The sequence below is a fragment of the Glycine max genome, chromosome 10, assembly GCF_000004515.6.
Source record: "Glycine max cultivar Williams 82 chromosome 10, Glycine_max_v4.0, whole genome shotgun sequence".
Classification (NCBI taxonomy): domain Eukaryota; kingdom Viridiplantae; phylum Streptophyta; class Magnoliopsida; order Fabales; family Fabaceae; genus Glycine; species Glycine max.
The window spans coordinates 50,545,587-50,682,123 of NC_038246.2; the positions used below are offsets into that span (position 1 = coordinate 50,545,587).

The 136,537-nt window shown below is 33.3% G+C and overlaps 15 protein-coding genes, 1 long non-coding RNA gene, 1 other non-coding gene and 1 pseudogene across 24 annotated transcripts; 11 read left to right on the plus strand and 7 right to left on the minus strand.

Moving 5' to 3' along the window:
* Positions 1 to 418: 418 nt before the first annotated feature.
* Positions 419 to 9,790, minus strand: LOC100805180 (serine/threonine-protein kinase STY46). Its single transcript, XM_006589671.4, has 16 exons — positions 9,356 to 9,790; positions 8,901 to 9,015; positions 7,597 to 7,697; positions 7,335 to 7,457; positions 6,853 to 6,907; positions 5,900 to 6,010; positions 5,467 to 5,520; positions 5,187 to 5,362; positions 4,954 to 5,061; positions 3,681 to 3,754; positions 3,404 to 3,579; positions 3,137 to 3,232; positions 2,337 to 2,417; positions 2,203 to 2,256; positions 1,934 to 2,068; positions 419 to 655 (listed from the first exon to the last, which is right to left on the minus strand). The coding sequence occupies exons 1-16, from the start codon at positions 9,577 to 9,579 to the stop codon at positions 581 to 583; spliced, it is 1,758 nt and encodes a 585-aa protein (XP_006589734.1). The 5' UTR covers positions 9,580 to 9,790; the 3' UTR covers positions 419 to 580.
* Positions 9,791 to 27,173: 17,383 nt separating this feature from the next.
* On the plus strand, positions 27,174 to 36,844 carry LOC100805723 (lysine-specific demethylase JMJ25). Its single transcript, XM_003535715.5, has 13 exons — positions 27,174 to 28,971; positions 29,085 to 29,200; positions 29,641 to 29,740; positions 29,825 to 29,963; positions 30,435 to 30,498; positions 30,583 to 31,318; positions 32,250 to 32,579; positions 33,085 to 33,573; positions 34,069 to 34,141; positions 34,229 to 34,314; positions 34,760 to 34,879; positions 36,377 to 36,435; positions 36,598 to 36,844. The coding sequence occupies exons 1-13, from the start codon at positions 27,643 to 27,645 to the stop codon at positions 36,623 to 36,625; spliced, it is 3,669 nt and encodes a 1,222-aa protein (XP_003535763.1). The 5' UTR covers positions 27,174 to 27,642; the 3' UTR covers positions 36,626 to 36,844.
* Positions 36,845 to 40,623: 3,779 nt separating this feature from the next.
* LOC100794760 (CAX-interacting protein 4) lies at positions 40,624 to 43,676 on the plus strand. The gene is made up of 2 exons (XM_003536681.5): positions 40,624 to 40,875; positions 42,510 to 43,676. Exon 2 carries the CDS (start codon positions 42,537 to 42,539, stop codon positions 43,488 to 43,490), a length of 954 nt encoding a protein of 317 aa, XP_003536729.1. The 5' UTR covers positions 40,624 to 40,875; positions 42,510 to 42,536; the 3' UTR covers positions 43,491 to 43,676.
* A 1,586-nt stretch (positions 43,677 to 45,262) lies between these two features.
* On the plus strand, positions 45,263 to 47,022 carry LOC100806247 (WAT1-related protein At3g30340). The gene is made up of 6 exons (XM_003535716.4): positions 45,263 to 45,473; positions 45,682 to 45,738; positions 45,878 to 45,994; positions 46,076 to 46,478; positions 46,643 to 46,794; positions 46,876 to 47,022. Exons 1-6 carry the CDS (start codon positions 45,283 to 45,285, stop codon positions 46,997 to 46,999), a joined length of 1,044 nt encoding a protein of 347 aa, XP_003535764.2. The 5' UTR covers positions 45,263 to 45,282; the 3' UTR covers positions 47,000 to 47,022.
* Positions 47,023 to 47,899: 877 nt separating this feature from the next.
* On the minus strand, positions 47,900 to 49,955 carry LOC100806778 (pentatricopeptide repeat-containing protein At5g08305). Its single transcript, XM_014763435.2, is given in 7 exon segments — positions 47,900 to 48,465; positions 48,468 to 48,502; positions 48,505 to 49,027; positions 49,030 to 49,165; positions 49,167 to 49,278; positions 49,281 to 49,320; positions 49,323 to 49,955. Coding segments are annotated over 7 exon segments (1,635 nt in total). The 5' UTR covers positions 49,605 to 49,955; the 3' UTR covers positions 47,900 to 47,958.
* Positions 49,956 to 52,780: 2,825 nt separating this feature from the next.
* Positions 52,781 to 57,720, plus strand: LOC100306465 (E3 ubiquitin ligase BIG BROTHER-related). The gene is made up of 7 exons (XM_003536683.5): positions 52,781 to 53,382; positions 54,138 to 54,489; positions 54,588 to 54,628; positions 55,901 to 55,942; positions 56,038 to 56,159; positions 56,239 to 56,347; positions 57,449 to 57,720. The coding sequence occupies exons 1-7, from the start codon at positions 53,065 to 53,067 to the stop codon at positions 57,497 to 57,499; spliced, it is 1,035 nt and encodes a 344-aa protein (XP_003536731.1). The 5' UTR covers positions 52,781 to 53,064; the 3' UTR covers positions 57,500 to 57,720.
* Positions 57,721 to 60,876: 3,156 nt separating this feature from the next.
* On the plus strand, positions 60,877 to 63,525 carry LOC100500584 (uncharacterized). Its single transcript, NM_001249493.2, has 2 exons — positions 60,877 to 61,360; positions 63,150 to 63,525. Exons 1-2 carry the CDS (start codon positions 61,022 to 61,024, stop codon positions 63,354 to 63,356), a joined length of 546 nt encoding a protein of 181 aa, NP_001236422.1. The 5' UTR covers positions 60,877 to 61,021; the 3' UTR covers positions 63,357 to 63,525.
* A 1,035-nt stretch (positions 63,526 to 64,560) lies between these two features.
* LOC100807308 (sugar transport protein 10) lies at positions 64,561 to 66,977 on the minus strand. The gene is made up of 3 exons (XM_003535717.5): positions 66,251 to 66,977; positions 65,434 to 66,057; positions 64,561 to 65,214 (listed from the first exon to the last, which is right to left on the minus strand). Exons 1-3 carry the CDS (start codon positions 66,707 to 66,709, stop codon positions 64,762 to 64,764), a joined length of 1,536 nt encoding a protein of 511 aa, XP_003535765.1. The 5' UTR covers positions 66,710 to 66,977; the 3' UTR covers positions 64,561 to 64,761.
* Positions 66,978 to 67,619: 642 nt separating this feature from the next.
* Positions 67,620 to 71,711, minus strand: LOC100796513 (pentatricopeptide repeat-containing protein At3g59040). Its single transcript, XM_003536685.4, has 7 exons — positions 71,585 to 71,711; positions 71,215 to 71,506; positions 70,833 to 71,123; positions 70,198 to 70,446; positions 68,930 to 69,054; positions 68,497 to 68,595; positions 67,620 to 68,267 (listed from the first exon to the last, which is right to left on the minus strand). Exons 1-7 carry the CDS (start codon positions 71,650 to 71,652, stop codon positions 67,730 to 67,732), a joined length of 1,662 nt encoding a protein of 553 aa, XP_003536733.1. The 5' UTR covers positions 71,653 to 71,711; the 3' UTR covers positions 67,620 to 67,729.
* Positions 71,712 to 72,626: 915 nt separating this feature from the next.
* On the plus strand, positions 72,627 to 75,412 carry LOC100797586 (E3 ubiquitin-protein ligase RING1). The gene is made up of 2 exons (XM_003536687.5): positions 72,627 to 73,755; positions 75,035 to 75,412. The coding sequence occupies exon 1, from the start codon at positions 72,882 to 72,884 to the stop codon at positions 73,740 to 73,742; it is 861 nt and encodes a 286-aa protein (XP_003536735.1). The 5' UTR covers positions 72,627 to 72,881; the 3' UTR covers positions 73,743 to 73,755; positions 75,035 to 75,412.
* An 8,214-nt stretch (positions 75,413 to 83,626) lies between these two features.
* TRNAM-CAU (transfer RNA methionine (anticodon CAU)) lies at positions 83,627 to 83,711 on the minus strand. Its single transcript is given in 2 exon segments — positions 83,627 to 83,662; positions 83,674 to 83,711. It is a non-coding gene; the product is annotated as a tRNA-Met (tRNA).
* A 279-nt stretch (positions 83,712 to 83,990) lies between these two features.
* Positions 83,991 to 87,666, minus strand: LOC100798115 (uncharacterized). Of its 4 annotated transcripts, none has more exons than XR_001383324.3 (3): positions 87,529 to 87,666; positions 84,375 to 84,870; positions 83,991 to 84,290 (listed from the first exon to the last, which is right to left on the minus strand). It is a non-coding gene; the product is annotated as an uncharacterized lncRNA (long non-coding RNA). The 4 variants fall into 4 exon arrangements; XR_136907.5 differs by lacking the exon at positions 87,529 to 87,666 and adding an exon at positions 85,640 to 87,514; XR_003263237.2 differs by lacking the exon at positions 87,529 to 87,666 and adding an exon at positions 84,950 to 87,514.
* Positions 87,667 to 87,995: 329 nt separating this feature from the next.
* LOC100798473 (E2F-associated phosphoprotein) lies at positions 87,996 to 90,516 on the plus strand. Of its 2 annotated transcripts, XM_006589674.3 has the most exons (4): positions 87,996 to 88,154; positions 89,276 to 89,441; positions 89,823 to 90,018; positions 90,108 to 90,516. In XM_006589674.3, the coding sequence occupies exons 1-4, from the start codon at positions 88,097 to 88,099 to the stop codon at positions 90,129 to 90,131; spliced, it is 444 nt and encodes a 147-aa protein (XP_006589737.1). In that variant the 5' UTR covers positions 87,996 to 88,096; the 3' UTR covers positions 90,132 to 90,516. The 2 variants fall into 2 exon arrangements, with proteins under 2 accessions (XP_006589737.1, XP_003536736.1); XM_003536688.4 differs by having other exon boundaries at positions 88,015 to 88,154; positions 89,823 to 90,516.
* Positions 90,517 to 98,655: 8,139 nt separating this feature from the next.
* LOC100799005 (transcription factor TCP7) lies at positions 98,656 to 100,964 on the plus strand. The gene has a single exon (XM_003536689.5). The coding sequence runs from the start codon at positions 99,147 to 99,149 to the stop codon at positions 99,885 to 99,887; it is 741 nt and encodes a 246-aa protein (XP_003536737.1). The 5' UTR covers positions 98,656 to 99,146; the 3' UTR covers positions 99,888 to 100,964.
* A 2,461-nt stretch (positions 100,965 to 103,425) lies between these two features.
* LOC100799519 (probable prefoldin subunit 5) lies at positions 103,426 to 105,594 on the plus strand. The gene is made up of 2 exons (XM_003536690.4): positions 103,426 to 103,982; positions 105,392 to 105,594. The coding sequence occupies exons 1-2, from the start codon at positions 103,614 to 103,616 to the stop codon at positions 105,473 to 105,475; spliced, it is 453 nt and encodes a 150-aa protein (XP_003536738.1). The 5' UTR covers positions 103,426 to 103,613; the 3' UTR covers positions 105,476 to 105,594.
* A 1,740-nt stretch (positions 105,595 to 107,334) lies between these two features.
* LOC100808381 (anthranilate synthase alpha subunit 2, chloroplastic-like) lies at positions 107,335 to 113,093 on the minus strand (annotated as a pseudogene).
* Positions 112,712 to 117,904, plus strand: LOC100800054 (dihydroorotate dehydrogenase (quinone), mitochondrial). 3 transcript variants are annotated; one of them, XM_026124194.2, is made up of 12 exons: positions 112,715 to 113,450; positions 113,778 to 113,860; positions 114,121 to 114,444; positions 114,636 to 114,891; positions 115,569 to 115,649; positions 115,746 to 115,853; positions 115,935 to 115,964; positions 116,074 to 116,211; positions 116,862 to 116,899; positions 117,027 to 117,126; positions 117,251 to 117,352; positions 117,721 to 117,904. In XM_026124194.2, exons 1-11 carry the CDS (start codon positions 113,316 to 113,318, stop codon positions 117,323 to 117,325), a joined length of 1,368 nt encoding a protein of 455 aa, XP_025979979.1. In that variant the 5' UTR covers positions 112,715 to 113,315; the 3' UTR covers positions 117,326 to 117,352; positions 117,721 to 117,904. The 3 variants fall into 3 exon arrangements, 2 of the variants coding, with proteins under 2 accessions (XP_025979979.1, XP_003536739.1); XR_005886786.1 differs by lacking the exon at positions 117,721 to 117,904 and having other exon boundaries at positions 112,712 to 113,450; positions 116,867 to 116,899; positions 117,251 to 117,293; XM_003536691.5 differs by lacking the exon at positions 117,721 to 117,904 and having other exon boundaries at positions 112,716 to 113,450; positions 117,251 to 117,592.
* A 3,498-nt stretch (positions 117,905 to 121,402) lies between these two features.
* On the plus strand, positions 121,403 to 135,301 carry LOC100801124 (myosin-11). 2 transcript variants are annotated; one of them, XM_003536693.4, is made up of 24 exons: positions 121,403 to 121,671; positions 122,372 to 122,768; positions 123,120 to 123,221; positions 123,305 to 123,448; positions 123,522 to 123,672; positions 123,783 to 123,810; positions 124,907 to 125,072; positions 125,167 to 125,230; positions 125,363 to 125,376; positions 125,462 to 125,546; positions 126,474 to 126,577; positions 126,734 to 126,872; positions 127,052 to 127,170; positions 127,433 to 127,585; positions 127,708 to 127,797; positions 128,741 to 128,818; positions 129,387 to 129,545; positions 129,891 to 130,097; positions 131,899 to 132,104; positions 132,217 to 132,352; positions 133,414 to 133,543; positions 133,632 to 133,778; positions 134,073 to 134,140; positions 134,250 to 135,301. In XM_003536693.4, exons 2-24 carry the CDS (start codon positions 122,388 to 122,390, stop codon positions 134,907 to 134,909), a joined length of 3,531 nt encoding a protein of 1,176 aa, XP_003536741.2. In that variant the 5' UTR covers positions 121,403 to 121,671; positions 122,372 to 122,387; the 3' UTR covers positions 134,910 to 135,301. The 2 variants fall into 2 exon arrangements, with proteins under 2 accessions (XP_003536741.2, XP_040861950.1); XM_041006016.1 differs by lacking the exon at positions 121,403 to 121,671 and having other exon boundaries at positions 122,658 to 122,767; positions 123,118 to 123,221.
* Positions 135,302 to 136,537: the final 1,236 nt, after the last annotated feature.

Here is a 136,537-nt window from a genome sequence, read left to right on the forward strand (position 1 = left end):
CTTATATGGCAGATGCAAATAGACTGTAATAGATCCTTGGCTCTTGGCATCCAGTAATTCCATATATCTTTCGCATCAACCTCTTCCTTCAACTGCGTATTCAGAGTCTCTTTCCATTTCAGCGAGCTCAAGTTAGCTGCAATATAGTTTGCTAACTACATTGTCTTATACCTCTCAAGAGGTTTACTAGCATGATCCGTGTGATTAGCGAACCAACGGCATGTTAAACATGTCATATCATATGCAATAATTCCAGAATCCATTGATTTAGAAAGAATTGTAAACAATTATACTTAACATAATATTTTGATGCAATAAAGGATTGTTGATGCTACGAATTTAATCTATACCCATCAACAACTTTTTTACAGATATAAATAAAGGTTATAAAACACGAAGCAATGGGCAATTGATCATATTTTCAAAATGCTCAAATCGTGACAAATCTATCATAAAAGCAATCAGATAATGTGAAGATAACTGTACATGACAATTTAGAAACAAATGGGAAATGGCCCTTGTGCTGCGATTGATCCTACCTATGACCATGTTACGGACATCATCTATTCAAAGAAACCTTTTAGTGATGTCCTCTTCTGAGGACAGACAGGAGTCCTCCAGATTTATCCTTGTGCCGCTCCTCTCCATCTCCAACCTGTTCCATATACAAAGTGTTATCCATGTCATGATCAAAATAATATGCTCTCTTGTATTCAGCACATAACAAACTCGGGGTATTAACCACCGACACTACTGATCAAATTCAATATGCGCTATTCTATTTTAAGCTGACTTTTCTAAAAATTTAAAATATTTTTTGGAATAATATTTAGTACGTGTCTATCTATATGGAAGTATCAGCTCAAGTGTCCAAACCAAACAATAACAAAGCCTTGTCTGATTGTTCCGTTAAGTAAAGTCACGCTACATGGATCACACAACTCCATTCAGCTAAATTAAAGACCAAATTTCCAGAGATATTATTTGTCATAAAATCTCTTTTAACAACTTTCTTCAATATCCTTCTTAGTTTCTTTCTCCTCCTTTTCACACAACTAAAAACATGCTATCTGCTCTCTTCACTCTGATGCTTTGGGTAACCTTTGTAGTGTCCAAACTCCAAACAAACAAAAAAATTAATTAATTAGACATTTAATAGATTGTACCACATGTGTCGAACCGGTGTTAGAGTGGTGCCAGAAACTGACACTGCAACAGTTCAAACACGAGAAGTGTTTGTGCTTTATAAGCAACATTCCCATCTTTATGCTAGCACAACTTCCCGCTGTAAACAAGGATCCTTCATTTTACTCTTCTTGAGAAGCTCCCCACAAAACTTTCCCCTTCCAGCACACCTTTGCCTCCACCTTTGGCACTTGCACAAATCCAGTTTTTCTAGAATATCCAGGAGAAGAAAAAGAATCAACCCACTCTCTCTTGGGTCTCTCCTTCGTCTCACTCCTGACCCAATCTAACACATAGTCCTTTGTCCTCCTCAATTCCAACCCTCCTCCACTCCTATCAGTTTCCACCACCATACCACCCTTCTTCTGGTGATTATTCTCATTATCAATGCTGAACTTATCAAAACACCAATCAGACAGTGAAGAGGGAAACAATTTTGACCTAAAACATGGAGCAAAGTTGTTTCCATGTCTCGTGCATTTCTGTTAGTTTAATTGTACTTAACATAGGAACCAAAATGTCTACTGGGTTTAAGACTAAGGGACAACCTCAGGACCAATTTCTATCTATTAGAGGCCAAAATCAAAATGATTGAACCCCAACCTTCCACGGATTCAAAATGACCATGTTCCCTATCATCTGAAATACAACGCCACCTTAGTACTCACAGGAAAAAAAATGACACACATACATGAACATCAAAGTAATCATATGCATCCTAAAAAACATAAAAGTAACCTTGCTATACCTCCTTTGCTAACTGCTGCAGGATCTCGATAATTTCGGAGAAATCAGGTCTCAATGTAGGATCTTGCTGCCAAGACCTCTCAAGAAGCTCCACAAACTTTGGATGAGTGTTCTTCGGGATGGTGGGTCGCAAACCCTGAAATCCATTTAAAGTTATGGTAGGAAAAAATTACTATTTGTACGATACACATATTTCCATTTAATCATATAAAAACCGCTTTCCTCAAAATTTGAGTTTATTCTACCACTGATGTTTAAGGAAAAAAATACCTTTTGAACCACTCCTATAGCTGCCTGTAGGGGGGTTAAATATTCGTATGGAAGCTGGCAAGAAAAACACAATAATTTACATGAGAGGAAAACTAATACTGTAAGAGTCATAAGGTGTTACAAATAAGAAATACCTTTCCGGTGAGCAACTCCCATAAAACAATTCCAAAACTAAATACATCAGCCTTGTGATCATACGGCTTGTGTTCTATAACCTTCAATACAAAGGAATCATGGTAAGAAAGATGACAATATGAGTTATACCTCTCATCTATCTTAGCCACCAGAAAATATTTAAACAAGAAAACAAAAACTATTAAACAGCATATTTTAGTGGGCTAGTACTAACATTCAGGGCCTGAGATTTATCAAACCTTCAAATCTTTCAGCAAGAAAAACAGCAATGAACAATTGATTTACCACACTACATTTCCCCAGATATTAAAAAAGTTAATACTATTATTTTGCCCGATGTTTGAACTGAACATTTTCTACCGATAACTCGACCTTAATTGTTATTCTGAAATATAATGCAGCAATAATCCTTTTTCTCATACTAAATCCATCGTACAATCTAATCTCATAAAATTTGGTGAATAAAGTGATGGGGGAAAGACATTATAGAAGGGAGAAGGAAAAGTCGTGGGTTTGATCCCCTCTGCTAATATATGACCACATGACAGGACACTTAGCTACAGTAATGTCATCCATTTCATTTATTATAAATTTCCAGAACGACAGGTTCACATAATTGATCAAACATCAAAATAAGATTTAACACTAGACATCTATTTAGGTTGAAAAAACCAATTAAAAAAGTGCAAACTCCTATGGTAATATAACAAGAAAACAGACAACAGGTGTTGAAAAGCTAAACAATGTCATCAAAACTATTTGAACAACTTGATGGCAGTAACATGAGAAGATCAAATACCTCAGGAGCCATCCATCGATATGTTCCAGTTTCTGCAGTCATGACGCCAGATTGAGCTTTAACTCTAGCAACCCCAAAATCAGCGACCTTTACAGTCTGCAATGGAACAAATGTACTACTTTCAGTTCTGTATGCCCAGTTTATAGAATTCACTGTATTTAGCCACACATGTGCTATATTATGTTAGTCATTGAGGGGGGGAGGAGCAGAAGAAGCATTGCATCAGATTATACTTTTAAGAAACAACAGATAAAGGAAACATTGTACACAATTTTCATCCATCAAAAGGTTGGCAGCCTTCAAGTCTCTATGGATTATATTATGTTGGTGCAAGTAGTTCATTCCTTTGGAAACATCAATTGCTACTTTGAGCAGTGTAGGAAATTTAAAAAAGCCCTTCTGCTTATGTAGGTAGTCATACACACTTCCACCAGACATAAATTCTGAAAATTGAAAAGGAAACAACCATTACAATGAGGTAGATAATTGCTACGTTTTTAAGATCACATCTATTCTATAACATAAGTAATTCATTGGATGTCACCTGTTACTATGCATAAGCGTGGGGACTTGGTGCAAGCTCCTATGAATTGTACAACATTCTTGTGTCGAACCTTTCTGCAAGTTCCACTAGTGAATTTAGTATGGTATACACACAATTTTATTTTATTTTTAAAATGAGAATATAAAACTATAGCCAATTTGCGTTTTGCATATTTTCCTGTCTCAAAAGGCCAACTACATTATAAGTATGGCATATGATGATTAGTACCAACAAGTCAGATCAGGATGCAACTGTTTAGGCACATTTGTAAACTGCTCGTGTGCAACATGTCCATTACAATAACTAATTTCTAGAACTTCCATATTAAAGAAATACCCAAATTCATTTATCATTCATTTAAATAACAATCCCCCTTTTTGTTTACATTGACTAGGTGCAGGTTCTCACATAAAAATCAAAATTGAAGGCAGAAATTTCCTAAAGGAAGTTGACGCTAAATTTGAAAGGAATTGGGCTTTCTAAGTCGATAAATTGGTGACAAAGGCTATGAAACTCAACTTCACATCTAAAGATGGGGGATGTTGAATTACAATCCACAGTGGGGAAAAACCCAGCATACTCTAAAGAAGCACAAAACATTGCTTCAAATATCGTTATTTGAAGGACAATAGAATTATGACAAGTGCAATTATTTAATTTATACTCATAGTAATCAACAGTGGACTATAGCGGAGTAGCAGAGTGGCCGTGAACCACTAATAGCAACCATTGGGGCCCCATTCCCCAATAACTGATTTTATACACTTTAGCAGCGCTACCATGATATAGACTTCAAAAACCCACTTTTACCCTTGGAACAGCATTATTTTGTTTGGGTTTTTTTGGGTAATATATTCCACAAAAAATTACCTCTGTTTTAATTTTGTGTGTGTGAACTGTGACTTACTATTTATCATGAATTTCTTTAATTTTGGGTATTGTTTTGTTTTGAGTATTTATGTGTAGTATACTATTTACTATTTTTGTATTATAGCATTTAAAATAGAGGTCACTCCACTTCCCACTTTAGCATTTTCAGAGTGAACTGGTACATGTTGCTATCCGAGATTAATAACTAGGCACTCACTACAAAAATTGTATGTTTTGTTGCTCATTCACCCTGGTCCTGCTTTAAAGAAGTTATACCATCTTAATGTGAAGACTTTTGGCATGGGCAACAGTTAAACAGTTTTCAAAATAAAGTTTGGCATTCACTATCTCACAGGTAGAAAAACTTCTGATGGTTACAGCATGCAAATTTAATACAACAAACCTCATGATATAGACTTCCTGTGCGAACTCTCTCTGCAATTCTGAATCTACATGCTCAGCCTTGAGAACTTTGATGGCCACTTCCTGGCTACAATATACACCTTTAAATCTGATTTCATAAAAAATAACCAGTTAATTGGAAATTGAAATGATATCTGCCCCTAGTGAGAACATCTAGTAGGAAGTTTAAAAAGGAATGCATATTTTTTTTATAGCTATGTATTCAGTACTCACAGTTCACCATATGACCCAGATGCAATTTGAGTTCCATATTTCAAATGTTTAGGATCTATTTCCCAAACATCTGTCCCATCATTTGGTATTGTCAAATGATCCAGTTCACTGTACAACTTTGCTTGATCAGGCTCGTCAACTGAAGATACGGATTGTGGACTAGACCTCACCTGTCTCTGAAAGCAGTAATCAAATAAGAGTTCACTTACTGAACATTAGTCAAATTGACTCTAACTGACATCTAGATTCTAGAAATACAATAAGGGGCCACCCAATTTACCTCAATCTTCTTCAAGACTTCACTTTCCAAAGCTGCTTTAAGCTTTTCTGTTTCCTGTTTAAATACCAAATAGTCAAGCAGCGCTGGATGAGCTGAACCTTTAATAATATTAAATATTAATAAAGAGAATAGGAGTGATGGCAAAAAATATTCCAGAAAATGAGAGAAGTACATTTTTTTTTTGTGAATAGAGAAGTACAAAATAAAGCCTTCTAAAATATGAAAGAACCAGTTTTTGTCATTGTGGTTGATAAGCTGGTGCTTGTGAACTCAAATACAGTTGCTATAACATGGTTTATATGAATGTCAATCCTTCAAACATGTTTTTCAAAATAAAGTGTTAAATGACATCAAATTTGGAAAGAAAATTCTCATACAGTTACTCATTATGTATTCATCCCAAAAAATTGATATCGAATGATTATCAATATACCTCATAGGGCCATCCTTCAACAACAAACACATCTAATGAGAAACCATCAGTTGTAGAAAATGCATGTGCTTCTTGGATGTTCAGTCCAATCTCAGCAAGCAAAGCAGTTAACTGCAGAAGGAACCAGACCTTTCAGATGTTTCATTTATCAAGTGGGGTTCAAAGTAAGTCCAAATTAAGTTTATCTTAAGTGGTATGATTGCTTGTGTAGGCTATTCTTAAATGCTTGTTCAATCCAAGTCAAAGGCTATCAAACCAAGAGTAATGCATTCCTAATTTCAGCTACCTGTTTAAGAATAAAGTAGTACTAATATAGGATCACCAACAAACAAGAGATCCATTCTCCGTATAGTGCTATTATTGGAAGAAATATGATATCATGAAGAAGCAAGAAACAAAAGTTGCTAGATCCAATGTCAAAGCTAATTATTGTGCTAGGGCAACAACTGAATGCAAGATTACATGGCTTAGGCAATTTCTCTAACAGTTAAATTTAGAGACATCCAAGATATGAAACTTATCTGTGACAGACAATCAAGTTTCCCTTCACATTGCATCAAATTCGGTCTTCCATAAACAGACCAAACACATTGAGACAGATTGTAACTTTGTTAGAGAGAATGTGCTTTTAGGGGAAAGCACAACTGACTTTGTCAACTTTAGTGACCAATTGGTTGACATGTTCGTTAAATCCCTTAAAGGCTCTTGTGTTGACTACATAGTAACAAGCTTGGCTTATATAACAGCTCCAGCTTGAGGGGGAGTTATATAAGCACATTTAATATATGTAAAATATTGTAATATCTATTACTAAGAATCAGGGATTTAATTATTCTTATGTATTTATGATTGATTTTTTATACCCTAATGTGATTCTATTGTACCATAATACAACACACAACATTCAAATATATTCTCTATATATGTATTTTGATTAAAAGGATATCAAATACCTGACTGAGAAGCTTGGGCTTGTCATCTGTTGAGATGGTGATTTCATGCATGGGCCTACATCATTTTTAGTGACATAGATGATTAACATTTCAAAATAAACATCAAAATTAAATTAAACAATTTGACTAGGAACTTTATACACCATATGTTATAAAGGCTCCACACATCATACAAGTTTAGATAGGCATACTTGATAAGTTCTTAAATCTGTATTTTACATGATTCACCAAAGGAAATAAGCAAAGATCGGACAGGGATACAAATAATAATAATAATATCAGCACCTCAACCTCAAGAAAGTCAAAAAAGTAATAACATGATTAAAAAAAAAGGAAGCTAAAAGTATCAAAGACCAGTTGGGTTACATATTCAGATCCACCCCCATATAAAAAGCAAAGCATGAGTAATTTAGATTCTAGGTCACTATTCAAAGAAATTTTCCAAGCCTAGTTATAAAAATAGCTTGCATCAGAAGTTTCACCGTGAATATTGAACATTGGCATGTACAGATTGTTCCTCTTCTATGTCTTCTTCAGAATTATTTGCTTCAAGAGCCAGTGCTTCAAGATTAGGAGAAGAACCAAAAGCAGGAGGTGGATGTATACTAAAACGTTAAAAAGAAGATGAAGAAAAATTAGAATTGAAGAATACCGACATCAGCCATTTCTTGAGCTTTGTGATAATGGCACCCAATAAGTTGCTAGAAATTTATGAAATCAATATAACAAGTGCGAAAATGGAACCTCTGTCTGCTTGAGTACTTTGAAGAACTTTGTCCAGATTCTATCCCAGGATCATCTGATTCAAAAGTGTCAGCTGAGTTTCCATCGGTTATGGGATAAACCTGCATAAAGATTCCAATACCGAAATGATATGATCCACATGGAATGAGTTAAAGGATATGAATCACAACATTCAAAATATGAAAATTAAAAATACAAAGAAGTTGAATACAGTAGGAATAAACATAATCATAGGCATGAAAAATATATTTTGATAACAAGGGACAATTCAACCAGACAGATGCAGTGTTAATGTGCTTACAGAAAATATTCACCCGACATTTATACATTAACTGAATAGACTTTTACGAATTTGCTCATGCTAGTATACAGAGAGTGGCTCAAATAAACCATCCACAATATATATGAAGACAAAACTGTTGAAATTCACAAAGTAATTTATTTCTTCAATCAATGATGTAATAGGAAAAATCAAACAATGCTGAGTCCAGTACTTGACCATCATAGATCATACGTAAGTAACTGTAAATTGTGCCATGGTCCATATGCTTAAATTGGAAGCAGTTGCAATTTCGGGTACAAGCATTTCACAATTGAATTCCCTAACATATTAAACTATCATATCTTTTATTTTTCTTCAATTTTCAGCTTCTCACCAGTATGCATAACCAGGTTATAAAGACCACATATAAAGGAGAAACACAATAGGATGTAATTAAACCAATTTTCCTTTCCTAATCTAAGATACATTTAAATCATTCCACGAAAATTTAGTGGGGGTTCCCAAAGAATAATGGAGAGAGCAAATCATACTCCTATAACATCATAACAAGTTCGTCTAATTGTAGTTCAGCAAGATTAATTGTGTTGAGTATATAGCTTTGGTGACAGTGAATATATTTGTTTTATGGTTGCATGTGACCAAAATGGCTCCCTACAGAGTCCAGACAGATAGAAGACTATTTTAATGGATCAGAAAGATTTTTGAAATATATATATATATATAAAAAAAAATTGTTCGCATGCAGGGTGTCCAACAACACCTATGAACTCCAAAGGCTTGATTTAAATAATGTATTTTTATTTGTTAAAGAATATACATATAAACATGCAATGCCTGCCTATATGCAACATGTACATTTTATATAGTTATCCTCGGCCAGGAACAAAATGACCCACTTGCAAATGACAATTGAGAAGTAAAAAAAAGCACAGCAAAACAACAACGCTGCAAGGAGATGAGTTAACAGGAGCATGAAGAATAATACACCGGTGGCGCCCATAACAAACAAGGGTTAGGTCACCTGAACTAATCGAACTTCAATTGAAGGCCTATTAGCAGGATCATGCGCCAAATGCAGCAATCTCTTGTGCATGAGAACATCTGCCGCCCTTTCCACATTCACATCCAGCGCATACCTGCATTGCAGAATATCCTCAAATCTCTCTCCAAAACCCAAAATCACAGACCTAATCGACCAAACAAAAAATCACAAACACAACAAACATTCATTATATAATCGAGAATCTTCCGTACTTCCGTACACACGGATTCAACACAAGTACGAATGATTAATTCTACTGCGTATGTTCACGCGAAATCAATCCAATGCCAAGACCTCGCATAAACAGACTCATGAAAAGAAATAAAAACAATATTCCGATAATTAAAAAAAAAAAAAAACGATGAAGTAAATGAGATTTATATGTATAAATGATATAGAAGATTAATCAACGCAGTGTAATGCGAGGAAAGGACCGTGTAGGGAGGCGATTGAAGTGAGCCCAAAGCTGATCGTGGAAGCCAGGTTGCATAGCTTCTTCGTGGCCGGAATCCTTCAAGCGGCGGAGAATCTCATTGTACACTTCCACCTTCTGCCGCTGCTGCCGGCTCTGCGCCGGCGAGGACGAGGACGACATCGTATGGTGCTGCACTCCGCTGCCGCAGCTGCTGTCGTTTCCCTCCGTCACCATCATCACCATCGAACGACGATAAAGTGCGATGCGTTTCGCTCTATCCTTTCACTCACATGAAACAACAACAATGCATAGTGATTTTAGTGGTGCTTTTATTGTGAGGGACGGAGCTTGGTTTGTTGTAATCTACACACAACACAAATATGGAATATACGGATTATGATTATGATTATGGAGTATGGAAATTGGAACGGATACTCAGAATTTGAAAATAATTAAAATAAGAAAAAAAAAGTGTGTTTTTATTTTTGGTAATAAAATAATAATAATTATTGAGGTCTCTTTCTTTTTCTTCTTTTCTTTTCCTAATCTCCAATCCAGCCTACCAAATATCTTTATCTTATAATTTTGTTTTTTTATGGGTAAATGTTACATGTGTATGTTGTTAGTATGTACAATGAATGCTATTCCCTTTTTCTTTTTATGCACCTGATATCTTCTTTGTTATCATGTGATGTGTAACATGCATGTGTTTTGGACTTGTATGTAGCCGTGATGGCGGAATGATGAAGAACTTGTACCTTAAGGAATCATACATAGCTTTTTTTATTTAGCACACCAATCACATACACATTTTTTTTTTTTACGGCACGAATCACATACACATATCACGGGGCCAAAGATGATTTACTGACTATGTATATAATCAGATCAGATGAGGGAGGTCCCAATATCTGACACAATTATTTGAGTTTCTTTTTTATTGTTATAAATTATTGAATTTGATTTGGTTAAAGTTAGTAATTTTATAAAATAAATTTTGAACTATAATTATTATTAAAAATTATAAATATATACTTATATTTATTGTTTTTGGAATAAAAATTGAATATACAATACTATTAATTAAATTTAACTAACTTAACTAGTCTTATTAATTTTAATAAATTAGTTATTTTTTATATAAAGGACTTAAGGTACTATTTAGTTGTATTTTAAATAACTACATTAAATTAAATAAATAAAAATTATAAAACTTTTTGTAAATGTTATATATATATATATATATATATATATATATATATAAAAGTTGGAAAATGAGATTGTCACACTTCTCACTTTTTCAATTAAACATTTTCAATATCGTCTTCTTTGATGTGCATTTCTCAGATTATCTCCACAATTAGTAAAAAAAAAAATTGTCTCAACTATTCTAAACTACCTTTATTTTATCTTTGTTTGTATAGGTAATTTTCATTGTTTCAATTTATTTCTTTTATTTCTATCTCAAAATAAAATTTTAGTATAAGAATTTGTCAATTATTAAGAATAACCTTTATCAAAATTTAATTTATTTATTATAAATCTAAGATATAATCTATACATCAAAACACATTTATTTATTTTAAATATTAATTATAAAATAAATTATATATTTAAAATATTAATTTATTATGAATTTTGATATTTAAAGATGTGTGTGTGTTATGTTTTATATATTTATTATAATTTAATTTAATTTATTAAATTGGTCTATCAAATATTCTCTTATAATTATGTTTTTTTTTATTGTTATAACTATGTATTTTGTCATCTCAAATGTACACCAAGTCAAATCTTGAATTGCTGATTAGGATCATGAATTTTTCTCTTCTGTTAAATAACGCAGACAAGATTTCGTCATTTTGATGCGGAAAGGAAAAGAAGTCTATCAGATGTTATAGAGCGGCAAGATTTATTACGACACTCTGTGTTAATGATAAAGCTTTTGAATGATTTTTTTCCCTAGCTTAAAAGTGCAAAACAGTATCTTGAGAAAATTAAAGCTAGATTAGTTTCTCGTATTCATATATTCATAATCATTAAAATAATTGTATATTGAAAATAATACAGCATTAAAAAAAAATTCAACATAATGTTGACAAAAATTTGAATCTTAAATCTTTTTATGTGAAGAATTTAATGAAGCTTATGTAAAAAAAAACAATTAATACAAATAGCTTTAAAATAAATGGAAATTTAACCTAAAAAATCATTTAAATGAGTAAAAAAAATCGATAAAAATAAACTCCTCGATTCAAGAAATGAGTATGGTGGAAAAGGGCAAAAGAGAAAGTTACGAAGAATCCCCAGCACCCAGCATCACGCAGTGTTAGAAGTTAAGTTACTATTGAAAACCTAAATGACGGAAAGAAATATAACCGAATAAGATATTGGTTGGAACACTCCAAAAGGAGAAGGAATGAAGTGGCATATTCTGGGTGCCCACTCATATGGATAAGCACGTAATGAAAAGTCAATTCTGGCCTTCTCAACAAAAACGATTCCATTAAAATCCGGATACCATTAATTACGTTAAAGTTGTGAATTGGGCGACAAAATAAAATATAGTTAGATTAGGTATCTGGATCCAAACTCATTGCCCTTCACACACTGTCCTTTGTCTATAATGGGTGACATTGAAAAAATTTGCTGATTTGTTTTCTGGGTATACACTATATACAGTTGTAGATTTATTTGGAAGGGTGGTGCATGAGGCCTGAGGGTCGAGGTTTATGGCATGAACCGAATAGCCGAGAGGGGAAAGTTTATTATGTGTATGTTGTGACATTAGAAAAATTTTCCATATTTATATGCTGGGACCAAATTTGGCAAGTGCCTATAATGTGATGTGAACATTTTTCTTTTGTTCTTTTGTTTTTTTAATATACCATCATCCACTCAAGTGTCTCATTTTCCACCCAACACCCACCGAGATTTTTAAATATAATCTGCCCCATATACGAATAATGATCATTTTGATATCTTTATATAAAAATTGAAACGTAAAAAGATTACACTTACAGTGTGTATACATTTGTTTGCAATACGTACAATTATTTATATCTAAGTTAAATAAATAATGAACATTTAGTAGTTTAGTAGTACTACTTAAAATACATCCAAAGTAAAAAGAGAAATATAAGAAAAAAAAATGGTGAAGTATGTGTAACCAATACATCCAGCTGGCAGCAGAAGAAAAAAAAATGGACGGTCAATTTGCTCGTTTTCGGAAACTGTTTGAGGAGGATCTTCCTAAAATGGAAGTTATGAATTGACTCTGTATTAACGATGATTACGGAAATCAGTTTAAACAAATACCATCTTTATTTGTTATAAAATTAAAGAAAATCATGTATCACACGTCGTCACATTCATAGCTATATCATATTACAAACTTAAAATTAGTTAGGGATTCGATGAGATTGAGAACTAGAATCACGTGGGATGAGGAAACCCGACCTCAAATACGAGATTCGCATTCGAGGAGGCATCAATCGCCAACATTGAAAAATATTATTTTCGGACTATAAAAGTTATTACATTCATTATAATTTACTTATTCAAAGTATCTTTAATGATCTTTATTCTTACCGGATTCTTCACTTGCCCAATCTACTAAATGTTATCTTCTCGTTGAGTTCTTTCTCGTAGCTAGGGCAGATGCACATGGAAGCCAGGAACTTTAGCCCCCCTCCCTCAAGCTTCTTTAAATAATTTATATAATGTATTTTTTTTAAAAATATTTTTAATAATATAATACTTCTAGTAAAAATAAAATTAAATAATATAATTGTTAGTATATAATAATATATATTATTTTTAGTTAAAATAAAAATAATATATTGTTTAATAAATCTAATAATTAATTCTATTGATTATATATTAATCTTTTTAATACCAAAATAAATACTATTTTTTTTAATAATATATATTATCACGCATTATAATCTAACTCAAACAGATATATATACATGTTAATACATCCTGTGTTTATATATGATTCTTCATCAATTGTTATAATATAGGCTAATTATGTTTTTGTGTCTTATTATAAGTTATATTTATCTATTTATATATCTAATTATTAACATGAGTTATTATTAACATTATATTATAAACAAAATATGTTATATATGACTGTTATAAAATTTAGCTATCGTTATTATTATATCTTATGTGTTTTTTCTTTTTTATTTTGTGAGACCATTGTTGTGAGTGTTTTTTTATTGTTGTTGTGTTTGTGAGGTAAAAATTCTCTTAAAAATTAAAACAATTATATGAGTTATAAACACATGTATTTTATTCTTGTATAATTTGAAATAAAATAATTTTAATTTTATGTATAAAATTAATAAATAATTTTATAAAATACATTATTTATTAAATATTATTTTTAGATAAATAGTTAAAGTACAAAAAATAATTCAGTCTCTTTTTTATGGGTTTTTGGATCCGTCATGCGTGTGAGGTAAGTTGTTTAACTAAAAAATATTTTATTTATTTTTTCTATATTTAATACGAAGTTAAGTAATTCATATAAATAATTATTTCTAATTTTAAACAATTCAAAATAATATGTGACACACCAGAATATATGTTTTTTTATAAACAACCCATTAAAGCTATGTTCACAAAATTAGCTAAAAAATTAATTGGCATTTGAAAATTGAAAAATTAATTTATTAAAATATAAATGCTTGGTAAAATAATTATTGGAGTAGTATATTAAACAATAAAATCATAATTTATTTAAAAAAAATAATATAAACTTGAATAAATATATTGAGGATAAAAATAAAAAATATAAAAAAAACTAAAAATTAACATTTTAAAAAACGTTAAAAGTTACTAAAAAGAAGATTGAAAAAAACATGTTTGGGTCCTATAAAGTTTAAAAAGTATTAATTTTGTCTTCATAAAATTTTTCATATTAATTTGATCCCTACAATAATTTTGTTAGATGGTTTCTTAACTTAACTAGTAGATTTAATTTTTTTTTCATCTTTTCAAGTACACTCAAAAGATACAAAAATCCATTGTTACTTAATTTTTTTTCTTTGATCTCATAAGAAAATATACAAAAATCGCTCAATAAGTGATGAAAAATTACAATTTGGGGATCAAAATTGTTTAATTCATTTTCAGGGATTTTAACTGTCAAAATTTGTTGAAGTCATTTGTAATCAAATTACACGTATAAGTTTATTTATTAAGTCAGATTACTGTCTAACTGAATTATTATTAAATACCAATAAAAATATATTTTATTTTTATAGGGGACCAAAAATAATATAAAAAAATATAAAAACAAAATTAATATTTTAAAAAATTTATAGGCAAATCAAACATATTTTATCTAAAAAATTATTTATCATCAACTAGAAAAAAAATCTAACTCATGAAAAGACTAATTATGTTGTATAAGGTATCATAACCTATAGTTGTGAAACTCAATCCGATCATTGATCCAATCGAAAATAATAGATCCATGCATCAATGGTCTAATCAGTGAGTCATTAATTTGTCCAATTCGACCCATTATATATTAAAAATTCAAAATTATATATAAGTATATAATTACATTATTTGAGTAAAAAAGTTTATTCATAATTCAAAATTTAAAATAATAATTGATAATAATGAGACAGTAAAACAATGTCATAGATATGATATTGTTTTTTTTGTAAAATTGGCTGGGTTGGATTGGTCGGGATCCGATACTTAACCGATCGGATTTGATCAGATCATTCCAAATTAATTATTTGACCGATCCAATAATAAAATCAGTGACACTGAATTTCGATTGAATCATCCAACCAGTCCGACCAAACCACAAGTATCACTTAACCAAATCTCAATTTCTCATTGATTATGAGGATTCTAAAAATGGAAGCAGGCAGGCAATGTGCTGAGGTGGCAAGGTGACCCTTGGAGGAGCGGAAGGGACATTTTGAGAAGGAAAGAGTGAGGGTGACAAGGAAGCGTGCAAGACGGATTAGTTTTCTCACTTCCTCACTTTGTCGGAATCAATATAATTCAAAAATCAAAACAAAATAAAGGTTTAGTTGCATTTTATTTAATCTTCATGATCAGTGCTTTTTGTAAACGTGTTGTTTGACTTCATTTAATTTTATTTTATAAAAATTGTTAGTTTGTCTATGTTTATTCATTTTTTAAAATATAATGATAAGTTGTAATTTTAAATTTGTTAAAATACACTTGAAACTATAATTTAGTAAATATATATTAACAAGTGTGTAAATTAACTAACATGAAATTATTCTAACCTTACAAAAAGCCTTGAGATTGAGTATGGGATATGCATCTCTGTTATATATTTTGAGGAGTCGTCTATAGTGATTAGACCTCTTCAAACAAAATTGTATTTAGTGTATGATACATTGATACGTGTGGTTAGACCAATATATTCATAATCAAAATATTTCGATGTTGATTAAAAACCATTTTCTTCTAGTTCACAAAATTATTTAAATAAATTAACAATTTAATTATACCTTGTTTAATTGTATGGAAAAGTGAGAAGAAAAATAGAAAAGAAGATCATTTTATCTTTTGGAATAAGGAAAAAAAATTCCCTCTGTATAAAAGAAAGTGACGGAATCAATAGATAGGTTTTGTTTTCATGGATTATTCTACTATGTTAGACATCACCTTCCAAAATATCAAAGGGTGTTCTATATCTCTAGATTTAGTGTGTATTTGCAATGTCACACTCCATCATATATTGTTGTCCTAATTTTTTAAGATGATATATGACAATTTGTAGCAAGATTTGATGACATATCATAGAATCCTGTTGAAATATGTTAAGATATGGCGAGAATACGATAAATACATGTCAAAATAGCTAGTAGAGAGGGGCATAAAGGCATTCATATGGAGGGGCGAGCCGAGTTAGTCGAAATCTGATCCTACATGAAGCATTTGACTCAACTCATGCTCAATCAGAGGATATACAATTCCTTAATCTCTAATGTGTAAGCATGAAGAGGTTATGAACCTCAAATGGATAGATAATAATTCATTGACTACTTGACTAATAGCCAACTGAAGGGTATAATTTAAAAAAAAGCATTTTTTTCATAAGTAAAAATGTACTTTTTATTTTATAATGTTTAATGTGTTTTTACATTTCTCACTAAACAAATAAAAATGATTTCATCCTTATAAATAATTTATTTATGATTGTTAATATTTTTAAGCGTGTTTTGTGATCTTTTCTTATTTAAATCTTTTGTATATTCTTAATTGTTTTTTTATATATAAATAGACTATTTTTTTTAAAGAATAGATATACTTATTATTCTCTCAATACTCTTGTCTTCTTTACTCTTCTTTATTTTTTCTGAGTTATATTTTATTTAACATTAATATTTTTTCTTTCAATGCAATATCAATATATATATATATATATATATATATATATATATATATATATATATATATATATATATATCATTCTATTTTCTTTATTTTTATCCTTTTCTCCTCTTTTACCTCATTTACCAAATAAACCGATAATAATTTGAAAAGTAACGTATTTATAAATGTTTTTTTAAGGCAACATACTTATAAATGTTAGTAACCCGAAAAATGAAATTGTAAAAACTGTGTGCGAAGGAGGTCAAGTGGTCAAAAGAGAAATTTAGTTTATTTTTTTATAAATAAATAAAAACAAGTGTGCAAAGGCTGATATTTTTTTGCTGTTTTGCAATCGGCTGATCTGGTGTGAATGGTGATGGAACGAAAATGAAAAGATTCTAAATGTAGGCCTGAGTGACTGAGTGCATGATTCGGATATTATAATTAAATAATGGACACAAAATAATACTAATAATTTATCGTCCTTTTGTAAAAAAAAAAAAAAAAAAACCTTATCGTCCAGCCAAGAAATATATAAAAAGAAAAGAATCAAGCCCCACATACAACCTCGCAATACCATATTATGTTTTCTTAATTGTTTTCATGCGTTGTTGGGATGAGGAAAAAAACTTAAAGAAAAAGGATAGATAAATGTAATTAAAATTTAATGTTTAATTGAATATTAATAAAAAAAAAAGGCTTGTTTGACTTCATAAAAAAACGAGAAAAATAAAGTAGAGAAATTTAATATATATTTTTATCATAATGATAAATTTATTTAATTTGACCAAGCTATGAGATTAAAAAATTAATACACATTAATTGATCATTGATCAATAACATGCTTCTTTTTTATGTAAGCATAGTTAAATTTGATTTTAGTTCTTTTAAAAATTGTTAATTTTAGTCTTTGTAAGTTTTTTTTTAAATGATCCTCGTCGCTAGTATGGGTCAGTGTATCCATTTAACCTAATTCATTTTGGTCTACATCCAAATGAACCAAAATAGGTTGACCTGCTTATTATTGAATGGATGGTTTTTTGTTAGTCTTCGTCTAGTGTGCGAGTAAATGGATTGGTTTGCAGGTTAAATAATAATAAAAAATTATAAAAAAAATTGGAATATGTAAACAAAATTTTTAATTTTGAAAAACTTACAATTTTTTTAAAAAAATATATAAAATATGGAAAAAGAACTAAGATGCGATTAACGAAGAAGAATAAAAAAAGATGCATAAAATAATGAATTTTGTATTTAAAACTTCATCTGGGTAATCACCCAAACATTAAATAAAGCACAAAAAAACTCAATATTTTTAACTTTATGTATTACAAATTATAAAGTTCCGAACACAGAGAAAGAGTTCAATACATACTAATCAAACACCAAGTAGCAATTATCCAATAAAACCATAAAATAATAAATCATATTTAAAAATGATGAGCCCAAAATGAATAAAAAAAAACTGGTCAGTCCAAAGGCTAACTCGTTAACCTCTGTAGACCCAACTCATTTAACATGCAGGTAAAACTAATTGAACCAAATAAACTTATATTTGACAAACTGTACGTGGTTGCGTGCGTGTCAATTGCTGGGACGAGTATTAAGAGATAAAAGCCATGGCAGCTAGAGTCTTATGGCAACTCTTTTTATTGCTAAAACAGTTGAAATCGGTTTCCAACTGAACTATTTTCTAATAGTTCAGTGTAATTCAGTTTTAGTTTTCACAAAAATAGTTTAGTTTCAGTTCAATTCCAATTTAATTCAGTTCAAAAGAGTTATTTGAACACCCCTGCCAAGAGATCGAGGTGAGGGATAAGTGGCCAAGGAGGTAAAGTTCATTGCATGCACCATGCATGCATGCATGTTTTAATTTGCAAGTATATCAGCGACTCCATTGCCTTCACGTACTCCAATTGAGGGACATGAAGCTTTGAATTCTTTGAAACCAAAAGATCGAGCATATAAATGTCATTGTTGGACACCTTGCAGCACTAACTAGAGAATTAACTTAGAATTAGATTCGCAGATAACAACAATCTGTAAACTAGTCGACCAAGTTAAACAAAAAGTCTCATAAAAACAAGGACACCATCTTTATCTCTTGTACTAAAATATACACTCTTACCCCTAACAAGTAAAAAAATTGACAATATATTACACTTTACCTTTTAAAATATCGCAAAAATAGTTTTATGACTAAAATATTTGCACACTCTCTTATTCCGATAGTTTTAAATATTGTCTTTATAACTAAAGTATGCAATTTTATTTTTAATAAATTAAAATATATTACAATTTTCATCATTTTTATACTTTTTATTGAAAATTTAATAATTTCTATGTTTGCTAATATGTTTATGCATTGCTTACGAAAAAATGTGTGTTATAAATTATTATTTCTTATAAAACGTTTTGAGTCATAAATTCATTAAAGGTCAGTTTTAGCCTTTAATATAATATCACCTATAATTTGATTAGATGTTTGGGGCACCTAACAAGGTTGATGTGTGAAAAGAAAGAGGAATCAACGCAATCAATTGAGTGAAGGGTATTTTGGTTAGTTAAAAATTTCAAAATATTTTAGTATATATTTTGATTAAAAACATATTCGTTTAAAGAATATTTTTAGCAACAGTAAATTAAACTATATATTTTAACATGGTTGAGGAGTCATTACGTTCTTGAAAATATCTTTCATAAATGTTTTTTTTTTCACTTTTTTTTTCCTTTGCAACAGTTTTTTCTTTTCTTTTCATGTTCATGTTACCAGGGTGTACGAGGGGAACGTTGAGGAATGTACTTCATTTTTTTATCTCTTTGAAGCAGAATGAAACTCCTCCTTAATTCTACTGATATATAAGAAGATCTTTAATAAAAAAAATTTAAACTCAGAAATTTCTGTTCACTAGATTTATTATTATTTTTGTTCAAGAGTTATAAAAAATTCCTCTTCACTAGATTTATTATTGTTTTTGTTCAAAAGTTAGAAGAATTCTTTTTTTTCCTTCTTCTATGCAAGTAGAATCCAAGAATTCAAATTGTATTCTACCACTAAAACAAAAAAGATAAAAATTCTTATATTCTATGTGATATCATGAGAGTAATTCAAAAATCCAAAATAGATTATTCAACTAAAAATACTCTTGGACCTTTTTTATTTAAGCATCTAGTATTTGTTATAGTTTTCATTTTCATTAAAATAAAGTCCACTAAACATTTGACATAAATTTAATGTAATCTTATTTTTTTCGTCTCATAACTGGTAACACATAAGAAGAATTTTTAATGCAAAACTAAATACACAGTTGTTTGGTCTTAGTGATTTTAGAATCAATTTTTTTAAGTAAAGTTTTGAGTTTGAGTCTTTTGGATGAAAAAAAATATAATTAAAAGAAAAAATTTAAAAATGAATAATCATGTTTCTCATAAGAGATTAATCATCACTAAAAATAGTAAATACTTCGTACCAATATCATGGTGATAAAAAAAATACACAACTAAATGTCATCTTAATTTTTTCTATAATTATATAAAAAAATCCCAACCAGATAAAAGAAAGAAAAGCAGCCATGCTCTACATTTTTTCAGCATGATGGTCAAACTCACGTTTGAATCGACTAGGCACCTTACTTTGTTTAGGCAAAAAAAAAACATGCTATGCCTCCACGAGTTACTAATAAATATATAAACTGATAAATCGAAAAAGAACTTCATCGACCAATTATTAAATATATAAACTGATAAACGTGCACTCCTAGAACTTCATTGATCAACGTGCTCGATATGCAATACGTATTCGTTTAAACAATACTTTACCATATCCCTTCAAAAATAATAATAATAAAACTATAGGCTAGATCAGACTCATGTGACTTTCTTTTAGTTTTTAGCATTTTGATTTTGATCACTGAAGGTTGAGGATATTCTTTTATACATGGTATAAAGCTCCACCTAATACTAGATATTTTATCATGTGCCGGGTTTTTAAAATAACAAAGCTCCATCAAATGTCAAAAATTTATTTGGCAACGATAGTTTCTAAAATTAATTAATTGTAAATTCTGGCACATTTCGTTGTTATTTTTTGTTATTTTGCAGAACCACCTTCAATATTAATGGTCAAACCTCCGTATACTGACAGAGATACTGATGCTTCTACTGGTGTAATATTTGTGATGCAATGTAATCTGCAATTGACAATGAGCATCATGCCCATTCCTCCTCCTTTTGATTTTACATTACAAAACAAGTTTCCGCTTGTTGTATAATATTTTCTAATTCACAACCAAATTAACTTATTTTAAAATATAGTAATGATTATCGAAGTAGTTTTTCTTATATTTTACACTCCAAGCATTAAATATTTTAATTTGCTTTTAACGGATAAGGACGTAATAACATTAGAATATTTCCTTCTTCGTTAAGATTAATTTGTCAAGCTAGCACAGTGAAACTTTTGCTAAGGATAAACCGTTCGTTTTCAACATTTAAAACAAGAAAGGACATATCGGTCCAATTTCAGAAGTCATAACCATGTTCCCCAACTCCCCTAGTCAGTAGTCACCCCTTCTTAAAAGGGAATGTTTTCTTTACACGAAACAAATGCTATCAAGTTGCCTACACAGCTTCACGTTCACGAAACAATGCTACATTGTACTCCTACATCCTCACAAAAAAAAAAATGTTACATTGTGTTATGAATTTAATTAGAGTATAAATGATTTTAACTGTTTGAAAGCTCTGCTAAGCTAATCTAGCTTCTATTCCGTGAACCTGCACTGCACCGTGATCCATACCCCATTTGTCAACGGTGGCAGACACATTATTGGGGAACTTTTTGGTGGGTTGTTGTTGGGAAGAGAGAGGCTTGAGAGCTTTTATTGGTGAATGGTGATGGAAGAGTGGTTTTCACCCGTGATATTGAGAACAGAAACAGATGGTGAAAAAGTAGGAGTAAGGGGAAAATTATTGATAATTTCTAGTTGATTGTTACATGTTAACCAAGAAAAAAAAGTTGAGAGTTAGAGTATGTTTGAGTAAATTTATCTTCAAAGACTGGAATGACTTTTAAGAGAAAAAAATGAAATGAATTTTTTAAGGAAGTTTAATCCAATTGAGAGGTGTAAATATTTAGTATGTTCTAATATTTTTAGAATTTATTTTCTATATTCCATGTTCCAATTATTAGAATAAATATCTGACGGGATTTTTTTAAAAATTTCCAATAAATTCAAATTAACTCATGCAAAATTTAATTTGTAAATTTTTTTTCATCTTTTAAAGAAGTTATAATATATGAGAGAATTTTTACAAGTTAATTTTACCTTATTGAAAAAATTATTCATTTTCCTATAAGTCATTATAGTGTTATTAGTTTTTTTTTATAAATTAAAAATTTGAATAGAGATTTGTCGGAATTATGAACATATGCTGATCAGAAACTATTTAATAATTTCTTAAGTGAGGGGAATGAAAAACAAGGCAATTGAAAATGTAACTGACTTATCGATCAAGATCACCCATCATTCCCCAAGAAATGCAAGCAAAGCAGTACCAAACTGCTGCGTGTTTTCGGCCCAGCCTGGAATCAAGGTGTAATTGGTTTTGGGCTCAATAATAATGGGTTGCTTTTAAAAGTCTAATGGAGATTGCTATTATCACCCTCACAAGCTTTAGAAAGCATTTTCCAAAAATACCTTTTAAACGGAAATATACATTTCAGTTGTTTTCTTTATGAGCAAATGTTAATGGTTGGTATTATTAGTTTTTGGATTATGAGTACTGACATTAAATGTGATCATTACTTAAACTTCACGACATTTTTGGAATAAAAGTTGAATTTGTGATAATATTAAATGTGATCATCACTTTTATTGGTCTTGATAATTTGTTTTATGTTGTAATATATTACATGTAGATCATTGTAGTGTAGGAGGCAGGTGGTTTGAGCGTGGAACCCACCTAAATGAATGTTATTTCTACACCATCTTTGTTTCATCAAACAAGGAGGCTTTATTTCTAAAGCCTAAATTACGGTTCCTGTAGAGTTAGAATTAGGGGGATGAAAGGTATAGGTGAAACCGTCACCCTAGGCTTCCTTATTGAACTCTTTTTTGTTTGTTTGTTCTACTTACTATTACTCAAATCTTATTTTCTGCTACTTTGAACTCGATCACTCCTAAACTATTTGCCCAAGCCTCATAAAAATCTCTCGAGCTCGTGGTGATTAGTAATTTAGTTCCTCGTGTACGATGTTTGTACTCAGTCTATGTTTCTATACCATGAGATGCTATTGCCCTTAATTATGTCTAAAATGCAATAAAGCACAGTATTCATAGTCTTTTCAATCCTTTGCTATTAAGCACTTCTTATACGCTCAAGTATTAGGCTTAGCATGTTTTGAAAGCTAATAGTTTAAATTATCCCGAAACCATGGTTTAATGTAAAAAAGAAAAGAAATTTTGAATTTGATATAATTTCCTTTATGCATTCAAGGATTAAGCCATTATTAGTTATTGAAGAAAATATACTGATAATTATTAATATACAAGGATTAAACCATCCACTTGTATAACATTTTATTTCAACCGCTCCAGGTTGTTCATTGCATTGAAGTTGAGTTTAGCTTCTTGACTTTGCCAACCTCACTTTGTGCCAACAGCGAAAATGATTAAACGATATAATTCATCTTCTTTCACTTATTTATAATGCATATAAATTCTTGGATATCGATTATATCCAAAATTTTATTAAAGAGGTTTAGATTGCTCACTCATTGGCATAAAATACAAAGGCAAAGCTTGACACAATTTTAGGAAAATGAAACAAAACAAAGATCCACCCAAGCTACTCGGAAAGGATTAAGGGAATAAGATTTAGAAGAAAAAAAACAGATTATACATTCACAAATGTTATATATTCTCACCTAAACATGTTATATATATATATATATATATATATATATATATATATATATATATATATAATAAATTTATTAATTTTTATGATAGTTATCTTAAAAATTATACCAACAATAGTTTATATAATTGGTTGAAACTTGATAGTAAAAAATAAATTCATTCATGATCATTAAACTGTTAGGCACAAGTTCTCAATAATAAATACAAGACAAAAGAGAAGAATTTGATTGAATAAAAAAAGTCCAAATAATTTCAAAATTGGTCAAAACAAAAAATTATGAAAGTTTAACCACAACATTATCCATTGAAAAATACATGAAAGGATCATACAAAAGTCACGAGGCATGCAACAAAATACTAAACAAGAGAGGAGGATTAAAAAAATCAAAATAATAAAGGTCACGATTGGTTAAAACAAAAATTACGAAACTTATACACATAATTATCCATGTAAACCATAGCAAGATACATGGAAGGATCATGCAAAAGTCTTGGGGTACTAAAGCCTGTGACAAACAACATCTAGCCAGAGAACAAGTTATAGACAAAAATAGATATACATACATATAGTCATATAAAGACATGAGATCGAGTTTGAACGCAAATCACAACCATTTCATCATTATTTTCAGCATCGCCCATCTCTTCATAGTCACTGTCAATATCTGCTTCAAGAAGCCACTGCTCAAATTCATCCACATCATCATAATCAGGTGTATATAACCCATCTGAAGTGCCATAGGGATCAGCCCCAAGCTCCTCACCATGGCATGCATGCCACATGTAAGAATGGTCTACTTCTGGCTAAAGCATCTACCATGTCTATTAACACTTCCGGTCACTCCCAATCATTTGAGCCTTGGAAAATATGGTTTCTTCAACCGGCGAAATGCAAGCGGTGTAATGCCACCACAGTTAAAAAGATCCAACAAACGCAAACTGCTTCCATGCTTGGCGTCATCAACCAGCATTGAAGCGACAATGCATACAGTGAGCTAATAACAGACGGTCTTAAGTGCAAAAGTCCTGCATCCATCTAATAGTAAAATTTTCAGTCTTGGAAGAGTGCCAATCTCTCAAGTGAAGAGTTTTAAGTTCCTTGTTTGATGCCAAACTCAAAACAGCATGGTTAGTTAACAGATTGCACCGTCTTAAGCTAACATATATGTGTTAAATTAAAGTAAGGGATGTTGCGGAAATATCATGAAAAACTAGATCAGTTAAATGAGCCCCATGAGTGACCTTAAGCTTGTATAGGCGAGTGCAAGAATGCATATGCTCTCCATGTTTGCATACTTGTCAGCCATTAGAAGTAATCCCAGATCATTCACTCTTGGCTTCGAACCAATGAAAGATGTTTCAACAATCTCCCAAGTTGATTGATTTGTTGAAGACCAGCATTGGTGAGGTCAAATGTAATTCTTGGTTCAATCAGTGGTGCGTCTTGAAGAGGTGGATGAGGTTGAAGCCAATGAACAGATGGAAGCGATGTCTAGTTTCGACATGATGCTCGCAACCACTCAATCCTCCTCCTCTCTCTCTTTTTTGTCATATACAAGCAATTTTGTATTTGGTGACACACAAACATCATTATTCAATCTTAAATAATTTTTTTATTACTGGTAAAATAATAATTTTATTTTTAATCTATCATAAAAATATTTTGTTTGATTTCTCATAAATTACTGAATTTGATTTTAATTCTGACTAATTACAAATAAAATAAATTCATTATGAAACAAATATAAAATTTATTATTACAGAATAAAAAAAAACATCAAAAGATAAAAAATTAAATTATTATTTCATTAGAAACTCGGCACAAAATCAAATTTTGTTTGATAACAAACAAAGAATAAAAAAATATATTAAGCCTTCTTATTCATGCACCAAATGTTTATTTATAGATTTTAATATAATTTTGGTTTTCCTATTTTGTTTAGTTAATAATATTGGTGCTTTCATTTTAAAATTGAGACATTTTATCTTTTTAATTTAAAAAATCTATAATTTTAATCATTGTATTTTAAAAAATTCACAATTTTGATGCAATATTCAACCTTGCCTACATTTTATTTTTTATATTATAATTAATTAAATCATTTTTATGGTGCCTTCCTTATAACAGTATGTAATGTTTAGGGTTTAATTAGATCAAATTAAAATAAAAAATACTTAAAATTTGAATATTTGATAAAAATTATAAAATTTTAAAAATAAGAGAATTAAATGTCTTTATATTAAATTTGAGGAACTAAGATTACAAAATTTTTAAAATAACATAATCAAATTTTTTTTTATTTTAAAATAAAATAATTAAAATTTGGGATTAAACAAAAACATAAAAATCAAAATTATGTTTAAGCCATTTATTTATTATCTTTGTTGCATAGTGATATTTTTTGTAAGTTTTTGAAGCAAAGCGTCTTTTTATATGGGATTTACAATGGTACTAGTAGTTTACTTGAATTTTTTTTAATGTTTTTTCTTAACATTTTGAAAATAACTTTTCATAACGTAAAACAATATTTCATAAAAGTATTTTTTACAATATTAAGAAAAATAAATATGGTTGTCAAAAGTATTTTCATAAATATTGTTTTTAATCCATAACAAATTACTAGTTGACCTTAGAGATAGTTATTCACCAAATAAAGAAAATGAGGTAAGGGGAATGTCAACCTATATCTACAAGTTTTAGGTTCATACTTGATTTTTTCGAGCCATTATCAACCATTAAATATATTACAATAACTTTTGCATTAGTTGACGATAATTGAATCTCTATTATTAACTCCATTGTCATAGGTGTCAGTGATACATTCATAACAAAATCAATGTTTGATTGGGGTTAAGATCCACCTTCACACAAACTTTTTGAAAATTGTTCCCTATGCACTTACAGGGTGTTCACAGCTTTTCTCATTGGTCTCCCCACTACTAAACCAAGTGCCATGAGTATACTCTCATCATAGAAAAATAGTGTAAGTTCAACGAATCTTATCCAAACCACAGTTTTAACAATGATAGCCGTTGGAGACACAAACACATGCGATCATATTTGAACAATGAAATAACAGGAAAAAAACCATCCACAATTCCTTCTCTGGACTTCACTTGATTAATATCAATAAAAAATATTATTTTTGAAATCAAATAAAATAAGCAGGCCTTATTTTCTTATCTATTTTTAGCGTGTGTTTTATTTTCATTATTAAAAAATCAGTTCCATTAACTTCTTTATAAATTAAAAATATTCTTTCTTATAAATAATAATTTGTCGAAGAAACATGGATCTTTTTTCATCCTCACCCAATAACTAACTAGTAGCATGTTTAGATTTTTGTTAGTCTTTATAAAAGTATTTTTTATATTTTTAGAGTTAGACTAGAAAACATTAGAAAAGAATACATCTTCCTAAAATATATGTTTAACACCTATTATTTTTGTTATCACAAATTGATTAAAAAAATTGAGCACTTATATTTTTCAGTCTATTTTAGAGTGGCTACTATAAAATAAAACAAACAGACACCGATTTGAATGAAATAGTCTTTGGTGTGGTTAAGAGACAAAAGGCAAAGGAAAGTGGTATAGTAGCTAGTTGGAAGCAAACAAAGAGGTTGAAGCCCACAGCTTTGGAGTTTCCTCGCAGGCTGAAATAGTAGTTCCGTTCAGACTTCAGACACATCTTTTCACTTCTTCTGTCCTTCCACTGTTTCCCACTTCCAACTCGATGCTTAAATAAGTCCAATTCTTAAATTTAATGTTGGCGCCTGATTTGAAAACTCTCCCTCCCTTTCCATAATTATCTTTGTACGTGTCGCTTGTGTGTGTGTGTTCAACAGTATATAATCTAGATTCAAGACAGACACAACCCGATAACTAAACTAGGGTTCACATTTTGTTTTGCCGAAATCTTTTTCACCATCATTGTGATTGTTGAAACTCATATTGTTTTTTCTACTCGTAAAAACAACTATTTGATTCTCTATATTCCATGGCGCGCGGAAGGAAGAAGCGGCAAAGGAACACAGCTATTATTCCTGTGGATGCAAACCCCACTCAGCAAATAACCCAATCCTTGGATATTGATGCTGAGTGTGAGAGTGAGACCAAAAGGATGAAATTTGCTGAGAACAACGGTGGTGGGGCAGGGGGTTCTTCTTCTGTTGTGAAAAAGAAGCGTGGCAGAAAAAGTAAAAAGGAGAAGGAAAACATGGAAAAGATGTTAGAGAGCAATTTCTTGGAGAAGAGAGATGCTCAAAACGACAACCATGGTGAAAATGCTGAAGTGGGAGGTTCTTCTTCTGTTTCAGAAGGTGTGAAAAAGAAGCGTGGAAGAAAGAGTAAAAAGGAGAAGGAGGACATGGACAAGATGTTAGAGAGCAAATTCTTGGAGAAGAGAGATGCTCAAAACGAAAACCATGGTGAAAATGGTGTAGTGGGAGTTTCTTCTTCTGTTTCAGAAGGTGTGAAAAAGAAGCGTGGAAGAAAGAGTAAAAAGGAGAAGGAGGACATGGAAAAGATGTCAGAGAGCAATTTCTTGGAGAAGAGAGATGCTCAAAACGAAAACCTTGGTGAAAATGGTGAAGTGGGAGGTTCTTTTTCTGTTTCAGAAGGTGTGAAAAAGAAGCGTGGAAGAAAGAGTAAAAAGGAGAAGGAGGACATGGAGAGGAAGATGTTAGAGGAGAAAGATGCTCAAAACGAAAACCATGGTGAAAATGGTGAAGTGGGAGGTTCTTCTTCTGTTTCAGAAGGCGTGAAAAAAAAGCGTGGAAGAAAGAGTAAAAAGGAGAAGGAGGACATGGAAAGGAAGATGTTAGAGGAGAAAGATGCTCAAAACGAAAACCATGGTAAACATGTTGAAGTGGGAGGTTCTTCTTCTCTTTCTGAAGGTGTGAAAAATAAGCGTGGAAGAAAGAGTAAAAAGGAGAAACAGGACATGGAAAATAAGATGATAGAGGAGAAGGATGCTCAATACCAAAACCTTGGTGAAAGTGGCGGCGTAGGAGGTTCTTCTTCCGTTCAAGAAGTTGCGGCAAAGAAGCATGGCAGAAAAAGTAAGAAGGAGAAGGAGGACATGAAAAGGAAGGAGATGCTAGAGGACAATTTGTTGGAGGAGAAAGATGTTCAAGACAAAAACCATGGTGAAAATGGTGGGGTACCTGATAGGAGGCACGGAAGAAAAAGAAAGACGCTTAAGGAAGATGATGGTGAGTTGCCTGCGGATTCTCCAGGAAGTGGCATTCAGAAACACTATAGTCTCAGGGCCCCTAAAGTCAATACAGAAGCCGTGATGCCAAACATCAGCAAGAAAGATCCTAAGGTTACATGATTTATTATTCAACAAAAAACATGAATGTTTGTTTTAGTTTGGCTTTACATATGAACATGATTTAGCTTATCTTTGAGGTTATGTTTCTGTTTCTCAATTAACAGTGCATTAAAGAGGAGTCCTTAATGTGTCATCAATGCCAGAGAAATGATAAAGGCAGGGTTGTGAGATGCACAAGTTGTAAGAGGAAAAGATTTTGTGTACACTGTATAGAAAATTGGTATAACATAGCCTCTGTTTCATTTTTCTCTCTCCTCTTTCTATGTCAGTTATAAGACCATTATACTGTATATGCCTTGTTTGGTTGGGTAAGATCTATACAAGGTTTATCTCTGTGTCCCCACTGCATTGGCAACCACCAATCTGGCAGCGTCTTAACAGTGCTGTAAGATTTTGAACAGATTATTGGAAAGAATTGAAATAAAAAGTCCTTGTTTGAATGCAATGTTTTTTAATAATTTGTATGGGGAATTTCTAGAAATTACAGACTAAATTTTATATGCTACTATTTCATATGTTGGGAGAAAAGTCTTAGCTGATTGAAACAATTGCAAGATCAATGCCCTGAAAAGTTATTGCAAAAATTGCAAGTTTTGGTTTTGAATGATGATAACTTGACCAATTTGTCAATCCTTGATGTTTTTGCTGTGTCTTGTTTAGGTATCCTCATTTGAAAGAGGATTATATTGCTGAGGCATGTCCTGTGTGCCGTGGTAATTGCAACTGCAAAGCATGCTTGAGATCCAATGAACTTATTAAAGTTAGTTCTTTCCTCCTTTTAGATTGGGTTTTCCTGTGGTTTTCTGTATTCTATATTTGATTGTTACTGTTTGGTTTACTGTAGAAAATGAAGAAAAAAGCAAAAACCAATGAAGATGAGAAGGTTGAACTCTCTATGCATTTGCTGCAAGTACTTCTTCCCTATTTAAGGCTGCTGGATGAAGAACAGATGATTGAGAATAAGACAGAAGCAAAGATACAGGGTATTTTTTTTTTCAGTTAGGACTCTTGATTGAGGTTATTAATATGTGAACTGATGTTTCTCTGTAAAGAGATGAATTTGATGCTGAAGCAAAACTAGATTTGATTGGTGCCTGTTTGTTCCAACACACAACTAAACCATTGTTTTGAAGTGATGCCATGAACATATCTCTTTGCAGTAAATTCTGACCTCCAAAAGAGAAAGAATTATCTGTTTTAAGTTGCAACCCACTTCTTATGGTTGTTCCCCCTCTTATTTTGTAGTTTGTTTTGTGAATGTTTCTTGATTTGGTTCCTTATTTTTAGAATTATTTCTCTCTCTCTATCTTGGATCACTTATCTACTTTGAACTATTTTTCTTGTATGCACTGTGACAGCATAACTTAAGTTTGTATCTCATGCTTCAGTCAGAGTTCAGTACAAGTTCCATATCTTTTTCATTGTATAATATGCTTTTGGGATGTGCACTACAGGGCTCTCAGTCTCAGAGCTAAATATAGTACAGGCAAATTTTGATGAAGATGAGCGTGTGTACTGGTTGGGATCTTTCTCACTTCTTATTGTTTTTCCCCCCAGCTATCTTGGCATCTTTAGTTGTTAACTTAATACACTCTCTTGTAGTGACAACTGTAAAACGTCAATATTTGATTACCACAGAAGCTGTACAAAATGCTCTTTCGACCTTTGTCTCATCTGTTGTCGTGAACTTCGTAGTGGGGAGCTTGTAGGTGGTGCAGATCCAATTTTGGTAGAGTTTGTCTGTCAGGGTCGTCATTACCTGCATGATGAAAAAGAAAGTAAAAGTGTAAAACGAAATGAACCAAATGTTGTTGCTCCTGTAGTTCGTGAATGGTCAAGATCTGGGTGGCATGCAGAAAGTAATGGTAGCATTCCTTGTCCAAAAGTCAATGATGAATGTAACCATGGTTTTCTTGAACTGAGAAGCATATTAGGTCAACATTTTATCACCAATTTAGTGCATAAAGCAAACAAACTGGCACAAGCATACAAGCTTCAAGATGTAGTTAAGATACCTGACAACTTCTGTTCGTGTTTGAGGCTTGATAGAAACACAGATGCTAGATATAATAATATGAGGAAGGCTGCTTCTCGGGCAGATTCCGGTGACAACTATTTATACTGTCCAAGGGTTGTAGATCTACAGGATGAGGATTTAAGGCACTTTCAGTGGCATTGGGAAAAGGGGGAGCCTGTCATTGTCAGCAATGTGCTTGCAAAAACATCTGGTTTAAGCTGGGAACCACTTGTCATGTGGCGTGCATTCCGTCAGATGACTAAGACCAAGCATGAACAACATTTGGATGTGAAGGCAATTGATTGCTTAGATTGGTGTGAGGTTTGTTTAATTTCTCAATCTTGAACTTCGAGGGATTTTTGCACAAATTCCATTGCTCATGTTCATTCTCATGAAGCTTATGTTTAAATTGTTTAATGTTGGTACTTATTTTAACTGGAACCACTGATTGAAAATGGCAAACAGAGAATAATTTAATTGTAGCAATTTTATGTTGTTGAATTTCCTACTTGTTTCCTGAATTTGGTAATTCCACCTTTTTTCTGGATTGGGAGTTGTTTCAGTGCATTTAATATTGCCAATTATTTGAATTCCTTTAGAGTTGTCAGAACTGAATGTCCTAGAAATATTTTGGTAACTACTGAAAAATTACAATTTTTGGCTGGATAATTCTACTATAAGAAACAATATGCGGATGTTCTGCTGTCTGGGTCATAAAGAGATACCTGTCCAAGGTGGAATGTTGGCCCAACAGAACACACTTTAGGCCCTTGTTGCTTGCTTTATGCTCTCTCCCAATCTTGAAAATGTGTATTGTATGAGCTGCTATAATCATATTCATCTTCCGAGTCCTAGGTTTTTCTCCCTATCATATATCATCTTAAAAATTTATCTCAATTTCTTGCTGTCTGTTGTCCCTGTCCCTTTTTGCTGTTCTTGCTTTTCCTACCCAGACCCTTTCTTGTTGCCTTTGTGCTCTGGTTTTCTATTGGTATGTTTGTCTGCTTCTTAGACGTAGTCACAGCATCTAGCCGATGTTGGGTAAAATGTACTTTTTAGGTTTCTTGCTGATGTTGAAAATATTATTTTCAACTTGTATTTATTCTATTTTTCTGTTTTGTAATCAGATCAGAGTAAATCATGTTGCTTTATTTTACTGATTCATGATTCTTTACTGTTTTTACTTGACATGTCTGCTATTCTGTTGCTGCTGATTTCAGCAGTTTTTATTTGAGTTGTTGGTTAAATGCAGGGAGAAATTAATATCCACCAATTCTTTACTGGGTATACAGAAGGTCGTGAGGATTGGCTTCGCTGGCCTCAAATATTGAAATTAAAAGATTGGCCTCCTTCTAATTTATTTGAGGAACGTTTGCCTCGACATTGTGCAGAGTTCATATCTTCCTTGCCCTTCAAGGAGTATACTGATCCTCTCAAAGGTTCTCTTAACTTAGCTGTGAAGTTGCCTATGGGTTGTCTAAAACCAGACATGGGACCAAAGACATATATTGCTTATGGATTTCATCAGGAGCTCGGGCGTGGTGATTCAGTGACTAAGCTCCATTGTGATATGTCCGATGCAGTATGCTCTATTTCTTTTCTCTTTCCTGGCCTGCTATTTTCAATTACAGATTCATATTGGAAGGTGCATTGTTTATAGGATGTAGAAATTGTTGTATTTGATAATCAATTTCATTTCGCTGTTCCGTTTCTTACTAGCAGATTGTTGCTTAAATTCCATGTCATGGTTATTCTGTTCGGTGCATTGTCTTCAGTCCATAAACTCCCATTTATTTGACAAGTTGTTGCCCTGGTTGTTTTAATGATTGATTGATTATTAGAAAAAGTAATCTTGTTATGATTGGTGGGATCATTACATTAGTATCTATAAGAAGTTGAAATGAATGGTGCATTTGGATTAGAGAAAGCTGTAATTAGTGTATACTTCTGGCTGTTGTATAGCTTTTCCTGATCAAATATTTGTTGTTTTATATTTATTGCTTTATGTGGCCCTGAGTGCATGCGTGTTAATGATGAAATTGAAGTATCTTTTTATTCCTTTTCTTTTAATAATTTGTCTGTTTTAGGTAAATGTGTTGACTCATATTGCTGAAGTGAAATTGAAACCAGACCATCTTATTGTCATTGAGGAGTTGAAACAAAAGCACTTTGAACAAGACAAAAGGGAACTACTTGGTGATGATCAGAATAGAGAAACTAGTGTTGACATGCTTAATAATACATCTTCTACTAATGCTTTGGATAAGCAAAACAGTGTCCAAGTCATGGAACACAAAGGTGGATTATGTGATGGAAAAGAAGTGTATCAGTTCCATCAACCCTCTGGTGGTAATGCGGTTGCCATTGCTAATGAGGATGGCCTTTCATGCAGATCAGAGCTTAAAGAAGTTGACAAAGTAAAACTAAAGCAAGAAAGTGATATGTTGTCTGCGGGGGATGGTTCAGAAGGTGCTCTCTGGGATATTTTTCGGAGGCAGGATGTACCTAAATTGCAGGAATATCTGAGGAAGCATTTCAGAGAGTTCAGGCATATTCATTGCTGTCCTTTAAAGCAGGTAAATTAATATTGGATAGTCCTTGTCAACTTGAGTCATTAATAAAGCTTGGTTCCTACCAAATAGTTTTAGTGCTGGGTTATATTTATAATATTTGGAGGTTTTTACACTTGTGACATTGGCATTCTTCCATTGCCTTATTTTCTTCTGATAAATTTTTTGTTAGATACACATGTTATATGGGATTGGATGGAGGATAAAGCTGCTATTAAGTAGTTGTGATTTGTGAATAGTTATTTTGAAGATGAGATTAAATGGTTTTTGTTACTGTGTCCATTCTTTAAACACAAGCAGTGAAAAATATTATGGTGTTATTACCAGTCCAAAATGCTCATTAGTTTTTCAAATAAATGTTTTATATAATTGGCTTTGGGAATTTTAAAGTTTTGATTTGGCAGACAATAACTATGTATACAGATCATCCATCAGTCTGGGAGTACCTCACTCATTAGGATTTATTTTTTCTTAAATGGGGCATATCCTTTGGTAATGTAGGTTATTCACCCCATCCATGACCAGACCTTCTATCTGACTGTGGAGCATAAGAGGAAGCTTAAGGAGGAGTATGGTTAGTAACACATTTTTCATATTTTGAATGGGGGTGGTAGGGGTTTGAATTGTGTCTCTACATTGATGGTTTCAAATTTTCTTGTAGGAATTGAGCCCTGGACTTTTATTCAGAAGGTAGGGGATGCTGTTTTTGTTCCAGCTGGTTGTCCTCACCAAGTCAGAAATCTGAAGGTAAAATGATCATACATGGTGAATTTGTGTCATCTTTACTGTAGGTATGATGCATCCTTGTTTGCCTTGAGATGTATAAAATGCTAAGTATTTTATGATTTTAGGTGTGGTTCTGACACACTATAATAGTATCTTAGCTCACTTCCTTAAATAAAGCCTAGGTCCTTCATTAGCAAAGCAAGCCTATGAAGGAAGTGAAACCTGGTGATTCATTTAAGTTTTTGGCTCAAGTGTTTTTTTATACATTTAAGTTTGATTACTTTTATTTTTGTTGTAATTTTTTTTGTTATATACATCAACACCATGGAGGTTTGAATCTATGATTTCTCACAAATTACTCTACTCCCTAACAGCCAGCTTACTTTTTGTGGCTTGATTGATTTTATTTAAAGTAAATTTAAAATATTTTTCATGAAAATCCATGATAAATGTCTTCCTTTTGCAGTCATGTATTAAGGTTGCATTGGATTTTGTCTCTCCGGAAAATGTTGGGGAGTGCTTTCGTTTGACAGAGGAATTTCGCACACTTCCAATTAGCCATGCGTCTAGTGAGGACAAATTGGAGGTATGCCAAAATACTTTTACTGATTTGATTCTGCCACTTATTTGCTTCTCCATTGTTTTGAGATGTAACATCTCATTTTTTTGTTAGCCTTTGATGGGCTAAGTTGTTTTAGGAAGTCTCTCTCTCTCTCTCTCTCTCTCTCTCTATATATATATATATATATATATATATATATATATATATATGGTTTGTTAGCTACAGTGTTATATGCATAGTTTGATAGATCTGAAGGAGGAAATTAGGTCTCGGTGTATTGTTATTGGTGTTTTGAAGGAGGAAACTCCTTGCTAGGGGGAATGCTTGTGCTTGTACTGAAATCTAGTCTTAAAAAAATTGTTTAATACATCAGTAGGTCTTTGAACTATTTGAGAATTTTTAATTGCACCTCTAAACTAAAAAAATCTGATTGAGTCCTTGATCTTCTACAAATTTTGTAATTAGGTTCCTGGAGTGATTAAAAATGCTGCAAATTGTCATTTTTCTGTTGGATTCAAGCTGCCATAAATTAACCCAAGGGACTTCTTTTAAAAATCGTAGAAGATCAAGCAGCTAATTACATTTTTTTAATAATTTAGGGATCTAATTAAAAATTTCCAAAAATTTCAGGGACCTACTAATATATTAAACCAAAAAAAGTTATTTCTGTAATTTATTCAGAATTCAGTATGTTCATTTTTTGAGTTCAACAATTTGGTTGGACTTGTTGGGTGCCATTGAGAAGGATGAACTCAAAGTGGAAAAAGCGTAGACACATGTTGAGGAGATGAATGTTGGGATGCAAAGATACATTTCTAACCATAAGGATTAGATGTGAAATATGGGAGATGCTATCTCAAATAGTTACAAAGATTTTGGATATAAATATGAAAAAGGCTTGACAACTTGGATACAACAACAACAACAACAACGCCTTATCCCACTAGGTGGGGTCGGCTACATGGATCAACTTCCGCCATAATGTTCTATCAAGTACCATTGTTAAAAGATTTGGCTAAGCAAGAAGTACTAACCATGTTAGAACTAGTCAACCACAACCAGAATCAAACATCATATTTCGATGCCCATTCATCCCTGCAAAGCTCTAATAACTGGGTTTGTTGAACACATTTTGATCCTTAATATTTAAAAGCATTTTCTCTTTGGTACTGTCAACTTTAGTTTTGAAGTTGGTTTCAAATTCAATGTCCTTTTGACGTCATATTGGTCTTGAAGGACTGTTTAGGTGAATGGAAATCGGTATTTACACTTTGACATTAATGCCTGTGGTTAGAAGAGTCCAAATTTTGAGCTATTTTCTTTGGCTTATGATTGGTGTGGTTCCTGCTTATTAAGTGTTTGGTTCTGTGAAGTAACAAACTTGATGCATTCTAGAATTTATTGAAAAGCAGTAAGACCTAAGCATGGGACTGCAAACAGTTGTATTATGATTGTCATGTCAACAGTTTTTTACTGTGATTTTATGCAAACTTTCCCTATTGATTGCTGCTTTTGAAACAGGTGAAGAAGATGACAATATATGCTATGCAAGATGTGATCGGAAAATTGGAGGAAGCAAGGTTAGTAATTGCAAACTTCAAGCCCTTTGAGAATGAACTGTGTTGCTTGCATTTGCTGAATACGTTGTTTACTTTGTAGTGAAGGCATTGTTAGATTATGTTCTTTAGGCTCTTGATTCAATTATCATTTGTGAAATTGATGATTGTTAATCAATTTTACAGGTCCGGGAAAACCAAGGTTCCAGAGTAAATATTATCTGTAACAGATCATAGCCAATTGGAATTGTAAATTTTTTGGAGCAATAGCTTATTTCAGGTGTGATGATGTCGGGTTCCATGTATTTTGACTGTAAGAATGGTTCCATATTTTGTTTTGCAACCACACCTGGAAGGTTGTACATGTAATTGTCACCACCTATATACCTAGTGTATTTTTGAGTTTTTGAATGCATAGATGATGATAATCTAAGTTGCCCCTGTTGCATTTTGTAGCAGAATTTCTGGAGTATTAATTTGATATCATGCCCTTTGTTTTTGCCTCGCAATATTCCTCTCAAAAGAAGTATATAAACAGTACCGTTGACTCTTGGTCAGGTGGAAGGATATGTTTGATTGTGTTTTAACTTGTTTATCAAAACTATTTTATAAAATATTTTTTCAAAATTTTTTATTAAGAGAATTTGTCAACATGATTTTGAAAATAGTTTTTAAAGGAAAGAGACATAATCATGTTTGAGTGGGTACTTGCGAAATTAATTTTGTAGATGATATATGTTATGATTGATTTATGTTTAAATATTTGTATTCTAAAACTAATTTTGATTGTAAAACTTATGCTCTGTTCAAAGAAACTTTTCCATAAGCATATTAAGTCAAATAAATTGAATTTTTTAAAGTTAAATTTAACTTATGTTTATGAGCTTTGGGAAAAATCAGATGAAAAGTTTTTATAAATTTATTGCATAAATCATTTTTAGTTTGTGGAAAAAAATTCAATTTATCTTACATTTATTTTTGAGTAATTTACACTGACACGTCCTCGGATATCGACTTATTACATGGACACCCCGAAAGCGATGTTGTTTAATTTTAAGTGAAAGGCCGGAATTACCCTTCTGACTTAACCCACGCTTAGTGCACCGAAAAGTTAAATGTTTCTGAAGTTAGAAAAGAGCAAATGTGGTCTGCTAGGGAATGACGGCGAGGCTTTGGAAGCGTAGGTAAACACGGGGAGTCGTTGTAGAAGACAAACTGAGTGCAACGACGCTCGCAGTGAAAGAGCATTGTCTCATGTTTGTGTTTTAGGGAAGCAATTACAAGGGTCAATGGACATTTTGTAATGTATTTTTCCCAATTAAGCATCGAAGGATTGGGGGGATCTTTTCAATCTTTGGGTTCTGGTTATCCATTATCCCCACATCATTATGTAGTGGAATACTTGGTAACCAGCTACTATGTTTTGGCTTTGCTTTTGTAATATTCTCTCATCAATATATATGTTTTTGCTGATTGAGAAAAATAAATGATGTCGTTGCCTATCTTTTTGTTTTCTTATGCTTGATTTTGTTGTAAATATATTACGCTCTTGTTATTACCAATTTTTTGCTGCCAAGTTTGAACCCAAAGGTGCTTCATGAATGAAAAATATAGTTGGGTTGAAGGTTGTGGTCAACTAGGAAGATGAGGGTATTTTTGTCTTAAAAAATTCATTAAATTAGCATGTGCCTCACATGTTATAGATTTGGCTCAATAGAACGAGGGGTGCAAGTCTAGCAAATTGCAAAACTTAGGGGGGTTTTATGCAAGGGTTCATGAACCATTTGGATGCGAGTCTAATAAGTTTAAAATATAGGAGGTGTGCATGTAATTTTTTCTTTATTTTTTTATAGGAAACTTTAGTGTACATAATTATTTTTTGTTCTGCGTAGAATGCAGATAAATTCGACTCCGAAATATGAAAATTTAAATTTTAGTCTCATAAAGTGAGAACAGTGTGACAAATTCATCTATTTGTTAACTTTCATCTGATACCGTTAATGAAAGAGCTTATATAACACATTTATGGACAAATTTGTCAACACTCTACACATTCAGAGGCGAAAATTATATTTGTCCAAAAAATAATTTAATTTTGATCTTCTCCTTTTTTTAATTGTTACAAACATAACATTACACTAAACACTTAAAAAAAATAGGAAAAAAAATATAAGTTAAAACAAATATAATAATAAGCATAATCTGACTATTGTCTATTGCTCTGGAATTTTTAATGTGACAACATTATGTAGTGACAAAATTAAGTTAAGTCTCATTTTTTTTTTTGTAAGAATTAACTTAATGATTGTGCATTTTTGTTTGAGTCTCATATCTTGAGTAAAATATTGTCACACTAAAAGTTTCAAATCAATAAAAAAAATTATACTTATTAATCAATGTATTTGTTTATTATGTTTGTTCTAACTTAGATTTGCTTTCTTAATTTTTTAATTAGTTATTGTAATGTTATATTTGCAACAATTAAAAAAAGAAAAGATGAAAATTAAATTATATTTAAAAACAAAAATGACTATTAATCCAAAACTTTATCTAGAATCTTAACATAATTATTTAACCTAATGTGAAAAATACGGTTTATTACTTTTAATCAAACAGAGGTTGGGAGGCAAGCAAATTTATCGACCAATAATTAAAGACAAATTAATTTTGATATTTCTTATTGTAAAATTCAGCACACTTAAAGTCATCCACTTTCCAGCATGTTTTCTGTCAAATTAATGAAGAATTTCTTTTTTGAAGTGGTTAATAATTTTGAGTTTATTGAAGTGTGTAATGTATGTTAACTTTGTGCAACAAGTGATTAATACTTTTATGAGATTATTGATATGTCTAGTAGGGGTCAAATTTGTCTTAAAAGAAGGGATTAATATTAATAGATACTGAAACAACTTATTTTTATATATTAGGTGGAAAAACCCAACAATTAATGACAAATTATAACTCATTTGTAAGAAATAATTTCATCTTATGCATCAAATTGAATTTCGAGAATCTCAATTTTTACAATAAAATAAAAAATAGATATGAAGTTAACAAATAAGGGTATGCAAACTATTTTAGCTAATTGTGAGCTTTAGACAATGAAGTTAGTCCCAATGTATGTAAAATTCAACACACTTGATGTCATCCACTTTCCGATATGTTTTCTGTCAAATCAATGAAGATTTTCTTTTTTGAAGTGATTAATAATTTTGAGTTTATTGAAGTGTGTATTAGATGTTAACTTTGTGTAAAAAGTGATTAATACTTTTATTAGATTATTGATATGTCTAATAGGGGTCAAATTTATCTTAAAAGAAGGGATTAATATTAATCAGATAATGATAATTGTGAAACAACCTATTTTTATGCATTAGGTGAAAAAACCAAACAGTTAATGACATATTTTAACTCATTTGTAAGAAAGAATTTCATCTTCTGCATCAAATTGAATTTTGAGAATCTCAATTTTTACAATAAAATAAAAAAATAGATATGAAATTACCATATAAGGATATGCAAATTATTTTAGCTAATTACGAGCTTTAGACAATGAAGTTAGTCCCAAGGTTTGGCCTTTTCTAGTCCATAGTTGCATTGTGCCTTTTCCCATGGTGGGTGGGTTCATATATTAGAGAATGTTATTAATTCAATAAATATGTTGGGATCAAATCAATGAGAATTTTGATACTGGGTGTTTGTTTATCCCTCTAGGTCTATAATGTATTAAATGTTATTGTCATAAGAATTATCTTTACACGAGACAATCTTTCTCATTAATCAATTGAGTTAATAGATCATTATTTTATAAAATAAATAATATTGTTATACATAATACTAAAATTTATAATGTATATTTAATGTGTATATAAATTTAAATAATAAATTTTGTAATAATTAATTTTAATATAATTCATACGAATTATTTAATTTATATATTTTTTTATAAATAAAAGTATTTATTATTAAAATTTTTAATATATTAATAAATTAAAAAAACATATTTTTTAAAAAAAATTAAAAAAAACATTTACGAATTATTATGTAATTCGTATGACTAATACAGGTCATGTAAAATCTTATGAGTTTTTATTTTATTTTATATTGCATTATTTTCTAATAAGTGTGATAAGATAGAACACTTGGCTCACTTTTATCTATCTTTAATTTGTAATAATATTTAAAAAACTAAAAACAAAAAAAATGAATCTAAAAACTCAATCAAAATTGATTTTGTTTTTAGAAAAACGAATAAACATCACATGTGAATGCGTTTTAAATATTTTGGATAGCAATTCCGTGCAGATGAAGTGTCTCCGCCTCTGGTCTCTTCTCTTCTCGCAAGCGGAGCCCCAATTTCTCCTTCACGAACCCTAATTCACTCTTCCCATTCGAAATCTCGATCACCTTTTCGATTCAACCTTTCTCTCCTCGCTAATCTCTTCGTTCGCCTCGCACATCAAGGTTACTACGCGATTCTGATTCTCTTTTTCTTTCTCTTCTCTCTGATCCTAAATCATGTCATATTTTTTCCGCATGCTTTTCGTTTGTTTGCATGGTTTTCGCGTCCTCTCTCTGTAGCTATTATGAATCGATTTTTCTTTGGGTTGATGCAGAGACAGAACATAGGTGTTTCTATATGCTTCCTTCCAGTTTGTTTTTGATAACTAGTTATAATTTATATTCTCTATTCATGTCGATTCTTTGTTAAGATGTGACGGAATGATCCTTTCACTGCCCCACACCTGCGTATTTCCTGATTTTGAGCAGTGCTCATGGATAAATGAATATGAATGTCTCTGTGAATTGTATGTTTTTCTTTATTATAGGTTCTAGGTGTTTGATGAAAATACCGAAATGTGTTAAGCCAATGAACTATTGAGGTTGTGATCTGGTTGTACGTATGAAATTAACGCGCGTGTGTGTGTGTGGGGTGGTGGGATCAATCCTTCTTCATGTTTGATAACATTACATATCAAGTAATGGTTGTAGATTCAGTAATGTAGTCATTGACAATGTGTATGAGCATCTGGTTGTGTTGAATCTTTGATTGATCACACACATTGTTTGATGAATTGTCTAACCCAAGATCTTCCTCCTTACTGTGTCACGGATAAATAATTTTTGTTTTGGTCCATTGAAATTTGAAGCCTGCACAAATTGTTGAGATTTGGGTGTGTTTTCAAATGCTTACAAAGCATATGTATATAATCTGCATGAATATAAATTCGACCAAAGCATATATTGTATGGTAAAGTTAGGGGTGGCCATGGTTTGGGAAAAAACCCAAACTGATCCATGGTTTCCACCAAACTAAACCTTTCCAAAACCGGTTTAGATAAACTGATGATATTTGCAGACAACTGTGTGTTTAGAACACAGATTGTAGAATATCACATACCACGGTTATTCCAACGACAAAGTGTTGGCTGAATTCATGATATGTTTCAGTTGTTACTTATGATTTTAGTTTCATGTGATGGGGTTTTTTATGAAAGTTATTATAGTAACTGTTATTTATGAAAGTTTGGTTATGCTTATAATTGACTATGGTCTAGAGCTTTTATCCTATTGGGGACCAGTAATTCAGTGCCACTCTGGTGGCTGTACCTCTGTTTGTGAACAAGAATTATCACTCAATATTTTGCATGTTTGCTCCTTGCAGTCTACTTCATGTTATGGACCTCAATGGGCTGGTCATATTAGAGTTACTGTCGAGGAAGAATTGTAGAACTTGTTATATCTTGAAAATAGTTGAAAGAATAATTGCTATTTAATATCAGAAATTGAGATAATATTGTGTGGTATACCATATTGGAAAATACAAGAAACGTCTTAACAATGTTTTTTTTTTTTTTTTTATTGGAATGTCTTAACAATGTAATCTGTCTTTTCTGACCTGTTTTAGCATTTGTTGCTCTTGAACTACTATATTTTGTTTTATGTTAAATAGGGTCTTCTTAACACTAGAACAGAAAATAGACTTGACCCCTGGAAGGTTATATTCTTTCACTGGGAAAGAGAGAAAATCTTTTTTTGCTTATATTTTTTTGCCTTGTTTCAGTTCCTGATGGTTAAGTTGCATTTTCTCTTTGCAGGTGAGGGATTGAAATTGAATCCTCAAGATGCCAGCTACAGCAGGAAGGGTTCGCATGCCTGCGAACAATAGGGTTCACAGCAGTGCAGCGCTTCAAACCCATGGTATATGGCAAAGTGCCATCGGCTATGATCCTTATGCACCCAATAAGGAAGACAAGAAGGATTCTTCTCAAAATCTGCCAAATGCAGAGCCTGATGCTGAGAATGCATATGCTAGCTTCCAGGGGCTTCTACAGCTTGCTAAGATAACAAATGCTGAGGTGGATGTATCCCGTGGGGCCTGCAAAAAGTGTGGCCGTGTTGGGCACCTCAAGTTTCAGTGCAAGAACTATGTGAAAATTAAGGATGAAAATGAGAAGGATCCTGAAGCAATGCAGCCTGTGGGGTTGGTTGGATTGGATAAAAAGTTGAAGGCTGACAAGGTGGATAAGAGAAGCAATGTTGAGAGCTCTGAAGAGGAGGAGGATAGTGAAAGTTCAGATTCTGAGATTGATTCAGAGATGGAGAGAATTATTGCTGAAAGGTCTGGGAAGAAAATTAGTGGGAAGAGAGGTTCTTCTAGAAAGAAGGGGGATTTGGATGATGATGGATCCGACAAACATTCTGGCGAGAGGAGAAAGAGAGGTAGGTCAAAGAAGAGGAGTGCTAAGAGGGAAGTTAGTGATTCGGATGATTCAGGTGAAGAAAGAAGGAGGAGGAAGAGAAGGCGGGAACCCAGGAGGAAGAGGGACAATTCTTCAGATGAAGACGACGAGTATAAGCGCAGGCATAGAAAGAGTAGGAAGGAGAAGAGGAGAAGGAGAAGCCGTCTATCAGATCCTGATTCCTCTGAAGATTTCATTAGAAGGCACAAGCGAAAGAACAAGAGGGCCTCATCATCATCTGACACTGATTCAAGTGGATATAATGATTCAAGGAAGGGTAGGGATGTCAATAAATCAGGAAAGAGAAGGAGCCGTCACCATGGGGATGATGAATGATTAGTGCCGTAGTCAATTTTATGCCTCCTGATGTTTCTAAATTTTCATGTATCATACACCTATAATATGCTTGTTTAAATTGTACCTTGCTTTGCTTGATTTCAGAGTTTGGATGTTCAAATACTCTGACTATATTGACTTTTACTCTCGTTTGAGATTAAGTTCATGGCTGGTTGTTTTGCACAAGCTTATAGGTGTTATTTTATAGCCTTACGATCAAGAGCTGAAGGAACTTGGTGTATACTCCTGGTTTCTATATGCTATTCTCAATGTTTAGTATAAATTTAGTCCATATAATCATTTTTCGCCTTAGTCCTATAATTTTTTTTATTTTTTTAACATATTGGTCTCTATAATTGTTTTAGCAAATTAGTCTTGTTTATTAAAGTTATAGTAGTGATAAATTTTTTATTTAGGGAATAAACAAAAAAGTAATGTTTTAAGTGCATGGATTAAAATAGAGTTTTCTTATTCAGACAATCAATAAATGATGTCAGTTATAAGGACCATATTTTCAATTTAACCAAAGAATAAATAAAGTTGAAATATGGTTTCACTGTCTGATTAAAGCGTTGATTCTTAGTTGTTTGATTAAAACCATTGTATAACGAATTGATTAAAAACGTTCCAATAGAATAAATAAAATAAAATTTCAAAAGTGAAATGAAATTCTTTAGGTGGAAAAATGGTACGGGTATTTCTTCATTTTCATGATGAAATGTCTATTTATTGAAGAAATATCCATTCTCTTGGTTTGAGATTTTTCTTTTTACTTTGTTCTTTTCAAAAACCTAAAAGTAAAAAGTGGAATGACTTGTTTACATTCCCATTACGTTTCTAATGCATTCCAATAATTTTCTCCCACCAAATCGTTACTAAGATGTGTTGAGTGATGAAAACTGTGCAGAAATTGTATTCCCAGAATATCAAGCTCGACGAGCATTAGCTTTATATAATTTGGCCACCATGATGTGATGAAACTATAGTCTAAATACACAACGAACCATTTTTTCCACGTCTGCAAGCAATATGCATTCCAGTCAGATAGCATCCTTCAACTTTCTGCTATCTCTCTTCTGCCAAGATTTGACATATTGTTCTTACTTGGAATAAACAAAATAAATAAAATAAGTAACGTGGCAAGTAAATCGGAAGAACAGATTCCCAGTTAGCAAAAGAAATGGGAGACAATATGTCATATCTGTTTCTACTTTCTTCTCTAATTTGCTTACAAGTTACAACCACTAGTGAAATTCTACTACAAACACATATTCACTAGGATAAGAAGCTAATGGTAGCTAATGGTTCAAAATGCAGAAGATAAGAAGCTAATTCTGATGTCAATTGATGTTAGATAAATAACACGTGATTTAATTTATTAGCATTCACTGTGTTGATCTCAGGTGCTGAAAATTCTAGCAAAGGGAATGTGAAAGGAATCAACGTGTAAAATATGGCAATTTGACCCAAAAAAATATTCATGTGATAAATCTGATATGTTATTCCCTATTTACCTAGTCTGAGGTGAACCAATGACTATGAACGAATATCTCATCTTAGTAGTTGGTCCGGCAAGATTACATGTAAATTTCCACCATGAGAAATTAAAAACTAGCAAATAATAAGCTCTTGAATATTGAATGGAGAGTGTTGATCTGATGAGGAATATATCATCATGCATGTTTGTTCCCCTGCTCTAGGAGGCTATTGAATTCCTCTATAAATTGGAGAAGTCAGAAGACATCACACCATTCTTATAAAACATAAGTACAAAATTTAAAAAAGAAAATTCATGATGTTGACACATTGCCATGAATTGTGCAAGCCAGTTTCCATCATGATTCTAGTTAACTTGACTCTAGCTTTTGTCAATTTACTTCTGAAGAAGGTTCTTAATGAAGGAATGGACTACATGTGCATTATAACATATCGACAGGCAATTTCATTTATCTTCATGGCACCTATTGCTTGCATCTATGAAAGGTAAGAATCAATTTCATTTATTATAACACTGTTTGATCTATATAGCCAACCATACTTAGAGGAGAAAAAAAATCAACATATGCCTTTGGTTAATATTCTTGCCCTCGTTTTGTTATCATGTATATAAGTCCTTTGGTGACACAAATTTTCTTCTAGGACTTTCAAAATTTTACAAATGACAGGACAAACCACTTTCTACTTTTTACAGGAAATACAAACTGGAGGTTCACATAATATCTCTCCTTTTCCTCAGTGCTCTTCTCGGGTAAGTAATATTGTAACCAATACGCTTCTGATTTTGTACTGATGTTGTTTATAATTTTAATATAATAATTAGTGGTCAGTGGCTAGCAAAGACAGAATATCACAGTTTATGATTTTAATATTTTATTGATGCTTTTCAGAGTAACAATTCCTCAATACTTATTTCTTCTTGGACTTAAATATACGTCTGCCACATTCTCATGTGCGTTCCTCAACATGGTGCCTGTATTTACGTTCATTATGGCAGTGCCATTTGGGTAAGTTAAACAAAAGGATATTAAATTGATTGTGGAATACAAGAACAATAATTTTTATCCTTTGGGTTGAAATTTTACTAGGATAGAGAAGGTGAACGTGCAAAGCAAGAGTGGTAAAGCCAAAGTCATGGGAACTTTTGTGTGCATTGGTGGAGCTTTGTTATTGGTCCTTTATAAAGGAGTGCCCCTTATCAACCCACAATCTCAACACATAGCAAACAAAATTACAAGCACACCTCCAACTGCCAAGTTAGAGAAATGGATTATAGGTTCCATACTTCTGACACTAGGTTGCCTCCTGTGGTCTTCTTGGTTCATTATACAAGCAAAGATTAGCAAAAAATACCCATGTCAATACTCTAGCACAGCTATTTTGTCACTTTTTGCTGCCATTCAATCAGCAATATTAAGTTTGGTCTTCAAGAGAAATAATGCTTCGTGGATTCTCAAAGGAAAGCTTGAAATAATTAGTGTTGCATATGCTGTAAGTATATTATACATCATTTTAAATTATTTTGAAATAGTCTGTTTCTTTGCAAATTCTGAGTTCAAATCTAAATATCAATTTGCATTTCAAGTAGAAGATTAAAAAAGCTTGAGTACCTGTTCAAGCCTTAACATTCAAATTTGTTGTTTATGTGAGCCTAGGGATTGATAGGGTCCGGCTTGTGCTATGTGGCAATGTCATGGTGTGTCAAACAAAGGGGTCCACTTTTTACTGCAGCTTTTACCCCCCTTATGCAGATATTTGTGGCCATGCTTGATTTCTCTGTACTAAAGGAGGAAATTTACTTGGGAAGGTTGGTTTCTTTAATGACTTTCTAGATTCCACCATTTCTACTTTCCACCGCATCTAATGTATCTCCATCTGCAATGAGCAGTGTTGCAGGATCTACCTTGGTTATTGCTGGCATGTATATTCTTCTGTGGGGAAAAAGCAAAGAGGAAGAAGGGCAACATGTTCTGAAGGATACACAAACAAATCAGGATGTAGAATGTCAATAGCAGTGCCACCAATGGTAATGAATAACTTTGATCCAAATGTGTCCTCTAAACTTTGTGGGATACAAATTCTCTAAATAACAAAAAAGTAAAATGCTGTTATAGGAACCAAAAGCAGTTAAGTTTAAGACTTCTATTCAAAACAGAAGATCAAAAAGTTTAGCTCGAGGATAAATATTTTGTCAATTATCCAAAAAGTAAAAATCAACCACTGCATGCTTAATCTTGAAGTTTTATCTTAACTATATGGATTTGTACACGTGAAGCACAAGAGTTCCAACTTCATATGGCGAGATGGAACAGCATCTACTCATCAAAATCTGGAATATTAAAGTAAAGAAGTTACATTCACACCCTCTTAAATAAAGGGGAAAAAAGAATCTGTTTCACAGAATAACGGTGAAACTGAGAAGAAAAGAATTTCACTTTCAATCAATCACCATCACATAATCTAGAAAAAAAATTAATAAGCAAAAAACCTGGTTGTCGCTACCTTGTACGAACGAAATATCAACAAGCAAAAAATCTGAACCTGGAATATCAAGTTCATTTCGGACAACAAGAATACTTAATACAATTTGCTGCAATCACTACATCCAATTCCAATAATATCAATTTGATTAAACTCACGTAATACTGGTCACTTAACGAATGATACAAATACTGAAATATATTACATAAAAAGAAGCGATACATCTAACTCGGGTGTGCAATTTTTTCCCACTCATTAACTGATAGTTACAGTTCAAAAATTATGGTGGGAGAATGATGCCTCAATTTTAAAGCAGGAAAAATCTCTGAACTCCAAAAACACTTGTAAAGGACTTAATGTGAAGTGAAGACATTTTGCTATAAACCCATAAACCAAAAGGATTTCTGATTCTTAAATAAGATTGAGCTCTAGATTATTTGCGATAATTCTTCCAAAAATTAAATTGCTACAAACTTTTAACACCATCTATTCAAAAGATAAGCAAGTCATCTTCCATTGATACATCCAGCGATCTTTCCTGATTGTCTTCGTGACAGCTAAGTTTCATTTGATAGACAACAAAATTTAGCATAAAATAAGTTTCCTCTGAATCAGGATGTGTTTTATCATGAGCAATAAAACTATGAAGGACTCCAGATATTTCAACAAAACTAAACCCAGGCGATTTTTTAACCCCTCTTCTCTCCATAGCTTCTCTCATGCTTCTTGCATCATCCCAGCATTTGCCAACCACATACATATTTGATAAGCCAAAATATCTACCATCATGATTTGGTTCTAGCTCAATAAGCTTCCTGCCGACTATTTCTGCAAGAGCTAAATTTCTATGGTTAATACACCCACTAAGAAGGGCACCTAACATGGAAGCTGTTGGTTCTGTGGGCATTTGACAAATAAATTGGTATGCAGTGGTTAACTGACCTGCACGTGCCAACGCATCTACCATGCAAGCATAGTGCTCACTTGTAGGTGTCATGCACTCATGCCACATTTACTAAGACTCTCAAAGAATACCATGCTTCTTCTTTAACTATCCCTCCATGGCCATAGGCAGCCAACAAGCACAAGTATGTGACCTCATCAGGACAGATACCAACTATTTGCATTTCCTTAAACAATTTAAGGGATTCTTCAACCAATCCATGTGTTGCAAGACCTCCAATCACTGCATTCCAAATCAACACATCAGTTTGACTCTTAGAGACACAGTGGAATATAAGCAAAGCCTCCTCTATTGCCCCACATTTGGCATACATATCCACAAGAGAAGTCTGCAAGACCAATGTCAGTGGCCACCCATTGTCAACTATGTACTTGTGTATCATTCTCCCCTTTTCTAAAGCACCCAGGTGTGCACAGGCACACGAGACACTCACCGTGGTTACTTCATTGGCTTTGGGCCCAACAGCCTGCATCTTTTCAAAGACAGCCATGGCTTCCCTGTATTCCCCAGCCTTAACATAACCATCAAGCAAAGAGCTCCATGACCGGACATCCTTCTCTAACATGGACTCAAAAACTTTCTGAGCCATAACCATATTTCTCCACACTTAGCATAGCCATCCAACATGGAATTCCATGAAACCACATTTTTTTGCTGTATACTATCAAATAACTTTTGAGCCCACTTAATTTTCCCGCAAGCAGCATACATGTGAATCAAAGAATTCTGGATAATGCCCAGTTTTTATAATGTGGGCATGCACAGATACACCAGTTTCCTGGTTTAAAAGGCGCGCTGATGCCTTCACAAGAAATGGGTATGTAAGATAATCTGGTGCAACCCCAGGCGCAGCATCTTGAGAAAAATGGATACGGATTGGATTTGATTTGATTTTTGCTATTTGAGTATCCTCTTATGATTGTATTCCAGCTAAAAATTGCAGGACTGGAAAGCTGGGAGAATACCCTGTAGGAATAATTAATGTCGCCCAAATTTGGCAGAGCAGAAAAACAAAGAATTTTGGATATAAATGGGTTATCTTGAGATAAGCCAAAGGAGATCACAACAGCATGAAGTTGCTTCAGTTCAAGCATTGATTTGCATTCATCAAGGAAGCTGAGTAGATTATGGTTTATATTTGTAATTTTACACGACAATGACACACCAAGCATTTAGAAATATATGTTGTAACACCTGCAGGTTTAATGCTTCAAGTGTTATGTATCATCCAAGCAAGGGTGAGCCCAGGCAACACTGTTAAGAGACATAGAATACAATGGTCAGGGATCAATAGGTCCTCTAGCTCTGAATTGAATTTACAAAGTGGGTCATTAATGAAATAGAGCCAGCAACGTAAATGGGAAATCAAATTAAGACATAATGGAAGCCCTCAGGCCTAAGCAAAATTAAACAAAAAGGTGAAATAGATTATTTGAACAAATGAAGAATTAAGGGAACCTGACTTCTTTTATTGTTCATTTTAATAAAGTTGTTAAATTCACAAAACCTTCCAACAGCCCACAATTTCATATCACTTTCAATTGGCAAAAATGCAGCAAAATAAGATTTTAGTATTGATGCATCAAGACCCAAAAATAAAAACTTAAAACCAGGGTCAATCAAAATATCTCTAATAAATTTGAACTGAATCAAACTACCCAGCATGACCCATGGATTATGAGAATGCATGGTTACTCTCATAAAGGTTTAATTCCCAATTAATCACAGGAAAAAGTTCAAATCCCAGCCCAAAATTTGAAGAATAAGCCGATCTCATATTTCTTAACTTCAAAGCCCTTCCACCAATAATTTAGTCACCACTAAAAAATAGGTTCTCACAGCATGATTGAGACTGAGCCATCACAATCAAGATTAGGAACCAAGAATTAAACAGGAAAACAAGGATTACACACTATTTAGACATTTAATCAAACACAAATATACAATAATATGCTTCAAGTCTTCAACCTCGAATCACAGTGCAAGATAATAAAAAGTGACTTTCTGTAATTGAAACCCAGTCACATAAATTCTTTTACTGATTCAAATCTCTTGACTAAACAGAGGGATTATATCAAATTCAACAAGTATAATTCAAAATCAAATATTTAGGCAAAAAAATAAAATTTTAAGGCCTTCTTTTGTTTTGTTAGAAAACTCAACTTAAGAACATAGCATTAGTATTCCCCTCTGTAGCTTGTTATGTTATATTCTGTGAGAGTTGAAAAGGTTCAGCATAGCAGTGCATAATATGAATTCACTCAAGCAGTCCAATTTGTACAAATGATTTATTCAAGTAGTTGTTCGTGCAATAAAGTTTCATTCAGTCATTTTATTAAGCAGTTTGCAAACAGTAACCCTGTCTGTGATTCCAGAAAATAGCTCTAACAGCTTTGAAACCAAGTTAGTTCAAACATAAAAGCAACAAAAAATAATTATAATATAAAATGAAGCATACAATACAACAACAACATCAAAGTAGACAAAGACGCAAAACCAACAATATAGTTAAGCCCAAGTGATTCATACCCGCAAAAAGAGACGTGTTGATGTTTGTGGAGCTTTCCTTGCACGCAACATGCCACGGTAATTTCCACTTGCGTAAGCGTTCTTTTCGCCTTTGTATTATATCTTAATCTTATTTGCTGCACTTCACTTGTTTCGATGTTGCAATGCAATTTCATGCATTCCTTTCCTCACGTAGGATACGTTCGTTTGACGAGAAATAAAACGGAAAAGAAGAATAAATGAAAATAAAATGAGGTGAAATTCTTATTTTTATATTTTATTTTAATTCAAAACTTTTATCTTAATTAAATTTTTTTTCTTTTCACTCAAATGTTTACTTCTTCCTTTTGGGTGAACTAACACTTTGATACTCAAAAATGTAATTCTTTGTTACTTACAGTAAAAATAGACAATAGGAGTGTAAGTGATCTAAATTAATAATTTGTTAATGGAACTTGAACTACATTGTTTAAAGTTTCAACTAATAATTGCTATCATTTTAAAAATATATATTAAATTATATTACAACTCACAATTATTAGATTGAGTTATTCTCTAAAACCAAAATTAAATTGTTGTATGTTGTAAGTGAATAAAAGTGAGAGTTTGAGATTTTCTTTACTCAATCTGTCACATAACACATAAAACTAGATAACTAGTATTTTTTGTTATATATTTATTATGTGGTCAAAATTGAGTTGGAATTAATAGGATTAGGAGAACTCGTTATCCAACTTAAATTTAATTGGGTAAACTAAACACAATATTACCTAACAACATAACTTATAAAAATGTAATTAGATTGAATAAGTTGAATTAGATTGCGGATTGAATGTAGTCAACTTATATTTCTAATTGACAATATATATATATATATATATATATATATATATATATATATATATTATCAATTATAAGGATAAAAAATATATTGTAATTGATAATATATTATCTAAAGTGTTTAAAAAATGAAAAATAAAATAAGCACATATTGTAAAGATTAAAAGAAAAAATAAAATTATAAGAATGAAAATAAAAAATAATAAATTATAAAGACAAAAAATATATTTAAGTCTATAAAAATTATCTTAAAAAAATAATATCAAGAATCAAAATAATTTTTTATCTTTTTTTTCTTATGATGCTATTTAATTTTTGTTTAAGAGTATATCAAATGTTAACTTAGAAGGAATGCAAATAAGCAAAATAATACTCCTTCAGCATATATAAATCTGACCTTGTATAAAAAAACATTTAAAAAATATAATAAATATTTTAAAAAAATTAAAAAGTAAAAAATTAGGAATTAACATTTTAAAAAATACTAACCTCTAATAAAAATGTTGAAAACTTCTTATTTTTTATCAAACAATCAAATCAAAGAAATTATTCAGCTAAAAAAATTACAACCTACTTAAAATGTTTTATAAAAAAGAAAATAAATATTAAATATTATTTCAAGTAGTAATGTTAACTAAAATTAATTTGTCATATATAGGCACAGTCACTGTCGTAATTGAACGAGACTAACATAAGAATTAAATCAACTAATGTGTTAAACGTAAAAAAAGAATTTTAAGTATTATTCTTCCTCTAAAAATTTTCCGCTTAAATCTTTTATTTAGGGAAAAAAATGAAGATTTACTCGAAATTTCAAAATAAACGCATCTTAAGAATATTATCTCAAAGTAAATTATATAAAACAATGCATTTTCCCCCAAGTTTTGAGTAATTCGGAATCCGCAACTGGAGCCGTTGATCTTATGTGTGATGGACGGTTGCATTAAATCGGAGCGTGGAAACTTGTGAACCCAACAGAGGCTCCGTATTTCTCCGTCGACCTTTTTTATTTGATTTTGATTTTGATTTTCGTTGCCCTTTCCTCGATTTTGCTCTTTCTCTCCAACGTCACCACACCCTTCCCTATTTCTTTCTTTATTTATTTTACAATAACATATAATAATAATTGTTACACTATGATATATAATATAATCATATTTACATATATATTCTCTTGGATTGATTCGATCCTCTAATCTATCTCCGCTATTCCTCATTCTCCTTCTTAAAATTCATCTTCAATTCAATTCTCTCTCTCTGTCTCTGTCACCGTTCCTCATTCGCATGGAGAACGACACCGCCGCCGCCGCTAACAATAACACCACCGCCACCGCCGCCGCGAAAGCAGGTTCCGGAGGAGTGAAATCGAACAACCATAACCTAGAAGAGGAGCATTCCAATTTGAATGGCGAGGAGCAGATGGCAGAACAAGTGGAGGCAGAAGAAGAAGAAGAAGAAGAAGAAGATCGACAAGCCGATGAAGGCGAAGGAGAAGAAACTGGATCTGCTGCGCCCAACCCGCGCCAACCTTCCAGAACCCCTTTCACTAATCTCAGCCAGGTCGATGCTGACCTCGCTCTCGCTCGAACCCTTCAGGAGCAGGTTCCCCATCTTCTTCTCATTCCTTTGTTTTAATTATATTCTATGCACGTGGTTCCATATGGAAACCCAAATTAAGTGAACTAGCTTAAGCTTTTCCAATCCAATTTCGACAGTGATTTGATTTGTGAATTTCGAGTAATCGAAATTGTTTTCTGTATCGGAATGCTTCAAACTGCTTAAACCCTATATTTATGCATGTAATGATAGCTGCCCAAGGACATGCAGACTCCAGGCGTTGATTGATATCTCTGATGAGACATTTTGCTTTACTGAATTTGTGTTAAGGTATAATGTCTACACGTCATGAAGCTGTGTTGGATCAGTTTTGCTGTGTGAAACTTATGATTCTCTCCCAAACTGTTTCCTCTTAAAAGAAGGATAATCAAAGCCGAACTTCACACCAGGAACTAATTATTCCCGTTGATTCTATACATCAGTGCCATCATGTGTTGGATCAGTTTTGCGGCTGACCAAGATTTTATACCCTTGATGTTGATAACACCTAGATATCTATGGAGAGAGAGAGAGAGAGAGAGAGAGGGAGAGGGAGGGAGAGAGAGAGCGTTGAATATAACGAATGAATGTTGTTGTATAATGAGATTTACTAATTTGTTTTCATTAGGCTCGTTGCCTCCCCATGTGTGTATTTACAATTATATACTTATACTAAGTATAAATACAAATGTTGATTTTTTTTTTATTTTTTTATTTTCATATTCCTCTTATTTATATTGTGTCATTTAACTATTGAACAGGAAAGGGCATATATGATGCTGAGAATGAATAATGATGGAAGTGATTATGGAAGTTGGGAAGGTGGAAGCTATTTGCATGATGATGGGGATGATTTTGATGATCTACATGATGGCACTGATGTGGATGAGGATGAGGATGAGGATGATGATGAAGATGATGAAAATGAGGAGTATGAGGATGAAGATGCATTTGATGCCCATGCTCATGCTAGTGCTGGAGAACATGATAATCCCAGTATTGAATTTGACCCAGATCTATTTTCAAGTGATGAAGCATATGCAAGAGCATTACAAGAAGCCGAAGAGAGGGAAATGGCAGTTAGACTGTTGGCTCTTGCTGGGATAAATGATCGTAAGTTTTCTTGGCTATGACTGTAACTTGATGGATTTTTATTTAATTCTTTTTTATAATCATCCACTTAGAACCACTAATTTCATTTTCAATTTCAGGGGAGGAAGAGGACATAGAGGAGCATGGTGCTAATTCTCAGGTAAACGTCTCTATTTTATGTGTATCTAACTGTCTGTATATGTGCACTCACACACACCCATGAATGTTTTACCAAACATTCAAAAGGTGTGAAATCTCAGTACTGTATAATTTGGGGTATATCTTATGGTTCCTTGGAAAATAATACCCGTGGATGGATGTTTGCTTTAGTTATGGACATAGTTTGATCCTATTTTGAAAATTAATTTAACTCAGCGTAGACCTTTTCTTTTGGGTATTTTGGAGATTTTGTTGGTCTATCCTGCTACTGCATCATTTTTAGGGTAGACTTGAAAAAAAACGTCTACCCCAAAAAAGCTCTACATTTTTAGCAGAACAGAGGGTGGGAAAAAAGAATGAGTTGCTGTGACTTAGAAGCCTTGCCCAATGGTAAGGCTGTTGCCTTGGGTGTGGGGTTAGGCTGCAAATATCTACCCACCTTAGACCTCTTCAGGAGCCTCATGCATTGGGCAGCCCTTTGTTGTATTATTTGAACTCCCAATATTTAAATTTAGGTAAAAACAATTTTATGTTATCTTTTTTCTGTTTTTCTTTGAAATTAAAGGTTTGCTCTTTAGGGCAAATCTTTTTGCACCAGAAACAAATAGGGATGAAAACAAATCTATTGGATGATAGGCTTATGGTGGGAGCCATTTATTTATCCAATGGTTTATCGTTGTGGCATAGCAGTTTTGGGGAGCAATCACTACAGTGAAGAAATCCGCAAAATCGAAAACCCCCTGTTTAATTTGTAAAGGAATTTGTCTCTCTATACAGGATAGTGGTTGCTATTACAGTCCAGTGATGCTGTGATGGTCAAGACTCTATCTAAAATGCTCTGATATTTTCAGATAGTGGCTGCTATGTTGACAACTTGTTAAAGTTCTGTGTCAATAGCATTAACATGTTTTAAATGGCAATAACTTTGTTAACAAAAAATCCCATGCATTATATGGGTCAAAACCTTGGAGATAAAAGATTAATCTCATTTCTTTGAGAATAAAGAGAAATTATTAGAAAATATATATAAAAAAGTAAATGAAAGTTTAAGGCTATAATTATATCATTGGACCAACAATTGGCTCAATTTCTTTCATTTTAACTCAAAATTGCTTATTCTGATTTAGCTTCTTCATCTTGTTTATTAACGCACAGAATCAGTTAGGCTGGATTGATTTGTTATTATTTTTTGGACTGTAGATTTTGATTGTGTTTCTCATGTAATGTTGTTTTAATTCTGTAAATGCTTCTTGTTGTTCATCTGATTTTGTAGGATGCTTGGGAGGATGTTGATCCAGATGAACTTTCATACGAGGTAACTTTGATCTATGTACCAAAGTTTCTGCGATGCTGTCCATCCTCCCTGTCTCCTTGTGTCTCATGTATAAGAGTAAATGTCAATTATTTCAGGAATTACTGGCATTGAGTGAAGTAGTTGGAACTGAGAGCAGAGGTCTTTCAACTGATACTATTGCCTGTTTACCTTCAGTCAACTACAAGACTGGGAGTGATCAACATGGAAGCCATGATTCGTATGTGCAGATTGTTACTTCTAACCTTAACTGTGTCCATGATATACCATAGTGCCTGATTGCTGTGGTCCTGTGTCAGGTGTGTCATTTGCCGGGTGGACTATGAGGATGGTGAGTCCTTGACAGTTCTTTCCTGCAAACATCTGTACCATCCTGAGTGCATTAACAATTGGTTGAAAATAAACAAGGTATGGTTCTGCCTTATCGTTTACATTTGGTAGCATAGATATGGTCAATGCACATATTTTCATGTAGTTAATAGTTTCCAATTTCCAGGTGGTAGTTGTAGTTTACGGTTCCATTAGGTCCTTAATACATGCACCTGTATGCAGCTGGTTGGATAATGCTTTTGTGCCCTAATCCCAAGACAGTTATAGGGCATATAGATATTCTTTTGTGATTGTTAGTCTTGTTCTGCTTGTGAGGTGCTTTAGATACCTTGAATTGAACTTGGATCTGTTTATTTTTTTAATCCTGATTTTTCTATTGAATATTTTTAACAGCTGTAAATCAACAGCCCTCTTTGATTTTATTCCCATGTTTCATGCCTCTTTATCTTCTAAACTTTTATAGCTGTTTCTTTTATAGCTGTTTCATGCCTCTTTTGAGTTTTTAATAAGAAACTGGTGTGGAGTTTGAAACATTTTCACTGCCGCTAGTAGATATTGATGCCATCCATTATATATTGTTTCTGCACTTGGCAATTAAAGGCTAGACTAAACTACACTTTGACTTGAATCATTACGGTTTGGGAGGAAGCTTTAGCCTTAAAGAAATAATTGATCACAAGTTAAACTGTGAGAAGGATGTGAAATGAGAAATTGAAGAAAAATGGTTTACAATTACAATAATTATAATAAATTTTGAAGGATCTTTGGTCAAAAAATGGGCATTTAGAGTGATTGAAAAGCGATAGAAATCAATGATACCATTTTAATAGAGTGATTGCAGCTCAATTTGTTGGGTTCAATGATTTTTTTTTATCACCAAGACGCTCCTTCTTGAAAAATTGCTTTAGGCTTGAAATACGAGTCACAGGCCAGTTTACCCTATAAAAAAAGACAAATCAGTTTGTGAGACCACTTGAGTTGGTAAAGTTGAAGCATGAACATGAATAATGATTGGTCCACGTTATTGTACAGAACACATCTTTTATACTGAGCCCTTTTATAATGATGATTGTTCAAGTTTCATTTACAAAATCTAATAGTAATGTATCAACAACTCATAAATTTCCTCATCATTTTGATCAAATTAGATTGGTGTAACCGTTGGCTTTTTGTCTGCAGGTTTGCCCAGTTTGTAGTACTGAGGTATCTGCTTCTGGGAGCAACTTGTAGGAGGACTTAATAGATGTTCTTCACTTCAAATTGAAGAAAATTTGTGCCAAGTTGGGGGCTAATATCCCTTATTTTAATAGCATTTCCATATTAGGGAGATAGTCTGTGCTATGTCTCCAGCTCCTTCATTTTAAATGTAACATGTGACTTTTGGAACCAGCTCTCTACATTGTCTTTATTCTAATGGAAAATGAATGGCATTTAAGTGGCCAGTTCTTTTACAGGGTCCGAGGGGATAACTGTTGTGATGGTTATTGTGGCTGTTTTTTTCCTAAATTATCGTCTAACTTCTGAGCATGCTAACATGAGGGGATTTTGAACAGTAGTACTTATAAGCCACCATGTCTTTTGCAGTGAAGTTAAAAGGTGGGGAGGGGTGGAAATGACTATTGGATCGTCAAATGGGCTCGAATTTAAAAATAAATTAATTAATAGAAACGGAGAAAAAGAACGGGACAAATGCATTTTGGGTGTGATTTTGATATATAATGTTGAACATTTGTAATTAAAATTGATTGAGTGTATAATTTAAAGTGAGTTTTATTGATGAAAGAAAAAACAAATTTTAATGCATTTTCAATAGTTTGGATTTGAAATGACAAGCTGAAGGGAAAGAAAGAGCAGAAACAGAAATTGATAAAAACAAGTGAGATGATAAAAATTGATAAAATGACATATATTCCACGTTACATTTATATTTTGTCATATATTAGCAGCCCTAAATGTCATTAAAAAACAAAAACTTGATATCATTTTTGGGATATTATATTTTGCAATTACTTTTTATACATTAAGTTTTAATAGTTTTAATTTGTTGTTTTAAGCTTTTAAAGTGTCTATTTTGATAATTTCTTTCCATTTGCGACTCTCTCTCCTCACCTCCTTGACCACCATCCTATAATCACAGCACACAGCAGATTCGGGTCTCTCTCCAATGTGACCCTTTGAGGTGTAAGGTTTATAGATAGATTCATTTTCCCTCGTCCGCACCACACAAAATTCCCTCCAAAACTCCGACCTTTTGGCTTACTCAACGCTTCGTCTCAAGTCCACCATGCTTTCTCTGTCTCTAATCCATCCCCACAATAATAATAATAAATTAAATTAAAATATGATTTCAAACCTTTTTCCCTTTCTTTCTCTCTTCCCTCACTACTCACTTGGATTTCCGTCTAAGAAATATTTTTGGTTGAGTTTGGTAATTTAATTCTCCAAATGACTTCCCTTTTTATTCTTTTTTTGGTTTAGAGAGGTGCAGATCGTGACGCCAAGAAGGGTAGACGGAAGCACAGATCTCATTATACTAGCGTTTTTTAACATATAGAAAAAAAACAACCATTGCAAAACATAATAGATCAAATATAAAAAAAATAATATATTTCATTTCTTTATTTCCTTCTCCATTCAAACAATACAAGTGAAAATTGTTTTTTTTTTCTTTATTTTTCTTGTCTTCATTTCTTTTCCTTCTTGTATTCTCTCATGGATCCACATGAAGCATAACCACCAACTTGACAAGTATGTATCTTGAAAAATTCCAGAGCTCAAGTTCTCTTTGTAGGCAAAAACTATCAGTAATAGATGTGTTTTTTTCTGTACATTTGTTTCTTTGCCAATTCCATCAATTTGATATGCAACATCTGGGAAAAAAAAACTTTCCAATACTGGAAGTTACATGATGGGGTTCACAAAACCTTTTGAGTATTTCTTTGTGGGGCCCACGAAACCTTTTTGAGTCTTTCTTTCTTCCACTGAAAACTTCTGGAGAGGAACTGGACTCCCTACCTCATTTAGCAGTCACTTCCATCAGTTCACCGACAATGTGTAGGAAGTTTTCCCTCTTCCACTAAAACTTGTATACCTGAGGATGCTCTGTGATCCTTGGAAAATTTATCAATTGGATTACAATGGAGTAATTTTTATCATGGGATTCTGGGAAAAATCCTGAATAAACCACCTCCTTAAAAATTTCAAATGCATATCTGAAAGAAAAGCACTTGGAAATGCAATATAAATGAACGAGTACGGTTTCATATCTTTCTGTTCCATCTGACGTAAATAATGGAGTGCTGCAGTTGGCCTACAGCATTTGCAAAGACCATAAATAAGTGCCATGAAAGCAATTCAATTTGGAGAACAACCTTTTCTTTCCATCTCATTCCAAACCAAGAGTGCATCATCAGGCCTTTCTGCTCTGCACAACCCTTCCACCAAAGTTGAATAAGAAATGACATTGGGCTCCCTGTCTTCTCCAGACATTCTGGAAAGAAGTGCCATAATCTTATCTACAAATCCATTTTTGCACCAACTATCTATAAGCAGATTGTAAGTCACAGCTGAGGGAGAGAGACCCTTCAGAACAATCTCGTCCAGCAAATTTTCGGCTTCTCTGACTTTGTTGGCCTTGCAGAGCCCTCTCATCAGGACGATGACCACGAGAACACAAATCCGTGAACAATTTCAACGCTCGATCCACTTCTTGAATCTTGATCAATCCCCTTATTGATGCAGAATAGGAAACTACATCAGGAAGGAAACCTTGTTGAACCATGCTGTCTAGAAAATTACACTTCTGGAACTTCTTCCAGCAACTTAACAATCACACTTCTGTCCGGAAAAGCCGATATCAACTTAGTAAAGATTCCAACATCCGGCACCACACCAAACTCCATCTCCGTAAGCAAGCTCAAAGCTCTATGAGCATCTTTGTTAAGCAGAGTCTTCCAATGAGAACATCAAACAAGGAAACGGTAGGAGTAAAACCAACCCGACACATTTTATCGAACAACTGAAGTGCCCTATCAACCCGACCCTCCTTGACAAACCCATGAATCAAAACACAAAAAGTCTTTTCATTTAGCCTCATCCCATGTCCCTCCATCCTCTCCACCAACTCAAAGGCCTTATCGACGTCACTCCATTTGGAAAACGACAATGCCAGCATGGAGCAAACATGTCCATCAACCCAACCCTTTTCCCTCATCAAACCTGCGAGCATTGTAATAAGCCTGCATGACAGGGGTGAGCGTGAACTTGTCAAACTCCCACCCAAACCCCTTCATCTCCTCCAACCTCGCCTCCATCAATTCAACCTCATCGAACTTGGATAAAGCCTCCAACACGCAGTTTCCAAAAAACTTCAAAAATTACTATAAAAAATTTATTTAAATAAAATCAAATAATTTTTTTAGCCAATAAAAAAATTTATAAATTAATTAAAATGTATTGTGTGGCATAATGTAAGCCTTCAAAATATAGTTGTATCATATTAATCAGATAAATTTGAATCCCAAGTCTAATATGCATATTTTGATATTTATTTTGGTGTTAAATAACCTATTTTAATTATATATATAAAAAAAACTTGAAATGATGTTACGAAATTATTGGTTATTCCGATGCGTATATGTGTGGCCAGAAATTAGCGAGAAAATATATTTGGGCAATGCAAGAGAAGCACAACACAAGTCATGACGAATTGATCATAACTCTTCCTTTCCTTTATCGTTTCATTTAGAAAACATGGACACCGTGACACTGTCACTCCTTTCTCTCCCTCCGGTTCCGGTCCGTACAGTGTCCGCGTCTGCATCAACCTCGTCCTCTGTCCCTCTCACTCACTCCTACTCCTGCTCGGCCAGGCAGAGGCTCTCCTCTCACAGAACAAGACTCAGTTTCCGGAATCATTCCTCTGCGGTTCCAAAACTTACGGTGACATGCGGTGCGGCTGTGACGGAGATCAACGAGACCCAATTCAAAGACACGGTGCTGAAGGCTAACCGTCCGGTTCTTGTTGAGTTCGTCGCTACTTGGTGCGGTCCTTGCCGTCTCATCTCTTCCGCCATGGAATCCCTCGCTAAGGTTTTCTTTTGCTTCCAACGACGCTTAACTTATTTATTGTTTGCAACTAGGTTAACATTTTAGGTATAAACTTCAATTTGTGAGCTTTTGACTGGTTAAAAGGGTAAATTAGAAATTTAGTCCCTATACTTAGACATAGTTCTGTGTTTCAATACTTCCATGAAAAAATTCCTCATTTTAGTCTCTATAACATTTATGAATTGGTCCCTGCTGCTGGCTGAATGTACTGTGGTGTTATATATTTCATGTTTTTTTTGGCAAACATCTCTCCTACATGACGATAGGGATCAACTTGACAAACATTTGCCAATCGAGCAAACATGTAACACTGATGATAACTTTAGCAAATCGTAGGAATCAATTTGTAAGCATTTTATAATAAAAAAATAAAATAAAAAATCCTTGTGTGGAGGTGAACTAGTTTTTGGGAATTTTTTGTTGTGGTACTAAATAATGATAGGAACCAGGAAGTCTGATACAAGGAGTAAAAATGTGAAATGAAAATACTCTATTCAACCAATAACACACCGAATGCAAATCCCCCTACTCTAGCCCGCTTCTTTTGAGAAGGCTGCTCCTTGTTAGAAAGAACTTGATTGTTAGAGATAAGAGATGTGGTTTCTAGTCTATCTATTTTTATATACAAGGAAAATGAAAAGTTGAAAAATCATTATATAATTATCCAACAATTGCAATTGAAAAAGAGGAATGCTTGCAATACACTCTCTCTATTATTAGTTATTGAAATTTATTGGAAATCACAAAATTGTTTGTTTCTCACTCTATCTAATGAACCCCACTCGTTATTTTGTAGTTTTCAATAAATTTTAATAGGGGAATGTGTATTGGAAAGAATATGTTAGAAATTGTGTTGCTAGTACTCCTTATAGAAAAATAATTCAAAAAATTGCCTTAGAAAAGAAAAAGAGAGGTTTGAGATGTTTTTTCCTCAAACTGGATTAATGATTGATTTCTAGGTTTTGCATCGAGGTTAACCAACACCTGATAGTAACAACGTATACAATGGTGAAATGGAGAAGAAAAAAGGGAAAATAGTTCTAGGCTTTTGAGAGGCCTAGTCTCTCCCACTAGTCCCTCCTAGCCTATATTCTCTCTAACTACACACTCTCCCCCTCTAACTTTCTGCCAGCTTGGCAGTTTGTTACACCATTTTTTTTTGTTTAATTCCATTCAGGTGCACCGCAACCCATTGTCTGGCCTTACACCTGCACTCTGCCGCACTCTTCTTTTGTAAACTTTGGTGATCTTGGGCCTTGGGCTTGTATCAAATAATAACTGTTTGATGATTGTTGAATGAATCCCAACATAATGCTGCTAATGGTCATTGGTGGAAGAGGTATGGCAATAAAAATGTAAAATAGAAGTCTTCTTGTTTTTATGAATTTAAGAAAGCTTTTGGTAATTGCTGACGAATGCAGTCACAGTAACATTAGAAGAATGACTTTGAGCAAACATCATTCTCTCTATAATTTGTCTCCATTTTGTTAAAACTCATATGAAGTTGGAGCCAATTGTATTAGTAGCTCTTTTAGCCCTTAATCTTTTTAGGCACATACTTGAAACTGACATTTGCAATTTTTTAATGCTTGCAAAAGTTTGAGACAATTAGTTTTGGTTGGATCATTCTGATTCATGATTCAAGGAGCAAAATTTTCACTGAATGTGAAACAAATAGTATGATTTTCCTGAAAACTATAGTCAAGTGTTCTTTAGGATCTTAATTTGTCTCCCGTGGACCCTGATTATTTTTTATAATAATAACTTGCAGGAATATGAAGACAGATTAACGGTTGTAAAGATTGATCATGATGCCAACCCGCAGCTAATTGAAGAGTATAAAGTTTATGGACTACCGACATTAATACTCTTCAAGAACGGGCAGGAAGTTCCAGAAAGCAGAAGGGAAGGTGCAATTACAAAATTGAAACTTAAAGAGTACGTGGATGCTTTATTGGAATCAATATCAGTTTCATAGTCATCATCATATTCATACATGTTTCAAAGTTCTGACCTGTGCTGGGAGACTTGCGATATAGGAGCATATCTGTTTGTTTCCATATCTTGTATGAAACAGTTTAACAGGTTTATACAGTTGTATAATCTATATAATATCTGAAGCTGCAAATACAGCATAATGTGGTGAAGGAAGGTTGTGCTAAAGGGTTTCTACTCGGGGCTGGGATTCAGTCATTCTAAATCCAAAAATAAAATTTGTTAGAGACAAATACGAAGAAAAATAAAATAAAAATTGAAAAAAGACAAGTATTTGGCTGGGTAATTGGATTCCAAAATGATGGCATCCTCTCAGTCAGGCTCGTGTTCAGTCCTTGCAGCGGAGTTTTGGGGAATTTGGCATGGATTACGTCTAGCTTGGAATCAGGATTGTTGTGTATTTTGATTTTGATTTTGATTCTAGCAATGCTATTAATTTTTGCTAACTGATGACTGTTGCAATATTCATCCTTGCTATAATTTGGCGAAGTCCATAGGGACCAAATCAATTGAACTAACATGTAGCAAGAAGTGAATCAAGTAGCTGATGCGTTGGCTAAATTTGGGATTAATCTTAATCATCATTCTCAGGTGTTTGATTGATGTAATTCCTTATTTTATTTTGAGTTTCTTAAGGGCCGAGTTAATCTTTTTATTATTTTCAAATTATTTATTAAATTAAAGTAAAATATCTTGAAAGTGACTTAATCTTTTTCTCTTTCAAATTTAATTTTTTTAATTTGTCAAACATATTTTTTATTTTTAAATTTGTTTCTCTTTAAATATAATTTTTTTAAAAAAAAACTTTACCTGCATTAATTATGTTGACATCTCTTATAATTTTAAACATTATATATATATAATTCTTAAATCTATTCTCACAAAAAAAAAGTTATAACTCGTGTTTTAGTTATTTGTTTTTTAAAATTTACCTAAATTAAATTTTGAATGATTGTCTTCATCTATAATTATTTTTACTTGCATCTTTTACTTTGAGAATTGGGTCATAAATATAAATTCAATGATTTTATTTTTAATGGTAACAATATCTAGCAATCGATTGGGTTATAGATTAGGTTTGTGAAATAACCTTATTTTTTTTATACCCTTAAATCTAACATCATACCCCTCTTAGCTATCACAATTACACGAATACGGGATAGAGTCTAATAAAATTTTCGTGAGTGAAAGCAATATCATTTTTTTAATCAATAATTCAACATTTCTTTTGATACATAGGGACTCAAGCTCTATTTTTTCTTTTCATTTTCAGTCCTTATATATATATATATACACACATATATATACAATATATATATATATACATATACATATATACATACACATATACATACACATATACATACAGTATAATGGGCATCCTTGATTCAACTCTGAGCAGTAGTTGGCTTGCGATCATTATCAACCTGTGGAACAATCTTTGACCAAAACCAATGTGACCTCCACACTAAATGCATTTCTTCAATGGGGATGTTCTTTGTCTCAGGCAACAACAGGGCAATGAAGAGGGTCATGATGAGCACAAATGCAGCAAAGAAGAAGAAAAGGCCAAACTTCAAGTGGCAAAGCATGGCTAGGAAAACTTGAGCAATAGCAAAAGTGAACAACATGTTTACGGCAACATTGGTGGCTTGACCTGCGGAACGAATCTCAAGAGAGCAAATCTCACTAGGCACCAACCATCCTAGTGGACCCCATGACCATGCAAATGCAGCAACAAATGCACATATAAAGAACAAAATAAGGTCGGCTTCTCCTGAAGAAAATGACCCTTCGCCACTCACCCCGAACTTCATAGCAATCATGACTCCAGTAGCAATCTACAAGCAATAATATATATATATATATATTATGATATATATTATGACCTTTAATTAGTCAATTAAGCTATGTAATGATTTGATTTAGCTTACAAAGTAGTACTAACTTGGGTAATGTTTATAAGAAACAAGCTGTATTATAATTTACATTATAGCTTATTTCTTATAAATAGGACAAGAGACAGTATTAATCATTAGCTGAGTTAATAAATTTTTTACCTGGCAAATAAACATTTGAACACCACCTTCAAGGAATAAAATTTTTCTTCCAACCTTGTCCACAGTGAAGATGGAAACCAAAGTGGCAACCACATTTACACCTCCGGTGATAACTGAAGACATAAGGGAAGCATCGTTGCCAAAGCCCAAAGTCTTGAAAAGGACAGGGGCATAAAACATGACAACATTAATGCCAGTAAGTTGTTGGAAAAATGGAATCAAGGTGCAAAAAATGAGTTGAGGCCTGTATTTTGCTTGTGTGAAGTTCTTCCATGGGTGCTCCACCTCTTTAGCTGACTCACTTGCATCAATAAGAGCTTGCAACTCCTCTTCAACATTGTCAATGCCGCGGATCTTTTGCAACATTTTCTTAGCTTCTTCCTTTTGGCCTCTTTCAATCAGGGAATTAGGTGTATCACCTAAGAAAAGAGCTCCAACACATAACATGACTGCAGGAATAGCTCCAGTACCCAAAGAAATTCTCCATCCATTTTCTAGTTTGGATGTTCCATAGTTGATAAGGTTTGCAGCTAAGATGCCAATTGTGATCATCATTTGGAAGCCCATATTAAGTGCACCTCTAATCTTTGCAGGAGCCATTTCGGACAAATATACTGGAACAGACTACATATTGAAAATAGTATATATGTATACGTACAACAATAATTAGAAACAACACAAAAAAAATTTAATCATAATATTAACACTAAAGCAAAACGCGAATAAAATTAGTATTTGAAGTAGTGGGTTGGAAAACACATGAGATCTTTGACTCGGGACCAAAAAAAAAAAGTCAGTGTTATTATCGCGATCTTACCTGATTACAATATCCTACACCGAAACCAAGCAAGAGACGGCCTATGATAAGCATTTCGATGTTGACGGCGAAACCGTTCAACAATGCGCCCACAAGGAAAAACAAACCTCCTAAAAACATGGAGGCCTTGCGTCCCATCATCCTTGTGGTGGAAGAAGCAAAGAAAGAAGCTACTAAAGCAGCAAGATACAGAGAAGAGGTAAATAGTGTAAGGAGCTCGTTGTCAAATTTGCAATATTGGCTTCTATGGCCGACATCATCTTGCATTTGTTTATAGACACCGGGAAAGAATTTGATGAGAAATGGTTCCATGGAAGTCACTCCTCCGGTTATTCCAAGATCATAACCGAAGAGTAAGCCTCCCATGGCTGCCACAAAGCATGTAACCAATACGAATGCAGTGACCTTCCCTTCAAATTGCTTTGCATTTCCCGAATCTACATAACCTCCTCCTGCCATTGTTTTAAGTTGTTGTAGTAATTATTACTACAAATCTCTCTGGGTTGAATACTAAGGTTGGATCGATGATCCTGCTTGATGATGTTATGTTATTGCAAATAGACAACTAGCTCCTTGTATTCATATCCCCTCTTCCTTCAAATTCTTGCTTTCTTTCCTTACTTCTGTGTTGTTTGAAAAAGAATTGTGATTTTATAGGGGGAGCGGAGCTGCTCTGCATCTTAGCCTCTCGTAAAACTAATGGTCATCACCAAAATTAGGGAGTCAAACAACTTTTTTACATGCGATAGAAATTGCAGATATCGTTTGTATTAGCTAGAAATTAGAGTCATATAAACAAATTTTACTATTATTAGATTAGAACCAGGTCAAATACTAACTTTAGAAAACTAACCCAATTACAAACTCCAGACGATGTTTTTATAATATTTTTTCCAGACAATTGTTTAAATTGATTGTAAAATAATCAATTGTATGTCTGAAAAAAAAGCCAAAAAAAACATATTATAGTAAAAAGAAAACAAATAATATCTCTTAAATTATGCGTGATTTCGGTCTTTTGAATTTTCCAAATCAATTAAGTCTCTTATTTAAAAATAAAAAAATAAATTTCGCCATTCTACCAATTTGTTTCTACCTAAAACTCTTGAATATTTTTTTTCTCATAAAAATACTCACAGATTAAATCAGTTATGTTTTTCTTTTTTTCATAAAAACATCACATTTCAAGATACAGTGAATAATGATGCATTTGGAATTAACGTCACCAAAGTTTTTTATTTGTTTTGTTTTTACTGGACGTCACCAAAGTTATGCGCTAACTAGTCAAGATACCGTGAACATAAATGGATGATGAGACATATGGGACATGTTTACTTTCCAATAAGACTCCCATATTTGGAGTATATTATGTCTAAGTTAAATACTTTCAATTGCTTGATAGTATAATGGTACCACAAAATACAATGACTACTAGTGTACAAAATTTGTAGTGTTTAGGTCTCAAGGACTTGACATTCGTCAACTTAACTCTGTAGAATGTTCATAAGCCCTTTCGAGCTGGGCATCAAAATATTCATATTTATTTTCTTCATCTTCGTCAACAAGTTTAACAATACCATTAACTTTAGATAAACTGTTATTTTCACTGAAATGTCCTACGAGCTCATTAGCCTCTTCCCTTTCTTCATCTGTTTTTGGTAAAGATAGAAGGACATTTTTAGCTTTCTGATCAGGAGGAATTCCATTAGACTCCATTTCCTTAAACCAATGAACAGCACTGTCGAAGTCTCCACTTTTTCCATATGCATCCATGATAGTAGTCAAAATTGTCTGATTGGCCTTGATTCCCCGAACAAGCATTTCTTCATACTTTTTCATTACCATCTCAAGATCATTTATCTTAGCATACCCTTTAATCAAGGTTCCATAAGTGACAACATTAGGCTCAAAGTCATCTTGTATCAATCTTTTGAAAAACTTCTCAGCACCCTCCATGTCATCTGCATTGACATAAGCTGATAACATGGTAGTGTATGAGCAAAGATCTGGAAAGTATCTGCACCGGAAAAGTACAATGATACACGGAGAATGCTCAGTGTTGTGCACTAAAAAATAATGTTGACAGTAACATATATTCTCTAATTATAATTTATTCGGTACATGAATTTTAATAGTGTTTGGATATAAGTTGGAGGACCAAAGTGAGACAAAAAATAACCAGAGAACGAAAAATGTATAATTGTTTGCCTAATATATATACACTGAAGAAAGGAAATACTATTTACCTATCCCTTCTCATGCTCTTAAACACAGTCTGAGCTTGCTCTACCATTCCCGATATAGAAAATGCATCAAGTAAAATATTGTAAGCCTTCCGAGTTGGTCTGTGGAAAATAAGAGAATACTATAACTTTTTTAATAATAATAACAATAAGAGTAGTTTAGTAGATAAAAACATAACTAATTAAGCAACAGAAACAGAAAATAACAGTTTGCATAGGAACAAAAGATAAGAGATGAGGTTGCCATGCTAAAGATGGGAATTTTAATATTTCAATGATTTACTCATAAATCATAATAGCAACAAGATATACTGATGTCTGAATAATAACTACTAAAAAATTGCATTATGTAATTGATAATAACTTATTACAGTAAATTATCCAGCTTTCTATTAATTCTTCACACTGGTATTTTTGTTTTTATTTTTTGACATACCTGACACCAGCGTCAAGCATTTCCTCAAATACAGCTAATGCTTCTTCCTCCCTCCGGGCCTTCCCATACGCACTTACAAGTAAGGCATAGCTCACAACGTCGGGTCTGAGATCAGCTCTTTGCATCTAAAATTAGGCATTCACTTCAATATCTGATGAGTTAATTATAATCAAGAAATTAAAGGGGGGGACAGAGAAACAAGATGCAAACTAATTTGCTATGAAGCACCAATACTTGAATTTGCTTCACGTATCTGTATCCGATACCGGTTCTCTTGGATACTTCATCGATATGTATGAAGTATCCAAATCTATGAAATGTCAATACTTCAATTTGCTTCCCTTATCCAATACGATACTCTTGGATATTTCATCGATATGTATTGGTGAAGTATCCAAGCCTTTAAAGCATTTCATGAAAATCCAATAGAAATTGTATGAAACATATATGTATATTTGTATTTGCAAAATTGCAATTATATATTTATCAAGTTTTACGAATTTTTATATATTTCTAAATTTCTAAATATGTATCTTACACGTATCGTATCTTATATATTTTTAGAATAATCGTATCGGATATGTACGTATAGTATCCGTGCATCATAGATGGGAAGTCTTGAAAATGCCTCAGATTAAAATAAATTATCTGTCCATGAAAGTCTTGACAATATAAGTGCTTCTTGTGTGCAAGGAGTAAGGACTTAATTTCACCAATTGCCATATTTTAATAAAATTCTGACTGAATTAGCATGGATAATGGTTTTCAAACCATAACAAAATTCAAATAATCTCCTTGTAGGAATTAACATTTAACAATCAGGTATCTTAGAATTAGAATGTGGGTTTGGGTCTAACTCAACCCTTCAAAACTGACTTGTAAGGTAGACGATGCCCCCACTTAGATACTCTATCTTGGCACTATCTCTAGCCAGTGTGGGACATGCGTTTTTCCCAATAAGGTAAGACTGTTTTGTACCTCTACAACAAAAACACAAAGCCAAAAACAGTTGAAAATTGAGCCTATACTTATGAAGAAGGAGATCTAGAATTTCACATAAGTACCCAAACATGTTGCTATTCATGTAGAATATGACAAGACAATTTGATTTAACACAAGTTTTTCCTCTTTTGGAAATAATCAAATAATATGATGTTAAAAGTATGCATATTCTGCCTTCAGAAAAGAATGTTGTCTGTGATAAACATGCACTGAGTACAACAGAGATAAAGTCAAAGATTGTATACAAGATAGATATTTAATTTTACCTGATCATATATGTTTGAAACTTCCTTGTAATCTGTTTCAAATGACATCAAGCTATTATATGTTACAGTAGTTTGTTGAATTCCCCGTTCAGCCATCAGTGCAAATGTCTTCCGAGCCTTTTCATAACTTCCAGCCTTCTTATACATATAAATCATCATATTAAACATCTTCTGGTCTGGTTTCAAAGGTGAATTTTCATCATTCAGTAGATTGTCAAACAATTCTTCAGCTTCCCTATACTTGTTACCCTGTAGGTGAATTAAATATATAAATGCAACACTGAAAGTCAGAGACTCAACAGCAGTCTGTACAGTATTTAAGAAATGTACACTGAGTTCAACATAGTTATCAAAGAAACATGAGGATATGTGTTGGAATTGAAAAGCCATTATTAGGCCCTTATTTACAGCTAAGAATTCTATGGCAAGACTGAACACATTCATCGACACAATCCAAAAATTTAATTTCCACTACGGAGCTTGTTACATTAAGAAGGTAGACAGTGAATGTATTTGACTTTTATTCGAAAATTTTCACAGGAAACCAGAAGTACAACAAGCACCACCACTAGTGGCTGTAAGAGATTAAATATTAAAGGGAAATAAAAGAGCATAGGACAAGAACGTATGGTTACCTGAACAAATGTCTTAAGTATTATCTGGTATGTGAAAGCAGAAGGTTCAGGACCCCATTTCTGCATCCTTCGGAATATTGCTTCAGCATTGTTATATCTGCCTCCTTTTCCATAAGCTTCCATGAGTGCAGTTTGAGACACTACATTTGGTACATAACCATTCTTATTCATCAATCCTAAGACCTTCTCGGCACCATTGAAGTCTCCTAGCTTCCCATAAGCCGTGATAAGCATGAAGAAATCCATCTTCCCAAAATCCCACCAGTTCTGAGTCCGAAGCCAGTCAAGAATCTAAAGAATCACACAATAAAGCAGTTAGAATCAATAGTTCACTATCAAAAGCAAACAGATAACAGTTGTATGTATTGGTAATGGTATATACCTCAACAACAAGGTGCCACTTTTTGAGTTGCTTAAACCTAATCAAGGTACCAACAAGAAGGTCTTTAGGAATATTTTGGTTATTAATCTTCTCAGAAGAGAGAACAGAGACAGCAGAACCCGATTCTTCGATTTCAGTCATGATTCTCCTCCAATTCTTCTGGTCAGCTTCATCTGCAGCATCCTTGAAAACCTCGAATTTCCTCCTCCTCTGCATGAACTTTCTGGGTTTCAACATTCCCCGACAAACCACCTCCATTCTCCCACTCATCCTCACACTCGCAATTCCATTGCTAACACACACACAACACAACAACACAGTGAATAATGAGTGAAACGTACACAAAGCAATAAAAATTGAGTAAGCTTACCCTGTGCGAGTGTGTGGAAGAGGGAGTTGTCGCAGGTGACAGTGTGACTTGGAAATGAGACTACACATTTAGCATACAGCACTAACCGATCGCCACCAGAAGAAGAAGATTGTATTAAGGAGAAAGTAAATATAAATAAAATATCTATCTATTCTAATATCCATAATCATTTCTTGGGCCAGACTATTATTTTTCAGGTTGGCCCAACAACTTCGGGCCCGCCCCAGTTATGAAGTATACACTCTTGTGTGTGGGTTATGGGCATTTCTATTTCTATGGCCTTTAAATACTCACTTCATTTTTTTTATTGGACTTTAATCTACATAATAAAGATTTATCTATAACAATTAGCATAGATTATTAGAGTAAAACTTTAAAAAATTAAGAAAAATACAATAATCATTTAATAATATATCAGTAATTTGACTCATACAACATGTGAGTAACTTTTATATTTTATAGTAATAAATTTAAAAATTATAAAAATCCAATATTTAAAATTACATAAAAGCGTGTAAATGATGAAGAATTATTCAATTTAATAATTTTTTTTGTGATAAATTACTCACGTGATCTATTATCTTTGTTTTAGATTACAATTTGTTCTCTTATTTATTAAAAGTTATAAAATATTTTTTAATTTTTTTAGTAAAATATCTCTTAATTAGTCTTTAATAACATATTTATAATTTTTAAACACTTGTCATTTTCTATTTCAGAATATGATTTCAATTTTTTTATAAGTAAATTTTCACCAATAATTATTTTATTAATGATTGAATTCGAGATTAGATTCAACTATGTAGAAATTATGGGACTCAATTAATTTTCAGACAAAAAAAAAAGAACATAAAATTTTCCAATTTAATTTAAGAAATTTTTCTGTTTTCCGATTTCTCAAGATTTTCTACACATGATTATACTTTTTTTTTATACATTCACGAAATTATACTTTTTGTGCAAAAAAAAATTATTAAATAACCATAAATAATAGAAACACAAAATAAAAAATAACATATAATAATAGATATGTATAAAAAATTAAATTATTAAACTAAATTTAATAATTAGTACATATACCAATTCATAATAAGAAAAATGATTATAATATATCAAATTTAGCTAGTAAGATGCCTACATCTAATATCCATAATCATTTATTGTATTTGGATCTGGCCCAACAACCTTGGGCCCGCCCACTTATATAGAGCGAGATGTTCTTCAGTTGGTTGGAGAAAGAAAGAAGGAAAGCAAAGTAGACGAGTGATTGCGTTGCGATTGACGACGACGAGGAATCATGTCTTCCGGCGGCGGCGGTGGTAAGCCGTTCTTCTGCCACGTGTGCAGTCAGAGGATTACGTGCTCCGATGAGTCGGAACCATTCTGCCCGATGTGTATGGAAAGTTTCGTAGAAGAATGCAACCCTAACAATCCCAACCCTAATCTCTTCCCCGACAGTGATGAATCTTCGGATCCCGAACTCCCCTTCCACCGCTTCTCACTTCTCCCTCTCTTGCTCTCATCAGTCTCTAGGTCCCGATCCGAACCCGACGTGTTCGACCCGATGGTCTTCCTCCAGAACCACCTTCAGGACCTTCGCGCCGACGGTGCCAACATTCAAGTTGACTTTGACCATCCTTCCAACGAGAATCAAGGCTTTCGCCTTGCGAACATCGGCGACTACTTTATGGGCCCCGGCCTCGAGCAGTTTATTCAGCAGCTTGCCGACAACGACCCCAACCGCTACGGAACGCCGCCCGCCGCCAAGGACGCCGTCGAGAATCTCCCCACCGTTACCGTCGACGACGACTTGCTGAACTCCGAGCTGAACCAGTGCGCTGTCTGCCAGGACGAGTTCGAAAAGGGTTCTAAGGTGACACAGATGCCCTGCAAGCACGCGTATCACGGCGACTGCTTGATTCCGTGGCTTCGGCTGCATAATTCATGCCCTGTGTGCCGCTATGAATTGCCCACGGACGACGCCGATTACGAGAACGAGGTTCACGGTGGTGATGCTGGGTCGAGGACAGGTGGGAGCGACGGTGGAGGTGGGAGTAATAGACCTTTTCGCAGGACTGTTAGGATATATTTGCGCCATCCTGATGCTGGTGACTCTGCGCAGGACGGTGCTGAAAGGGAATGGAGATGGAGAAGTTGAGATTGAAATTTATGTAAGTAGCTCCTCTCTGATTCTTTGGTTTGTGTGTTTTGTTTGTTGTATATGATTTTGGTTGTTATGCATTCTTTCCTTTTAGATTTTAGATACATTAGGTTTTGATTGGATTTAGGATTGACAATTGATGGCATTCAAGTATATCATTATTTTGGCTTTAGTTTTGTTAGTTGTTCTGATACCTCCTTACATAGTGACAAGGCTTTGTAATTACTGTGATGGGCTTTTAAAAATTATTCTGTGTATTCTCATTTTTGGTCATCTTCATATTAGAGGTGTAAATTATTTGAACTGCATCTGAGATTTTAACAAGTGGTTTGTTGAACTGCTTATATTCTAATGTATCCTAATACGTTTGTGTTCTGTATAGTTTTGATGATTATAGCTCCTTTTCTCCATGATTTTTTCATCAAAATTCATTTTGTAATCATTTTTATGCTGCTAATGCTAACTCTTGGTGAGAGCTTTTGACCATGGAGCTGCTTGTCCCCAACTCTTCCCCAAAGAAGTGGCTAAAAAGAGGAAGGGGTTTAAAAACCTTGGGTTTCATCCTAAAGTACTAAATCAAGTACTTCTTTTACTTTTGGAGTCTTGAACTACTATAGAATGAAGGTGGAGATGATGAGAAAGGTTAAAAGAAGTTAGCAAATTGAAAGTAATTAATTGATCCAAGATCTGAAGATTCACTAGTACTTTGCAGCATCATGGTAAAAGCCCATGGAATGGATTGTTTTCCACTAAGTCATATTGAATGCTGATTTTCGGTAGGAAATTTTAAAAAATACTCAGAACTGGACTTGTTCCTTAAGTAGTTGGAAAAGAGATGGGAAATCAATATTATTTTTTTTAATTTTCTTTTTTTCCCTCTTGTATTGTATGCAACATGTCTAAGCAACAATATTTGGGCAAATGGATGATACACATTCTTTTTTCTCTACTTTATCCCCCTCCCCAATTCTTTAGATTTATATTTGTATGTTTCTCATACTTGTATGCTTATGAAGGGGGAAATTTATTTACGGTGAAATTTTATTGGTTTTACTGTTTCTATTCTCATATTTTACATTTCTTATTTACTATGCTATGGAGCAAGCTAATATGTGGATTGCTTGTTGGCTTTTAAATTCTGTAGCCGGATCATTGTCACTGTATATTCTGGACCAAAAAAATGTAAAATTGCATCTGTGTTTGGTTTTTTTCCATTTTTTTATATATTTGTTCATCCAGTATTTATGAATCTGTATCAATTGCTGATAGATAGTTTGTATCTGCTGCAGGTTTTGTTTCATGTTGAAAAACTGGAAACTATCTTGTGCAGCTCTGAGCTTCCGTGAATAGATTGTAGCATTGCAATGTTTACAGAAGTCCTTGTGAGGAATGCAAGAAATGTTATTTCCCGTGGCAAGGAACTTTGTTCGATCAAAGGTCTTTGTTTGTTATGGTAGTAGATAGCTGGAACATGGGAATGCACGAAAACACAACTATTGAGATTTTAGGTACTGTGTTAATGAGCGTTGATAAGAAACTTCCCGTTACTTTTGTACAGATCATCTTCCAAACATCCAATATTGATTATCGTCCTTTTGTACAATATGAACTAGTCATGGTCTATATTGCTCCTGTGTGTGTGTATAAAACGTTTTAATTTAGAAAAATGTTCTTTTGACCTATTTAGAAAAGGTTTAATGTTACTTTTGATTCATTAAGTTTTATACTTCTTTCGTTTTCTATTAAGTTTAAAATGTTCAATTTAGTTATTTATATTTTTGAAATGTGTCATTTTAGTACATTATGTTTATTATGTTTTCCGTCAAAAATATTTGTGTTCCGTTCACACATTTAAATTTTAAAACCATTAATTTAAAGTAGGGATGGCTTTTGGTGGTTAAAAATTGTCACTATTTATAATCTTATTAAAAAATTTAAACCAACAAAAAGAAAAATCTCACCGATGATGAATATGCTCACATCATAGAATGTAAATATTAGAATCCATTTTCCAATTCTAAATATTAGAATATCTTAGCTTCAAATTAAAATTTAATAATCTACAAAATCCCCCAAAATTACACTAAATACATTAATCAACAAACCCTAAACCCCTAATCTTCAAATCCTCCTAATTCATTGCACGCCCAACATCACCTCTCAAGTCTTTGAACCCATCATTGAGGTTTCAATTTAGAGTTTGTCGAGATTTGCATTTGCAATTGAGTTTATGGTACAAATGAAGTTGATGCATCTCTTTAAGAAGATGGAGGAGATGGAGAGGTTGCAGTTCCTCAATATCACACACAACCCTAAGTATCATTTCCTTAATGAAGGATTTGGTCATGGTGGTGGAAGGTGACGATAATGGCACGAGAAGGCACGCAAATGATGTTTGATTGTTGATGGTGGTTGTGGTGGTTTTGGAGTGGTGATGCTCTGATGATGGTGTCGCGGTGTTGCACGTACTATGTTTAGACACGATGATGGGTGAGATAGTGGTTGTGACATGATAGATCTAAGTTGTGTTCTGGATCTATGTTTTGGGCACACAACAGATTTAGGTTTTAATGGTGGTGTTCAAAGAAGAAGATGATTTGATTTAGGCTTGAAATAAAATAAGGACAATGGTGATTAAAAATCATCACTATGTTAAATTGATTATTTTTAAATTTAAAACATTGACAAACAATAACGTTAACGAAAAATTAAAAAAATGATCAAAACGGGACATCTGAAAAACATTAAAGACCAAAATTGAATGTTTAAAATTTAATGTATTAAAGCGAAATAAGTGTGAAATTTAATGGATTAAAAATAACATTAAACCTTTAGAAAAAGGTTTTACCTATTAGTCCATTATCTTACCTGTCATCAGTGTAATCTAAACAACCTCTTATACTAAATAATTAAACGTCTTGTATTTTGATTAAATAGGTATTTTAGTCCCTGATTTGTAGCCATTTTTCATATTAGTCATTATTGAAATGTAAAAAATAATTCATATCTTTACATGTGTTATGCAAATAAGTCCCTCTTGTTAAAATCAAATTTTTTTTATTAGTCAAATGTCTATTTGACAAGTCTTAGTCTATGTAAATAAACCCACATGACAAGTTTGAGTCCATGTCAGCAAACCATGTGACAAGTCTTCTGCTTCAAAGCTTCAGCAAAATCTCCTGGTTCTTCTCTAGCCTCTTCTTTCTTTCATCTTCCTTCCGCTTCAAAGCTTCCTGCAAAATCTTCCATCACTCCTGCCGCTACACCATTGCCGTTCACGTACTTTACTAAGCTTTCGTTCGCTACTAATTTTTTGTTTTGTGGGAGTGAGGGAAGAATATGAGAAATGGAACACCAAACTAGCCTCTTGCCCTTACAATGAAAGCAACAAAAATTAAATAAAAGCATCAATATCTTGTTTACCAGATTTTTCCGCAAACCCAATGAAATAAAATTGAATCTAGCAAAAGAGAAATCAGTGAAGGAAGAAGAGCATCGAGTCAATAAACTAGCGGCGCTGCAAAGGGGGAAAGAAAGGAAGCGCAAGAGCACGAAAATAGTAAAAACTGTAAAGTAAATAGTAAGTTTTGTTAAAATTTCATTAACTTTAATTTAAAGGTTATTATTTGTTTAAATTGAAATTTTACAGTTTTTTATTTATAAATTGAGGGGATCCATTCCCCAGCTCTAAACAATGTAGCACTTATACTTAGTATATTATATCATTCAATTAATATGCAACATGAATTTATAATAATAATTTTAATATCAGTGACTGTGAAAGTGGAAAATGGAAAGCCATTTGTGAAGTTGTTTGGAATGCAATAGTAGCGTGGATATTGGGTTTTTCCCCCTCATTTTGAAAGAAACCCTGGCTGGTTCCATTTCTCATATTCTTTCATCTTCCCTCACTCTCCATAACTCCCGAGACGCCGTTCACGTAACCGTTAACGAAGCCGTTACCACTGTATTCGCTGGCGGCAACTCCATTTGACGTCGTCCACTCTGTCAATGACGCCGTTTGGGGGTAATTTGCGGTGCAAGAAATTTGAGCTAGAGTGGGAGTAAAGAGGAAGAGGAAGCCATTGATTGATGAGTGAGTGAGGATCAAAGTGGAAGCGGCATGAGAGGCAGAGCAAGAGTTGAAGTGAAGTGGGAAGAGGGTGGTGGTGGTGGCTGGTGATAAGAAAAAGATGAGCCCCTGAAATTTTGACTCTTTATCCTGACGTTCACGGCTATCAATGCATATTAGTCTACCTGACAATACCTGGTATTATAATCACCAACAATTTCGAATTTAACAATAAAAATTATTTTGCAAGACTCATTATTTTTAATATTTCAATAAATTAAGGATTAATATACAAAATGATTTCAAAGTGAGAAACTAATATGTAAAATAACTATAAAGTCAGGGATTAAAATATGAATCTTATTTTAAAACTAGCTTAATTTGACTTGTTTCCATACATAGTACACAATACTCTGAAAAAGTTATTAGATATTTGGAAATAAAATTTACAAAGAATGTAGGACTAATTTTTTATGGTTATTTGCCTGCTTGTTTTTTCCATTATAAACAAAGAACATATATGATTCTATTTTCTCCAAATATTTAGACAAGTAAAGCGGACCGAGCAAAATCAATTGGAGTTGTCAATTTATGATAGAAAGGTATGTGAAGAAGCAACAAACACCTCTCTTATTCTCTTATTCTCTTATTGTAAGTGTTGTCATGTTGGACACATTTTCAACATCAATACATTTGAAAATTTGTTTGACATTTCTAATTAGGTATCTAATTCAAAAATTACTTTTTATTTGCCTGAAGACTTGTCACCTTTACACATTAATACACTTGAAAAAACATAAAAAAAATGTTTAAAAAGATGAATATATCATCAATTTAGATATTTTGTTATATGTTACTCATATTTCATTTAATTGGATTCTCTTTATTTGTTTATCCTATAATTTAGACATTAACGGTGTCGTGTTCAGCGTTCATGCTTCTTCTGTATGTCCAAGTCCAACGCCTAAAAAATGATTGCAACCATTGTGAAATAAGTATTATTGAGAATTAGTAAGTTGTCCCAAAATCGTATGAAATATATAATGGAAAACATGATAAGAAACTCATGAATTGTGATCAATTTTTGTATTTGTTTTGTAAAGTTCATTGAAAAAAGTAATGATTAATTTTAATTGGGGACCATGAACACACACAAGGTGAATATTTTTCTCCCAATATGATTTATTATATACCAAAAAGTCAATCATGATTCGAACTCTAAATCACTTGATTAAGGAACAAAAATTGATACCACTTTTACAGTTATTGATAATTAATAGTTGATATCAACGCTCGCATTTATCTTAAAAAGTTAACATAAGTGTCTGTTTCATTAAGTGGTTAATTTGATCAATCAACACAAATGATATATTGTGTGTATACATAATTTAGTATCTCTTTTTTGTGATAAAGGATGTTTTACAGTGAATTGATTTCAAGAAACTGTGATTACCAAGTCACATTACACCAAACGGCCAACCAAACAAAAAAAAACTTATAAGTAATGGTCTACTTTTGGACGTGGAAAAAAATAATACTAATTCACAATTCATTCAATAAAACTTTATTTTCTTTTGTGACAATATTGAATCAGAGTTTGGTGCCGGTTGCTTGATTGACTGTGGCTCAAATAAAATCCACGAATAAGATGTTGACCAGTGAGTCAGTAACCATTTGCCCATCAACAATCTGTTCCACACACTTGTTTTTGTTCGGCAAAATATTTTTTTTTGAACTTGGTATACTGAAACAGAGTTTAGCCTTGGCCCGCAAGAACAGGTACATAGTCAAACTTTAAGAAAAAAATGTTTAGCTAGAACCGTAATATTAAGTTGACTTGTGTAGCAATAAACAACCTGCCCTATTATTTTTTTGAACTTGGAATAATCAACCACCATTCTGAAGCGTGCGGAACAAACTTTGAGATTCTTAGGATCCTATATAAAGGAGCATGATCATATCCTTTGGAGAGCAGAAGTGAGTTGTGTTTTTCGTTTATATCTTTTTCAAGTGCAGGGTTAATTAGGTTCCAAAAAAGAAAGAGCCTTAAAATTGAACATGAACAAAGCTGTTAGTCTTTATGGCCTTTTGGGGCTTTTTGCAGGTGCTATTTTCAGCTCATGCATTTGTGGGACTCCCAAGAATTCTAAGGCAGAGAATGATTGCAGTCTAATGGGCAAAATTGGTGAGTTCAGTTCATCCTTGTGCAATATCGTCATAATATTTTTACCAGCTCAAATTGAGCATATACAAGCCTGATTATATATCTATCTATCTGACTGCAGAAACATCACTCGTCAGCACAATACCAAAAACCATTTACAATGGCTTCGTCATTCTTGCAATCGAGTTAATGCACTACCTAATCTCAAGGGGTTACAAGTCAGCTGCACCTTATACAATGATCTTGCCATTTTGGGTGGCATTTACACTTTCAGTATCCTATATGTCAGAGTGATCATTAAGCTGAGACCTGATAGTAATAGTGATATCCAAGACTGATAACTGCATTCAAAATAATTCCTTACTCCAATCTTCTCAGAAGCATCAAGCATCCACTACCACAAAGCAAAGGAAGGTCAACTACAACTTGCTTCTCTACGTGGCACATTCTAGGTCAACTACAGCATGGAATGAGTCTTCTCCAAAATCATGCCATAGGGGAACATTCAAAGAAATGAGTCTACAGACAACGGGAAACAAATGATGACTAGAAGTGTTATTGACGATTTATTTGTTATGTTAATCGTTTTTGTGTTTTTGTTTTGTGCTGTTTATAAATAAAGATTTTTTTTTATTTAAAGTTAGAATGATGATTGTAAGAGGTATTAGTTCCCATGGACAGGAACTTTGTTCGATCAGAAAGCCTTTCTTTTTTATACAGTGGATAGCTGGAACATCAGGTTCAGGGATTGCATGAAAGCACTTAGGTTTTAGGTACTATGTTATCCCGTTATTTTTGTACAGATCATCTTCCAAACATCCAATATTGATTATCATCTTTTTGTGCAATATGAACTTATCGCGATCTATAATTTTCCTGTGTATAAAACCTTCTGATATAGAAATTGCTCTTTTAACCTTTTTAGTGTAAGGCTTTGCCTGTTAGCCCTCTAGCTTACCATTAATAGGTCTGCATAAATAGACCTTCGAATAGGCTTTCAAGTCAAGACAGACTCAAACAAAAATGTGTGACAATTAATCTAAACCATGTTCTATATTTTTGAAACATGTAAGCACTATTTAAAGTAAAGACTAGCTTGATTTGACCTTTTTTCCATACATCGTTCAAAAATAGTGAAAAGGTTATACACTAATACTTGATATGTTGAAATTAAATTTACATAGTATGTAGGACTAATTTTTTATGTTTAGTTACCAGATTGTTTTGCCATTGAGAACCAAAAACTTGATTCTAATTTCTCCAAATAAAAATTTATTTTAACAAGTAAATCAGATTGAGCAGAATAATTTGAGTTGTCAATTGGTATGTCCCTGTAACTAAATTTATTGAGAAAGAAGTCTTATGGGGGAGTTAATAATCATGGAGAAGCCTGCTCCAAAATGGTATGAAATATCTGGTCTGGTGTATATCATGAAAGAAGGGGTCTGGATAAGAAGCTTGAGATTGGCCTTTATATTTGTTTCTTAAAGTTCTGCAGTAACTTTGACAATATGAACTATCCCTCACTTCATCGCTTAAAGATAAGTGTCTGAGTCTAATGCCAACCAACCAGTGATTAATTTGATCAAATAACACAAATGACAAAGTCCTAATGTGTGTATTGAGATTGACTTACATATTTTAGAACCACGATATAACAACTGGATTCGGCTCTATGGCTCTGTATATTTGATCTATTTAAGAGAAATTAGTATGTTTCTTTATTGCGGAAAAGGTTGTTTTTCAGTGAATTGATTTCAAGAAACTGAGTGACTCAAATCACAACCAAACAAAAAAAAAAACAAATATATAAGTAATAGTTTACATTTAAAATTTATATCTTTTATATACAGTTAAATTTACTTTTGGACAGAAAAAAAAATACTAATTCACAATTTATTCAAGAACACTACATACTTATTTTCTTTTTTGTGACAATATTGTAACTGAGTTTGGTGCTGCTGGTTGCCTGATTGATTGTGGCTCAAATAAAATCCATAAACAAGATGTTGACCGATCCCACCATTACCAACAATCTGTGATTCTATTCTACGCGTTCATTTTCTTGTTGAGCAAAATATATTGTAGGAGAGGCTTGCCCCGCAAGAACAGGTACATATGATCAAATTTGCATTTCTTTACAATAAAAAACGGTTTAGCAAGAACCATAATACATTAAGTTGACTTGTATAATAATTGAACAACCTGGCCTATTATTATTTTTTTGAACTTGGAATAATCAACCACCATTCTGAGGCTTGCTGAACAAAGTTTGAGACTTTGAGGATCTTATATAAAGGATTATTCTCGGATCCTTTGGGAAGGAGAATTGAGCTGTGCTCTTCTTTTCTATCTTTTTCAATACTGAGAGGTTCCAAAGAAGAAAAAAGGAAAGAGTCTTTATGGCCTTTTGGGGCTTTTTGCTGGTGCTATTTTCAGCTCAAGCATTTGTGGGACTCCCAAGAATTTTAAGGCAGGGAATGATTGCAGTCTAATGGGAAAAATTGGTGAGTTCAGTTCATCCTTGAACAATACGGTCATAATATTTTTACCAGCATTATTTCATCTCACATTACATTCATCAATCATATACAAGCATGCTTATAATATCTTTCTATCTGACTGCAGAAACATCACTAAACAAGACAACACCAAAAACCATGTACAATGGCTTCCTCATTCTTGCATTCAAGTTTGTGCACTACCTAATCTCGAGGGGATACGACAAGTCATCTTCACCTTATACAATGATCCTGCCATCTTGGGTGGCATTTACCCTATCAGTTTCCCATATGTCAGAGTTATCATTAAGCTGAGAGTACAAGAGATATCAAAGACTGGTTGGTACCTGCATTCAGAATAAGTATTTCCTTACCCTGATCATTTCAGAGGCATCTACGAAGTGACACGTTCATGGTCAACTACAACTTCAACTGCAGCATGGAGAGGCTTCTTCAAAATAATACCATTTATCAGGGAACATTCAAGAAGATGAGTCTAAGACTTAGTCAACGTGAAGCCAGGATAAAGAAAATATAATGAATAAAGGAGCGTTTGTAAACAATTGATACTTTTTCCCATCAGGAAGAACATTCCCCAAAATATATCCTAGTTCTGTAAACTTCAAGTAGTATTTCAATGAAATGCCATACGTTTTATTAATGAACTCTCATGAATTTCAAATGCTTATTAAGAATCACGAGTCCTCTTCCAAGTATAACGTCAAATTTTGTGCATTGCACACCATCAAGCCTGAGGTTGTTCTTCATTTTAGAACTGAAAATGATTTCTGAATAAAAGATCCTAGTTTTGCTACATCCATTATGACAACTGAGAAGAACCATTTCCTTTGAGCCAACAGCTTGTTCGAAACATATGATGGCTAGAAGTGTTATTGACCATTTATTTCTCTCCTTTTTTTGTGTTATGATTAACGATCTTTTTATGAGTTAGTAACCATTTATTTTTCATTCGGTCAATTTTATTCCATTGCTAGTTGTTTTCGAAAGAATCAAAATTTGTATAGTATGGGTTTTTTTTGTCAAGAGCCAAAGAAAGTAAATAAAGTCCAGAAACTATGAATTTGATGCAGGAGACCAAAGACATTCTCTTGATTACCGGAAAAAAAATCTCTTATAAAACTATTGGGGTGAGAGAGGCTCGAACTCTCGACCTCAGGATAACTCAGAAGCTATGAGACCTACGCGCTAGCCAACTGCGCCACCACCCCGCTGTGCGTTTTGATACTTCTAACAAAATTAAAAAATATAGTTTTTTCTCTATTTTAAACTTTTGGCCCACATAACAATAATTTTAATAAAATAAAAATATTAATTAAAAGTGAAATATCTAACCCAATTAAAAACTCACATCTGCAAATTTTGATGGACAATTAACGAATACATAAATAAAAGCCTTATTTGTATATATATTTGAAAAAAAATTATACAAAATTACTTATAATATGTCTATATGTTATTTTTAACGCATTTCAATTAACTCTTCAAAATAATATAAAAATAATTTTAACTCTATTCTCTCTTCGACTATAAACAAAAAAAGGTATACATAAGTACTTGTTAAATAAGACCCCAAATGAGCCCTAAATTGTTTATATCTGTAAAAACTTCCCCTGACAGGCAGCAGTTACTGATTATAAGATCAAAGGACGTGCAATGCTTGATCAGTTGACCGACTTTGACAGGTGTCATGGACACCGAAACGGGTGCATCTTGTAATAACTCTTCTAAATAATGTCAATGTCGATCTTTCTCCCTTGACGAGTAAGAGGAAACATGGGAATCCCGATCTGTAAAATTGAAATGTGTTGGGAAGGAAGATGGAATGCTAAAAGAACAACAATTGCCAAACCCATTTTAACACAGATTCATACCATGCGAGGAATGGCGTTTTGACTTTCTCAGAATGTCCTGCATCCAGTACCACAAACACACCTGAATCCTTTGCTCTCTCCCTAGAACGGTGACCACGATCCTTGAGTTTGTCCCTCTCAGCTTCCTCTCGTTCACGCTTTGTCAGAATCCCTTCTTCGATCTCTATCTCTGGATTTTGTTCTGTCCCTGTCCCGATCTCTATCTCTTTCCCAATCCCTATCCCGTTCTATTTCCCTGTCCCGGTCCCTGCGTGTCTCCCCAATGGCCTCTGTTTTACGGTCAGACTTGGACTTCGGTATGGGTTCATCTCTTGCCTCTCCTTCTGTAGCCATGCCTTTGGGCTCATCATCAGACCTTTTAGAATCTTTCAGCTTATCAATGGCTTACCTTTACCATTGCACCCTTGCCACCATTGGATTCAATATTAGCTTCCCCTTGAGCTCCCTTTGGCACTGAATTGTCAGTATCAGCTGGGGGACTATTTTGTGGAACATCCTACAAATTGGCAGCGATTTAAAATGTTAGATCAAACCTTATAGCTGATTGTCAATAATACAGGTTTATTAATGCCGACATTTGTCTTATAATGTCCAACTGATGCTGATTTGCACCACCACTAACGCAAATTACAATAAATATGGATAAAGTGGGCATCTTTGGTGTTGATTGAGACTTTGATTCCGATGATTTGTTGGAGAATGTAAAGTCCCCATCCTTGCGGACAGGTATATATTGTGCCTTTGGAAGGCTATAAAGGTGGACTGCAAGTCCTGTTTAACTAATGGAGAAATCTCACTGATAATGGCATCACATGGTAACTAAAAGCTTGGATCAGGGTCAGGGGTAAAAAAAAAAGTAAAATGCACTTGTATACAAAAAAAAAAAAAACACAATAGGATTATGATTTAAGACAGATTCAGAAGTCTAGCAACAAAGAAATTAACAATTAAAAACGATCCCTGCACGAAATCACGTGTTTATATGTTATTGGTTGAAATATAATTTAAATAAAAGTTTTTGGTGGAAATCAAAAGCGTAGCATATGTATATATGTTCGTGTGTAGATGAATTCTTAATAATAAGTGTTTCCCTTAACAAAGAAAGAGGAATAAAGCAGAGAAAATCTGCAGAAGTCGCCAGAGGGGTTGGAAACTTCTCGTCGTGGGCCCTTTTTAGGGTTTGAATTGGGGCAATTACCTTGGAGTGGAGTCAAAGTAAAAGGGTGTTTAAACTGACATTCTAGAAAGAAGATTCAAGCAAATACCTTGAAATCAAACAGGGAGGTGCAGCATAACAGAGCAGGGAGCAACACAAACTGACTCACCTAACGGGAAAGCAGTTCGAGGGGACTCACGAAATGAAACTTGAAAGGTTTTCGACTAGTTTTTTGTGTTTCTTACTTACTGGGCTAGCCTCCAAAAATAAAAGGAATTACTATTTCCACTTCCCCTAATTACTAATACACTCCACTTTATAATTGTTTTTCCTAAAATAACCTGAAAATTGCACTCCCCTCTCTGTAATTCTTATTGCCTCTTCTATAGATGATTTTGCACTCCCCTTTTTCTGCACTCTTCTGTTGTTAGGCCAACCTCTAACCACCACCTCCAGACAACTGTGTGCAACCCCTACAGTCTAACTATAAAGTGGATGTTCTGTGTCAAGTTCCATGACCCCTTTTCTCTACAAACCATAAGCTTCATTGACCCTGTTAACACCTGCACTACTTGCACAGAGCCTAATAGGCACGATGGATGGCATACTAAATGTCACGCGCCAAGCAAATACATTAATTAATTAATTAATTATGTTGAGAGCAATACTTGAAACTAGGTCAGTGGACCACCTACAAAAGAAACTAAATAGCAAACAAAAACTAAATAACTCAAATATGACCAGCCCATTGTGATCCATAACATGAAGTAGACTGCATGGTGCAAACATGCATAATATTGAGTGATAATTCTTGTTCACAAACAGAGGTACAGCCACCAGAGTGGCAGTGAATTACTGGTCCCCAATCGGATAAAAGCTCTGGACCATAGTCAATTATAAGCATAACCAGACTTTCATAATAACCGTTAACACAATAACTGTCATAAAAACCCCATCACATGAAACTAAAATCACAAGTAACAACTGAAGCATATCATGAATTCAGCCAACACTTTGTTGGTGGAATAACCCGTGGTGTGTGATATTCTACAGTCTGTGTTCTAAACACACAGTTGTTGTCTGCAAATATCATTAGTTTATCTAAACTGGTTTTGAAAAGGTTTAGTTTGGGGGAAAACCAAGGATTAGTTAGGGTTTCTTCCCAAACTATGGCCCACCCAAACTTTACCATACAATATATGCTTTGGTCGGGTTTATATCATGCAGATTATATACATATGCTTTGTTAGCATTTGAAAACACACCTAAATCTCAACAATTTGTGCAGGCTTCAAATTTCAATGGACCAAAACAAAAATTATTTATCCGTGACACAGCAAGGAGTAAGATTTGGGTTAGACAATTCATCAAACAATGTGTGTGCTCAATCAAAGATTCAAAGCAACCAGATACTCGTACACATTGTCAATGACTACATTACTGAATCTACAACCATTACTTGATATGCAATGTTATCAAACATGAAGATCCCACCATCGCTCACACACACGTTAATTCCATACGAACAACCAGATCACAACCTCATCAATTCATTGGCTTAACATATTTCGGTATTTTCATCAAACACCTAGAATCTATAATAAAGAAAAACATACAATTCACAGAGACATCAATATTCATTTATCCATGAGCACTGCTCAAAATCAGGAAATACACATGTGTGGAGCAGTGAAAGGACCATACCGTCACATTTTAACAAAGAATCGGCATGAATAGAGAATAAAAATTAATTAACTAGTCATAAAAAAAAAAAAAACAAAACTGGAAGGAAGGATATAGAAACACCTAAGTTCTGCCTCTGCATCAATTTAAAGAAAAATCAATTCATAAGAGAGAGAGCGAGGGGGGGACGCAAACAAACGAAAAAACATACGCAACTAAAGCAAGATACTAGCATTCAGCAGATACCGAATAAAACAGGGAAAAACACAACATGATTTAGGATCAGAGAGAAGAGAATCAGAATCGCGTGCTAACCTTATTTGCGAGTAGAGAAAGGTGATTAAGATTTGGAATAGTCAATTTTATTCCATTCCTAGCTGTTTTCGAAAGAATCAAAATTTGTACAGTATGGGTTTTTTTGTCAAGAGCCAAAATAAGTAAATAAAGTCCAGAAAGTATGAATTTGATGCAGGAGACCAAAGAGACTCTCCTGATTACCGGGGAAAAAAATCTCTTATAAAAACATTAGGGTGAGAGAGGCTCAAACTCAGGATAACTAGCCAACTGCGCCATCACCCCATTGCATGTTTTCATAATTTTAAACAACCAAAAATTATTATAATTTTTTTTATTTTTGGTCTAACTATAATACTAAAATTAAGTATAAAATAAAAATATTAATTAAAAGTGAAATATCTAACGCAATTAAAAACTCACATCTGCAAATTTTGATGGACAATTAACGAATATATAAAAGCATTATTTGTAGGCCCAATAGTATTGGGCTTTAAAGGTCCTACGATCTTCGGTAGAAGAACAAATACTACTACCTGTACGGGTTCAGTTCTCTTTCTTTTGAAAAATCGTAAGAGAAAGAGAAGAGATGGAAGAAGATGGCAAGAGAGACAACACTGATTCACCCACCAATTCGCAACAAACAGGTAACGAATATTCCCATCTCGATGTTTTGCAGCTTTTTCGTTTCAAAGAATAATTCATGCTCACTTCCTGCCAGTGAAATTGCAAACGTTGGAGTTGATAATTGGGGAGTTTCGATTTTTTTTTTTATAAAAAAAAGTAATAAATATGTCGTTTCACTTTATCGGAATAGGTACCAGCTTATAAGCTGTTAATAATCAACAATTTTTTTGCTCAGTTTCTCAAAAATTTTATTTCCTGCCCAGTCACACATACTGAAATTTTTTTAATCCTTCCTCCAAATTCACCTTCAACTTTTCTGTCAAGGTGGTTGAGAAGTAATTGTTCGTGACTAAATTGCTACTACTATCTTTAAATTTCTACTCTTTAATATTCCAATATTGGATATGAAAATCTCAGGAGAACATTTTTTTTCCCTTTGTCTAAATAGAATACTGTCATGAAAGTTATTTGCAAATCTGCATTCCTAACTTGTAGCAGTTGCCAAAAGTGAAGTCCAAAGAGGGTCGTAGAGTTACCCAAAATTGGTTTTGGTTTGAGAAAATAGAAATGTTAGAATTGGGGTTTTGATGTGTTGAATCAAACGGTGAGTTTTGATGACTAAATCTCAGCCGTTGATTTTAATCCAAAGGGGCACATTAATTAAACTTGACATTCTCCAGTTCCATGCAAATTGAGAGGATCCGGATCCACCTGTACCCCTGTTTGCTTTTTTGCAATCATGCTTTGAAGTTTTTATCATCATTATTGAAGTCATCCCTTTCAATGCAGCATCTGTGTACACCATCTACATTTTTGCCAATTAATACTCTAATGCCATTAAATTCTTCTTTTCCCAATAAATTGCATGGTGTTTGTAGATGTTGCATTTGAGGTTGTAGTTTATTCTTTGATTTAAAAGTGTGTTCTATAAGCCACTAGGATGAGCAGTAGTGTGGAATTTGAGTGTTTGCTCGATGCAATAGGTTCAGACCTCAATGCTGTCATTATAATCATTCAGCTGGTAGATTATAGCTTGAAAGTTATTCTTTCTTTACTGCCTATAAGTCCCTGCAGCACTTGCAACATATGACCCTGCATTAAGCTAACCATCTAATTTTTGTTTATTTAATTTAAATACCAGTTTCTGATGATGATGAAATAGACTACACAACCAAACCAGAGTTTTATGACCCAGATCTTGATGATAACGATGAAAAGTGGATTGATAAAAAAAGGCATGGACATGACTCTGATGCTGTGCTTAGCTGCCCTGCTTGCTTCACCACCCTCTGCCTAGAATGCCAAAGGTACAGACACTTAGGTTATTGCTTTGCTTTTCATGCCCATATGTATATATGTTTACTTAAACTAACATTTTAATTTTGCTTAAGGAATTACTATATTGGTAGATTGAAGAGTCCAAATATTTTATTTTCATCCAGAGCATTACTTTGGTTACTTGTGTGTGTGAATGGACTTGGAAGCTTCTTTGTATAATATCATAGCTGTTTCTGCCTATGTAGCTTTCTTGACCTAAATATAAGTGTTGAGGCATGGAATTGAAACCAAGAAAGAATTACAGTCAGTAGAATGGTTTTCCAAACCCTTTAAATAAAATAAATAAATGTTGATTTATTTTTGTTCATAGGAATATTTGTTGGTAACTGGTATGACTGAGCTTCTTGCAGGCATGAAAAATATTTGACCCAGTATAGGGCAGTATTTGTGGTAAACTGCAAAATTGGGAATGACAAGGTTTTGAAACAAAATACTTCAAGATCAAGAAAAAGAAATAGAGGGAAAGAAGGATTTGATGGAGATGATGCACATTCAACTAATATTGAAACATTCAAGCAAGTTTGCTGTTCCGTTTGCTCGACAGAGGTTGGTGTCATTGACCAAGACGAGATTTATCATTTCTTCAATGTTCTCCCGAGTGAATCCTAACTGATTCAGATGTATCTGCCCAGCAGTGTATAAACTATGTTGGTCTCTGAATTTCACTACCGTGCAAAATTCCAACTCAGGACTAGTTGATCTTAGTTTCTCTATGTTTTAGAGATCCATGAAGACACATTTCCTCCACTTCTAATATTTCTCCCCCGTGAGTATATTTTAGAGGTAACCGTCGCTGGAAGAAGAAACTGTCTGTGGGGCTAAAACCGTGGACATAGAGGTATTGCTTAAAAGAACAAAATTAACATCTTTGGATATCCTGTTTGACATGAGCTTCCTCTTGTATGCTTTTCAATGCCTTGTTAAATTATGTTTATTATTGCTACGTTTGTTTTTCATTTTCATTGTTACGGAGATCCGAATTATGCAAAAGCATGGAATACTGTTCCATGAGCTTATAATATACAACTTATATAATTAGCTCCATATCAAGCAGCATTTAATAAAATTAATGTATCTAAATGTTTTCAAAAGTCATGAACATTTCACTCGCTGGTATTATTTCTTAGGTGAAATCAATGCGTGTGTTTTCGTGATGTTTTTTCCCTGTAACAGTGAGGTTGGAATTTCTGACATGTAAACTCCAAAGTCTTCACTATCTCAATCTTAATTTAACTGTCGTGTATTGTTGATTCTCCAACGGCGATTTCCATTTATTTTTTTCCCCGACCGCTAATTGGATCCTGCCGCCAATGTTGACATGGTTTCACCAAATCCATAAACATGTAAAGAACTATAGTTTATAGATTTGTTTAAAACTAGCCACTAAGAAAAGAAAGGCCAGCTTTTGTCCATTATCATAAACGTCCCTCGCCCATGACACTCGGAGTATACATGTCGGGAAAAATGTATTGTATCATAAGATGATATTGATACAAGCAATGTTAATATGTTATCAACTTATTTAAATAGAACAATTTTTAATTTCTTTAATATGTTTTTTATGGGCTGTGTTATACCTGACGCATTTTTTTTCTTTTTTATTATTGATTAAGTGTTGAATGCTGTATTATTAAAAAAAGTGTTTAAAAGAATATGTGAGTTGATTCCGTGTATCAATATAAAAATATATATATAGGAACAGGATTATGATCCAATATTTAAATGGGCTAGTATGGAATGTTCCATCATTTCAAGCGGAGAAGTGGGAGTATGCAAATCAAAAAAGGGGTGGATCAAATTCAAATCCTTGACATAATTATCAATCGCTCCTTTTGAGTTGCTTTCGCTAAAAAACAAAATCGTAGTGGTTAGGAAACACATAATGCATGTATCAATATCAATACTTTAGCTATTTAGTATCAATGTACTACAGAAGAGGCAAGAGACAGCGCATGAAAATCACTATTTAAGATATAGAATATATGTCCGTGTGCGTTAGATATTGTATGTCATTTCGATTTAACATCGTGATCTATTTGTTAATTATTGATTACTTAAACAAAGTTCCATAGAAATCGCTACTACTCGTGTACCCAGAAAGAAAATATCTTGTATGATGTATGATAATTGTGTGCATTCAGTTAATCAGGATTTACAGTTCACTCCATACCAGCTCTTAATAATAATAAAACAAAAAAAAAAATGTGAGTTTGGGGCTGAGAGAACAAAAGACAAACACACTATGTCAATTGATCGCCTCAAATTATATTTTGACATTCTTCAAATTATATTTTGAACAATGTTAGGTTTTGTTCTAGACCCATACTAGGCTCAACATAAAAGCTTAGGTTTGAAAGCAAGAAATAAAAAATAAAATAAAAAACAACATAACAGTTTTGTAATTAGAAAATAAAAATACAAGTAAACACATGCTTAAGATTTTAGTTCAAATAGTTCAATATAGAAGGTTACATCTTATTCGTGAATTCTCTTAAAAAAATCTTATTTGTGAATTTGTGATCATAACTTAGAAGTTGTTACCAAATTGCACTAGAATTTGCGGTAGATTTCATCCTTAAAAGTTAGAGAAAAAAAAATACTTTTGTAAGATCCAATGCACATTTTTAATTTCTAATGTATAAAATGGAGAATTATATTAAAAAGAGAAATGATACTTGTACCATAAAACAAATTATACAACAAAAAGAGAGAAGGAGATAAAAGGAAAAAAAATTGAATTTAAATTATAATAAATGATAGCATTAAGTGAGAAATATATAAAACATGATGTTGTATTGCAAGTTGTTATATGATTATGTTTGACAAAATATTTTACATAGTTTATAACTTTTTTTATTAGTTGAAAACTCATTTGATTATTTGGCAAGTAAATTTTTTTTATTAATTTTTAACATTTTTTGAAATATTACTTAAAATAATATTTTTTTAAATGTTAATTTCTAACTTTTTATATTCTCTTCCACTTTAATCTTTAATATATTTATTTATTTTCCTTGTTACCTTTTTAAAATAAATCATAATTTTATTATTTTTTAATTATTTTAATCATTAATTTTATCAAACATTTATAATTTAATAAACTAATTTTTCACCTTTCAATCAATTTTGTCAAACATCACCCACGTGTATCATATTTTACTCTTTTAACTGAAACACAAGCATTCAATTAAATACAGCTGTAAAGGCTTCTTGTCAATTTATTCTTACTATAAGAAGTGCTACCAACACTTCAACACAACTAGCAACACTTTAACAAATTCTGTCTGATATACATTCTATTAAAAATTAGACAAAATTAAGAGAGAATTAAATAAGAAAAAAATAGTAAAATGTGTAATTTTGATCAGCAATGTGTTAGTAACACTTATCTTCTCCTACTCCTATTGTTAGGAAGGGATGGGTCCAATCTTTTTTGTTATCCTTACGTAACCTTCTCTTTGCTGTCAGCGTACTAGACTGCTAGTATTATGACTAAAATAGTCTGAGGTTTGCAAGCTGGAAAAGGACAGTACCCCACAAATTTTATTCACTGGCTGAAATCACTTTCCAATCAATGAATGATGGCCATGATCTTAAACAAGATTATTCATGCAAGATAATAATGCCAAGCTCCACAACGCTAATTTAAAGTTACCTTTTTTTTATTAAAAAATAAAACTTTATAGTCCCATTTTATTTGTGTACTAGTATTTTTTACTGTAAAATAACTTTTGAACATCTATTGTGTCTTAAACATTTATGTAGTATTTTTTAAAAGTTTAATGACTATAAGCTGATAATTATAAATACTTTTACTGTATCAATTAATTAAAAATTATGATTGATTAGAATTTAAGATAATTATTATAAAGTTAACTAATTTATTATATATTTTTGTATGTATATGATAGTTTGTAATTGATTATTATTTTATAGTATTAGTGAATCATCTATTTTTTTTCAAATACATTTATAAGAAAAATATAAAAATTGAGTAAAAAAAACATATATAAAATATCAGATGACGTTTAAGATTTAAGAATTTAAGAAGACATTTACTTCAAAATAATTGTTAATATTATATCTAAATATATGTTACAGTATTATTCAGTGCTGACAGGAATTATTTTAAAAATTTATGAAAATTAAAACTAATATTTTTTTCAAAACAATAAAACTAAATTTAATCATGTTAATAAAGATTAAAAATATTTTTTTTAGAGATTATGTGTATTTTTCACTGAAATCAATGTAAAAATGTATCAAATAATAGTATGTTCAATTAAAACATTCTAAAAATATATTTTTTAAAGGTGCGACTAGAAATTTTAATAAAAAAAATTCAATAATGTCATAAAATTTATAATTTATTATAACATGTGTTGTAAATGATTATTTCATACAACTTCCGTTCTCTTTTTCCTATTTAGTTTTTGAGATAGAAACACACAAATGTAAAATTAAAATTGTTATTTTAATTTATATTAAATTATTTTTAACTTTTTAGCATGGCTTAGTTTAACATTCTCATATAACAAGTGTGTAAAATATTAAAAGTTAGATAAAAATAAAAACAATATTGAAATGAATGAAGGTAGTATTTTAAAAAATGAATTAACATTCCATGACCAAAATTTAATTAATTATATTTTTGTTTTTGTCATAAAGATGGGTTTCAGGAAAATCAGAGTTGATTCTGATTCTAAGTTAGCCTAAGTTAGTCGTGAATTTATTAGTTCGTGGTTACTGCAGGTTGCATCATTGTTTTTTTTTTTTTATGAACGGAAAGATTAAGAAAAAAAATATTATGAGACAAGCCAATCAAATAGTTGATAAATTGGGAAATCATGCTTTAAGGGTAGATGTAAAATACCATGTTTATTTCTTTGCACCACATTTTATTGTTTCTGAGTTAAGAGCGGATATAGATGAGATTTGTTTTCCTTCAATAATATTATTATTCATTCACCAAAGACAAAAGATAAATTATGTTAATTTTTTGTATTATCAATTCCTTTTTGTCCACGACGATCGGTTTTTAAACATGGGCAAATCAACATATCCAGCCTAGTTTGGGTCAGAAGGGCCTTCGGGTAAAAGCCCAAACTAAGAGGCTCGTATTGGACAATTGCAATATGAAATGCATGTTTCACGCGGAATGCTATATAATTATTAGTGACTGTAGAAAAGGAATAATAATTTGGATATGAAACCGACGTGGCAAAAGAAGAGTGGACAATGAAAGATATTACAGCTAGATGGAGAGTACTGGAAACTTCCACTCATATAGCCAAAGTAAGCAATGTAAGATTTGATTATCTACATAAATCAATATTTTTTTTGAATTTTTCTTAAAACTAAATATTAAATTTAGGGTCAGAGTGGAATCTCTAATTACAATTTTATGATTAAGCTGCGCATTGCCTTAGTTAAAAAAAATCACTTGTACTTTTATAGGAAAAAAAATACTTGTACCAATAACTTTTAATATTTTATGTTTTAAATATAATTAATTTTAATTTTTCTTTTTGATAATTTTATTTTTATTTCCTTAAATATTGAATGAGATTTTTTTTTTATAATAATAATGTATCGACTGCTATCTTTTAAAGGTCTAATCCAATTATAGTTTAAGTAAAAAATTAAAAATAAATAGTGCGAGTAATTTACAAATGATAAAAAATATTAATATAATATAATTAAACTTGTCTTCGTTCTGAAAAGAAGAAGAAAAAAAAAATATTTCACTTGATAAAAATATATAACTGATAACAAATATGAAATCTATAACAATACAAGTCGAGACTTTCTTCCAAGCACCTTTATCTTGTTCAGTTAATAGTGCATTTTCGGTTTTGCCATTGATATCTATTATTGAGTATGAGAAATAACATTTTTTATTCTTTCATTCGTTTTTTACCTGCGAAATATTTTTTACCTTCGACAAACCAGTTCTCCTTTTTCCTTCTTCTCTGTATTTTATTTTTATAGAGATTGCAGAGATTCTTTTTGTATTTACACCTTATCAGAAGTGCAGTACCGATTCTTTCCATATTCTTTAGGTATCTTGACTTTCCATAGTTTTTCTTTTTAAAATGATTAAGATATTGACTTACGTACTTGTGATTTTTTTAATTGAAAATTCATTCACGGTTCTCCTTTCCAAATTCATTTACGGTTCATCTTTCTTTCCGTGGTATTATATATACAAGAAGCCTTTGTTTTCATCTCATTTTAAGAATCTTGAACTTTGTACTTATTATTCTTTATAAATCTTTTACGTTTTCTTAACATTTTTCGGGAATGCGAGCTGAAATGTCAATCATCATGACATGAGATTGGTCCTCTCTATATTGATCGCACAATGTATCACAGGGTAATGAACTTTAATTTGTTTATAAAATGGTTCTTTCGGCTATTGTTTTTTCACATGCTCTCCACCATTCACCTCATCTTCCATTATGGGTAGAAATATGTTTGGCATCGTGAGTGATATTTCTCCTACAAAATAAACCTGGAAACTGAAAGTGAGGGTTAATTCAAGTATATCTTCCTTCACACTTTGTTATTGCCTTGCTTATGAAATTGAAGTCATGTCTCATGTACCTAATATGATGTTTTAACTGGCTGAAGAAAAAATATGCAGAATGTGCATTTTTCTGTATTTCTGAATTAGTATGTTTACAAAGTACATGCCATTAATAACAAGGCGGTTCATAGGTTCATACCAGATTATGCATTACCCGTAGCTTGGTGTGTATTCCTTTAGGCAACAAGGTAAATAGCTAAAATACTGCTTTCTTTAATGTTTAAAACATTGTTGGTTTCATTATTTCCCGAATTGGTTTCGTTGTTGGTGTGTATTCCTTTTGATAGTTGAATTATACTTTTTCTAATTTATAATTTTAATTATTTCATTATTGTTGTTATTTAGTGTAACATTGTTAAGACAATTTCTCTTAGATCACATACCTTTCAAGTTAACATAGATCTGAACCAGGTAACATACTATTAAATTGCACATTTTTTTATATTAAATTTGCTTTATGCGTATTACAAATTTAGTGTTTATTTGTCTTATTTTATGTATATATTAGGAGATTATTGAAATACCATATCCTTGTATGGGTGAAATTGATGATGTGGTGAGATCTAGATCAATTTACTTGAAGACATTGAATCAAATTTTCATGAAGTTGAAATTGAGATCACCAATGGCGGATGCTTCGGGACATATGGTTTTCCACGTATTGCTATATTTTATAAATTGACCGGAAGAATTAATCTTTTGCTAGTTCGTAGGGGTCTAGATTGGAATATTTATATTTTTGATCTCCTTGAAACTGAAATTAATTATCTTCCTTTTGAGTAGATATTGACTTATTTATCCATCTTTCGATTACTACTACTCTGATGATGATGATGATAAGGTTAAATCTTAATAACCTTATTATTTATTTATTATATGTCTACATTTATTTACTATTTTTAATTCTCCACGTGGGAATGTTTCTTTATGGAAGCCATCTTTAAACTATCAATATGCGTAATTTTTACTCAAGTTCATGGATATTTTGTAATTTTATTAAGTATTAACTCATGTATTTATTTTCTTGTGTTTAAGATTTGTTTTTAGTCTATTTATTTACTTAAATATTTGAATACTCTTTTTTGTTTTATTAGTTTGTTTAATTCTCTTATATATTTTTTATGATTGTATTGGTTAATTTAAAATTTTGTATGTGTGTCCTTATAATTATAATTATGATAATAGATCTTTACAAATATGTTTCATCGAATTTCTTAGCTTTATTTTATTTTTATATAAAATGAAGAAAAAAAAACCCAATTATTTAACAAGTTAATGATATAGAAATGAAACTTCTTTTTATAGTTTTTAAACAAAATATTCCGATCAAGCCGTTGTGAATAAACATAAAGTTGTTAATAAAAAAATTAATTATAATTTTTAATAACAATCAATAATAAAATTTATTTTACTCTTTAATAATTTTGTTATGTCAAAAACATTTATATCCAGGTGTAGTCAGGCTGTGACACTAGTTTGAAAGTAAAGGGGTCCCATTCCGTCCTCTTCTCTGGGTACCCTATAATCTGGTTTAACAGTGCGTGTCCCATTTCTTAAATACTCAAAGTAATAACGATGCACAAAGGGACAAAGGCTTCTTTTCATCTTAGGAATAAACAAAAGCTAATAAAAAAAACACGGCTATATAAAATAACAATAACTATATTACATGTCTGTAAGTGTACCCAAAAAATATTACAAGTTTGTAAAAATATATAGTGAATTTAACTTTATTTTAGTAATACTTTAAATTTAGATTTGTATTTTAAAATAAAATAATATATGTATATATATATATATATATATATTAATGTTTTTATCTTCTTTTTCTAAATGTGTATTGATCTATAGATGTTGTTCAAATTTTTTCTTTAAATTTATTTTTTTTCTTTCTTATATATATTCTTTTTCACAGACAATTTTCTTCAAGATATAATTAGTATAATAACGTTTGTCCCATTTTTTTATAGTTTTGTTTTCTCCTTAAAGTTAAAAGCTAGATCGGACACGTAGTTTAAAAAAACTCTTAAAAAAGGTGCTTACTGAAAAGCTAACTAAAGTAGCTTATTTCATACTTATGCAAAGCTTATTAAATTAATTTGATAAAAAAAATTATTGTGCGAGATAACTATTTTTACTTATTTATTTACCAAACAACTTTAAATTTAAAAGGAGTTTTTAAGATTTTTTTTTTTTTTAAAAAGAGGTTTTTTAAAATGCAACCGTAACGTTGCAAATTCCAGAGAACAAAAATCGTTTGGTGTTGGCATTTGCAGTCGAGATGAACATGGAGTTTTTATAAAAGGTAAAGACATCTCTTTTTAATGGCATTCCAGCACCGATTGGGGCAAAAAGTTGGGCTTTGTTTCAAGCAATTCAGTGGGTAACACATCTTGAATATGACAAGATCATTTTTTAGAGTTGATTATATCAATTATGTCACTACTAATATCTCTAGCTTGCAACTTGCATGTTATTCTAGCAAAATGTACATTTTACAAATTCCCATAATTGTATTTTCCAATAACAAATAAACTCTTATTTTTAATTTTAACTTAAAAATAACTTGTAGGCTTTGATTGATTGAATCGAAAAAATGAAAGGAAAAAAATAGGGAAAAGAGAAGATTAAATTCTGTTTAATTTCTTTCATTTGTTTATAGTGAAGATGAGAGGAAAAATCTGGATGATGTAAGTCCCATTCTAAAAATTGTTTCTGTCCAAAAAAAACTGAAATTTAGATATAAAAAGAAAAAAAAGAAAACCCTGAATCTCTTTCATGCTTTTCTTTGTGATCTATTGTTGTTGTTTTTATGCGAGAGGTGGTTTCATGTATCTGTATGAGGTATTTTTAATTTTCCTCCACTTGCAATGAATGTATAAGGGTATTGATGTCTTTATAGAAATATAGGAAGAGACGTAGTGGGGTCCAGCACCCATGTGCCCTCCTCCTGTCTCCACCAGCTGCTGCCGCTCAATGATTAGAGCCCTGTTCCCCTTCAAGTTCAAGTTCAATTCCCACACCAAGGAAACTCTCTCATCTCTCAAACCCAACAAAAAAAAACCATTACTTTACTTCACTTTACATGTCGAACTCCGACGCCACCACTAACGGCGTCAGTAACGGCGCCATCATTGATGCGCAGAGACAGCAGGCCTTAGCCGTTAAGAAGCCGCCGTCTAAGGACCGTCACAGCAAGGTGGACGGCCGAGGGCGCCGCATAAGGATGCCAATCATATGCGCCGCACGTGTGTTCCAGCTCACGCGCGAGCTTGGCCACAAGTCCGACGGTCAAACCATCGAGTGGCTCCTCCGCCAGGCCGAGCCCTCCATCATCGCCGCCACCGGCTCCGGAACCACCCCCGCCAGCTTCTCCTCCGTCTCCCTCTCCGTCCGCGCCGCCGCCAACTCCCTCTCCTCCCCTTCCTCCACCTCCGACCACAAGCCCCAGTTACTCTCTCCCACTCCCTTCATCCTCGGCAAGCGCATACGCACCGACGAAGACTCTTCCAAAGACGAAGCTGTCTCCGTGGGGCCCTCTCTTGTGGGCCCTTCTACTCCTCCCGGACTGTGGGCCCTCCCGGCCCGGCCCGATTTCGGACAAATTTGGAGCTTCGCCGCCGCCGCTGCTCCCGAAATGGTGTCGGTGTCGCAGCAGCAGCAGGCTTCATTGTTCGCTCATCACCACCGTCAGCAGCAGCAGCAAGCCATCGGAGAAGCTTCGGCGGCGAGGGTGGGAAATTACCTTCCTGGACATCTGAATTTGCTCGCCTCATTGTCTGGTGGACCTGGGAATTCTGGTCGGAGAGACGATGAGCCTCGTTGATTGTCACATCTTCAACGGTGGTGGTGATGGTGGTGGTCGGTGGTGTTGGTGTTTTTTTCCGTATATATGCATATTCTCGTGTTGTGGTTGCTGTTTTTGTTGTGTGTGGCAAGCAGGAGATTCTTAGGGTTAGGTTTTTTCTTAGATTTGAGTGGAGAAGTCCATCGATTAAGAAATTATTCAATTAGGGTTTTTGTTTTACTTCCTGCTGGTTTGGAGAACTTAACTAGGTTTTTAGATGTTGGATAATTGTTTTAGATTCCGGGGCTTTGTTGGAGGAGAGGAGGGGAAAAAAAGGGGAGAATGTAATGAACTGATGATTTAATTTGTGAAATTGTCATGGTGAGAAATTTGTACCGATTGAGGCTGGAATTGGGTTTCAGAAGCTTGGTCCGTGTGCGAGTGCAGTTGAATTTGTAATGTAATGTTGTTGTACTCAAAGAGAGTTCTTCTAAGTTGAAGAGCATGGATTGGATTGCATTGTTGCTTCTGTTTCACTTTCATAGTGGGTTATTTTGGGCTTTGACTTACTGGGTCTACAAGTATGGTGTGGTTGAAGTGGTTGCAGTTGAGGTAATTAGTGCTTGCAAGCTTGTTTCTGAAGCCAGTGAATTGTGTTTCCAAAGTTCAATTGTCAGTCCCAGAATGTTGGAGTACCCTACTTTCCAACATGGGTTGAGAATTCATGTCTCTTGGATGTTGTTGGGGCATGTTTTGAGGGATTGAGGTTCATGTAAGGTGGTTATGTTGTGAATTTGGTGCAGCTCTCTGACTCTCTCCTCCACTTTCACGCTCCTTGATGGTGTTTTATTCGTTTTCAGAGGTGACTGGTGTGTGAAAGATGAAAAAAAAAAAGAAGAAAGCTCTGGTTGTACTCTGTATGACTTCTGCTTTGAGATTTTTATCTTCAATTCTTAGCCATTTCTTAGATTGATCAGCGTGAGAATAATGTTTTCTTGTATGTAAGTGGATTGTTTCGGGTGCCAGAATAAAAACCCGTCTGTTTCTTTCTTTACCTCTTTTCTTCACTTGTCACTTTCTTTGTTTCTATGTACACGGGAACTTGTTTTGCTGCTTGATGACGATTCAATTATTTCAGTGTGCTTTCTGTTCTTAAATTATTGTAGCCAAATTGACCCTTTTCTTTTCTGAATGTGTTGTGGCCTAGCAATATAATATTATAGGAGTAAATTCATTTGGGTGTTTTGATGCTCACTGACCACCATGTTTGATTTCGTAGGAGTATCTTTGGTTTTCTGCTATTTTTTTTTGTAATTTTCACGGTACTCTCTTTCTGGGAACTTGTACTCTGGCTATTTTCAGTATTTAAGGAAAGATAAGGTTAGGTACAGCCTGTATTCAAGTCTTAAAATAAAGATATACTCACGTACTGTTTTTGATGTTTCACCTATGAGTTAAAACAAATATGGTGTTGGTGCATTTGACGCAACAGTCAGTCTGGAGTTGTTACTGATACATATAAAAAACTCAAATGTGGCTGATGTGTTGTATCTCAATAATGGCATATTTAATCTGGTTGGTATGACTTTGACTTTTATTGCCACACCCTTGGAAGCTACCATGTGCCTCTGCACCCTGCCTTATCTTATCTGCCTCACTAACCAAATTTAACACAACGCTGAGAGCCGAGTTCAACTGGCAAAAGGATCACCTGAATCATTGATCTCATCCCGTCTGTTATAAACTAATTTGGGGATTCTATTTCAGTCATCTTCAAGAATTTAAAATTCATTTATAAGATGCCTGGCATAATTTAAATGAAATAGTAGGGTAGTTAATTGGATGAATGATTTATTATGGTTTAACTAAATGATATTTGCAGTGAAAAATGAAGGAATTGAATTCAACTTTTGCCCCCCCAGAAGAAATTTCAGTGCATCTCTATGGCAAAACATCTGTAAATATGATATTATTTTCTTGGTCCAAGTGAGCTGGTATTCTGACTTATTGGTCAGTTAATACTGATAAGTCGTTTTGGTCATGTAGCTACCAAGAGTAGAAAAGAATTTTCTGGATTGCCAGCAGGGAAAGTGAAAAGAGGTTGAGTTGAATTTGTGGAAATGTATTATCTCTTTCCGATAAACATTAAATAGGAGGCGTTTAGTAATTACTAGCACTACAGTATAACTTGCTCTAAGTAAAAATAGTATTAAATAGTTTCATAGTAAATTAGTATTGGTGTAATTAAGAAAATTATACCAATACCAATTATTTTGAAGTACATACAAAATTGTACTGATTATCTACTTTAGAGAATAACTCTATTTTACTTGGAGTAAGTTACACAACCCAAAAGTATCTGAAAAATTTATACAAGGCACAACACAACTATGATATAGTAGCAAGTCTTACGTCGTTTCCTTAATTTCTTTTGAAATAATAAATATCACACGGCAATTTCCTTTGGTGCATAACAATGTTTTTTAGTCAATAATAAAAAAAAAATATTTGTCAAAACAGAGGAATCATTGAAATTCTTTTTGATATACACGATCAAGAACAGAATCTATTAATTAGTTCTCTATTACTTATGCTAATATTAGGTGACATAATTATGTCAACATTAGTTGTGTATTAATTATGCCAGGCTTTGCTAGTACATAACAAGATAGTACACATAAGAAGATTTGTTAAACATGATTTATCATGCACATGAAAGAATTATACACTCATGTTGAAATTTGAAATTAATAATAAATAAAATAATAGGTTCACAATGTTTACAATAATTGATTTATTTTCTTCATAAATATGACTAAGAATTGAATTTTATTTAAGAGTCAAACATGATTTTATCACATTATGTCAGCTTGGTTGCTAGTTGCTACATGATAAGAGCCAAACATGATTTTATCATATTATCATGAACGTGAAAGAATTTGTGGTAGGATCGTGTTGAAATATTGTATGAAAATATTTATATTATAAAGAGTGGACACAATTTTTACGTGACGAGAGTTGTGAAAAAACTAAGATGAAAGGATTTGTCTCCAAGTTCCCAAATCGAGTATACCAACTCATCATTTTGTTCATCTTGTAAGTACTTTTCTATGCATGGATTATTGGTGGGGTTTTCATATTTAGGGATGCCAACATGTTTTCCTAATTATTGCTAAACAGAAGGGTCAGCTCCCAATAATTGATGGGCCCCTGGAATTAAATGTCGCGGTGAAACAAGTTAAAAACCATGTTATGATTTGGGACCATATTAAACCCTCGTATGATGGACTTTTTGAACTTACCTGGAAACTGATTCTGGACCCACATTAATTTTTAGGGCCGTTGCAGTTGGGTTATGTAATTGGTGCACAAAACTTCAACAGTACATATGTGGGCCGTATCCAGATCCAGTTTGTAGTTGTGCAGTCTTCCTTTGCTTTTCTGCCTGGTTGGATGTCATAGTAAAGTTAGAAATCAACACCTCAATTGACAAAAGAAAAGAAGAAACCAACTCTTTATTCAGTTCACTCACCCAAAGAAACAAAACAAAACAAAAAACAACGCTTCAAAACAGTTGCTAATTTGCTATAACAATGTCTGGGCCATGTTATTTGTACCCCCTTTCTGTTTAAGCTCACACCCCATCTTTTCTAATTTCTAAAATGACAATATTACCTTTATGTCTATCCTCTCCCTTTTAGCATTCTTCTCAAAACTCACCCTCCACCGGAAAGCTTCGCACCCTTCTCCCTCCATCGAAGGGAGATGGCAACATCAGCTGGTTCGTGGAAGGGTCTGGAGAGGATGAGCGTGGAGCAGCTGAAGGCGGTGAAAGAGCAAGGCGATCTGGAAGTTAATCTTCTCCAAGAAAGCCTCTCCAACATTCGCACCGCCACCACCCGCCTGGAGATCGCCTCCTCCGCCCTCAACGATCTCTCTCTCCGCCCCCAAGGCAACCAAATCCTCGTCCCCCTCACCGCCTCCCTCTACGTCCCCGCCACTCTCCACGACTCCCAACACGTCCTCGTCGACGTCGGCACCGGCTACTTCATCCAGAAGACCATGCCCCAAGGCAAACATTACTGCGACCGCAAAATCAACTTGCTCAAATCTAACTTTGATCAACTCCTCGAGGTTCCTACCTTTCTTCCTTTCCTCTTACTTGCACCATCTCTTCTTCTTCTTCTACGCTATCACCTATAATATTCTGCTCAGTTCACAATTTCATACTCTACTAGGTTTTTCTACTAACTTGAATTGATTTTTAAGTAATGTGATTTATGTTTGCATGTTTTTATTATAAAATCAAACACACTCTAAATACTAAATGTGGTTATTTTATTGCGGAGAACGATTGTTAAAACCTGTAGATAAATGCCGTTAACACGAGCATGGTGGATATAGGACACTATAGCATTGCAGATTTCCTGCAAAATGTCATTATAGGGATATGATATAACTTTGCAGCTTTCTCACGGTGGCCTCTGATGGCCACTTTTGCCATTGCACTCATGGTGGTGACCATGGAAATAGTAGAAAAGGCGGCAATTACTCTTTAGAGTGGGGGAAAAAATTCTACATTTTTAAACCCCAGAATTCCAGCATTCGGCCTCACATATTCTCTTATGTGCTCAAATATTCTGTTTTGCTAAACCAAACCTAAAAATGGAAAACCATTTTAATGAACACCTCCAACATATCCAGCAAAAGAGAACATCTCAGGCAACCAACTGATTTGGTTCTCTCAAGTAATCTCTCTGTTCATGATTCCCTTCTATTTTGTTTCCTTTTCTTCCTCCAATTCTTTGTTTCTCTTTATTCCTTTTCCATGCTGTTTGAATTTCTCTCTATTTTCTTTCCCTCTGTTTAGAGTTTTTCTCTGCTCCTCCCAACTAATGCTATGAGGCTTATGATATTTTCTCGTAAGTTTGTGGCATGTGTACTTTTTAATGAGTTTTAAACTTTTACTTCTTGCAACATGTTTCTAGATTGTTGTCTATAATTTTATTTATCATTAAGCTTCTACCATAGGCTGGAATGCTATCTATCATATTCTTATTTGGCTTTTGGGTTGCTGCCATGGAGGTTCTCTCTGCCTCTCTCTTTATTAATCAAGCATCCATACAGCTTAGTATAAATTTTCTAGACAAATGCTTGGTATCGTATTCTGTTATGCGTGTGTGACTCTGTGTTTGTGTATTATTCTACAGTGTTTTTTAGCATACTTAGTGTATGTGTATTTTATTAGCCACCATGCTCCTGCTACATGTAGTAATGCCATCTACCATTTTTATGGCAGATTTTTGGCTTGTTGGTTGCTGCCATGGGCTGCTATTCGCCATTAACAATTAAAAAATTGCCCCAAAATGTTATTTTGTTTATAAAATGGACTCAACAATATTTCTCCTCCCCACCCCACCCCACCCACACTTTGTTCAAGTCAATTACTTTGTTCGCATTGCCTTTTCAATGAATTTAAGAAGAATTCTCATATTAGATTGTATCTTATCCAAAATAATGAATTTGTACTATTCACACTGCAGGTTGCATCCAAAAAGAAAAATGTGGCAGATGAAGCTGGTGTTATTTTGCAGGCAAAATTGAAGCAACTAGAGTCTTCATCCTAAAAGTAGTTGGTATAGAATTTAATAATGTTTTTCTTCCAATGCATTGTACCATAGAAAATTATAACCAATGGTGTTAAGGTCAGTGATGTTATATGCTATTTAAACTTTTTATTTGTAAACTCCCCTTTTGTTGGCACCTTCAAAATTTGCTTTCGAACTATTGGATGTGCATTTAGAAAATGGAGTCAGTCAATGACAATTGAAATTTAGTGGGTATTTAGGAATTTAACACTGGTGTTTCAAGTACATTATCTCTTATTAGAGAAGACTGTTGCAGTCTCTGTTATTTGCGGGCATTTCTGGTGTGTTCTAATTTCACCAAAGATGTTCGTTAATTATGCTAGCGTGGGGGTAAAGAAGGGTGTCCTCCAGTAATATTGTGTTAGTCTGGGGGAATAGAGAACGGTTTCCTCTAGATTAACGCTATAATATGGATCAAGTTATCGAAGGGTTGAGAGTGTTCGTTTGGTGTTGCGGTCAACCTTTTCAAAGGTGGTAAAAAAACGAGGTTACGACAAATAGATAGTTTTTAGAGTTTTACGTGGTTAAGATTTTGGTCTTTACATTCCGTCAGATATCGATTGCTTTAACATTTTTTTTCTCGTGAATTTTGGACTCTAATGTTTAAGCCTTTAAGGAATTGGTTCTTATATTTTTTGCTTAGTTAGGTCTTATTTTTATAATTTATATCAAGGCATTATTTTTTATAATCTATGTAGTTTCTAATTATTAAGGTATTAGTTCTGTCAAAAAAAATTATTAAGGTATTAGTTCTTTAGGATCGAATTTTATAGAGCTAAAAATGTATTTATAAAAATTCCTGTAATGATAACATTCAAATTATGATAACATTACATTATGGGAATCAATTATTTTAACAAAATAAATAAATAAAAAGTCAACTACGGGTTGTAAATTGCAATAGGCCCAACGAAAGAAAACAATTCAAGTATCCTTTAAAGTCTGTTATTGAGAACTTTAATTCTATGGCTTCCTGTAGGAATTCCGTTTCCAATTACCCCAAAAAATAGTAATTATTAAACCTCATTTTCTACTCCAAATTGAAGGTCGGCGCAGTTTTGATCCTAACCTCATGAATTCTCCTAATCCCAGACGTCGCAGTTTCATATAACTTCATATGAATCACATACGAAAACATAACTACGGCAGTCGTTTATTAATGAACAAATTACACTCGCGTTTTCATATGTTACAGCTTATTACACTCAATTTTACTCTTTATTTTATCATACAGAAGATCTCGTTATTTTTTTATCATCCATTACATTATAACCCTTTTGATCCATTAACAGTATCAAAGATAACAAGAAAAAAGAGAAAGATTTGAGGATTTAGTGACGTCGTCATCACGTCCTCGACCTTGATGACTGTGGCATCGTCGTACTTGACAAAACAGCTGTTGAGGTGCAATGTGTTGTCGCAAGAGGTGAAGCAAGGTTGTCGAGCTGGATGACTACATATGACACTCAGCGAGAACACGGGTTGTTGGTGAGGTCGTCGTGACACTCGAAGAGGTCATAAATTGCGTTGGAGGAGGTAGGGACGGTGAAGTTGTTGTGATTGGCAAAGACGACAGAGTTGACAAGAGAGGTGAGGAGCAAGTTGACGGTGTTTTCGTAGACAAAATTCGATGTGAACTTGGACTAAGAGCAAACTTGCACGAGTAATAGAAATTTTTAAGACATTTTACAAAAAATTATCACCATTAATAACAATAACTATTAAAATACGATTTTAAAGAGAGGAAATAAATATAATAAGCGCTAATCTCGGGAATACTAGTATAATTTATTCTTTATTAATTAACAAGGTGCTTCTTGCATAAAGAACACAATATATTATTAACTACTTTCATGTTCAGTAGGGTGAGATTTCATGATAGCAAAAGAAACTTAACTAAAGTCACAAAGCTATCATTAAATAACATTATGTTCATCACTTCCGTCATAACATTATCAAAGTTTCCAGATTCTCCGTGTACCGTTATGATTCATATCCTATCATTTGTCCACAAGCTTCCTCTCTACCATTTAAAAAGGATGCACCTCAATTGTCAAGGAGCATCACCTATGGTGGATAAATCCAAATTATTTATCAACAAATGAAGATTCTGCAAGATCAATGGCACGAGCAAGAGCTGCAGCTTTGTTCTCGCACTCTCTTTGTTCATCAGCAGGATCACTGTCAGCCACAATTCCCGCTCCAGCCTGGAGATGGGCAACCCATTCTCTGCGTTTCTTCATATCCTGTAGGAGTACATTTGTGTCATAACGAGCATTTGTAGGGAAAACTATGGTCCTCAGAGCAAGGGCTATGTCCATATCGCCATTGAAAGATAAGCCTCCAAATCCCCCACTATATGGCCCCCCAACTCATTAATCAACTCCATGGCTTTGACCTGTTTTACAGCAACCGTAATAATGAGAACAATTTAGGACCAAACAAGTCGAACCAAGACTGCAATCTTAAACTAGTGACAATCAACAAAGGGTATATTGCGGTTCTCAGATATCTAGTGATAACTGCCGCTGGCCAACCTTTTTTCACAACCAAACCATTTATGAAGCACAAGTAATATCACAACTGAAGGGAAGCGCCAATATATATTACAAACTACATCCGCAGGGAGAGAGACTGCAAAAACGAAAGCTATGGTCTTCAAGGGAAAATTTACCTTCGATGCTCCGCTAACTGTACCAACAGGTAATGCAGCACGCAATGCATCCCAGCTTGTTAAGTTATCTAATAACTCCCCTGTGACCTGCAAAGACATGGTACAGTGAACAATCATCTGAGAAAAGGTTCTGCACTGGAATTCATTTCTGTCAAACCAAAACAACATAAAACTAAATGGTTCAAGTAAAACCAGAAGGAACTCTAGCTTATTAGCACCCGTATCATTCATGTTTAGTGGAAATTATATGAAGAACGGAAACTTTTAATCAGCAAATTATGCTCATGTGATGTGAAGACTGAAGGGACATCCTAGAGACAAGGAAATGCTTCTATCAATAAATTATACACATCAGGAGATAAAATCCTGGTTAGAGTTAATCAACAAGTAATGAACACTTCCACAGCCAAATTAAAACGACCTGACTTGCAATGAGATTCATAGTTTCGAAAGGGGATTTTGAAGAAGAAATTATGTATCCGATAGGAGACTTTGTAAGAAAATGGAAAAAAGATTTACAGTTTGTCGTACCAAAATAATAAATACTGCAGATTAGACAATAAATCAACAGGGATTAAACAAAAGCAAGTGGGACTGCTATTCAAAAGCTTCCGAGTCATTTTATGAGAAAGTTGAACTTCCAAGAAATTCAACCCATGCCTCTTGGCCCTTTAGATTTGACAGACTAGTATCCGTTGTGATATAATTAGGAAATATGAAAACCAAGGAAACAAGAACTGATCCCAAGAGATAACCTAAGATGCTCTAAAAGGATAACTGTCACATAGTTTTTCACATATTCAAACACGTATTTCCAAATTCCTATATTTTGCTCAAGGAACTTACTGTTGAGCTTATGTGCATGACATGGGAACAGTGCTCAATATTCATAAGCTTTTCAACTTGAACAGAAGCCGGTTTGGAGACCTGCATATTCATCTTGCATTAAGCACATAGCTAAAACATAAAAGAAATGGTTTACAACAGCATGCACAATTTAGAAAAAGTGTAAAATCATTATGATCATAAACTACCCAACTGCAAAGCAACTGTGTGATGCATATAAAGATAAAGATATATGTTTAACAGCAACATAGCATGTAGAATATGGTTAGTGTTACGAAATATTGATTCCTCCCAACAAGGTGTGGGAGATTCAAATTTTGTTTTGCACATACATGCTCTGGACATTATTCCTTCAATTGAAAACTATATACCTTTCCAACATCATTTCTCCCCAAATCAACTAGCATTACGTGCTCTGCACATGGCTTTTCATCATTTAAAAGTTCTTTCTCCAACATGATATCTTCTTTCGGTGTTTTTTCTCTTCTAACAGTACCAGCAAGGGGCCGATTGGTGATCTTTCTCTGTCAAAAAGGATATGAAATGCCTATTAATACTTGTTAGACCTGTAATGAAGTTCATAATTTTAACAAGTCTATAAAATTTAAAAAACATAAAAAGGGTTGATGAACAAGAACAAGGCCAACTATAAGCATATATTAAGATTATTGATACTGTGGAGAAAGAAAATTAGAAGATAAAGCCAACTATTTGAGTAATTATTACACAAGATTACCTTCTTCAACCGTGTAAGAATTTCTGGACTTGAAGCAACCAAAATACTTCCTCTGGCCTGATACCAGTATATATATTCCAACAAGTTAACTTTTGAATGCAAACTAACTAATAAAAAGATAATGGCACGAGAAACTGGCAAACCTGTAAATAAGTCATATATGGACTAGGATTAACAATCCTCAATGCTCTGTAGATTTCAAATGGGTCTGCAAAAGTTCTCCGTTCAAAACGTTGACTTAGTACAATTTGAAAAATATCACCAGCCAGTACGTGCTCTTTAGCCTGCAATACTGCCCTCTTATACTCCTCATTTGTCATGTTTGACATCTCCAATTTAGGACCAAACAGACGAGTGTATAACTTTATCGAACCTGCAGGCAGCCATGGGCTGAAATTGACAATTATAATTGTAGATACTGAAATTAAACTTAACAACCAAACAAAGTCATCCTTGACCTTAATTTGAAATGTCAAGTCAAGAAGAAAAACAATGGGGAAAAAAGAAAATAGCTTACTCACGTAATTATATCATGCACCCGAGAGATACTAGACTTTCCAGCCGGTTCTTTCCATCTTTGAAGGCCTCCTCAGCCGAAGAATATCGATCCACCCGAACCCAATGAATCACATATGCTTTCTGGATTGAACAAAGTCAAAGAAATTACATATGCTTTCTGGGTTGATCAAAGCCAAATAAAGAAAATAGAAATACTCTGCAGGACCAAAACAGTAAGCATGAATAAAGCGGTAAATAGCAGCAGAATTTTCTTACAAGCAACAATCACATGTGCACAGCACCTGTCAAACATACGAGTACCTTTTCCACGTGATCAAACACAATCACACTATCATAAAGGCCCAGATGAACATCAGGAGGGTTTCTGTCATCTGCTGGGGCATTAGAAAATGGAAGTTTCTTCTTTTCTACATAACGCATTGTATCGTAAGAGAAATACCCTACCCAACCACCTGCAAAGAGAAAACGACACAATCAAAATCGAAATTCCTTTTTCATCTCAAAACAGTCGAAGCAAGCAAGAAATCTCCATTGAATGACCAGAAATCTCTTTGCATAAGTTACAAAAAGGAAACAAAAAATAAACAAGTTAGCCTGATCAGTAAGTGCGGTTGCTTATACACAACAAACACAACCGCCACGGTGTCAGTGGTATACTATAATCAAAACAGAAAATCCAATAAAGAGAGAGTCAACAAAGTGCAGTATGCACTTTTTACATTATATATGGAAAGTACCTTAAGAAATCAGAGCGGCGATGCCGATGATTTCTGGTTGACCGACAATATAAAATATTTTTTTATGTAACACTCACGGTATATAAAAATTCAAAGTGATAAAGAAACGACAATTAGGAATAAGAGTCAATTTGACATGCCACAAAAGGCTTCAGGAACTTCTCCATGACCCTACGAAAAATTCAATTGAGATACAAGTAATCTTCTTTTACGTCTTCATACTACACTCTTAGTAGTCTATTACAAACAAATTATAAACTACCAAATATTTATCAGCAAATCATCTATAGGCTTTCTACAATCAACAAAATATTATTCTTGAACAAAGTCTCTTTAGACTTTCTGCAAATATTCAAGTAGTCTATAGACATCCAAAATCGTAACTTGTACTTGTTTGTTGTATAAGGAAGTTTTCATTACTTTTCAAACGACATTCAGAAATGACCTATGCCAGACCTCCATAAATATAATCACATATTTTTAAATAAATGTAAAGTATAACATGTATTGTATTTGGAAAGTCTTTTACTTTTGTTTTATTCACAAGCAAGTGACAACTTGGTATGTAAAGGACCTAAGGACAATCAGGTTTTGTGATCCTCTTAAAAATGCCTTAGGAACTTGTACAAGATTAGGAACATGTGATTTTTCAAGGGACTTTTTGAGCATGTACGGGTTGGGTTCTTGTATGTGGATAGAATGTTCTTATTGTTGGGTTGACATTGAAATAGGAAAGTGTTGCAACATAACATATTTATGAGTTAAAGTAGTAGGTTATTGGCTATCAACACCACCACCTCTAGTATATATATTTTGGAAATTAGTTTTCAAAATATGGACTTCTAGAAACTAGTTTATGGGAAAAAACCAAGCATAGTTATTAAAACCAGATTGGTTCAGTGTTCTGGGTGATCTTGTTAAGATATAGGATTGAAAATGCAAGTGACCCCATTTAGCCCGATTGGGTTTGGACAAAGCGGTGATCCAGATCGGGTTGACCTAGTTTGACAAGGTTGATAAGTTTATTTTAGAATATATATTTTTTATTTTTTTATAACATGTTAAATTGTTAGTAACTATTGAATAACATATGATACGCTTTTATAATATTATTTTTTTATCTTGATAATAATATATAATAACTAATTATTATCATATTGGTTATGATATAATTTAACATTTATGTGTTTTATACATTTTCAATGGATTTGTTTATGATCATCTGACAACTTTTGCCGGCGAGGGATTAAAAGTTTCATTAGTAATTTAATGATAATATCCAAAAATTAATTTATAGTAATAAATGATTATAATATTTATAGTTTGATCATTACAATAAATTTATTTTGGAGTATAAAAATATAGATTAATCACATTTTGATATATATATATATATATATATATATATATATATATATATATATATATATATATATATATATATATATATATATATATATATATATATATATATATATATATATATATATATATATATATATATATATATATACACACCAGATCAGTAAGCGATCCATTAATTCGATCTCTCACCTATCGATCAGTGTCTCAATCGAGTTGGTGACTAAGCCGGTTTTCACAACACTACAACCAAGTATATTTTAGAAGCTAGTTTATTGTAAATCTATAATATTGGGAAAAAAAATAAAGCGAGATTCACCAACAAATATAACAGGGAGAATGAGAGAGGGCAACACCAACCACGGAGGAAGTGCTGAAAGTGAAGTGAGTGAGAAAAGAGAGGAGAATGGGTACCATAAAGGAGTGCAAAGAATAAAAAAAAAAAGAAGGTGCGAAGAAGGTGAAGGAGAATTTCGGGTGGAAGTATTTTTCGAAAGAATCACCCTTTATCTGGATATGCTTGTTTAGTTGGGCCTCAAGTTAGAGCCCAAGAAAACATCCATCTTCCACCAAACGACATCGTTTTAGTAGCTCTGAGGTTCTTTTCAAGTTCGAGCATCAACCTGAAAGGAAAACACCTTTGTGACTGCGTCTTTTCTCCAAACACCGCGCCTTCAGTGACGACGGCTCTGTAGCCGCCTGAGCCACCGCATTCACCGTCATCCACCGCTTTTGTTCAAATTCCTCTCACCTCTTCCTTCCGTTCACTACCCATTGCACCTGAAAGCACGAGGCTTGCTCGCAACACATTCGTATACCTCCTCCGTTTACTTAACGAAGGGTTTGAACCTTCGGAATCATAAGCGCACTGCGGGTGAATTCCTTTTTCCGTGTGTCCCGTTGAAGTTACGTTTGTTCGGTGGTTTTTTCGAATTCTCTGAACTCATGGCCGCATGGTCTTCTAGAAAGTTACTGAGAGACGTTCTTCTCAAAAGGGTAGTCTCGAATCAACTTCCCGGCGTCAGATGTTTTTCTTCTGCGCCAAAAAGTGCTCCTAAGATCGGTCACTATTCCAAGAAAGTGCGTATTCTCATCCCTTGTGTGTGTGTGTGTGTGTGTGTGTGTGTGTGTGTGTGGCATTATGCATTGTCTTGTTGATTCGTTTTGAGGTTGGAAGATGCTCGTTTCATTTAACATGCTGCAATTTGCAAACGCAGGGCGCGTGTTGCGGAGTGTGATTTCGTGTGTTAATGGATTGAAAGATCTTAGAGAGAATTTCATGGAAACATATTTAGGAAAATATGGAATGTTTGCATTGTGTGATTAAGTTTGTAGCTTGCATGTGTATGTATGTTGTAACTTTTATATTTTGTGTAGTTTACCTACATTGATTACTTTGAATTGCAGGGAAGGTTGTTGACAGGAGCCACCATAGGTCTACTTATAGCTGGTGGAGCTTATGTGAGTACTGTGGATGAAGCTACTTTCTGGTACTTCATTTGGGAGTTTGAATGTTGTATGCATTTTGTTTTGCTCCTCTAATTCTGTATTTGATGTGTTATAGTATTACTTGTTTTTCTTGTGAGGAAAAAGAAAAAGACTCTTCTGTACTCTGATGATTTAACTCTGAGTCTGCTGTGGATGTATTTATAAAATAAATACAATTTTTTTTAAGTGATTTCACCAGAAAAAATGCTTGATGCCTTGATTTGAAAATGAATGATCCGGATTTTGAGTTATCTTTTTGCAGTGGATGGTTATTCTCGGCAACAAAACTTGTGAATCCCTTTTTTGCTTTGTTGGACCCTGAGTTTGCACACAACTTGGGTGTCTCGGCTGCAGCTCGTGGTTGGGTTCCAAGGGAGAAGAGGCCCGACCCATCAATCTTAGGGCTAGAAGTTTGGGGAAGAAAATTCTCCAACCCAGTAGGCCTTGCTGCAGGCTTTGATAAAAATGCTGAGGCTGTAGATGGTTTACTTGCTTTGGGCTTTGGCTTTGTGGAGGTAGGCTCTGTTACTCCTGTCCCCCAGGATGGCAATCCAAAACCTCGTATCTTCAGGTTGCGAAAAGAAGGGTAAGAGATTATATTTTGTTTCTTTGTTCTTCTGCTTCTGATGAACTGATTGAATCTGTTTTATATTTTCTTTTTTTGACTTTTCTAATGACTTCTATTCACTGCAGAAGGTTGTTGATGCTAGAAGATGCTTTTTAAAAGTTTGCTTATGTTAGCTACATTGCTCTAAGACTGATGAATTTAATGTGCAGTGCTGTAATAAATAGATGTGGCTTTAATAGTGAGGGAATTGTTGCTGTTGCAAAGCGACTAGGTGCTCAGCATGGCAAGAGGAAACTTGATGAAACTTCAAGCGCTTCACCTTCTTCCAATAATGAGGTCAAACATGGTGGAAAAGCTGGCCCTGGCATTCTTGGTGTCAATCTTGGAAAGAACAAGACAAGTGAAGATGCTGCAGCAGATTATGTTCAAGGAGTTCATACATTGTCCCAATATGCTGATTACCTGGTAATTAGTCTTTTCTTATGTATGCCTTTTATAGAAAAAGAAGGGAAAGATAGACAACCTTGTATACTGTAACTTATCTTGGTATGACTGAGTGCAGATTATGAATAAACTGTACTCCTTTCATGCCTAAACTCTAACAAGCTGCTTAGTTATAAAAAAACCCTATCATGCTTAGTAACTTTCTTCATGCTGTTAGATAGATGCAGTCAAGGTAGTCAGTGACCTTTCCTTTTTTGTTGGGTTTGGCATGTATGTCATGCATTTTTTTTAAATTTTTTTTTAAACAGCAAAAAAGTGTTTGCAATCCCTCACTTTGCAAATTGTGTCTTGAGCTTGTTTGAACTCCATGATTAATAATGAACATTTACAGTTTGTGGTTTATCATCATTCATTATTCTGATTATGTGTAGTTGCATATAAATGATAACGAATTGAAAGATAAGTCTTCTGTACAAAATGTTGGATTACTAAGGAAAAGAAGTGTGGTGGCATATAATGACTAAAGAGATCAAAGTTTTATACCCAGGATCATTGTCTTTACTGCCTGCTTAAAATTCCTGGTCCCTGTCAAGGGATAAACTTCCCAAGGATCATAAGCTATTGCAATAAGGTCCATTGCTATTAAAGTAGGTTCCATTGATTGTTTTTATTTGGATTTCACTAATATCCTTTTCTAGGTGATTAATGTTTCATCACCCAATACCCCTGGTTTGCGCATGCTTCAAGGAAGAAAGCAATTGAAGGATCTAGTGAAGAAGGTAGAACTTGAAACTAGAATGTGAAGCTTTCTCCATGTGTTTTTTGTGTTGCATACTTGGGAGATTGACTCTAGCAAAATTTTCCTTTTTGTGAAGGTTCAAGCTGCTCGTGATGAAATGCAATGGGGTGAGGAGGGCCCACCTCCATTGCTGGTAAAAATAGCTCCAGATTTGTCAAAAGAAGACCTTGAAGATATTGCTGCAGTAAGCATGTGCATGTTAATGTATTTCTCCTATATTTTCATAATCTCATATGCTCTATAACAGTTTCAGCTATAATTGTAGGTCGCCTTGGCTCTTCACTTGGATGGACTGGTATCCCTCTGCTTCATCACTAATTTCAAATTGTAGCCACTAGCCAGAACTTAAATCTTCTAATCGCACAATATTCACTTCTTTTGCTCTAATTATTTATTGTTTCTAGATTATATCGAACACAACCATTTCAAGACCAGATCCTACCAGTAAAAATCCATTGGCTTCAGAAACTGGTGGCTTGAGTGGGAAGCCTCTCTTCAATCTCTCCACCAACATCTTGAAGGAGATGTATATCTTGACAAGGGTACGTCTGTTGGTTTTACTGTGTTGTTTGTAAATAGTACTGAGATAGAGGTGCATGCAATCCCATGTCTCTAATGCATGCCATTACTCTGGATCATGCAAGCAATATAGTATTTGTGGATGCTAATGTATTCACTTGTAAGCACTGAATTACAGCTGCCACATAGAAAATCCTCAGACCTGATCGAGTCTTGAAGTTCCTTTTGCTGTTAATTATTTTTAATTATAGATTAATTATTTTCAATATTTTTAATTATAGATTTACCATGTGTATAGTTGCACATAATTTGTGGTTACTTGGAGTAAAAGTTAGAGGCAACCACTTCATTCCTTGATGTGAAACTTAATAATATAACCTGCAAATACCGGTGAGGCTGTGACAAGCACTTGGATGCATTCTGTGTTGTACTGTATGCTATCTCATTGATTTCTTTTCCCTCTTTCCTATGCAGTTACAGTTTTTTATTTCCCTTTTTAGCAGTCTTTCCAATGCACGTCAAAATCATTTGAACTCTTATATTTTGTTCTCTAATACCCTTTTTATATTTTTGGGAAGAGGGGGGGGAGGGGGGGGAGCTGTTTTTTGTTGTGCTTTACTTATATATGTTAGTCACACTTAACAATTTGGCCCTATCATTTCATGTATATTAGGGCAGGATTCCTTTGATTGGCTGTGGGGGCATTAGCAGGTAAAACTACATGTTCCTTCACTCATTCATTAGTTAGCTGATTACTAGTTATCTACAGTGTATTTTTTTATGATTTTTAAAAAATGAATTATACAATAATTTGTCTGACCTTTTTATATTAATTTAGTGGGGAAGATGCATATAAGAAAATACGAGCTGGAGCAACTCTAGTTCAGCTCTATACCGCATTCGCTTATGGGGGACCTGCACTTATTCCTCAGATAAAGGTATGCACGAAAATTAGTGTGTATGCGCCAAAATTCTCGTGCACTTATTCCTCAGAATATGGTTGATGACTCAAATCACCTAGTGTGTGCACCAAAATTCTCATTCTTATTCTATTGGTTTCAGGCTGAATTAGCTGCATGCCTGGAAAGAGATGGTTTCAAATCCATTGTTGATGCAGTTGGTGCAGATTGTAGATGACTTTGGTCCAAATCAGAATCCCGTGCTGTAAGAACCATAATCTTATTTTAGGAGTAGTAATGTTCCGGTTTTGGCAATACTGAAATTGCAAAATCATTTTTTTAAGCTTGCTTTAATTTATACCAGATTTTATCTTAATTGTTTATTTTATTTGGGTTTCGCCACGTGTTCTGAATTGTAAAAGCAAGCCAAGGACTGCTGAGGCAACTCAAGCAGTGTTTATTTTGAGCAATTGTTTGAACAATAAATCGCGGCATCATAGAGAAATACTTGTGTTGGTTAAACCCATCAATAATCAAGCGGTTTTATCGCATGACAGTTTTATGTGATTATTTAATATACAATGATAAGGTATTGATTGTTGTTGATTGGAAAACCATAATTTACTTTTGCAGATTCACAATGGTAAGCCTTCATAGTATGTCTGCCTTTTATGTATGATGTCCGGACCGGTCGCTGATAGATTTGAGATCTGCTTGTTTATTATTAAAAATTAAGTATTATTTTTATGCAGCTTTGTTAGAAACTATTTTAAATGTGTTACCAAATATGCATTAAGAATATGGAAAAAGCACTGAAGACTTAGGTTATTTCTTTTAATTATAATTATTGCAACATTTTTTAAACATATCTTTTAAAATTAAAAAAATAAACTCAAACAAAGAGCATTTGATTAAAATATGCTTTATTGAGATCAATCTAAACAATTGACGTGTTTCCAAAATATCAGATAAGTCAAAGGCATGATTTTGGGCTCAGAAAAAAGGGCTTTTGATTAGCAGGTTCAAGCTTTGTTAGTATGGGGCCAGAGTAACAGTGCGAATAGCACGATGAGAACTGAGGAAGGGGGTAGATAATACATTGACCCAAAGAAGGGTACCTATATAAGTTTCGACCTAAAAAAAAGGGGACAATATCAGTGCATTGCATCTTAAGATTCTTAAGATTTGCCTGCCTTTATTTGAAAGGTCAAGAGGATGCTTTAAGGAGACGCTATCAGCAGCTCTCACTTCCACATTTACATTATCACTAAACCTCTAATCTAAATCAGACGGTAACAATTCAAATAGCCTTATCCTTCTTTGACTCCCTTCTCCACCCCGACGTTTCTTTGCAACAATCCTTGTTTGTCAAGTCCAATCATTGTCATTATAATATTATTGAAACAGCCCTTTTTTGCTTTTGGGCCACATTACTCTTATCATCATTCCACGTTTTACCTTTTTTCATATGTTCCTTCTATTCTTTTCCTTTTAAAGTGACATTAAATAGTTAGTTATTCATTCTTTATAGTTTGGTTCAATTTTGAGTGTATTTGTTTAAGGACGTTCGCTAGCGTGCCAAAGTTACAAAAGTGTGGCAACCGTACCACAGTTTATATGAGCTGAAAGGTATAATCATTTAAAATTCAATGGTTGGGACTTCTTTTTTTAATTTTCTGAATATATAACATATGGTATTTAATTAGACATTACACGTGTAAATAGGAAGACATTAACTAACACACTAAAAATAACACCCTTGTTGTGGAGGAGTCCGTTTTCCTTGTGGTTCCATTGTAGTTGAACCCTCCCATCGTCTACGATTGTTTTGTTGAGCTTTTATTCCAACCTCCTATTTGCATAATAGAGTGAATACAACCGTGGTGGCGGTTGATTCAATGATCGATCATCGAGAGGTGGATACAATCGTGATGGTGGAGGTTATAGTGGCAGTAGCTATGATGGTAACAGAGACTGTGATTACAGTGACAGTGGTTCTCATGGCTCTCGTGGAGGTGATAGTGCTTATGGTGGCTGAAGAAACTAGGGTTTATGATAAGGCTTAGTAATTACTAATTAGTAATTGTAGGTGTTGTGGTTTGAGTTTGAGCATGTTTGTCATGGTTTCATGTTCATGTGGTTCTTGTTTTTGGACCAATGTATATAAAAAAAGTTCAATTTTGTTACTGAAATGTGTTAGGTATATAAGTTCTCTTTGGGCATTTTTTCAAATTGTGCATAGTCGTTGTTCGTGACTATTTTCTGTTAGTGTCCCTGACCAACGAAGGTGATATCCCCGTTTGCTGGGTCGAAGAAAAATTCTAGAAACGAAGAAAAATAATTTTTGGGGGGTGGTAAGGAACCACTGATGATGAGAGGATTCAAGGATAGTGGGAACAAAAGGGTAGTGTTTAATGTTTCTTTTTCACTTGTAATATTATATAGGTAATTTCATCAATTGCTTATTCAGTAATGTATCCCAGAAAAAGTAAAAAGTCTCAGCTGTTGAATTTTTAATGTTATATCTAGATGGCTCATATAAACTTTGGCATGGTACCACACTTTCTTAATTGTGACACGCTAGCCAGCATCAGCATCTTGTTTAAGATATTGACGAGCTTTCAAATGATGTTTTGTTGAGCCATATGCGAGGAGAGTAAAAATTAGATGAGGAGGGGATGAATTATTTTCTTTTTCTTCTAAAATCTTACTCTCACACATATCTTTTTTTAAAAGATTTTCTTTAATATATAAATTTAATTATTTAACTCATAAGCTTATTTGTCATTTGTCATTTTTATTCTCGCACTTGTTATTTTGTGAATTGAAGATTGCTCCTATAAAATATTATAAGTTTTTTTTAGTATATTTTGTTATCACTCACATTTTTCTTGAGAAATTTTTTAAGATGTCATCTATTTTAAACTTTAAAATAAATAACTTAATCATGAAATTCTTAGGTTTATTAAAAAATATACTTGTTTTATTGATATAGGTAACACTAATAATTTTTTTAGATTATTTTTAATCGTATAGTTCTATACCTACATGGCTTATATACCTCTCTCATTCATGTGTGTATAAGATTCATTTATATATCCTTCCATGAGAAGTTTGTCACTTCGTCGAAAGTTCATTGCTTATGTCTCATTTTTTTTACATTGACAATCACTCTTTGTCCTCGTTAGCGTCTAATATGTCCCGTATTATTTTTTTTAAGACTCCTAAAAAACATGTAAGTAAGAAAAAAGATGCTACATATACGTGTGTTAGTTTGTAGGAAAATTATCTGTTCTGAAAGCGTACTACCATTTCATTATGCATTGTAATATTCTTAATCTAATTGAATTTTCTTTACCCAGAAGTAATCTTTTAAAAAATATTTTTTTATTTCATATATTAAAATAATTTCAATGGAAAAGAATTGACAATTTTTAATATTGTCATGTGATAGCAGAACTCATTTACCTAAATTTCATAAATGTAGAGTGGTTGTACTTCGGCATCAGGAACTAGTCAATTAAAGACTATGTACACTGCATATTTTAAAGTAACATCCACGAAGATGATTATGCATTGTCACCACACATTGTAATTAAGCATAGGTTGTAGTTTGTTGGGGATAGCATAATATAAAATGCAGATTTTAACATGTATTTTTAAAAAATGCTTACATAGCATATAAGAAAACAATTTTAATGTGACTTATCATCCAAGCCATTTTTGTGATCTATCTAGTTACTTTATTGATAATTGATAGAAACGTGGAAATAAGTTGTTTAGGCACCAAACAACAACATGGTGGAATCCTACCTTAAAGGAAAAAAAATTAACGATGTAAGACTTAACAACAAACAAGTTATTGGTTAAATTTAGCATAAAATAACTACCAAGTCATGATATTTATCAATTAGTAAAAATATATTTGTGAATTCTCATCTAACTAGTTACAGGGAAGTAAGTGAGGAACTAATAACTTTCCCCGTTATTATTACTCATTAGTACCCTTGATTGAGTCCCGAAGCCGCCACCTGCAAGGGTATTTTCGTCAATTCCCAAGCTCCAGCGAAAATATTGTACCTAGTACTAACTGAGTTTCTCTTCAAATTCGGTTGGCAAGGAAAAACGCGCAATGCAAAAACAATTTTAAATTTTAAATTTGTAAGAAACGGAAAGAATTGATTTGAATTGAATCGGTCAAGACCAGGAATTAAACTTTAAACTATTAAATAAAAAAAAAGCTTCTTTTGTTTTTTTTTTTTTTAAACTCCCTCCCCTCCTTTTTTTTTTTAATCCTTTTAAAAAATTGTGTGATTATTATGCTAAGTAGGAAGTGTGAAAAGCAAAGCCAAAAAAGCTGTTTCTTTCAAATTTTTCATCTTCTCTTCTTCTCCATACATTGTAAGGAACCAAACGTGGCCTTGTGAGGCTGAGGCTCTTCCGCGAACACATTGTGTTTCTTCTTCGTTTTCTGAGTTCTGAATCGCTCAATGCTCAACGATTCCACCAACGTAAACTCCGTTCTGCAAGATCTTCTTCGTCTTTGTCATTTCTCTTCACAAGTCTTCTTCTGCGTCTTCTGAGGTTAGTGTATCCGCTTCACGAGCATCTGATTAAGTTGCTGATTTCGTTCGTGTTTGTGTTTTGAGCGTTCTTTGGTTCTCGGCACGTAAAACGAGGAGAACTTGAAGATAATGAGGATTGCTGTTTGAAATTTTATTATCTTGATTTTTAGTTTCTAAGTGAGGCATTTCAACTTATTGTTTTTTTTTTTTATAAAAAATTTCAATGCTTATAATTTTTACTAACTTAGAAATTGATGTTTGAGTAGAAGTGCAGAACGAAAGATCTGTTTCTGTGTTAATGTTGCAGTATTTTTAAAAGAAAAAGAAAGAAAGAAAGGTTGAAGGTGGAAGACGTTTTCAACCTTGAAGGGACTTCATTAAGTTTGGGTCCATGGGATTAGGCTGAGTGGGTGCATGGTTGTGTTAGGTTCATGATTTTGAATTTTACAGCTTGGAATGAGGTTCAACGTGTCGATTTGACGGCTACTTTAAAGCCTGGAGCAATGGATTAGGGAGTAGAGAGTAGAGTGTGTATGTGGAGCTAGGGTCCCCTCTCCATTATGCTATCCTGATTAAGTCATTCATTGGGGCCTTGTTTTAAAGTTTGAAAGGCCCATTTGTATGGAAAGTTAGCTTTTTTGTTTTTGAAAAAATGTTTATCACTTTTTGCTTTTTCGCAATTTGCAATACCTGATGGTAACCTTTTTGGGTTATGGCAGAAGTCTATAAGGGAAGATGTCTCAGACATCCACTGTCCTGCCTGCCTTTCACTCCATCAAATCATTGCCTCCTGAGTACAAGTTTGCTAATAATCCTAACCCCGTTCTTGTGGAAAAACATGGAGATGTTAAATTCAGACGCAACAATCCGATTGGATCAAATGGCCTTGAAAATGGTGCACAGGTAGGGGAGGTTTCTGAAGAAGTTAACGGCCGTGCTGGTGGCATGGATCTTTCTGATGAGGACTCGCCGTATGGTGCAAAAGGTAGATCATTAAAAGACCGGCCATCTAATGCAGATGAAGACTCAGTATCTGTTTCGTTGCCCCCCCTCCCGCTTTTGACATCCTCAAGGGAAAGCAGGTGGAATGATACAAATCCTTATGGTTCAAAAAAGGTAATTTTGGCTTTGGATTTCAGTTTTACTCTGCTGCTGGGTTTTGAAATCAGTTTATAATTGTACCTGATATGTCGTCCTTCAGTTGGACAAATACTTTCATTTTTCTCGAAGAACATGTTCATGGAATTGATACATTTTCTTTCTATTAATGTCTGAGTGTGGATGTACCGTGCTGGGGAGGGAATGCATTCCTCATTTCTTTGATAAGACGTTTAGAAAAATTAAAAAAGAAGATAATTTCCATTAAAGCAAATCAGTCCTTTGTTTAACAAGTTTGTTTGAGCTCTCTTTAATAGATAGTTTAAAATATTTGTCTCTTTCTCTTATATCTGAAGTTCACTATTTCAGAAGCTTCAGTCATGGCTTCAACTACCAAATGGGGATTGGGAGCTGGTAAAAATAATAACAACTTCTGGAGACGAATCTGTTATTTCACTGCCTAATGGGAAAGTAAGATAAGTGGCTATATTTCTCAAGAATGTTCAGTTCTCTTTTGGTCTGATTAACAGTACTCTTTCCCCCCTTAATCATAGGTTTTTAAGGTGAAAGAGGAGAGTTTGGTGCCAGCTAATCCTGATATTCTTGATGGGGTGGATGACCTCATGCAACTAAGTTATTTAAACGAACCATCAGTTTTATTCAACCTGCAATATAGATACAATCATAATATGATCTATGTAAGTCTTTATATCACTTTAGTTTTTCTCTTAAATTTTGTTTCCTAATCATAACATACTGTGTTCAATTCAGACGAAAGCTGGGCCTGTTTTGGTTGCTGTAAATCCCTTTAAGAAAGTTCCTCTGTATGGCAATGACTACATTGAAGCCTACAAGTGTAAATCAATTGAAAGCCCTCATGTATATGCAATTACGGACACAGCCATCCGAGAAATGATACGGGGTAACTGTTCCTTACATTTACATATATATATGGAGGAACTTTCAAAAGTTATACTGCTTCCATTTGTTTTGAGCTATAACTTTGTACTCTGTCTCTTGCTTTGTTTACAGATGAAGTGAATCAGTCTATAATTATAAGGTCAGTATTTTTTGATTAATTCTTCTTTTCTGAGCAACTGGTTGTCATGAACTATTTGGCATTTCTTTATTTATTTTTTTATTAGATGCTTCAATCTAAGTTCTTATTTCAGTTGCAACTTGTGAAAGTATTGCTTGAATGCCGGTCTTATGTTTTACTCTCTCAAGTTTAAAGGATGGTCCAGTGTATAAGGCTCCCATGTGGGGCCCAGTTTAGTTTTACTCAAGGTTTTGAACCAAAATATATCATGCTTATTGCTTTTGTTCTTGTCTGCACTCTGTTTCTGGAGATTTTAGTAAGCCTTTTCGTTGTATAAGAGTTACTCAAAATCTCATATAGAGATAAGTCATTTCTTTCATCTGGCACATGTTTTGGATCAAATGCTGAATCATGGCTAAAATAATTTAGGAAAAAGATATTAAAAACGAGTTAATGGTAAAAATATTCAGTTCATGAATGATTAACCATTCTGCTGGTTGATGTTCAAAGAATGAGTAGCAAATTGAGTGGTCAAATGTTCTTATGCCTTAAGCTGTAAATATTTTTAGCATTGGTTCATTTTTCTGTTAGTTTCCCAAAGATTTTATCTATCCATATTATATAATATTATAGTTTTCCTCACTCTCTTGAAAAACTAAAGAGAAACTTGTATATTCCATATTGTTCATAAATTTGATTTGATATTCATGTCATATAGACATAATTCTCGTTTGTTTTCTGTTAATATTTCAACTTTCAAGTGTCTAGATGCATGGATTTGGTTTTGACTTTTAAACACTCACCTTGCATTTTATTTAGTATTGGGTCTCCCTTGTGGTCTCTGATTGAGATACTTTTCAGTTTTCACCTGTCTATCTATCCTTGTTGATGCTTTAACATTCATGTAACAAAGGGACTTTGCTTTACTGGGTGAAGACAAATATAATTTAGGGATGAGCTTCTATTTTCCATTCTTTGATTAGCATTGATGGAAACAAATGCTTCTTTATGTTGCCTGAAGTTTTCAGCATTAATAACTTCGTTTTCTTAACCTTGTGTGCCCCTTAATTGCATTTTAATTGGGACACATAATAATTCTTTTCATCTACATATTCAGTGGTGAGAGTGGAGCAGGGAAGACTGAGACGGCAAAAATAGCAATGCAGTACTTGGCTGCCCTTGGTGGTGGAAGTGGAATAGAGAATGAGATATTAAAGACTAATCCAATACTAGAAGCCTTTGGTAATGGAAAAACATTAAGAAATGACAACTCAAGTCGTTTTGTAAGATTTCCCATTTATCCTATTGGTTCTTTTAGTTGATTCATTAGGGAACTTTTGGTGCTGAAATCTCTCATAATTTGATTGAATGTTACAGGGAAAGCTCATTGAGATTCACTTCAGTGAAACTGGAAAAATATCTGGTGCTAATATTCAAACATGTAAGTTTCTGCAGGATGTGATTGAAAGCTTGTGTCTTTGCTTCTTCTATAAGTTTCCAACTAATTATGTCAATATTTGTATCCATGTATTGAATCCATGTGATGCTCCTGGCTTGACCATACCCTAAACAGTTTTGCTGGAAAAGGTATTCATTCTTTTGAGCTAGTTTTACATTTCAGTATGTGTCCATTTTATGTGATTGACCCTTGTTTTACTTGGTATGTGAACAGTCTAGAGTAGTCCAATGCAACGAAGGGGAAAGGTCATATCATATATTTTATCAGCTATGTGCTGGAGCACCATCATCTCTTAGGGGTAAGTGGATTCTTTTACCTTCTGTATCTGCCAATATATGTATTTGTTACATAGGTGGGTTATTGGCATACTTTTTATTTGAGAATGGCCTTGAAGAACATAGAATTTCTCTTTAAATAATGGTTATTTTATTTTGAAAGAGTTACTCTTTAGGAGAGTAGATTGCATGATTTTTAGGAAAAGGAGAAGAGAGAGACCAAAAAGGATGTTAGAGGAAATCATCAAGGGAGATCTCAAATTTAATAATATTTCTAAAACTTTATTTTTTAACTGTGCCAAATGACATAATGTGATTCTTGTAGCCGACCTCCCCTAGTGGGATAAGGTTCTTTTGTTGTTGTTTTAGTTGTAAATTTTGGTTTCAGTTTTTTCCTTTAATGTCCAACCCTTATCTCTTGGGTGGGATTGTTACTTGCAAGTGAATTTCTTCCTTTTGTTTAAGAAACTGGGTTGCTTTATCGTTTTTATTAAGGAGATAGCATGAGTTCAATAGTTGGAGGGTCTCTGCAGTAAGGCTCAATATTTTGAGTGAGGATTAGGCTCACACTGAATAGAGTGTGGAGAAACCTTGTAACATGAAAAAAATGCTATCGCAATTTGTAATACTCAAAAAAACTCTTTTAGCATTACTTCTTTTCATATTACTATTCATTCCTCTACAATCTGAGTCAAATGGGCATTTAGTTCCCCTTTTTCTCAATTAGACATTCGACTTTGATCTCTCCTTAATCGGGTCAGGATTGGAACAAACTAATGAGGATACTTATTATAACATAATCTCACATGTATGGGATTTGATTTCACTAATGATATAAGCTTTTTATTCTAGAATATTCCTCTACATAATATTAACTCATTAAGTTGTATATTCTTGTTTATTAGCCTTTGCCTTTTCATTGTTGTTTGATGTTTGATTTTGTATTGCAGAGAAGCTAAATCTACTAAGTGCTGAAGACTATAAATATCTGAGGCAGAGCAATTGTTATTCAATTACGGGAGTTGATGATGCAGAAGAATTTCGCATAGTTAAGGTACACATTATTTTTCATCACTTTTTGCTTATGAATGATCTGCATTCACATAGGTTTATATATGATTTTTTACAATTTCCATTTTGTCTTATGGTTTGAGTCTGAAATAATAGCTTGACATACATGAGTTTTTTTCATGCTATTTTTAATTTCCAGGAAGCTCTGGATGTTGTCCACATTAGCAAAGGAGACCAGGAGAATGTATTTGCAATGCTTGCTGCAGTATTATGGTTAGGAAACATATCATTTACTGTGGTAGATAATGAAAATCATGTTCAAGCTGTTGAGGATGAGGGTAAGAATTTTGTGCTACTAATGAAATCTAAAGCATAGGATTTTTCCTGCTTGATATTGTGCTCTTGATACCTAATTTCTGGTGCATATAAGTCTTGACCTTATTTTAGATGCTTTAATGCATTATATGTTAATTAATATCTCAATTAAAAATGGATTTTGTTTCCTGATTTCTTATAGGGCTGTTGACTGTTGCCAAGTTAATTGGCTGTGAAATTGAAGACCTGAAGTTGACTTTATCAACTCGCAAAATGAAAGTTGGTAATGATATTATTGTCCAGAAGTTGACTCTATCTCAGGTAAAATGACTACAGTGTTGACATTTACCTTTGTCTATAATTATGGTTGGAAAAAGTGCAACTTCCCAAGGGGAAAGATGTGCATACAAATTTATATTGAGTTTCTGAATCAGCATATGCCAATTCATTTAATTTGTTGTTACAAGGTAATAGAATGCAAAAGAAAACTTCATTGGTAATGGACATTGCTTCATTGGATTTTCCTTCTTGGAATTTCCACTCAATCTAAATATGAATGATTGTTGCTTGTCTTATCATGTAGGCTATTGATGCGAGAGATGCTTTGGCGAAGTCAATATATGCTTGTCTGTTTGATTGGTTGGTTGAACAAATAAACAAATCCCTCGCGGTTGGCAAAAGACGAACTGGCAGATCAATCAGCATTCTAGATATTTATGGCTTTGAGTCATTCAATGTATGTTATATTATATGACAGATCTTTTATATGTGTGTGTGTGTGTATTTATCACTATCCTTATCCTATTTAATTTTTTAAAATGTTTGCTCTGTTGTATGCGGTGGATTTTATGCATGCAGAGGAACAGTTTTGAGCAGTTCTGTATAAATTATGCAAATGAGAGATTACAACAACACTTCAATCGTCATTTATTCAAGTTAGAACAGGAGGTATGTGCCACATATTAACTGATTGCTTAACAGTGGATGAAGAATAGGTGCATAGCATTTTATCAGCCAAACTGAATAATTTCATTCAAATTTGCAAGTTCCCATTAAAAATGTGAATATTAAACCTGCAACATTTTTATTTGAACTCTTAGCTCTTCAACATTTGCAGTGACCAGTGAGGGCTTTGTTTCTTTTTTTTTAATCTAGGGTAATAAATTAAGTCTATAAAATATAAATTGTCTTTGGCCAAATCTACACCCAGCTCAACGAGCAAATTTCTGATACTTTTGTACTTCCTACTTTGACAACTATCATTCTTAATTTGATAATTTTATCTCTTTTTTTATTTTAAAGAAAATAAAATTGGGAAAAACATGATCATACATAGTTGGTTTGATAATTTTAATGGAGGGAATACACTGGGAGGACTGAATATTTTCCACTTCAACCACCCATGATAAGCCTAGGTGGCAGGTTACCCTTTGGAGTTGGCCCCCATGCTAATGCATTTTAAATTCGTTTTTCAAAAACTTCCTAGAGGTTAACACTAATCAGTCCACACTCCGTACTGGTTTAACAAAGCCGCACACGCTGAAACTGACTAGGCTACTACTATTTCCCCTTTATGTTGGTAGAAAAAGCTGAATACCAATCTTCCCTGGTTCCTTATTGGGCTCATGTCAGAAACTACCCCCCAAATATCCTTGTTCAGGACCACATAACTCAACTTCCTCTAGTCGTTGTTGATCTTAATTCTTTTCCAGGAGTGATCAGTATATTGATGTAGTTTTGGAAAGCTTATGTTTAAACAAGTTCTCATTTAAGTTGATGACCATCAAATGAAAGTTGAAAGTTGATGTCTAAAATGAAAAAAAAAGCTATTATTACCTCCAAAAACTAAACATTTGCTTATGCCTGTTGCTTGTTTACAATTTTGTTTCAGGAATATATCCAAGATGGAATTGATTGGGCTAAAGTTGAATTTGAAGACAATCAAGATTGCCTTAATCTTTTTGAAAAGGTACAGAGCTCCCTTGCCCCACTTTGACCTTTTCTGTGTAATCTTTACTCTGTTTTTATTACAATTAGAATATGGAGGCAAAGGCAATAGGGAAAACTTAATCTGCTTCTTCAGTGGGCCATATGTAGTGCTTATATATGCAATTCTGTTTCTTACTGCTGTTAAACTAAATATTCTGGGATATGATTTTGTTGAGATTTTCTGTAGAAGCTTTGTTTAAAGCTGCTGCTTTTTAGTTTTTTTTTTTTTTTTTTGCGAGACTGAAGCACATCTATTGGGCTTTTGGAGTGAATTCTGTTAATTCAGAGTTCCTTAACTGATGTTTAAAATTTTACAATGTTGATATGAATCCAACTATTAATATCATTTGTATTACTACTTGGTTAATTTGTTATGCTTTAACTCCTATTTCCCTCACAAGGCACTGATGTCTGATATTAAGGTGAATGTTAAGAGGATAAAGTCTGTGGCTAATATTTTTCTTTTCAACTGTGGGAAAACGTTATGTCTGATAATGATTAGAAATTGGAAATTCGACTGTCTTAGACTTTGCTTGTGACATGTGCAGAAACCACTCGGGCTACTATCCCTGTTAGATGAAGAGTCAACTTTCCCTAATGGCACAGATTTAACCTTTGCTAACAAGCTTAAGCAGCATTTGAATTCCAATTCATGCTTCAAAGGAGAACGAGAAAAAGCCTTTACTGTGCGTCATTATGCAGGGGAGGTATTAATCTGGTCATTTTTATGCAACACCGTGCTGGTTCTATCTGTTTATGCAAAGTGATTGTAAATTGCCTTGATATGAATGCGTCTAAGATTGCATTATAATGACATCCATTTTGACATTCTGGTGTGGGTTATATAATGTAATACAACTAAGTTTTATGGATAGAAAGACACTGTTCCACTATATTTGAATCCATGCATTACTTATAACCTTACTAACCATGATTCTGATTAAACTTTCATTGTTAATATTTTTGAATTACCAAATACTATAATTTTTCTTACCAATTTAAGTTTGCCCATCTTACCTTACTAATTGATAATTTCATTTGTTCTTCTCCAGGTCACTTATGATACATCTGGATTCCTGGAAAAGAACAGGGACCTTTTGCACTTGGATTCCATCCAACTTCTATCCTCAAGCATATGTCATCTTCCCAAGTTATTTGCATCCCATATGCTTACTCAATCTGAGAAGCCTGTAGTAGGTCCCTTACATAAGTCAGGTGGGGCAGATTCCCAAAAGCTAAGCGTTGCCACAAAATTCAAGGTACATAACCTTAATTATGATTTTTCTCTAAAGCTTGAAATGTTCTAATACTTAAGTAAACTAATATTTTGGTTTTCCCTGACTTCTATTCAATATGTTTTTAATGCTATTAATGGTAAACCATGCAAAAATACTGCATCCACAGCTTGAAAAAGGACAGCCTCATCTAAATATTAATGACCCTAATGATAAGTGTGACATGGCCTGTCAACGAAGATGCTTCAGATTAGTTCTTTTATCAATGCAGGTTTAGGTCTAACTTGTCATGACCCACTCTTGGACCATGACCGACGCATAGACTATAATTTCCTTAGTCTGGCTAGCCTAACCCATATTGAATAACCTGTAAAAACATATAATATATCCAAACAAATCTGTATATAAATATATATCCCGATCTAACAATTAGATATCAAGGTCACAGATTACAACATAGACTCTCGACATATTGTCCAAAATATCAACTAATAGTGATGTTGGTCATAAATACTAATCATCAAAGTGTCTCAAAACATCATAATTACATCATCAACATATCTATAAGAGAGAATCATTTAAATTTCAAAATAAAGGAATTTTCTCTATATCCATTACTACCCTTATCCCTATAGCTGCATTATACTAGAGTCACAAAAGAAAAACACTTCATCAAATGCAATGGAGGCCTATCAAAAGATAATCAAATTTCTGGGTAAGTCAGCAAATTCCAGGAAGTCAGCTACCCCACTACTTGTGTATATGAGAAAATAAAATAAAATAAAATAAGGGGATAAGTCACGAAGACTTAGTGAGAGCATAAAATACAAAGTGAATAAGAAGGAGAGCACAACATAGCATGAGTCTTTACATCCAAAAAAAATTTAAATGACATTAAATAAAAGCAAAATAAATACAACTTGCTTTTAGAAACTATTGTATAATCCCTTGAAAAATTTTAGAACTACATATAAACTTGCATTCAAGAATAATAACTTTATAATTAAACTTTCATTTCACTATGTGCACATAGACCATGTTATCTTTTTGTTGTGGCGAATGGTAATTATAGAACTACGGCATTTAGCTCGTAGGCTGCATTATCTCATGTACATGAAATAATAAAACAACGCGTTTTATAACTTAACCCAAAAAGTTAGCTCAAAGGTTGAGGGTTGTCCATCACTTATATTTTTTATCTTTCCACTATCTTTAGCTCATGTCAGACTTGGATAATACAATGGATGACCCGTTTAATGGATCTAGGATAGGCTCTAGGATAGGTTCTGGTACCATCTTAAAATGTGGGTTTGGACCTAACTCAACTCCAAAAACCGACTTGTAAGGTGAGGATTTCTTCTTACTTATATTGTTTATCTTGACACTATCTTTAGTCGATGTGGGACTTCAACATGTTCCCTTTTTTTGTCCACAGCTACTCGCCATGTGGGACTTTCACCACACCCTCTCTATCTAGGAATACCACAATTTATGTGGCTTTTTCCAACATTTTAACTGTACAAATAATCAATTCAATTCATATGTTTTAATTGTGAATTGGTTTAAGTTATCAAAGTAGAATGAAATACATATAGTTACACAACTTTTGTGGTTTGTACAAGTGAAAATGGAAGTACCGGAGTGGAATTGAGTGAAAATAATGTATCAAACCATTCGTTTTTAAAAATACTTTATCAACTCTGCATCCCCCATCTCACTCCTACCAAACAAAGCTTAAATATTCAGGGGTTATTTTGATAGGTTGGGACTTAGGTTACTTATCTTGCTTTAAATGATTTTATAAGTTATTTCTGTTGGCACCCAGGGACAATTGTTCCAATTGATGCAACGTTTAGAGAGTACTACACCACATTTTATACGCTGCATTAAGCCCAATAACCTCCAATCACCTGGATCATATGAGCAAAGCCTTGTACTGCAGCAGTTGAGATGTTGTGGGGTCCTGGAAGTGGTTCGGATATCAAGATCGGGCTTTCCTACTAGAGTGTCTCACCAAAAGTTTGCCAGAAGGTAGAACAACAAAGAAACTATGGTGATTGATATCCTTTCAAATTAGTCCCCATCCTAGTGTTTTTTGCACGTTTCTAACTTTTCTGTTATTGATTTGGGAGCGGTGAATCAGATATGGTTTTCTTCTCCTTGAAAATGTTGCCTCTCAGGATCCACTTAGTGTTTCAGTTGCTATTCTTCATCAGTTCAACATTTTGCCTGAGATGTATCAAGTTGGCTACACAAAACTATTCTTCCGAACAGGGCAGGTATATAGATGTCTATAAAATTTTTTACACGAATTATTCTCATTTCATATAAATTGTTGTGGCAAATGAATGTAACTGTAATGATTTTATAGAATCAGCAATTTTTATGGCTTTAACTATTTTGTTAACATCAAATTGAAAATGAATTAGTGAAGGAAATATTATTTAGATCATGTACTTTTAGAAATTGTGCTCAACATCTTACTCAAGTATGGTATAATGGTGAAAGTGTAATGAAGAAAAAAAAATGATAAGATTGATGTTATTTGCGGTTAGGGTTATAATCTGAGAATTAGTTTTTACTTAATAAGAAGCCATGGAGTTTTGGGCTTTAGTAATTTGGGATTTGAAGGAACTAGAGTTTCAACTTCTATTCTGATCAGGTGGTTCCTTTATAAAGTTATTGTAATGAACTACACCGTGTCTTTTCTGTTTAGTCATCCGCCTATAGCTGGTCCCAAGCCCGGGTTAAGGAGAAGAGGGTTGTGATAGGCCCTCCGCTGTCAAAGTCAAACTCTTATGGATTAGGTTTTGTTAATACTTTGTTGTTGTTGATATTGATACTCACTTTTTGATATTCCCACCCCCATTTTTTTGTAATTATTTTTTTGACAAAATATTTTTGACGGAAATTAATTTCTGTTGTGTATACAGATTCTTGATGGAAACTAGTTTTAGTTGAGTATCTTGGCAAAATATTTAACAGAAATTTGTTTCCATTGCATATCTTGACATGATCAAGTCAAGATAGTTTCTGTTGTGTATCTTGACATAAAGGAAACTAGTTTCCATCGTGTCCGACAAGTGAAAAATATAACAGGTTGGGTACTTGGGTTGAGTACCTGAGTTGATTTATTTGTTTTTTCGCATGACTTTGCTTTCTCTTTTGCATTATAAAACTGGTCCTTGTATTTAAGCCAGTCCTTGTTGTGTTCAATATAATTTTGTGTTATGTATTTAAGTCGTTGAAATAGTTTTATTCCCAAGGCCTAAGTTTAAACTTTATTTACTCCTCTCTTTTGCATTGTCTCTTTAATATGCTGCGTTGACTGTGATTGCAGATTGGAGTGCTTGAAGATACCAGAAATCGTACCCTGCATGGAGTTTTGCGTGTGCAAAGTTGCTTCAGGGGTTACCGAGCTCGTTGTTATCGCAAGGAGCTTTGGAGAGGAATCACTACTCTCCAATCATGTATTTTCTTTTTCTCACCTAATTCTTTCAGCCTTACACATTTCTTGAGAAGTCTAACTGACTGACTATTTTTTACCCGTTCATGTAGTTATTAGAGGAGAGAAAAGCAGAAAGGAATATGCAGCTTCGCTTCAGAGACATAGGGCTGCTGTTATTATACAAAAGCGGATGAAAACAGTATTTTCAAGGAACAGAATGAAAAATATTAATGATGCTGCAGTTGTCATACAATCATGTAAGAATTGTGTTCTCAAAATGCAAAGATAAATGTTACTATTTTTATATTCAAATATTTGAATTAGTCACAAAGTATTTAGGGCACCAAAATTTGTTTTAAAAAATTATCAGTTCTCTTTGCCATTCTCTCTTCAGCATAGGTGTTGCACTGAATGTTTCTTTCAAAATTCCCAAATTTTATTATGGAAGATAATTATACATTTCGTAGTACTATAGTTTACTGTAATGTGTGGTCAGCTGTCTTTTCAATGATATTGGATAAGTTTTCATTTGTTTTTACTGCATTTTGCAGTTATTCGTGGTTGGTTAGTCAGAAGATGCTCAGGAGATATAGGACTATCAAAATCTCAAGGCATTAAGGTACTTTCTTTTCTAATTTTGGAAGCTATGTTTTAAAAGGATTATTGTCATTGGTTGCTTGTAAAATTTTCATCTTTGTGATACTTACAATCATGAACTTCTAAAACAGACTAATGAGTCAGATGAGGTTCTGGTGAAGGCATCTTTCCTGGCTGAATTACAGCGCCGGGTACTTAAGGCAGAAGCTGCCCTGAGAGAGAAAGAAGAGGAAAATGACATTCTTCACCAACGCCTTCAACAGTATGAGAACAGATGGTCTGAATATGAATTAAAGATGAAATCCATGGAAGAAGTATGGCAGAAACAAATGAGGTCCCTACAATCTAGCCTCTCTATTGCAAAGAAGAGCCTTGCTATGGATGATTCTGAAAGAAATTCAGATGCTTCTGTTAATGCAAGTGATGACAGGGATTTCAGCTGGGATGTAGGAACCAATCACCGGCGCCAAGAAAGCAATGGGGCAAAATCAATGAGTGCTGGTTTGAGTGTTATAAGTCGGTTGGCTGAAGAATTTGAGCAAAGGAGTCAAGTGTTTGGTGATGATTCTAAATTCTTGGTAGAGGTAAAATCTGGTCAAGTTGAAGCAAGTTTGAACCCAGATAGAGAGCTTAGAAGGTTAAAACAAATGTTTGAAGCTTGGAAAAAGGATTATGGTGCAAGACTACGTGAAACAAAGGTCATTTTACATAAACTTGGGAGTGAAGATGGATCGATTGAGAAAGTGAAGAAAAGTTGGTGGGGAAGAAGGAATAGTACAAGAATAAGTTGATTTATTTATTTTATCTTATTGGGGTTTGGCTTTGGTCTATGCACTGTTTTAAGGGCATTGCCAACTATATATCGGAAAATGAGGAAAATACAATAGGAAAGATACGATAGGAGTAGGGCGAATAAATTACTGTTTACTGTAATTAGGTTAGCTGTTGCTAGCCACTCTTATGTATGAGAAACTTCTGCACGAGTTGTGGAGTTAGATACTCAATACGAACCGTGTGAGTCATGTAAATCATCACCCCACGCCTTGGTATGTGAATTGCATGTAAAAAAAATAGCGAGTTTTTCAGCATTACACGGGTTGTGGATATTTCTACATTTAAGTGAGATTTATAAATGTAACTGTAAATAATAATAATAATAATAATAATAAAATTATTATTTTTATCATTATTCTTAGATACGGTAAAATTACATTACATGTCTTAAAAAAAAGAATAAATTGTGATAGATCTATTATTCATGATAAATATTCTCATTATTTAAAAGTAAGCTTAAAAGACAGTTTTGAAAATTGAAGAAAAAAGTATAAAAATAAATTATTAGAATTAAGTGATTATTTATTCATTTGATTTGATATGATATATTAATTTAAATTTTGAAGAACAAAGAAATGATGGTTTATTCAGGTTATAATCTTAAAAAATATATATAATTTCAGTTTAATATAGTTTATTCTTAAAATTTAAATTGAGATTAATTAAGTTTAGGTAATAATATTTTCTTAATTACTATTTTTTTAATGAGGTCCAATTAGGTTATCTAATTTTTAAAAGTGTTTCAAGTCTTTTTATTTTTAGAAGTTTCAATTAAGTCCTTTTATTTTTTAAAATGAATTCAATTTGGTCTCAGTTAAAATCAAACTTAATATTTTTTTGGAGTATATGAAAGAAAAATAAGATCAAATTGAATTTATTTTTAAAAAATTAATTGAAAATTTTAAAAATAAAAGACTAATTGAACTTTTTTTAAATAAAAAAATTAATTAATTTTTTAATAATAAGAGGATCAAATTAAATTTTAAAAATAAATTAGAGAATTAAAATAGTAACTAAGTCTAAGTCTAATAATATTTGATAGAAATTAAAAATATTAATAAAAAATAAAAGGCTAAATTAATCATTTGATTCCTATAATTTCATGATTCTTATCTTTTTAATTCTTGAAAGTGATATTTTTAGTCTTTATAATTTATATTTTTTTTAATCTATGTAGTTTAAAAATATTCTTTTTAGTTCTTTGCATTTTAATTTTTTTTTAGTCCCTATAATTTAAAAATTATAAGGAGTATAAAAATGATAAAATTATAGGAACCAATTGAGTAATTTAACTAAAATAAAATCAAAGGTGACTTAATTAAAAAAGATGATAGTTTTTAGAATTCTTTCGTTAAATTTATAATATAAGAATAAATATTAGTAAGACATTTTCTTAGACACTTATTAATTATAGTTAGGTGTTATAAATTTATACAAATATGATCAATCAAATTTAGGGGTGGGTAAACGGGTCCAGGTTCATGGACTAGCCCGCGGGACCCGCAGTCCGCGGGGGTTTCGGACCAATTTTTTTAAACGGTTCATGCTCATGACATATTTTTGAACCCGTCCCGCTTAACCCACA

Coding starts and splice junctions, on each gene's coding strand:
- LOC100805180 (XM_006589671.4), bottom strand. CDS start 9,579: ATGGTGATGATGGTGACGGAGGGAAACGACAGCAGCTGCGGCAGCGGA. Junction 3,233..3,403: donor TTTTGATGGATGAAAATTGT/GTACAATGTTTC, acceptor GTTCCATTGCAG/ACTGTAAAGGTCGCTGATTT. Junction 2,418..3,136: donor ATCGATGGATGGCTCCTGAG/GTATTTGATCTT, acceptor TTTGTATTGAAG/GTTATAGAACACAAGCCGTA.
- LOC100805723 (XM_003535715.5), top strand. CDS start 27,643: ATGGCGCGCGGAAGGAAGAAGCGGCAAAGGAACACAGCTATTATTCCT. Junction 28,972..29,084: donor TCAGCAAGAAAGATCCTAAG/GTTACATGATTT, acceptor CTCAATTAACAG/TGCATTAAAGAGGAGTCCTT. Junction 33,574..34,068: donor ATTGCTGTCCTTTAAAGCAG/GTAAATTAATAT, acceptor TTGGTAATGTAG/GTTATTCACCCCATCCATGA.
- LOC100794760 (XM_003536681.5), top strand. CDS start 42,537: ATGCCAGCTACAGCAGGAAGGGTTCGCATGCCTGCGAACAATAGGGTT.
- LOC100806247 (XM_003535716.4), top strand. CDS start 45,283: ATGATGTTGACACATTGCCATGAATTGTGCAAGCCAGTTTCCATCATG. Junction 45,474..45,681: donor ATTGCTTGCATCTATGAAAG/GTAAGAATCAAT, acceptor TACTTTTTACAG/GAAATACAAACTGGAGGTTC. Junction 45,995..46,075: donor ATTATGGCAGTGCCATTTGG/GTAAGTTAAACA, acceptor AAATTTTACTAG/GATAGAGAAGGTGAACGTGC.
- LOC100306465 (XM_003536683.5), top strand. CDS start 53,065: ATGGAGAACGACACCGCCGCCGCCGCTAACAATAACACCACCGCCACC. Junction 53,383..54,137: donor CTCGAACCCTTCAGGAGCAG/GTTCCCCATCTT, acceptor ACTATTGAACAG/GAAAGGGCATATATGATGCT. Junction 54,490..54,587: donor TCTTGCTGGGATAAATGATC/GTAAGTTTTCTT, acceptor TTTCAATTTCAG/GGGAGGAAGAGGACATAGAG.
- LOC100500584 (NM_001249493.2), top strand. CDS start 61,022: ATGGACACCGTGACACTGTCACTCCTTTCTCTCCCTCCGGTTCCGGTC. Junction 61,361..63,149: donor CCATGGAATCCCTCGCTAAG/GTTTTCTTTTGC, acceptor AATAACTTGCAG/GAATATGAAGACAGATTAAC.
- LOC100807308 (XM_003535717.5), bottom strand. CDS start 66,709: ATGGCAGGAGGAGGTTATGTAGATTCGGGAAATGCAAAGCAATTTGAA. Junction 66,058..66,250: donor GTGTAGGATATTGTAATCAG/GTAAGATCGCGA, acceptor TTCAATATGTAG/TCTGTTCCAGTATATTTGTC. Junction 65,215..65,433: donor TTCAAATGTTTATTTGCCAG/GTAAAAAATTTA, acceptor TATTGCTTGTAG/ATTGCTACTGGAGTCATGAT.
- LOC100796513 (XM_003536685.4), bottom strand. CDS start 71,652: ATGTGTAGTCTCATTTCCAAGTCACACTGTCACCTGCGACAACTCCCT. Junction 71,507..71,584: donor CTTCCACACACTCGCACAGG/GTAAGCTTACTC, acceptor TGTGTGTGTTAG/CAATGGAATTGCGAGTGTGA. Junction 69,055..70,197: donor TTTCAAACATATATGATCAG/GTAAAATTAAAT, acceptor GCCTAATTTTAG/ATGCAAAGAGCTGATCTCAG.
- LOC100797586 (XM_003536687.5), top strand. CDS start 72,882: ATGTCTTCCGGCGGCGGCGGTGGTAAGCCGTTCTTCTGCCACGTGTGC.
- LOC100798473 (XM_003536688.4), top strand. CDS start 88,097: ATGGAAGAAGATGGCAAGAGAGACAACACTGATTCACCCACCAATTCG. Junction 88,155..89,275: donor CACCAATTCGCAACAAACAG/GTAACGAATATT, acceptor TTTAAATACCAG/TTTCTGATGATGATGAAATA. Junction 89,442..89,822: donor CTCTGCCTAGAATGCCAAAG/GTACAGACACTT, acceptor AGCTTCTTGCAG/GCATGAAAAATATTTGACCC.
- LOC100799005 (XM_003536689.5), top strand. CDS start 99,147: ATGTCGAACTCCGACGCCACCACTAACGGCGTCAGTAACGGCGCCATC.
- LOC100799519 (XM_003536690.4), top strand. CDS start 103,614: ATGGCAACATCAGCTGGTTCGTGGAAGGGTCTGGAGAGGATGAGCGTG. Junction 103,983..105,391: donor ACTTTGATCAACTCCTCGAG/GTTCCTACCTTT, acceptor TTCACACTGCAG/GTTGCATCCAAAAAGAAAAA.
- LOC100800054 (XM_026124194.2), top strand. CDS start 113,316: ATGGCCGCATGGTCTTCTAGAAAGTTACTGAGAGACGTTCTTCTCAAA. Junction 114,445..114,635: donor TTCAGGTTGCGAAAAGAAGG/GTAAGAGATTAT, acceptor TTTAATGTGCAG/TGCTGTAATAAATAGATGTG. Junction 116,900..117,026: donor GGCTGTGGGGGCATTAGCAG/GTAAAACTACAT, acceptor ATATTAATTTAG/TGGGGAAGATGCATATAAGA.
- LOC100801124 (XM_003536693.4), top strand. CDS start 122,388: ATGTCTCAGACATCCACTGTCCTGCCTGCCTTTCACTCCATCAAATCA. Junction 123,673..123,782: donor CATCCGAGAAATGATACGGG/GTAACTGTTCCT, acceptor CTTTGTTTACAG/ATGAAGTGAATCAGTCTATA. Junction 125,547..126,473: donor AGCACCATCATCTCTTAGGG/GTAAGTGGATTC, acceptor TTTGTATTGCAG/AGAAGCTAAATCTACTAAGT.